The sequence below is a fragment of the Lutra lutra genome, chromosome 4 (assembly GCF_902655055.1).
Source record: "Lutra lutra chromosome 4, mLutLut1.2, whole genome shotgun sequence".
Classification (NCBI taxonomy): Eukaryota; Metazoa; Chordata; class Mammalia; order Carnivora; family Mustelidae; genus Lutra; species Lutra lutra.
In genome coordinates, this window is record NC_062281.1 from 163893638 (window position 1) to 164002475 (window position 108838).

At 51.0% G+C, this 108838-nt stretch overlaps 6 protein-coding genes and 1 long non-coding RNA gene across 21 annotated transcripts; 3 read left to right on the forward strand and 4 right to left on the reverse strand.

Annotated features, from left to right (window-relative positions):
• The first annotated feature begins 3950 nt into the window (after window positions 1-3950).
• Window positions 3951-14258, forward strand: ELOVL1 (ELOVL fatty acid elongase 1). Of its 5 annotated transcripts, none has more exons than XM_047726252.1 (8): window positions 3951-3975; window positions 12087-12146; window positions 12318-12508; window positions 12686-12766; window positions 12906-12962; window positions 13047-13152; window positions 13240-13376; window positions 13538-14258. In XM_047726252.1, the coding sequence occupies exons 2-8, from the start codon at window positions 12101-12103 to the stop codon at window positions 13757-13759; spliced, it is 840 nt and encodes a 279-aa protein (XP_047582208.1). In that variant the 5' UTR covers window positions 3951-3975; window positions 12087-12100; the 3' UTR covers window positions 13760-14258. The 5 variants fall into 5 exon arrangements, with proteins under 5 accessions (XP_047582208.1, XP_047582206.1, XP_047582204.1 ...); XM_047726250.1 differs by lacking the exon at window positions 3951-3975 and adding an exon at window positions 9343-9597; XM_047726248.1 differs by lacking the exon at window positions 3951-3975 and adding an exon at window positions 9680-10188.
• Window positions 14259-14400: 142 nt separating this feature from the next.
• Window positions 14401-19221, reverse strand: CDC20 (cell division cycle 20). Of its 2 annotated transcripts, none has more exons than XM_047726246.1 (11): window positions 19119-19221; window positions 18785-19014; window positions 18520-18668; window positions 18346-18442; window positions 18065-18193; window positions 17768-17964; window positions 17559-17653; window positions 17185-17413; window positions 16900-17025; window positions 15821-15938; window positions 14401-14655 (listed from the first exon to the last, which is right to left on the reverse strand). In XM_047726246.1, exons 2-11 carry the CDS (start codon window positions 18963-18965, stop codon window positions 14477-14479), a joined length of 1500 nt encoding a protein of 499 aa, XP_047582202.1. In that variant the 5' UTR covers window positions 18966-19014; window positions 19119-19221; the 3' UTR covers window positions 14401-14476. The 2 variants fall into 2 exon arrangements, with proteins under 2 accessions (XP_047582202.1, XP_047582203.1); XM_047726247.1 differs by having other exon boundaries at window positions 18785-19041; window positions 19119-19174.
• A 4647-nt stretch (window positions 19222-23868) lies between these two features.
• MPL (MPL proto-oncogene, thrombopoietin receptor) lies at window positions 23869-38979 on the reverse strand. The gene is given in 19 exon segments (XM_047726461.1): window positions 23869-24979; window positions 24982-25012; window positions 25015-25326; window positions 25533-25620; window positions 27910-28028; window positions 28194-28280; window positions 28282-28323; window positions 28325-28354; window positions 30576-30718; window positions 30881-30902; window positions 30904-30990; window positions 30992-31031; window positions 31033-31059; window positions 36388-36514; window positions 36775-36937; window positions 37300-37598; window positions 38139-38317; window positions 38619-38751; window positions 38901-38979. Coding segments are annotated over 19 exon segments (2052 nt in total). The 3' UTR covers window positions 23869-24935.
• A 10120-nt stretch (window positions 38980-49099) lies between these two features.
• TIE1 (tyrosine kinase with immunoglobulin like and EGF like domains 1) lies at window positions 49100-68879 on the reverse strand. 6 transcript variants are annotated; one of them, XM_047726967.1, is made up of 23 exons: window positions 68594-68780; window positions 66176-66487; window positions 65960-66070; window positions 64432-64587; window positions 64156-64287; window positions 63857-63997; window positions 63528-63656; window positions 62599-62744; window positions 62229-62373; window positions 59704-59862; window positions 58921-59559; window positions 58055-58345; window positions 57577-57767; window positions 55095-55305; window positions 54822-54932; window positions 54456-54646; window positions 53379-53492; window positions 53208-53278; window positions 52006-52046; window positions 51821-51917; window positions 51638-51737; window positions 49690-49772; window positions 49100-49257 (listed from the first exon to the last, which is right to left on the reverse strand). In XM_047726967.1, the coding sequence occupies exons 1-22, from the start codon at window positions 68649-68651 to the stop codon at window positions 49701-49703; spliced, it is 3618 nt and encodes a 1205-aa protein (XP_047582923.1). In that variant the 5' UTR covers window positions 68652-68780; the 3' UTR covers window positions 49100-49257; window positions 49690-49700. The 6 variants fall into 6 exon arrangements, with proteins under 6 accessions (XP_047582923.1, XP_047582926.1, XP_047582922.1 ...); XM_047726970.1 differs by lacking the exon at window positions 49100-49257 and having other exon boundaries at window positions 49476-49772; window positions 58921-59217; window positions 59422-59559; window positions 68594-68766; XM_047726966.1 differs by lacking the exon at window positions 49100-49257 and having other exon boundaries at window positions 49476-49772; window positions 68594-68771.
• Window positions 68880-82437: 13558 nt separating this feature from the next.
• LOC125099094 (uncharacterized) lies at window positions 82438-84304 on the forward strand. Its single transcript, XR_007127026.1, has 3 exons — window positions 82438-82723; window positions 82966-83105; window positions 83885-84304. It is a non-coding gene; the product is annotated as an uncharacterized LOC125099094 (long non-coding RNA).
• Window positions 84305-88845: 4541 nt separating this feature from the next.
• On the forward strand, window positions 88846-92707 carry C4H1orf210 (chromosome 4 C1orf210 homolog). Of its 4 annotated transcripts, none has more exons than XM_047728443.1 (4): window positions 89176-89219; window positions 90328-90358; window positions 91294-91410; window positions 91539-92707. In XM_047728443.1, the coding sequence occupies exons 3-4, from the start codon at window positions 91392-91394 to the stop codon at window positions 91856-91858; spliced, it is 339 nt and encodes a 112-aa protein (XP_047584399.1). In that variant the 5' UTR covers window positions 89176-89219; window positions 90328-90358; window positions 91294-91391; the 3' UTR covers window positions 91859-92707. The 4 variants fall into 4 exon arrangements, with proteins under 4 accessions (XP_047584398.1, XP_047584396.1, XP_047584399.1 ...); XM_047728441.1 differs by having other exon boundaries at window positions 89186-89219; window positions 90328-90401; XM_047728442.1 differs by lacking the exons at window positions 89176-89219; window positions 90328-90358 and adding an exon at window positions 88846-89125.
• Window positions 92708-102001: 9294 nt separating this feature from the next.
• Window positions 102002-105258, reverse strand: TMEM125 (transmembrane protein 125). Of its 2 annotated transcripts, none has more exons than XM_047728538.1 (3): window positions 105110-105258; window positions 103652-103789; window positions 102002-103430 (listed from the first exon to the last, which is right to left on the reverse strand). In XM_047728538.1, exon 3 carries the CDS (start codon window positions 103289-103291, stop codon window positions 102629-102631), a length of 663 nt encoding a protein of 220 aa, XP_047584494.1. In that variant the 5' UTR covers window positions 103292-103430; window positions 103652-103789; window positions 105110-105258; the 3' UTR covers window positions 102002-102628. The 2 variants fall into 2 exon arrangements, with proteins under 2 accessions (XP_047584494.1, XP_047584495.1); XM_047728539.1 differs by lacking the exon at window positions 105110-105258 and adding an exon at window positions 104035-104156.
• Window positions 105259-108838: the final 3580 nt, after the last annotated feature.

The window sequence follows — 108838 nt, forward strand, 5'->3', positions numbered from 1 at the left end:
GGCATCCTGTTTTCAGCTCTGAGGCAATGCCAGACCTTTCCCCCACTTCAGCAATATTGCCTTATTGCTCTGCCTGCCTGCTTAAGTGTTCCTTAGGTTCTTACCCCCACCCCCGCCACTGGAAGTGTCAAAGCTAACTGTCATACTGGATAAAGTTCAAGTTGTACATCTCTGAAACCACTGAAGCAGCTTTTGGTGACTGCTGTCCTTAATTCTACCAGAAGATTCCCTTCTATTGAGAGGCACCAACCCCAAGTTTCTTTGTTGTCTCAGACCAATAGTACCTTCATTCCCACCATTAATATTTCAAATGGGTTCCTTGTCCTCCCAGGGTGGAAGTGTCCTCCTGCTCCAACAGAAGCATGAGCAAGACCTCACTTACATCTTGGGCCCTTATGCAAACAAGCCATACTCTGGAGGCACTCACATTCCTATATTCTTCACTCTGGAAACACGTTATTTCCAACCCCCTCACACCCCCACATCCTCTGGAGTACACACACCTGTGTAGCATCACCAACTTTGGGACCTATACAACCCAGTAAATGCCCCAGTGGAAAGTATCTCTCTCCCCTCACACGCATTTCCTCCATTCCCTCAGGAGCGAATATATGCGGCGCCCTCTTCGAAGGAGATGAAGTGGCGTGCTTACTTGTTCAGATTTAGGATTTGTAAAAGATGGCTCTCTTGCTCTTCTTTGGTGGTATTCCTGTTTCTGACTACTCGGTTTTGCCTGGGTACTGTGCTTTCTCCTAATCTCGGAGAAGGAGATTAGGCCATTTCCTAATCGGGATTGTGCCTAGGGTGGAGAAAGCAACACTGTGAAACTGTGAGAGCTTTCTACAGCGCACAGTTCATCCCACTGAAGGCAGAAGCTTAATCCATATCTGCATGAAAGCCACTGCCTAGGACCACTCTGTCCCCAGCTCTGCCCTGTGGCTAGAATTCTGTCATTGTTGACCCTCCCTTTTACTCATTACCCTAGTCACCCCGTTCTCTACCCCTCTTGAGGTCTACTGCTGCCCTACCCAGCCAACTTTACTTAACCTTGTGCTTTCTTGTGAAACAGCCCAAATCGATCGATTGTAGCTGAGTGCTCCTTCCAGCTCTGTAATGGGTTCTGGCTTGAGAACCGAGCTGGAGGTGTTGATTGCCCACCTCCTGTCCTGCTGTCGGGGAGGAAGCTGAACTCTGCAGGAATGCCCTAGTGCAAGGCTGGTCCCTTTTCCCACCCCATTCTCACCTCCCCCAGGCAGCTGGGAACAACCTCTCCCTTTGTCTGAGCTTCTTGCACAGAATAATCCTCCTTACGGACAATGTATTCTCTGTGCCCTGTGGACATAGGAGCCGTGTGAGCTGATCCCAGCACCAGGCAGGACGGGAGGCTGAACCCTTCCAAACGCCCACCCTGGGTCAACTCCTGATTACTGTCCAGAGAAATCACTAAGGGATGTACATTGACCTACTGGCTAAATCCAGAATTTTTTCAGGATCCATTTTACTTGATCTCCATGGCATTTCCTAGAACTGACCACTTCCTTCTCATCTCTTTCTCTCCACTTGGCCCCTGTGTCTCTGACCATTCCATTTCTGCAGCTTTTGGCCTTCTGTCCATCTGCCTGCTGTCTCTGTGACTACCGCTTTTATTTTCAGCTCAGAGCTCTCTGCCCCTAGGATCCATAGGTTCCTCAGATTCTGAATGTTCAAGTCCAGTCATCCTTCCCTCTGAACCTAATTTTTTTTTCCATAGTTTCCTGGGTGTGACCTAAGCCATGTCTATGGAAGCCATCCTAAACCCTTCCCTCTCTGTCCCAGCCCTTCATGACCCAGTCAGGTGCCAAATCCTATCTGTTCTTGCTCCCTGATATCTGTCCATCCTGCCCTGCATTTAAGGCCCCTGGGCCTCTTTCCCTGAAAGTGTTGTTCAGACTCCCTGTCTCTCACTCCCGAGCCAACTTTGCTGTGGCTGCCAGGTCTTTCTAAACAGCTGATCGGATCACATTGCTTCTCTGATGAAAATCCTTTTGATAGTTCCCTCCTTGTTTCTCAAACTGGAGTCCACGCACCTGGCAGGTTGGTGTGCCAGGCACGGTGAAAGTCCTAGGATCAAATCACCCTGGAACACTCATTTTCTTGAGGGTAAGTAATTTAAACAGAGAACACAAAATTATCACGTATACATTATATGGAGAAAATAGACCTCAGGGAGTTCCTACTAATCTGAAGGGGTTCAGAGTAAGCCACCAGATTTCCTGGGGGATATTTCTTTCTGTCTTTTCTGCCATTACATTTACTTCATTGAAAAAGTTTGAAAATCTCTCACATTTCCTGGAAAGGCAAGTAAGATTCTGTGTGATCTGGCCCCCTGACGACTCCTGACTTAGTTTCTCTATTGTCCTGCTGCCCACTCTGCTCCCAAGCCATACAAGCTGCTTGAAGTTTCCTGAAAGGAACAAACTTTCTAGCCTCCGTTCCTTTAGTCCCACCATTCCCTCTGCAAGTAACATTTGCCCCATCATTCTGTCTGATGAATACCTAGTCGTCTTTCAAAATTCAGCCCACAAGCCAGTCCTCTGTGAAACCAACGACCCAGTGCAGGCACAACTCAGTGCCACTCTAAGTTAGGTTAATTACCTCTTCTTTTATGCTCTTTATTGTCCCCCAAGTTCAAGCACCCTGAACTGTCAGGGTTTCAATTACAGTTCATCTACCCGGGAGCTCGGTGATCTTTGTGTCTGGTGTTCTATAGCATTGGGCCCATCATAAACATGGTAAATGCTAGCTGCTAATATTAGCAGTAGTAGTGTGATTTAGTTGACTTGGGGGAGCTAGAATAAACTAGCATTTTGGTTAAATGAGCAGGTTCAGACTGCCTAGGTTCAAATCCTAGCTGTGCCACTTACTAGCTGTGTGGCTTGGGAAAGCTCATTTACTCTGTGCCTGTTTCCTCATTCCTGGGGATGATGATATTAGCGGCTATATCATAGGGTTGCTGTGATGTTTAAAGAGATTAATACATAATGAAGTGCTCAGAATAGTGCTTTACAATGAAAGCTTGATAAATATTCGCTATCCTTGGGGCAGCCTCTAGAACTCTGCTGTCCGTAATTGTTGCTTAAGCCAATGATCAATCAGTCCCTTTCTGAGAAGATCACCTCTTCCTCCCTCTGTAGCTTGTCTATGCTGACACAATGCTCAGCCTCAGGACTCGGCCTCCGGAGAGATCCTTGGCACACATCTCATCCCCCACGGTGTCTCTCCAGCCCCCAATGCAGAGCATTTTCACATTGGTTTACCTGGTGTGATAAGTCATTTTCGAATCTAGTTTTGTGAATTTTTTTCTCCCTCTTAGTTGACACCTGTGCTCTTCCATTAAAGCCCAGTTCGGTCTCTTAAATCGTGTCATTTTGCTTTGAGACCAAATGACAAGCTCCCTCACCTGAAGTGTTCTTTGTCCTCCCTCCTAAACTGTATCTCCTGTCCCAACCAGCTGAAGGCTCAGTTCCAGTCTGCCTACAGTTCTCTCCCTAAAGGGGGCCCTGCACCACGCATAGCCCTCTCTGCAGTTGTGATGAGCTCCCTCCTCATTTGTCCACACTTACTAGGTCCGGGCGCAGGTCTTCATGGGCTGCTGTTGGGATTCCCCGGGTATCACCACCAGATCCTATGCTTGCCTCTCTTCACACTCCCACCAGTCCTGTAGGCCTTGCTGTGTCCCAGCTACTCCACTGTCCTTGCCACTAAGCCATAAGTACTCTCAGCTGGAGCCGGGACCTGGGAGTCAGGTGCTGTGTCATGCCACCAATGCCGACAGAGGCTCTGCCCTCTACTTGGACTGTCTGCCCTCTCTTTTTCCTGCTCCCAGCTCCCTTGTTCATCTAATGAATAACTCATCCTGCCAGTGTCACCTACTCTTTTATACCTGACTGTTCTTCAGTTATACCTGATCTGGACACATCCACTGTGTGGCCTGAGGTGAGTTATCTCCCTTCCAAGAACCTCAGTTTCCCTTTCTGTGAAATGGTGTTATAGCCCAGACCTCAGAAGGGTACCTTCAACTGAACATATTTAAAATTAAAGTGAAACCTTTAAGTAGCTCATTAATTTTCTATAGGGTAAAGTCCAAACTTCTCAGAAGGGCATAAAAAGCCCTGGAAGTATAGTCAGCTCTCAAATGCTAACTACTGTTCTCTTCCCCTACTCTCTCCTGAGCAATTTCATTTTTTATTGCATCCTGATATATTAGACTGCTTTGATTGTAGCACATTACAATCAAACTAGCCTAGCCAAAAACAAAGAAAGGGGGACCCAATTGTATTTAGGTTACTGGGGTCGGGGGTTGAAGGGTTGCTGGCTGCAGGTGGGCTCAGGGGCTGGGGGGTCCGAGGTGCTCTGTCTCTGTATATCTGTACTCTGCAGCAGTAACTCTGATTGTTCTGGCTTGGATTCTAGCCTCCTAGGAGCTCGGATTGGGGGAAACAGGCCAGTGGAGTGGGGACAGGAATTCCTTAAAGGAAATGAAAGCAAGGAGCTGGGAAAGTGAGCTCTCATGGTGCACATTATGTGATTTCGGGGAATCCTCGCTTTTTTTTTTTTTCCCCCTTGAGCCCTATCTATTCTTCCAAACTTACAGAACTGTGTTCAGGATTGCCTGTGGCATGTGCCATATTACTGCACACTGCAGATGTCCCCAAATGCATGCATTTCTTCCACTCTGCTCCACCTGAGTTACCCAGCACAACCACCTTCCTATCAGTTCTGTGTCCTCTCTCTGCTCCATGCTCTCAGGCCTTCCGTGTGTCACAGCTGTGTGTGTGTGTGTGTGTGTGTGTGTGTGTACACCTGCGCGTCACACCTGTGCACTGTAGCTGGTCTCCCAGCTGGCTCCCCTCCCTCTCCTTTCCTCCTGGTGACATATTGTCCCCATGTTTGCCTTTCTGAAGAACAAAGGGGATCACACAAATCCCTTTCTTAAAAATTCTTTGGGATGCCCCAATACAAACAAAACTCCTTATTCTTTCATTCAAACCACTTAATAATTTGGGACCAACCAACTTTTTCACCTTCTTACATATACAGGTCTCTTATTCAGCGGGTGGTTTGGCCAAGCAGAATCACGTGTAGCAGAATCACGTGTGCTGTGCTTTCCTCCTTCCATCCCTTTATGCACAGTTTTTCCTCAGCCTGGAACACCTGCATTGCTTCTGCCTTACTTGCTATGTGACCTTGAGAAAAATCCATCACCCTTTCTCATTCAGTTCTTCCCATCCATGAAGTGCAATAATAGTAGTTATAGGACGGGACTGTAAGAACATATGGAAAGGAGCTCTTAGGGCCCCACTCTTGCCAGACAAAGTATTGAATAATAAGCTACGCTTTCTCTTTTCCCTTTTGGCTCTTCTCAACGCATCTTCCAGATCTGTCACAACCCTCCTCCCCCCACCTAAATTTCTTTAGTTCCATTCAGTGAACACTGCATGTTACCCATGGCCAGATGTGATGAGTGTTGGCACACGGTCTCTCCCTTCTGCCAGCTGGATGTCTTTCCAGCTCCGGTTCCTTCAGCAGAGGGCTCAGCCTTAGGCAGAGGACACTAGCTAGCTGGCCAAGACCCAGGGATATGCAGAACAATTAATTGATAACCCCTTCATCCTCTCTTCACTCCCCTGTCCTCACAGAGTCAGCCCCCAACTCCTCTGCATGGCAACTGTGTAGAAAGTGCCTTTTGTCCTTTACAGGATGGGGAAGGGAAGAGCCTGACGCAGCCCCCAGGAGACTGCCTCCATCTCTCCCTGCCACTCCTGGGAGCCGTTAGCCTAGACCGTCAGTTCCTATCCCTTTTAGCTGACTCCCTGCGGCTCCCATGCTGTGTCCCCTTCACCTGTCACCCATCTGCTCATACACACACAGGCATGCCTTTTTCCAGTATTCCTCATTGCCATTCCTGCTTCTTTGATCCCAGTTCCTTTTAATTTTTCTACTGAAACATGTCAAGCCTCAGATAATCATGGGAACGGAGTTGTTTGCGATCACATGGATGGTGGTTTTCAGACTGAACCCTTGCTGAAAGTACATCAGTGGCTTATCTTCCGGGGAGTGAGGATGGAGAGGGGCCCTGAGAGAGCAGTGAGTGAGCAGTGAGTCAGACAGGGTGGGACCCCGAAGGGGAGTCACCTTACTTCCACTTAGTCAGGAAGCTTCCATGAAGGAGGGGGAATTTTAGCCGTTGGGTTGGCGAAGTCTTCCCCTGCACCCCCCTCCCCAACACCTTGCTTTCATCCTTATCAAGCCTGTGAGTTCCTGGACCCCTTCAGTTTCCCCATTTTATCAGCCTGCCCCTTCCACCCAGCTTCTCTGCAGGCCCCAAACGACCTCCTTCTCCCCCAGTCCCCTGACAAACTGACTCTTCTTTTCCATACATGTCAGTCTGTGAGGTGCTCTCCTTAGCCAAAGGCTAATCCCTCCATGTGTATGCTGGCTCCCATGGTCTCCTTCCACACTGCACATAAACATGATTGGGCCTCTTCCCGTTAAAAACAGCCATTAGAATCAATCTGAAGGTGAGAGCCAGACACTGATATTTTAAAAGCTCCCTAGGTGATCGTGTGCAGCCGGGGCTGAAAACCATAAACAGAACAAAATGCACACTTCTCACAGTGGCATTCAGGGCTCTGTAGAAACTGGTTCCTGCCCGTGTTTCCTACCCTGACCTCTATGCCCTCTGAGCTGGAGCCACACCGAACTCCCTAGAGCTCCCCCAGCCTTCTACCTCTCTTGCTTCTGTGCCTTCACACACACATCCTTCTTTCTGCCTGGAATGCATTTCGCTGCTTTCTAGAAAGTGCCCTTCAGCGTTCAGTGTGGTGTCCTTCTGTGAAGCCTTCAAGAATTCACCCCACCCTGGTGCAGGATGACCCTCCTTGGTGCTTCCATAAGCCTCTGTGTTTATCTCTGTGGGAACACTTGCCACATGCTAACTACAACTGGTCTCCTTGATATCTGTTTCCTCCTCTAGATAGCGAGTGCTTCACAGGAAAACCCAGGGCTATAGAGATGCCATTTGGTAGGACGTGGGGCCAGGTGATCTCTATCAGAGACGAGTTCTCTCAGGACTGGGACAGGAACTGAGCGAAGTGAGTCTTTGTGCCTGCTCATTCATGTGGTCAACGTGGGCTGGGGGCTTGCTGTGCTCACTGACCACTGGGGCCCAATAAATGGGTAGCTGAAGTTCCCTGCCTTTACTACACTTGATCTCTGGCACTGTACATCCTCTCTGGTCATCTGCTTGGTTCGTCTCTCATTTGTCTCTAGCTGGACACTGAACCCAGAACTGCTCAGTAGAGCTCTAAGAGCAGTGTGTGCACACAGCAGGCGCTTAGGAAGTATCTGCTGAACCAGTCCTCACGAGTCCACATGCAAGACTGACCTACTGGTTGTCGGTGGTGGTATGTTCTTGACATATTGGTTGGTTCCTGTCCTGTCTGAAATGTTGAGCATCGCACGGGGGCCAGCTCCTTCACTCTTCCCGACGATGAGGGAGGCTCTGCTGTTCCCGTCTTATAAAGGTTCGGCAGCTTGCAGAAGGATACGCAGGTACGCGCTGGAAGATTTAAACTTGGGCCTATGGAGTCAGGCCTGACCCCAAAGCCACCAGAATATACCTGGGACACATTAGGCTTTCAACAAATATTTATTGACTTAAGGGAGACTGCCACCCCCATGGAATCAGAAAGCCTGAATTCTCAGCGTCCTCCCCGCCTGGCTCTGGGTCTCATGACCTCTCTGGGCTTTCTCACAGTCTCATTTATTCTCATATTCACTCCACAAACATCATGAAGGATCAGATGAGCCAGCCAGTGGGCCAGGTACAAGAGATATGGAGACAACTAACGCATACCTCTGGCTGAGAGGAACTTAGAGCGGGGGAAGTGGCAGATAATTGCATTCCTGTAGGATCACCGGAGCTGGGGTGGGGAGCTGTGTGGACCCTGTACCGAGCCAAGGGACTAAGGCTTAGAAGGGTGGGAGTGTGTGCAAGATGTGGACATCCTTGGGGAACAGGTAAAGCGTAGCACAGTAGAGTAACACAGGTAGAATGGGAGGCCAGGGTCCAGCTCAGGGAGGCCTTAGTGTTCTAACTCGAAGAAATTTGAGCCTTTTGAATTCTCCCGCCATTTCCTTTCGAGGGTAGCTGCTCTTGGGCTGGATCATAGCTCTAGTGCGGCTCTGACCTCTGACCTTCAAGACTGAACTCCTACATGGGTACATCCCACCATTTACCAGCATATTGTTTCTCCCAGACCACCCTCTCTTCTGAATTCTCCTGTCCACATTTACACTGATCCGACAAGAAGGCATCCAGCCACTTGATGCCAAGAACCAATCAGGAGCTGCTGGAGCTGCAGAGTTCATTCTGTTCCAACTTAGTCCTTACCCCTGTTGAGTGGAGTGGGTGTGTGTGTGGAGCTAGAAGGGGAGTACAAGAAGCCAGATGGACAGCTCAACACAGAGTCAATCCCCCTGTCTTGGGGACTTCTCCAGTGTCTGCCACGCCCATCCCATTTCCAAAGCTCAGGTCAGTCTCTTAGCTCTCACCTGGTCTGCCTCAATCAGCCCATGGCCCCGGCCACCAGAGTGACGTGACTCAGCCAGCCCTAAACCCCCTGCAGCGACAGCAGCCCCTGCCCCCTTCACCGGTGTGTCCCTAGCACTTACCACAGTCCTGCCCATGGTAGGCACTCAATCGGTGTTTGATCATACAGGCCTGATCGCAGGCTCCTCACGAATCTTCACTGTTTCTTCTCTGCTTCCAGAATAAAACCAAACTGGCTGGGTTGGCCTTCAAGCCCTACTACATTGGCCACAGTTGGCCTCCCTTCCCTTTATTTCCTTTCAGTACCTTCAAGGCCAGTTTAGCCAGTGATTCACTGTTTCTGCCCCGGGCCACTTGTATTCTCCCACAGCGAAGTCCTCTTAGTTCCTAATGCTAGGGCTCAGCCAAGTTTATGGGCCGGTGGAGAAGGCTTCCTTGCCCAGCTGCTCCCTCCGGCTGAGACCTGACCTCCCTGCCACCCCAGGTCAGACCCTCGCACACACGTGCTACCTCCCGCCCAACCCTCCCACCAACTCCTGGGGAGAAAGCGCGGTAGGAAAGGGCTGGAACTTTCCGCCGGGTCCCAAGCTGGGTGGGCCCGCCACAAGCTGAAGATGTGTCGGTCGCGTTGGCGGACCGTCACCGGAGGTCCCAGAATGAGACCGAGTGTGAGGAAGCAGCCAGGTGCAACTCTGGTGGGCCGGGGTCGGCCCAGGGAGAGCCGCTGGAGGCGGGCAGCGCGATGCCGAGGGAAGGGGTGGGGAGCCCGGGCTGGGCTAGCTTCCTGCCCCGGAATCTGGCGGCCCGCCCCTGCGCCCGCCCCTCGGGCCGAGCCGAGTCGGGGCCAATCAGCAGGCGCCCCCCGCCCGGCCCGCCCCGTCCCCCTCTGGTGACAGAAAGTCGGCCCAGCAGATGAGGAAGTGGCAGGCAGGCTGGCCTTGGGGACTTCTCTCTGGCCCTGCTCCCTCCGAGCCCTTCACTGCTGCCCGCCTGGCCCCCCACTGGTGAGTCTGGACCTTCCACGGGCGGGCTGTCCACGTGCCCGGGCACCCTGCCCGCTTAGCCGTGCCCTGCCCTGCCCTGCCCAGCCTGTGGGCGAGGCTGTTCCCGGGGACCGTGGGTGGGAGGTCCTAGCTCTCTGGGGCCGGGCCTGGCCGGTAGCCTCCCTCCGATCCCGGCCCCCATTTGTTTAAACCTAGGCCATCTTCCACCACCTCCTGCTCTAGTCCCTCTCCGCCTCTTCCCCTCCCTCTCCTTGGCTCCCAGTTCTTCTCTTTTCCCTTCCCCTCCCCCTCCTTTGCCTGTCTCCCTTTCCCTTCCATCCATCTTAAAGGAAGGAAGCACCCGCCTGAGTTCCCCTACCAGGGACACACCCAGCGCTCCTCAAGCCAGGGGAGAGGTCCTTTCCAGAGCCTGGAGCCACTCCTGACCTCCAGGGCGCATGAGTGTTTGTGAGGGGGTGAACTCGAGGTGGTGGTGGAGAGAGAGCGGGAGAGATAACCGGCTGGCAGGCTCCCCTGGGTCAGGGAGGAACTGTGTGTGTGAGCGCAGGCCTCCGCCAGGTGGGCCAAGCCACAGAAGAGGCAGCCAGCAAGGTCTACCTGTGAATGAATGAATGGTCCTTGTGGTTCGTGAAAGTGATCTGTGTGCACGACCTAAGGCAGGTATGTCTGAGTGTGGTGAGGGGGATTTTATGTTTATTCATCTCTAAGTGGGGTGTCTGAGTTTATGTCTGTGACCACATTTATCTGTGACTCAACGTACCTGTGAGTAAAGCTGCGTGTGGGCCCCGGGGTTGCGAGCGTGAGTATTTGCACATGGTAATACTAGCAGGACCAGAGAAGGTGGCCGGGTGAGTGTTTTGGGTGTGTTGCGAGTATGAATGGAGTTAGGAGTGGGTCTGAGTATCAGAAGCTCTGCATGTCAAAGTCCGTGGAGGCTGTTTGGGTGGTGTGTCAGAGGTGGGTGGCTAATGCCAGTAGGAGGTGTGTGGGCCCTGCATGTACATAGGCGTGTCAGCCCTGGGTCAGCCTGTCATTGGTGCTGGGGAGAGCTGCGCGAGAGGGAGGACTTGGGGCCTGACCATGGTGGGGGCAGTTGGGGGTCCCCATGGAGGCTGCGGGAGCTCCTGTGGGATGTGTGCCCAGTTCAGTGTGTGAGGGGCACGTGGATGGCCTCGCTGGAGGTGTCAGAAGGTGGCTATTCTTCGCTTAGTGCCTGTGCACGGCTTGTTCTCTGGAAAGAGGGAAGCTGGTGGGCATCTGCTTCCCTTGCTGGCTGGGGAATGCCTTGCCCCTCTGGGACAGCCTTGGCATCCCAGGCTCTCCTGGGTCTGGCCCGAGGCTTTTGTGTCCCAGGGTGCCCTCCCCCGACATTCCTTCAGGTTCTGAGGGGGAGAGGGCCTAGCTCATTAGGACCCTCCCTAAGGGAGGGGAAGATTCCTGAGACCTCCCCCACCCCCCCACCTCCTCACATGCCACTGGCCTCCCTGCCCCTCCCAGGGAGAGAAGGGTGCTCGTACCCATTCTGAAGCAGGACAGACTGAGAATTTATGGCTAGTTTAGGAGAGGATGCTGGGTGTAGGTTTTCAACAGTCCTCTTGGGGCCAAGGCTAGGGCTTGGCTGGAGCCCTGTGAGGTTTCTGGCTCAAAACTAAGCTAGAGCCTTCGCTCATCTGGCCATCCAGGGCGGGTGGATGGTGAGTTCCATGCTTTACTCTTGGCTTTCTCAATCCTGGTGGGTCCTGCTCCTCCAGGCCCTGACCTGTGGCCTGGACCCACCCTCCACCCCATGCTCAGTGCAGCGGGGGCGGGTGGAGGGCGGGGCGCTCCCAGAGCTAGTTAGACAGGTGGAGCCGCCGGGGCAGGAGTCTCAAAGAGCCGGGCTCCGGAGAGGAAGGGCTGGAGGGGAGTGCCAGAGAAGAGGGCAGCGGGGAGCGGAGAGAGTCGCTGGGGTGAGAGCCCGGGAGGGCAGGGGAGAGGAGGAAGGGGCGGGGGGTGGGGAATCGTCTCGGGAGAGGAGCCTCCTGAGGAGCGGTTGAACGGGAGGATCCCTGGGGGGGAGGAAAAATGACCCTCTCGAGGCTGGAGAGGTGGGAGACTGGCAGGGAAGGAGAGGCGGTCATTCTGGAGTGGAGAGGTAAGATTCTCTGGAAAGAGACCAGAAATGGAGAGTCCTCCTGTGGAGGAAGAGGGAAGGTGAGGTACAGTGGTAAGAATCTCGGCGGTGGAGCAGGGAGTGAGGGAGGCGAGTGAGGTGCGGAGAGGAGGGCAGAACAGCCCTTCCCAGCAGGCAGGCAGGATGTGCGGGGAAGCGGTGTGAAAGCCGTGTGTCTCCGACCCCCAGTCCCCCTCAGCTCCTTCCTCTCACTCTTCTGTCCTTTCTGCAAAGAGGTGTCGGGAGCTGTCCCACCTGCTCTGTGTGTTGTCTGTGGGTCAGGGGTGGGATGGGGGGCACGGCCGGCCCTGACACGCACCCCCCCATACCTCCCCAGAATCCTTAGCCAGGATGGAGGCGGTTGTGAACTTGTACCAGGAGATAATGAAGAATGCAGGTAAGATGCTGTCCTCCCTCCTGCTCCAGGATCCCTGAACCTAGGGCTGTCTCCTGCTGGAGAGTCCCTGCGAACCCCTTGACTCTCTGTGACCTGACCCCGTGCCTGTACACCTGGTGGGGACCCTTTGGACCCTGTGACTCTTTCTGACTCCTTGACCCTTATCCACAGATCCTCGGATCCAGGGCTACCCTCTGATGGGGTCCCCCCTGCTAATGACCTCTATCCTCCTGACCTATGTGTACTTCGTTCTTTCACTTGGGCCTCGCATCATGGCCAATCGGAAGCCCTTCCAGCTCCGGGGCTTCATGATTGTCTACAACTTCTCACTGGTGGCTCTCTCCCTCTACATTGTCTATGAGGTAGGCCTCTGGGGTGCCTAGGTTTTAATTCCTGCCAGCAAGATAAGGGGCAGGCCTTGGGGTCAGACATGGCATCTCCTTTCCAGAGAGGCTCAGATCCGTTTCTTCAGCTAGATAGCAGGAGGGGTTGGTCTGGGTGGATGGATCTCTGGTAGCCTAATCCACTCCCCTCCCTAGTTCTTGATGTCTGGCTGGTTGAGTACCTACACCTGGCGGTGCGATCCTGTGGACTATTCCAACAGCCCGGAGGCACTAAGAGTAAGTGGGGGTCAAGGGTGGGGAGCTAGCATAGAAGCACTCTGGGGATAGCAGTTGGGCTGTGCCCTGGTCTCATGGGTCAGTTCAGGGAAGTTTCTGGAATAGCATGGGTGTCCTAAGTCTGCCTGACTTCTTGCAGATGGTTCGAGTGGCCTGGCTCTTCCTCTTCTCCAAGTTCATCGAGCTGATGGACACGGTGAGTGGTTATAGGAGATATGGGGACCCTGGGGGTAGAAAGGAGAGGCCCTGGCTCGGAAACCCATTTCCCCCCTCTTCTCAGGTGATCTTCATTCTCCGGAAAAAAGATGGCCAGGTGACCTTCCTACATGTCTTCCACCACTCAGTGCTTCCCTGGAGCTGGTGGTGGGGGGTACAAATTGCCCCGGGTGAGTGGTGAAGGCCACTGGGGGAAGAGGGATGGGCACTAAGGACCAGCAGCTCAACTCTCCTGACCCTGTTCATTGTACCGACAGGAGGAATGGGCTCTTTCCACGCCATGATCAACTCCTCTGTGCATGTCATCATGTACCTGTACTATGGGTTGTCTGCCCTCGGCCCTGTGGCTCAGCCCTACCTGTGGTGGAAAAAGCATATGACAGCCATCCAGCTGGTGAGGGGCCTGGCCCGTAGCCATACCCCCTGCCTCCCTGGTCTGGATCCTCCCTTTATCCAGCTGGCCTCACTTCTGACCGCATGCCTCTGCATTCAACATCCAGTCGGTCTCCACCACCTCTCGCTGTTCCCTCTCACCCTTGCCCGTCTCCGTTCCAGATCCAGTTCGTCCTGGTCTCACTGCACATCTCCCAGTACTACTTCATGCCCAGCTGCAACTACCAGTATCCCATCATCATCCACCTCATCTGGATGTACGGCACCATCTTCTTCGTGCTCTTCACCAATTTCTGGTATCATTCCTACACCAAAGGCAAGCGGCTGCCCCGTGTGCTTCAGCAGAATGGAGCTCCAGGTACCACCAAAGTCAAGGCCAACTGAGAAGTGTGGCCTAGCTAGGTGCCCACCTAAGTGCCTCAGGACTGCGCTTTGGGCAGCATCTGACTTCTCCCCACCTACACCGGTGACCTGTGACCAGGGCTTACGTGGTCAGGACTGAGCAGGGGACAGGCCCTCCCCTCCCCACAGCTGGTACACAGGGACCATGGCTTCCGTTCCTCACCCGCTTCTCCTGGCCGGCACCAAGGACATGGCCTCATTGCCCTCTGCTACTCCAGAGCTGGGGGGCCGAAAGGACTGGACACATTTTCCCCTCCCTGCCTTAAACTTGGGAGAGGAGCACTCAGGACTGGCCCCCACCAGGGTCTTGTGGCCTTTTTCCTCACACTGAAGAGGTCAGCAATAATCTGTCACTGTGCACCCACGATCCCTCCTTCTCTCCCCCACACTGAAGCAGAAGCTTCTTGGCCAAAGGTCAGGGTGGCTGGGGGGCTTGGGCTCACTCGCTTAGGTCTTCATTAAAAGTGACAGAGGAAACCACTGAGGCTGTGTGTGTACATGTGGGAAAGGAAGAGGTGTGCCAGCCCTGTCTGCCAACAGGAGGGATGGTTCTGGCTCTCGGAGGACCATGGTGGAGAGGATCCTCTGGGAAGGCTGCTGGGACAGAGGTGATGCAAAGAGAAGAGAGGGAGATGTGACTTTATTAGAAAAATATAAAAAGAAAAACAACCCAAAACAACTGAGGTGATGAGTTGGTCCTCAACGGATGCCCTGGTGGATAAGGCTGCTCTTGGCTGCGCTGGCCTTCTCCCGCTCCCGCCGCCGTGCAGGGTCCAGCTCAAAGCAGCGCCACAGCCGCAGGGTCTCATCTGCTGCTGCTGAGGCCACAGTGGCCCCGTCTGGGCTCATGGTCAGACTCAGGACCCGGGCTGTGTGACCTGAGGCATGAGGAGGGAGACAGTGAGAGCAGAGCATATGAATGCAGACACAGCCCCCAGCCACCAGTGTTGAGAACCACCTACCTTTTTTATTTAATAGCCCTGAGAAAATAACTCACACACCATAGAATGCATCCTTTTAAAGTATACAGTTGATTGGTTTTTAGTATATTCACAAAGTTGTGAACTGTTGCGAAGGACAAATGTTGTTGTGTACAATAATTCCAGGGCGTTTTCATCGCCCCATAAAGTCTCTCCTCTCCTCGTCACCTTCTTCCCCCAGCCCCTGGCAACCATCAGTCTGTTTTATTTCTTTGCATTTGCCTCTTTTGGACACTTCATGTAAACAGTCATATACAGTGTGTGGCCTTCTGTGTCTGGCTTTGGTCACTTAGCACCTACCTTTATTTTTTTTTATGTTCAACCATTTTTAAAAATTTAAATTCAATTAATTAATATATAATCTATTATTAGTTTCAGAGGTAGAGGTCAGTGACTCATCAGTCTTATATAAGACTGCTTGATTGACACCCCAACTTAATATCTCAGAGGCAACTCAAATTTAACATGTTCAAAAGGAAACTCACCACCATTCACTCCAAACCTGTTCCCCTCATGGGTGTTCTTTTTTTTTCTCCCCGGTTTCAGAGGTACAATTTAGTGATTCATCAGATGTGTATAACACCTAGTGCTCATTACATCACATGCCCTCCTTAATACCCGTCAGCTAGTTGCCCCATCCCCCCATCTCCCTCCCCTCCAGCAACCCTTAGTTTGTTTCCTATGATTAAGAAAGAGTCTCTCATGGTTTGTCTCCCTCTCTGCTTTTGTCTTGTTTTATTTTTCCTCTCTTCCGCTATGATCTTGTTTTGTTTCTTAAATTCCACGAGATCATATAATTATCTTTGACTTATTTTGCTTAGCATGATACCTCTAGTTCCATCCATGTCACTGCAAATGGCAAGGTTTCTTTTTTTGATGGCTGCATAGTATTCCATTGTATATGTATACCACATCTTCTTTATCCATTCATCTGTTGATGGACATCTGGGCACTTTCCAGAGTTTGGCTATTGCGAACATTGCTGCTACGAACACTGAGGTGCGGGTACCCCTTCAGATCACTACCTTTGTATCTTTGGGGTAAATACCTGGTAAGCACCTACCTTTAAGCTCAGCAACCTTGGCCATGGTTGGGTACTTCCAAATAACCAACTGGTTCTGGGCAAAGCCATGGCCTGAGATGAGCTCCTTGTAGTGGGGAGACCAGAGGATGGAGCACACCTGTGGAGAGGGGTTGGGGTGTGGGCACAACATAGAGCCAGCATTACTCAAATGAGAACTAAGTCCATTTGAGTGTTAGGCACCCTGCCAGGTGCAAGACTCAGACTTGAATCACCACAGTTCTTATAAAAACTTTGAGAATTAGAATTATTATCCATTTTAAGAGATAAGGAATCAAGCAGAAGAAAGTTCAGCAAGTTGCCTAAGACCACATGCAAGTTTAGTAGGTGACAGCGCCAGAATTTGAACTCTGGCTCCAGAGCCCAAGTTTAGAATAGAATGAAGGCTGCACAGAGGAGATGAAGGTGGAAGGAGAGAAAGCTGGAACAGATGCAAGGAGACTCACCAGCAAGGGCCTCCAATGTCATTCTACCTAATGTGGATTAAGGGCTGTAGGTGATAGGGAGCTACTGTAGGGTTTTAGGACAGGAACAGACCTCCCAGACCCAGTGCAGAGGACAGATTGGAGGGGATAAGTAAAAAATGCTGAGAGACCAGTAAAATGGGCCTCCACTTGGAAGGCCTTCCACATGGAAGGCCTCCATGAAGGGAGGGGGGACACGTGAATAATACTGAAGGAAAAATGAGGTGTTTTGGGGACTGGGTGAAGAGGAAAATCCTAAAGATTTTAGGAAGTTGTGCAGATTTCTGAATAAGTTCTATCACTCTCAAACAATGTAAGAGGAGGAGGAATACATTTCAGGGAGATAAGAAGTGACAAATTTAATTTAGGACATACTAGCGTGTTGCCACCTACAGGACAGGAGGTTGGGGTTAAGTAATGGACATTAGTATGGTTTGGACCTTTTGTACGAGAGCTGAGTTAGAGTTTTGGAAATCATCGGCGTATAGAGTTGATAAAGCCACTGAAGGGGACAGTTGCCCAAGGGGACAGTTAACCAAGACAAAGTAAGAATATTTCTGAGAGAGAGAGGCTGGGACGTAACAGGTAAAAGACTACCTGGGATTGAGCATCCACAGCACTCAGACAGGCCCCAGAGCAGACATTCCAGATGCGAATGTGTCGGTCACTGGTGCCCCCTCCAGTCGCCAGGACATTGGACTGCCAGGGACACCAAGCTACAGCCTAGGTAGGATAAAGATGGGGTCAGCTGCCATAGAACTAGACAAGGAGCTACAGGGGTCACAGGGTAATCCCGTCCAATCCTACCATCCCATCTCCCCTTAATGGTCCCCAGGTTCTGGGGGAGGGTCTGCAGAGCCCCCAACTCAGTCCCACTCTCACCTTGACAGCCCCCTGATGCTGGGTGAATGTCTGCAGGGGAACCCAGCCACCCTCTCCAGGAGCACTAGGCCACACATTGACCAAGTTATCATTGCCGCCGCTGGCCAAATGTCGTCCATCTGGGGCCCAGCGCAGCCCACACACCTCCTGGCTGTGGCCGCTCAGGGTGGCCACATGGTGTTCTGCCACCCGAACATCATGGTGGTGGATCTGGCCAGAACGTGAGCCACTGCAGAGGGGAGGGGAATGAGGTTCAGTGGTAATGCCAAACACTGCCAGAAGCACCGAGTTGCTTCAGTTTAGAGGTGTACCTCTGGGGAGAGCTGGCAAAAATCACAGACGGATTTTGCAACAGACTAGCGACAGCCACAAACCTGGACACGATGTAGCTGTTCCAACACAGGGAGCTTACACGGGCGGAATGACTAGTCATGTTTCGAAGCCGCTTCTGCTGCTGCACATCCCATAGCTAGAGAGACAAGGCTGCTAGGACCAGATGGCGACTTGCCATGAACATCCTCCTCCCCGACAAGCCCCCTGGGTCTGGGCGCCGCAGAACTGCAGCACAGAGGACAAGGCTCACCTGCACCTCGGCACTGCTGGTGCCCACTGCCAGGTAGTTGCCCTCTTTGATCCAGGCCACTGAAGATATATAGTCCCCAGGCTGCTCCATTTGCAGTAGCTGCAAGATGTCCCCGGAGCTAGCACTCCACAAGTACACGCTGTTGTCCAATGCCACAGCCAGTACATTTCCAGAGCTCCAGTCCACAAGGTTCAGGTCTTGCCAGAGCAGGGAAAGGGAAGAGCATGAGCTTCCTTGTTTGCCTGGTCCCCAGGCCCTCTTCCTCCATCCGATGGGCAAAGAGAAGGCTGCACTTACAGTAGTCATTCCGGATTTCAGGGGCGTCCAGGATTCGGTCTGGCAGGGAAGGAATGTAACGGCAGGTCTTCCGGCTGGAGCCGGGCGTGGCCTTCTGGCTGTAAAGCACTTTCAGTCTGTTCTGGTAACCTGTAGCAACCGAGTGGGTCCACACAGTAGGACAACTGATTCCTCCCCCTGCCCCTAGCCTGGAAGGCCAGACAAGCACCTCCCCTCTCCTCAGTCTCAGGTGGGAATGGCAGACAGGCATCACCCCTCAATTCTAGAACTTGGGGTCTTACCCTCTGGGGCATTTTGTGGTTTTCCACTGAGCCGAAGGATCTTGGCTTCCTCCACATCAAAACCGTTCAGGTTCAAAGCCCAGGCTTTCTGATGTTCCTGGCACAAAGGGTGAGGGTGAGGCATGATCCCTACACCGGCGGATCTTGTGCCTGTAGCCCCTCTGGGACACATACCTTCTTGGTGGGCGTCTGGCTATCTTCAGGCTGGTTTTCCTTGCTCAGGAGGAAACTGGCCACCTCCATCTGGGAAGCACTGCGATGGGGGATGTAGCGGTCACCGCCAGGTTTGCTGGGAGTGGTCTGAGTCTTGGAGCTGGATTTGCCTGGGGTAGAAGGAGGGAAGCCAGAGAGTCTGACCAGGCTCCTGCGGGAGGCGGCACGAAGCCCGCTTCTCAGCCGTCCCCTCTCCCTCCCCGATGTCCCGCAGCACGCCACTGACCGGGAGTTCGGCCCGGGGTCCTGCCGGCGCTGTGGGATCGGTTGGCCGCCCGCATGGGTGAGGGGGCCGGCCCCGCGGCTTCCTTAGCTTTGCGCTGCCAGCGCGCGGGGGGTGCATTGGGGATAGGTGCGTCCAGCTGCAGCAGCGAGTGCAGGTCGCTCTCGAACACGAACTGCGCCATGGGAGCGTCTACAAGGGGAGGGGTCCTTGGAGTGGGTGCCCGCCGAGTCCTGGAGGAAAAGGTGACCGTGCTCGATCTGGGACGGCTGGCCACTCGTTCAGGGGCACCCCGGCCGCAGCCCCACCCGACCCAGGCCCCCCGGGCACCTCTCACCTTCAGCCCGCAGCACGTTCCAATCCCGGACCGGCTTCAGCAGTGCCGACTTACACTTCTTAAACTCTCCGCTCCGAGCACTCATTGGCTCCTTCAAAACCCAACCGTAGCAACCGTCGCTTTCGCCCATTGGCCTTTAACGGCATAGGAGGCGGGTCTTCCGGTGCAAGTCACAGATCTCACGAGAATCCAGCCATGGAGCGTGATTTAAAGAGTGAGCGGGTGAGGGCCGGTTACCCGGGGAACCGGTGTCTAAAAGCGAGAGGGGCGGGGCGGAGAGGGGCGGGGCGCGCCTGGGGGCGGGACCTGCGCTGCCGCCGCCTTCCCCAGCCTCTTCCATTCACTTCTCAGCTTCCCCTCATCAGCCCTTCACGCATAAAACTGCATGTGATGTGCGCCAGGAGTGCATTTGTTGTGACCTGTGGAATTGTTGAATCACTTTTTTTGTACCCCTGAAGCCAATATAACACTGTATGTTCACTAACGGAATTTAAAAAAAAAAATAATATTCCACATATGCAGTGGAATATTACTGGAATATTACTCAGCCATAAAAAAGAATGAGAGCTTGCCATTTGCACAACATGGATGGACCTAGAAGGTATTATGCTAAGTGAAATTGTCAAAGAAAGAAAAATACCATGTAATTTCACTTACAGTGGAATAAAACACACACACACACACACACACACACACACACACAAACAAACGAGTGAAAAAAAAAAAAACCCAGAAAAGATAATGCAGAGAACAAACTGATGATTTCCAGAGACGAGGTGGGTGGGATGATGGGTAAGATAGGTGAAGGGGATTAAGACGTACAAACTTCTAGTTATAAAACAGTCACAGAGGGTGGCGGGTGACTCAGTTGATTAAGTGTCTGCCTTTAGCTCAGGTCATGATCTCAGGGTCCTGGGATTGAGCCTCAGGTCTGGCTCCCTGCTCAGTGGGGAGTCTACTTTTCCCTTTCCCTCTGTCTCTGCCACTGCTCCCCACCCCCCACTTGTGCTCGTGTTCTCTCTCAAATAAAATCTTTTAAAAAATTAAATAAAATAAGTCACAGAGATGAAAAGCACAGCATAGGGAATACAGTCAATAATATTGAATAATGTATGATGACAGAGGGTGATCACATTTATCATGGTGAGCACTGAGTAATACACAGAATTGTCAAATCTCGGTGTTGTATACCTGAAACTATTGTAACACTGTATGTCAACTATACTTCAAAAATAATATTTAAAAAATGCATGTGGATTGTATCGATGATATAGAAGTGCAGATCTCAGTGGAGTGACCAAATGCACTTGAGCCGTTCAAAGAAGGGGAAGGCGGCAGGAGGGCAGGGGTAGGGAAGGAGCTGAGAAGCTTAGGAGGAAGAAGGCCAGAGCTAGTTAGCTCAGTGCCTGTAGGAGCACTGTTAGAAAGGAAGTAGCAAGTGTGTTTGGTTTTGGAAAGAGGGAAAATGTTGTTTTACAAACAGGGAAAAAGAGGCTGGAAAAGGGATGAATTCCTTAAGGTCAAGAAAAAAAAGTTCAGGACTCAGACCTGCCTATCTGGAGCTAAGACTGCATTGCTTTCGGAGAGACATTGGGCTTATCTCCATGGGGCTTTAGAGGTGTCAGGAATTTCGTAGATCCACTATTCTAATCTGTATGTGGTGCATCCTCCCCATCTTGACACCACACCCATATTTTACAGATGAAAAAGCCAAGGCCCAGGGAAGGGACTTGCCTGAGACCACAGTTGGTGGGGAAGCCAGGTCTGATTCCCAGTCAATCCAGTGCTCTAATAAGGACTTGAATGAGTTGTATGAATATGCTTAGAGGTGAAACAGCAATAATAAAGATAATAATGGGTACCATTTATTGGCCATCTATTAACTACTGTGTTTAAACATTTACACACATTATTGACTTTAATCCTTAGTCCCATAAGGCAGATATTCCTTTCCCTTTTTATAGAAAAAGAAACTGGGTCAGAAAAAGGTTAGAAACTTGCCCAAAGGCATACAGCCAAAAATAAAAAGCGGAGTCAAACTATCTGGCTTACGCCTGCACGCCTAACCATATGCTATGCTATCCCGGAGAGGACCGGAAAAATTACGTTTTCATTCACTACCTTAGATCAACTCTGATGATGACAGAGAAAAATCTAGGGTTTTTAGCCCAAACTTATTATTGTTATTATTTTTGATTTTGAAGTATTATTACTTTTTTATTTCCAATTACCTGGATGACCTAGGGTTGGCAACAGGGGGACCCTGAACCTCAGAGAACAGAGAAGAAGCTTTTTAGAGTAAGGCTGGTCAGGGCCTTAAATGTTAAGCTAAGGAGTTTGGACTTTATCTGCTAGGCATTGTGGAATCAGTGAGTTTCTGCGTAGAGAGGAGCCAAGCAAAACATGCCTGAACGTAGGATGTGGCCAATAAGCTTCTGGAGTAAGGGTAACTAGAGGAAAAGAAGGATAGGATTATAAATAAGGGGATGACCTCAGGAAATTCATACATTTTAAAATAAAGGAATGAAAGAAGCCAGTGGAGATTAACCTGACAAGGACCTTGAAGAGGGAAGAATTCTAAGATATGCAAAATGGTCAAGAAGACTGATGACAGAAAAGGTCAGATTTGGCCACTGACAAATAAATCATCAGTGACCTTGGAGAGAGAGCTGGATCAGCAAAGTGTGTGCTTGGGGGAAGGGGCTGCAGAAAAAAGGCTGGGGATGGGGAGAGTGTAGAGGCAGCAAGCATGGGATACTTGTGTGAGAAATTTGGCATTGAGAAAGGGGCAGTGCATGGGAACCTAAGGGAACCAGTACCAAGAGGCTGATGCATGTTTGAAGGTGAAGGCAAAAGAGCCAAGGGAAATGAAACGAAGGTGAGCAAAGGCCAGCTGATAGAACAAGGCGCCTGGTTACCTTACCCAGGAAGAAATGGGATAGAAAACACAGGGAGCTTTCCGGTCTAGGAAAGAAAGATCACTTCCTTTTACACTGAGGGAAGGAGAACAAGGCTTTAGAGATGTGTAATTAGAAGCCAAGGAACTGGTTAGATGGAAGAACTCCCACATAAAGGACTTGAGTCTAGGAAAGCAAAGGGCATGGAAGGAATAAAATATAGGTGACATCTAGATGGTAGACCAGCACAGTTGGGATGATAATACAAATAGCTCAATAAACATTGAGTATTGACTATGTGCTTGGTATTATTTTGATACTTTTAATCCTAACATAGGAAAAGACTAGATGAAGAAGAGATCAGCTGCTGTGGAGTGAAGCTGGAGATTCAGGGGTATGGAGTGGGATGAATAGGAAGATCAATCTGGAAGCAGCATACAGGTTGGGTATAAAGAGAAATACTGGAGCCAAAGATATTAGTTAGAAGGCTGTAGCAATAGTTCAGTGGAGACAGAGGAGATGGACCCTAGGAAGCAAAAGTGGTCAGGACATGATGGCCGAGTGAGTGACAAGATGAGAAGTTCAGTGGTTTGGATCTCAATCCTCGTCTTGAGTCCCTAGCACTGCAGTCGGAGCCTTGACCATGGCTAGGGAAGGAAATATGGAAAATGAGTATATTGGATATCCTCCATCTGTCCCACTCAGACCTACTCTTACATCCATCTCTCCCACAGCCTGTGCCTTGTGAGGCTGAGGTATAGGGCTTATATCAATGGATTCCCTTGGGCTTTGGTTTCTGTTTGGATTCCACCAATGGAAGGATACTATGGTTACATTCCCCCCCCCTCAAATTCATATTGTTGAATTCCTAAGCTCCAGTACTCCACAGCGGAACCTTATTTGAAAATAAGATCATGGCAGATGTAATTAGTGAAGATGAGGTCATTTGGGTGAGGTCATTTAGGTCATTCAATCTAGTGAAACTGGTGTCTTTATAAAATGGGAAAGCTTGAACACAGACACGCAAGGAAAATGCCATGTGAAGATTAAAGACAGAGATGAGGGGTGATACATCTACAAGCCAAGGAATACCACGATTGCCAGGGAACCGCTAGAAGCTAGTGGAGAGGCATGAACAGACTCTTCCTCACAGCTCTCAGAAGGAACCAACCCTAATGACACCTTGAACTTCTAGCCTCTAGAACTATGAGATGGTACATTTCTGTTGTTTAAGCCACCAGCTTTGTGGTCCTTTGTTAGGGCAGTGCTGACAAACTAATACAGAGGAGAACAGAGGGAGGAGGGAGAGGGGGTCTAAGCTATGTATTCCCCTGAATCCCTCGCTACCATGTCCTCACAGTTTGGCTCTCTATCAAAGGTCACCACTCCAGTCAGGCAACCTTCTCTTAGAGTGACTCTCTAGATCTAGTAACCACAATTGCCCCTTACCCCTGGATGCCTAGGGGTGGTACCAACTCCCAGCTCTGGTTAGCCCTGGGGTACTGCACTCTTTCTTGAGGGTTGTCCTAAAACCTTATCTTTACAAATATGCCCTTTATTAAACTCTCATCAAGATGCCCAATTTGAGTGTGCATCTATTTCTGCCAAGACCCTGATTAATACAGTGGGTATGTCTGGAGCAAACAAAAAAATACCATATTTTTGCGAATTTGAATGAGTAAGGGGAATCCATAACCAGAATGGCCTAAGCACATTCTTTTTTAAAGATTTTATTTATTTATCTGAGAGAGAGAGAGAGAGAGAGAGTATGTGTGTATGCATGCACAAGGAGGGAAGGCAAAGGGAGAGAGAGAAATAGACCCCCCACCAAGCAGGGAGCCCAATATGGGACTCAGTGCGGGGCTTGATCCCAGAACCCTGATATCAGGACCTGAGTGGAAGGCAGACACTTAACTGACGGAGCCATCCAGTTTCCCCCAGCCTAAACACATTTACTGCTGCAAATGAATGGCCTAGAGGATGAGGGCGCTTGGCATGGGGTGAAGGTAGCACTATCCAGAAAGATTTCCTTCATTTAGAAAACATTTATTGAAAGCTACTATCATGCACCAAGCACTGATCTTGGTGGTGGGGAAAGACAACTAAGTCACAGCCTGGCCCTCAAGGAGCTCACAGCCTAGTAGTAGGAGCCGCAAGTAAACAGTTTATTTGCATAAAAGAAGCACAGGGATGACAGAAGTCAGGGCCGGAGATAAGAACTTTGCGGTGGTCAGCTTACAGGAAAGGCAGTGGACTCTTGAGGAACTACAGTAATTAAAGGGTGGGAGAGATGCCAGGATAAGAGAACAGGAAGGAATAATTACAGTAGTTCAGATATAACATACTACGTCCTAGGCACTTAGACTAGCTCACTTATCCTCTTCACAAATCTGTGAGTTTCTGGCATTATCCCTGTTTTATAGATGAGAAAATCAGGGTGCAAAGACTTTAAGTTATATGCCCAAGGTCACAAAGCTAGCAAGTGGGTAAGAGAGGAATTGAACTCAGCTCTGACTCCAGAGTTTATGCTTTTAACTACTCGTATACTCAGAGCCAGGAGAGAGGGTGATACTATAGAAACCAAGGTAGGAGAGAATTTAAAGGAGGAATGAGTAGTCCACGATGACAGATGCCACAGAGAGATCAAATAAATTGAGGATTGACAAGATCCTACCAGATCGTGCAATCACAATATTTGATGTGAACCCTGCCTGAGTTGTTTCCTTAGCAAAGCAGGGGAATGAACTGAAGCTGTCTGAAGATCAAATGGGAAGTGGGGATGTGGAGATGTCTTTTCAAGGAGTGGAGGATTAGGGAGGAGAGAAAAAGCAGGTGAGTTAGAGGAGCTTAGTCAAATGAACCTGGTGTGAGGAGGGAGAGTCTTGGCTTATGTCTGCAGCAGTACCAAATATTGTCAGTGTCAGGGAGCCCAACTATGAGGACAGACAGAGGGGGATGGACGGAGGTCTGAGATGTTTGTGTTGAGGGGATGGGGTGGTGGTAGGGAGGTTGGGAAAAGAGGTCTGGCCAGTTTGGATCTGTCCAGGGTATGGGGAGAGAGGGCCCTGCCAGCAGCTCAGAGGTAAGTAGGAATGGTTGGCGATGTGGGTGGTGCAGTAGGACCCCGACTCAGCCATGGGTGGGCACACACACAGGGGCATGGTCCCCAGGCAAGAAGGGGGCAATCCTCGGTAGTCCATCTGGGCCTGGGAGGAACACAGGGCCATGGAGATCTTCTCTGAGGACTTGGGTAGAATTTCAAGGGGGCTGGGTTCCACCTCCTCAAAAGCATCCGAGACTGCAGCCTTGGGCTGGGAGAAATGAGGGGAAAGGATTCTGGATTAGAGCAGGTGCAGTGGGGAGGGGGACCTGGACTATACAGGAAGGAGGGTTAGCTGGGCATAGGGCCCAGGGATGGTAGGCTGGTGGCCAAGGGCCTTGGAAAAGTGTGTAATGGGGCAAGGATCCAACTCCAGGCAGGGCTGATACTGGAGACTGGAGAAGGGAATTCACTCACCGGACTCAGCGCTGCAGTATCCCTAAGGTACTGGCCTAGGACCCGGTGCAGGTCTGGAAGGGAGGGCCACAGGGCATGCTTCAGGCTCCTTGGGGAGAAGCAAGAGGAGACTGAGTCACAGGAGTGAATTGGAAGGGAGGAGGAAACCACTGAGGTGATGAAGGGTTGAGCCTGAGGTTAGGTAATAAGGCTTGGAAAAGTAAGACTGTAGTCAAGGCAATAAGATAAGGTAGGGGGCATAGGTGAAAAGGTGGGAAAGGGGAAGTCAGAGGTGAGGGGTTCAAAAAGTGGTTTGGAGTGTCCTCAAATATCCCTGCTTCAGGGTCTTTGTGCTTGCTATTTCTGCACCTCTTGATTCGTTCCCTCATTTCATTTAGGTCTCTACTCAAATGTCATCCTAAGAGAGAAGCCTTCCCTGACCATGTCTAAAATATTCCCACCTCCTTTCCCATGTCCCGTTTCCTGCTCTGCTTTATTTTCTTTATAGCTCTTGACTTATTGTAAACACATTATATTATCCCACAGGTTTGTGTTGTATCGATCCACTAGAATATCAACTCCATGAGAACAAAGACTTTGTTTGCTCAGTCCTCTATCTCTGGGGATAGAATACTGTCTGGCTCATAGTAGGTCCTCAAGAAATTAGTTGAGTGGGTAAATGAAGAGAACCAGAGGGGCTTATTACTAAGTTACTGGGGAAGGTGGTCTCTCTGGGAAGAGTATAGATTAAGGTAAGTTGGGGGACCCTGCGATTCTTTAGGCTCATATTTCCACATGGAAAGACTTCAGTTGAACAACATTTCAGGGTTCTTCTGTGACCTCACTCATATCTCTCCAGGGGAGGAGTGATTTATCTGGCAAATTGGGGACAAGGAACTGAGTTCACCTGGTTCATCATCTTCCTCTTCTACCCCAACTCTTTTGTCGGCTCTGACTACCTGCACAGAGGCTATAATGTGGTCTGCTCACACAGAGGAAGTGAATTAAAAATTAAAAGAAAGACATGTTCAAGGAGAGATGGAGCAGAAAGGAGGGACATCTAACCTAGTCTAGGGTCACCAGGGAGGATGCCCGGGAGGAGTTGCCTTCTGAGATGAGTCTTTAAGAACCAAGAGATGTTACCAACTGAAGGACTGAGGTGGTATGGATTGTATCCTTGTGTGTGTTTGTTTTGTTTTACTTTTCTATTCTCATGTTTATAACTTCCAATGACATTTCTCTTCAGTCTTAGTCGTCCCACATAAACAAGTCATTAATAACATTTTTTTTTAAGGGTGTGCTATTTGGCAAGCACTGTGCTGAGTGCTGAGGATTTAAAGATGATCACGTAAGGTATAGGGAAGACATATAAAGATATAAATACCGGGGCGCCTAGGTGGCTCAGTGGGTTAAGCCTCTGTCTTCAGCTCAGGTCATGATCTCAGGGTCCTGATATCAGGCTCTCTGCTCAGCAGGGAGACTGCTTCCCCCTCCCCTCTGCCTGCCTCTCTGCCTGCTTGTGATCTCTCTTTCTCTGTCAAATAAATAAATAAAATATTAAAAAAAAAAAAGAAAGAAATACCATGAAATGCTACTGGTACTGTGATAGAAGTCTGTACTGGGGCACAAAGAGAGTAGACAATAGGGGAGAGTTTAGGAAAGGTTTCTAGGATTTGGTGGAGAAGGTTATTAAAGATAAAGGACAGAGTCATGGAGGAACATATCCCCAGCAAAGGGAACATCGTATGCAATGGCACTGAGAAGTAAAACCAGGGGGCTTATGGAGGAATCACCACAGTTTGGCAAGGCTTGATGCACAGGGTGGGAAGGGGTGGAAAGACTGGCAGGGGCCAGATTTTACAGGGCCTTGCCTGTCATTCCAGAGTCTGGACTCTATCCTCGGAACTAGTAATGAGACTTAAGGAGGGGAGTGACAAGTTCATTTGTGCTTTTAGGAAGATCATTTGGGTGGCTGTGTGAGGCCAGAATTGGAGGGTGAAGCGGCTCTGTTTCAGCGAGCCGGGTAGTGTTTTGTAGGACTAAAAAGGGGACCATTGGTTCGAGCGACATTTGGAGGTGGAATGGGGCAGACGAGGGCGGCCCTTGCGTAAAAGGAAGGGAGGTGCCTAGAGTCCGGGTTTGGATGATGGGTGGACAGCAGCCCTGTTACTGAGATTGAGGAGCCAGGAGGTGGGGTTGTTTGAGGGGTATAGCGGGCATGTTAGCGTGTAAGGAAGCGGTGCGACTCCCAGGGGAGACGTGCAGGGAAGTGGCTGAAAGCCACAGGTGTGGACATGCGGTCCTTGGTCCTCGGGAGAGCAGGTTGTCGTAGGGTAACCCTGGAAGCTTGCTTAGAGGCCTCCGGCCCCACCCGTCTCCTGAGTGAACCGGGGCGTACCTGTAGTGCGCAGGAAACTGCCACCTCAGCAGCAGCAGGCCCGGAGGGCGCTGAGGCCCCAGCACCACGAGCAGAGCGGTCACCAAGGAGATCCAAGCTAAGGGACAAAACCAGTCAGACTTCGGCAACCCCTGGCCGGAGCCCCGCCCCCAGGCCCGCCAGACCCCGCCCCGCCCCTCCCCTTCCCCTTCCCTCCCCTCCCCTTCCCCTCCCCCCACCTCCCGGCGCCTGCGCCCCTCCACTCGCGCAGCCGCAGAGCGCCTTGCTCCCTGCTGGGCGCTCACCGAGTCGGAGGTGGTCTCTGCTCGCACCGGCTCTGACCAGGCGCTCCAGGGCCCTTGGTAGGTGGGACCGTGGAGCCTGGCGCGCAGCTTGTAGGCGGTAGCGAGAGCGCGGGCGCAGCTCCAAGGTCTCACCGCTGGGCCCCGAGAGGCGGCTCCAGCACCTGCGCAGAGGGGAGCGAGCCGGTGGGCAGGCTCCCGGCGGCGCGGCGCCGGCGTCAGGGCCTCTACAGCCTGGCATCCTTTTGGCCAAAGGCTTACCGCTCTGAATCTCCGGGGATCCCTCCCAGAGAGCCGCCCCGACAGAATAAATACATGCATCCCAGCGAAAACTGGCAAGATAGAGCCTGACAGAGAGGCATGCTGACAGAGAAACGCGCCCCGACTCACACACACACACACACACACACACACACACACGCTGGCACGCAGACCTCATCTGCACAGAGAACTGACCACTCATCCGGACACAAATGCATTCGCACACTGACCGGGGCACGTGGACATCCCGCCAGAAGTGCTCCCCACGATCCAGGTCAGGCGACGGAAACCCCAGGCACATTCAGATACTCAGGGCCAAACGGACTGTTCACAAGTAACATGCATCCAGCTGCAGATGCTAGGTGCTGAGGGGCAAGGACAGATTCCAAGCAGAGGGAACAAGCATCGTGTGGACAAGCAGGGAGACTAGCCATCAGGTAGCAAACATTTACGACGTGCTGGTGATATGCCAAGCACTGGGGAAAAGGATAGATGAAACACGGTTCCTCGCAAGTCCAAGGAGGACCGCATGCAAACTAGTAAATAATTACAAGTCATTAGTGCTATAATGATGATTTAAGTAAGGCAGGATAGGAGCAGGAGGAAGCATGGCATGCTGCCTGGGCTGCTTGGTTGGGGGTTAGAGAGTAGTTCAGTGTGCTAAAAGCATGGATGGGCAGGCGGGGTGGTCAACGATGAGCTAAGGCAGTAGTAGTAGGGATTTGAGTAAACCAAATAGTTTACTAAATAATAGTAAACCAAATAGTGTACTAGTTTTTTACTAGTACAGTAAACCAAACTTCAGTGTTGCGTGAATGGAGGGAAGGGACAAGGGAAAAGGAAGAAGAGTTAAGGGTGATTGCAGGTTTGGATAACTGGTAAGTGGTAGAACCACTGCCAGAGAACCCAGAAGTTTGAGGATGAAATACTGTATGGTTTCACTTTATTAGGGTTCAACAACAGTCAGAACTTATCAATGGTGACGTCAGAACAGTGCTTACCTTGGGGTATGTGTGGCTTGTAAGGGGCATGAGGAACTTCTGAGGTGTAGAAATAACTTATATCTTGATCTGGGTAGTGGTTAATGGGTGTATACATGTACAAATTGATCAATTGTATATTTAAGATCTATGTATTTCTTGAATGGAACATACCCCAATGAAAAGGTAAATAAACTTGGGGAGGAAGATGAGTTTAGTTTAATTTTGGATATACTGGGTCTGAAATGCCCCCAAGGGCTTTTTTTTTTTTTTAAAGATTTTTATTTATTTATTTGACAGACAAAGATCACAAGTAGGCAGAGAGGCAGGCAGAGAGAGAGAGAGGAAGGGAAGCAGGCTCCCTGCTGAGCAGAGAGCCCGATGCGGGGCTCGATCCCAGGACCCTGAGACCATGACCTGAGCCGAAGGCAGAGGCTTAACCCACTGAGCCACCCAGGTGCCCCGCCCCCAAGGGCTTTTATGCACACTGTCTGGTAAGAAGTTGTATATACACGTGGTTAACAAGAATAAAGTAGAGAAAGTAATATTTAACGATTGTATATTGAGTACCTTCTATCTGCCAGCAGCATGCTAGATATTTATATACTTAATTTTTGTCACAACTCTGGAAGATAGATAGTTGTATCTCCATTTGACAAAATGGAGACTTCCAAAGTTTAGGTAATTTACCTAGGGCATAGAAGTTTCTTTCCATTTGGGTGTTGGAATGTAAGTTTGGGCTGGTAAATGCATAGTCATCAAAACTCTAAGTACTTACCTAGGATGAGCATGTATATTTATCGAGAAGAGAAGGGAGTCTAGCATGGGACTATATGAAGAACAACAGATTAAGGAAGGGTGGAAAAAGAGGAGCCAGGAAAAAGGGAGAAGGTTCAGCCAGACAAGTAGTATAAGAATTAGGAGATTGATAACCCAAGGCAAAAGAAAGAGAAAATTTTTAAATGGGAATAGTCAGCAGTGTCAAATGCCAAAGAAAGATTAAGATGCCAGTTGAGTCAGATCAACACAGATATAGAAACCCAGACACAGATACATGGATACCTTTACTCTTGATAACAGACCGGATGAATCTCAGGGGTACTCTGTGTAGTGAAGTCTGTGGGCATTTTTTCCTCGATCGTACCTTCCAGTCTTGATGGCCTTCTCCTGTGTAGCGGAGCTGATAGCAGGTCTCTTGGGCTCCCCAGGATGATGGGTGTTGCCATTCCACTTCCAGCTGCCCACTGGAGACCTCCCTCCAGTGCAAGTTTGGAGTGGGGATGAGCACTACAGGGATGCCAGCAGGGACTGGCCTAAGCTCTTCTGTGCGTGTGACATCATGCCACTAGGGCCATGGGTCAAAAGTGCCAGAGCCGGTGATCCTGGGCATGGGGTCAGTGCCAGTAGGGGCAGGAAGTACGTGGGAGGAGAAGGTAAGGAAGTTCTTACCAGCCTGGTGGATCCAGAAAGGTGGAGCCCAGATAGCTGTGAACAGCACCCTGGGCTGTGGTCACCTCCACAAGGATGTGAATAATGCTGTCGTTTCGTGACTTGAAGTGGCCAGCGGGAGAACTGGGAGGGCTGTAATCCTGGATTTTCTCCTCTTCCACTTCTCCCAGATGGGGTCCCTAAGAATCATGCCCATAGAGTCACTTAATTGAGCCTAATCCTGATAATTCCCATCCCACAAGGGATATGACATGTAGGGATATAATCTAACTCCTCCCATGGATGGGCTTCCAAGGCTTTCCTCTCTGTCTTCCTGCCACGATGTTTTGTTTTCTGAAGCTGACTTTGGTGTCCAGCCTCTTTCTCTTGAGGAAAGAGCTAGATGATTCATGGACACAGCCTGGGCTCTAGAGCTCAGGTCTTGGCTTGGTCGGACAACTCTGGTACATGACTGATCTCTGCTCCCACTTCTTCATCTGTAAAATGGGTTAAAAATCCTTACTTCACAGGATTGTTTCAAAGAGCCTTCATCTTTCTGGTGCAAAGGTCCTCACATTTTTAATCTCATACAGCAGACCTGTTAGTCACCTCTCTCTGGGTTATTCTACTATTAGATGATTACAACAGCCTCCCAACTGGCTTTTCTGCCTTCATTTCCACCACTCCCTTGTGGAGTTTGTTCTCCACATGGCCACCAGAATTTGCTTCCTAAATTTTAATCTGATAATGTCCAGAAGAGATCACAAATCTGTCCATTTGTTTGACTTTTTCCCATGGTATTCCATGAGCTTCTGGGTCTTTGTGCATGCTAAGTCTCTAGCCTGGAGTAAGGCCAGCTTCTAACTGGTGATTCTGCCACCTTTCCTCCTTCATCATTTCACAGAGAAATACACCTTTTTGCAAGAAAAGTCACATCACATCACTCTTCTGCCTGAGATCCTTCAGTGGCTCCCCGTCCCCCCTTGAATGAAATCTAAGCTCCATGCAGGGCCCTATATGCTTTACTTCTTCCCTACCTGGCCATTCTGTCTCCTACAATTCTTACTCCAGCTTGCCGCTTCTCACCCACATGGGCCTTCTTGCTGTGCTGTAAATATGCCCCCACGCAATGCCTTTGCGCTACACCTTGCCCTTGATTGCTCTGACTCTAGATCTCCATGTGACTCATTCTTTTTTTTGCCATTTAGGGCTCCTGGTGTTCTCTGACCACAGAGTCTAGACTAGCACCCACCCCCCATCCTCCTACTTAATCTCTATCATATAACCTGTTCCGCGGTCACCTTACTTCTTTGTCACCCCTCTTTTCCCCCCCAACTAAAATGGAAGCCCCAACAATGTGGAAACTTTTTTATCTGTCACTCCAGCCCCAATGTCTGGCGCATAGTCACCCTCAATGATTGTTTATTGAACAGATGAATCATGTCTCCTTCCTGATTATAATTCCTAAATGGCTAGCTCTTACAAAAATTATTTATTAATGTATTTATGTATTTACTTCTTTATTTAACAAATAATTGATACTATGTGGCAGACACTGTGCTAGGCAGCATGAATACATAGAAGAGTAATCAAGGAGCTCTCATTCCAGTGGGAGGGGCAGAAAAACAGATGGTATTTTCTGTGGTGTGTTTGGGCTCCTTTGGGGAGGGGTGGGTATCAAGGAGGATAATTTAACCCAGATGGGGAGAGTCAGAGAATACTTCCTGGACAAGGCAGTGCTTAGACCGGGTCTTGGACTATAAATAGGACAGGCAAAGGGGACCGACAGGCAACCCAGGCACATGCTTGTGCATAGATAAGAGATAGGGTGCTTTGGGGGAAATTCTAAGTGGAACAGAATGCCCTTAGCTTAGAGGGCCTGGTGGTGAGTGGTAAATGGGAGAGGGCAGACTAAGATCATGTATGATCTTATGGCCTTTCTGAGGAGCTTGAACTTAATCTTATAGTAATCACGGAAACATTTAGGGATTTTAAACAGAAACTTGTCATAATTAGCATTGTACTTTGGGAAGATCACTGTAACTGCAATTTGTGGGAAAGAATTTGTGAGGACAGACAAGACGCAGGGAGATCCAATAGGACACTTTTATGGATGAAGGCCCAGAAACGGGGTGGTGACAATGGAGATGGAGAAAAGGGATTCAAGGGATACTGAAGAGGTAGAGATGATAAGACTGTTTCTGATTAGACCTAGAGTGTGTGGAAAAGGCAGAAGCCCATGGAAATCACTATGTCAGGCCTGGAAAATTGAGCTGATGGTAGGATGGAGGACAATAGGAGGAAGAGCAGGTTTTGGTAGAAGAAATGATGATGTCAGTTTTGTTCCCCTTTAATCCATTCATGGCACCTCTAGACTATGGAAACCTGTGCAGTTTTTAAAAGGAATCAGTTACGCCTTTTTGTGATGGGCTCCAAGACACATTTTTAAGTAAAAAAAAAGTAAGTTGGCAATTATATATATAATGTGTTCCAATTCATACTGAAAATGAAATGTTGTGTATAAACATGAGTAAGTACATAGAAAAACTGGAAGAGCACATTAAAACTGTTAATGGTGTTTTCTTCATTATTCATTAATTTAGCAATTTTTTTTTCTAACTGCTAAATTCCAGGCACTGTGGTAGGTAAGAATACATTAGTGAGTAAAAGCAGATATTGACTTTGCTCTTAGGGATCATGTATGTTCAAGATCAGCCCCTCTCAACTGGAGTTCTGAGACAGAATGGTATCAATGAAATAACCACATAAAATATAAATGTAAAATTGTAACTATGATAAGTACTTATGAAGGAGAGGTAAATGGTACAATAAGTATGTATAATAGTGCTATTGGACCTGATGAGGAAGATCAGGGAGGGTTCCCTGAGAAGGTGACATTTGAGTTGAGATCTGAAGGAGGGCTGGGTGGACAGCATGCACAAAGACCCAGAAGCAGGAGATAATATGGCAGATAGAAGGAGACCAAAGAGTCATAGAGAGGAAAAGGCAGCATAGTGTAAGATGAAGCTGAAGGTATTCAGGGGCTGAGTCTGTTAGTACTCTATAATGCCACAATAGGGTTCTTCTTCTTCTTTTTCTTCTTCTTTTAATCCTAAGAGCCATAAGAAGCTATTGCAGATTTTTAAAAAAGATTTTATTTATTTGACAGGCAGAGGTCACAAGTATGCAGAGAGGCAGGCAGAGAGAAAGGGAGGAAGCAGGCTCCCTGCTGAGCAGCTAGCCTGATGTGGGGCTCGATCCCAGGACCCTGGGATCATGATCTGAGCCAAAAGCAGAGGCTTTAACCCACTGAGCCACCCAGGTGCCCCACTATTGCAGATTTTTGAGCAGAGAGTGTTATGTTCATTTTTGCACTTTTAAAAATCACTACTCTGGCTCCTATGTGGAGAATGATTTGGAGGATTTAAGAGGTGATCTTATAATAAGTCTCCTCAGTAGCCCAAGTGAGACACCATGATGGCTCGTACTAGGGGAATGGCAGTGATGAACAGAAGTGGACAGATTCTAGAGATATTTAATAGGTAAAATCAATAAGACTCCATAACTTTCTTACACCATATACAGAGATAAATTCAAAATGCTTGAGAGACCTAAAAGTGAGGCAGGAAACCATCAAAATCCTAGAAGAGAACATAGGCACCAACCTCTTTGACATCGGCTGCAGCAACTTCTTACTAGACTCATTGCCAGAGGCAAGGGAAACAAAAGCAAAAATGAACTATTGGGATTTCATCAAGATAAAAACTGCACAGCAAAGGAAACAGTCAACAAAACTAAAAGGCAGCCTTCAGAATGGGAGAAGGTACTTGCTTATGTCTTATCAGATAAAGGGCTAGTATCCAAAATCTACAAAGAACTTATCAAACTCAACACCCCAAAAACAAATAAGCCAGTCAAGAAATGGGCAGAAGACATGAACAGACACTTCTCCAAAGAAGACATACAGATGGCTAACAGGCACATGAAAAGATGTTCAACATCACTCATCATCAGGGAAATGCAAGTCAAAACCACAATGAATATCACCTTATACCTGTCAGAATTAATAACACAAAAAACAACAGGTGTCGGCGAGGATGCAGAGAAAGGGGAACTCTCTTACACTGTTGGTGGGAATGGAAACTGGTGCAGCCACTCTGAAAAAGAGTATGGAGTTTCCTGAAAAAGTTAGAAATAGAAGTATCCTACAACCCAGCAGTTGCATTACTAGGTATTTACCCAAAGGATGCAAAAATACAGATTTGAAGGAGTATATGCACCCCAATATTTACAGAAGCAGCACTATCAACAATAGCCAAACTATAGAAAGAGCCCAAATGTCCATTGACCGATGAATGGATAAAGAAGACATGCTGTGTGTGTATATATGTTCCATATATATATATATATATATACATATATATATATATATATATGGAATATTACTCAGCCATCAAAATAATGAAATCTTGCCATTTGCAATGATGTGGATGGAGCTACAGTGTATTATGCTAAGCAAAATAAGTCAAAGACAAATACCATATAACTTCACTCATATGTGGAATTTAAGAAACAAAACAGATGAACATATGGGAAGGAAAAAAAGAGAGGGAAGCAAACCATAAGAGACTCTTAATGATAGAGAACAAACTGAGGGTTGATAGAGGGAGCTGGGGGGCACCTGGGTGGTTCAGTGGGTTAAGCCTCTGCCTTCGGTTCAGGCCATGATCTCAGGGTCCTGGGATCAAGCCCCGCATCAAGCTCTCTTCTCAGCAAGGAGCCTGCTTCCTCCTCTTTCTCTCTCTGCCTGCCTCTCCACCTACTTGTGAACTCTCTCTGTCAAATGAATAAATATAATCTTTAAAAAAAAAGAGAGAGATAGAGGGAGCTGGGCAGAGGATGGGCTAGATGGGTGATGGGGATTAAGGAGGGCACTTGTTATGATGAGCACTGGATGTTATATGTAAGTGATGAGTCACTAAATTCTACTCCTGAAACCAATATTATACTATATGTTAACTATCTAGAACTTAAATAAAAATTTGAAAAACAAAACAAAACAACAAAAACTAAGACTTGGTTTTAGATTGGATATGTGAGGAGTGACAGATTAGTGAGGTGCTTGGTGATAATTCTTGAAGGCGAAGTTTGGATTGGATTTGATAGTGGAGAGGTGCAGTATGTATTTGAGTAGGGGAAGACCATTCAATGTTTGAGTTTTTAGCAAAGGTGTTTGTCAGAAGCATGGGGGATAAATTGCGGGTGAATGAGAATGTAGGTTGTTGCAGTGGTAGGTGATATAGTCTAGGTCTAGGTGATATGATTAAATCCGGACTAAACCAAGGCATCCCAATGGGGATGGAAAGAAGTTGAGAAGGTAAAATACCTATTGGAGGACATGAGCATGGAGGGCAATTGGTTTGGGGACAAGGGAGGGGAGTGAAGAGGATCAAGAACAATCTCTCCCTTTCTGCATGATCATGCCTCTCTCCCATGACATCAAGCTCAATCATAATTTCAGCTCTCACCTGTCTCTGGGGCAGCACCGTGCCCTGCTGTGGAAGAAGAAGCCTTGGGAGCTAGCATGGTCCTGTTGCTGCCACTGACAGGTAACATTCTTCAGGTTCAAGGTAAAGCACTGCAGTCCAATTTCCACTGAATTAACAGAAGAAAGTCCCATCAGGGCCAACACATTCCCACTCTGTAGGGTAGCCAGACTATCTTTACATACGTAACTTGGAATATTTACCCTCATTCTTTGTTCTCTCCCTGAATATAGTTCACTGTGTCTGTCCAGTGGCAAGTTTGGGGTTATTAGGAAGGACCATGGTTCTCAGAGCTTCCATATCCTGTCCAGACCTCTCTAGAGTTCTTTTCTATCTTCTCCCCATCTTCCCATTCTTTTGTTGACGTACCTGCATCTCCAGGCAGGTCCACGGTTGCAGGGAGGGACCAGGAACCCCAGGAACCAAGGAGGGAGACCCCATCAGGTTGGCTGCGCAGCTGCAGCCAGTAGGATTGACCAGGCTCGAGCCCTGAGATGAGGCAGCTTCCACTCCTCACTGTTAGAGATGAAGCCTTGGAAGAAGAATCCCAGCCTCAGAATCTAGGTCTGCCTCAACCGAGACAGCCTCCATCTCTTATATTTGAAGCCCCACAGCATACCTGTGGAAAGATGGCCACTTCCTCACTGGATATTTAATGCACACAGACTAGGGGCCAGGTCAGTGGGTTTCAGGTGGTGTCCAGAACTTTTTAGGCCTGAAACACTCAGTTTTGTTGGTGTGAATGACCCAAAGTGGGAGATACCTAAATAAACATCACTCCCAAGCCCATACTAACTTTCCAAGGACCAACCCAGTCTGGAATCCCCAAAGTATGGAATCCCCTGGGCAAATTTTAGGGTAGGAGATAAGAGGTGGGGCAGAAGGCCAGGATACTTCTCTAGTTGGGGACGTCTGCTCTGGTCCATCCTGTTGGGGCATCATGGGCTGAGCACATGGAGGCTGGTGCAGAGCTGGGACCAGGTTTAGTCTCTGCAGAATTGGACAGCAGGTTTCTGTGGGCAGCAGCTGCATGACTGTGGGACCAATGGAATTCCTGGGATCCTTGGGGCCATAGCGAAGTTCATGCCTCAGGAAATCACTGATTTCGGGAGCTGGGGTCTCCCAGCTGATCTGAAGTTCCCCTGGCTGGATCCCGCCTGAAGCCTTAATGATATCTGGGGGAGCTGGCAAGCCTGGGGGCAAGACAGGGTACACCAGAACTCTCTGAGTGCCATAGCAGATGGTTCAACCCATGGACTGTAGAGAGGGGAGCTGCAGCTGGGTTGGGGGCAGCCCCTGGATTCTAGAAGATCACAGGCCACTGTTCTCTTATAGGCCAGGGCAAGGAGGCTCCTTATCCTGTTTTCCTTTCCTCATGAGAACAGTGACCTCACTGCGGCTTTGTTAGACTCAGTGCTTTCAAGAACAGGGATCTCTTCATCTCTGTATCCTTGTCACCCTGCACAGTGCCTGACACACAGTAGGTATTCTGTAACTGTTGAATTACTCAACGAATAGGTTAATGATGGGATAGGAGCATAGGTTTGTCTCTGGTGTGAAATGAAATCTAGTTCTGGATGTGAAGAATGATAAGGGGGTCTCGAGGTGCCTCTGGTGGTCTGGTAATGAAGGGCATCCACATTGCCCTAAAAGAGCACAGACCAGTCTGATCCTAGGAGCTGGACTGAGGACAGCAGACAGAGGGGCCAGGGTGACAGGAGGATGGCCCTTACCTACACTATCCACAAAGAGCACACGCTGGGTCAGAGTCTGGTTCAGAAACACGTTCTTCACCCAGAGGTGCAGCGGAAAGAAGAGGCGAACTTCATCCTGGGCTGGAAACTGACACACGTATCGGGTTCCAAAGGGGGGCACGCTCTTGAAACTCAGGGGGCAGGCACGGGGCTTCTCCCTGTGGTATAGGAGAAGTCTGCTCCACCTACACGGCCACCATGACATCATGGGCCCAAGCCCAACTTCGATTTCCATTACTGCCATTTTTGAACTCAGTGCCTGGCATAGGTGGGCTTAAGGATTATGCAGGGACCAGCACTGGGGCCATCCAAAGCACTTCTGTTTATTAAATGGTTACTGAGGGCATGTACTTGGAATAGTCTCTGATAGGGCCAAAGGCAGGGAAGCTACAGGAGCTGGGCTCAGCTGAGGCAAGGACAGGACAGACACAGGGGAGCATGACACAGCCCAGCACATACCCTGGGTAGGCATACAGCAGCTGGTATGTTCCATTGGGTGCTGCCTCTTCCTCATCCCAGAAGCAAGTGAGGTCCTCAAATGTTCGAGAGAAACAGTTCAGGGGCTCTGAATCCGAGGCCAGAAAGGAGGCATCTGAGGAACAGCTGGTGAGTTGAGCTCAGGGTGCTCCCACGCATGTTTATGGGCAAGAGTAAAGGGGCTGGTGGGAGCCTCCTACCTTGCACCCCCCCAGGACTCCCTCTTCCTGGGAATAGGTGATCTCCACCCTCCACACACCTCACCTTGGTTGGTGACTTGTGCCAGATTTTGGGGGGACAGGAGGAGGCAGGAGGTGACCGCCAAGAGGGCCCAGGAGGGCATCTTCTCCGGCACTGTGTGCCTGGCTTAGCCCATCCTCCCCTCAGGAAGCCGGGCCCCAATCCCCTCCCAGGCCAGCCCCTCAGGTTCCTGTCAGATACAGCCCCACGTCCTGTCCCTGTCCCTGCCCCTTTGGGGCCCATTCCGACCACACTGGGGCCAGAGGCCAGGGGAGGGGGAGTGGGAGTGGGCAGGAGGGGAGGAGGGATTTGAAAGAGAAGATATAGGCCTTTTGGTGGGAGGGAGATGGGGGTCATCTTTTTGACCGTGAACCAGGAGACTGAGCCCCTGTGTGTGACCATGTCAACTATTACAGAAGGGTATATTATCAACAAGAATAACCACATTTACTGAGCACTTACTAAGGACTTCATATCTATTCACTCAGATCATCCTCCCTTTAGTATTATTTCCACTACCAAGCAGCTACACCATGCTGCTGGAAGGTGTAGTCCATTGGGAAAGGACTGCCTCACAGCCATAACAAAATGGTGGCTGTTTCCACTTGAACGGCTTCTGTAACTTTGTGCACAAACACATTCTCTGGAACTGGACGTGCACCCTCCCTCGTGGGGAGCCTCCAGGGCTGCCTCTTGTCCTGTGTTACTCAAAGTATAGCCTGTAGACCAACAGCAACAGCATTGCCTGGGTGCCTGTTAGAAATGCAGAATCTGGGGTGCCTGAGTGGCTCAGTCAGTTGGGCGTCTCCCTTCAGCTCAGATCATGATCACAGGGTCCTGGGATCGAACCCCGCATTGGGCTCCCTGCTCAGCGGGGAGCCTGCTTCACCCTCTCCCTCTCCCTCTGCCTATTTGAGCTCTTCCTCTCTGTCAAATACATAAATAATAAAATCTTTAAAAAAAAAAATGCAGAATCTTGGGCCCCACCCCAGACCTACTAAAACAGAATCTGCACTTGACCAAATCCCCAGGTGATTTGAACACCCATTTAAGTTGGAGAAGCACTGGTATTGTGGCTTAGTTATGCTCATCTTCTTCACATCAGTAGCAAAAGAGAAGGCATGATGCCTTGTCTGAAGCCCAGGCTGCCTCCTGGGAGTGCTGTACCTGTGGGTGGCTTTTATGCCTTCTCTCACAAGCCCTGACTCTTGCAGGGATAGAGGGACGTGTAAGAACTCCTCTAACAAGCCCCTCCGGCCTCAGCTGGGGCTACCATCTCTGGCTCTACAGGCTAAGTGGCCTCCATGTCAACCTTTTCTCCTCCTCCTGAATTAATGTTACTTACAGAGAGATTTGGGGGAGCTGGGTGGGCAGGGAGTAAACGGAAATGCTTCAACCTTCTTGGGATGTCTTAGTTTCTCTGGCTCTATTTCTCTGCAAGAAGAGCCTGAGGCCAGACTCATCCTGATTCCTGTCCAGCTCTTGGGTTATAGGGACCAGCTTCCTCTGTCCAATGGGGATGACTTTGGAGCCCTCCCCCAGCCGCCTATCAAGGGCCACCCAACCTCCAGGTCAAGTGAGGGGGAAACACATTAATGTTCACACACTCCCAATGCTTTGATGCTCTGTCTATGCGGATGACTTCAAAATTAGTATCTCTAGCTGTGGCTTGTCCTGGGATCCACACTGGGATCACCACCCACCAGCTTGGCATCTCCACAGGCACGTCTAATGGGTAACTTATACTTGAGATGGCCAAAGTCAAACTCTCTCTCTCTTTTTTGAAAAGATTTTATTTATTTATTGAACAGAGAGATCACAAGTAGGCAGAGAGGCAGGCAGAGAGAGAGGGGGAAGCAGGCTCCCTCACTGAGCAGAGAGCCGGATGCGGGACTCTGAGATCATGACCTGAGCCAAAGGCAGAGGCTTAACCCACTGAGCCACTCAGGTGCCCCAAAGTCAAACTCTTGGTTCTGGTTTCCACCCCGAAGCCTGTGATTTTCTTTTTCCTCTAGTCTTACCTTCCTCTGTAAATGGCACCACCATTTACTCAAGTGATCAAACCCGAAACCTCAGTCCTCCTTGATTCCTATCTTTCTCTTACCCTACATTCAACTCATGAGGAAGTCCTATTTGATATTCTTTTAAAATGTACCCTGAGGGGCGCCTGGGTGGCTCAGTGGGTTAAGCCTCTGCCTTCGGCTCAGGTCATGATCTCAGGGTCCTGGGATCAAGCCCCGCGTCGGGCTCTCTGCTCTGCAGGGAGCCTGCTTCCTCCTCTCTCTCTCTCTGCTTGCCTCTCTGCCTACTTGTGATTTCTCTCTGTCAAAAAAATAAATAAAATCTTTTTTTTTTTAAGATTTTATTTATTTATTTGACAGAGATCACAAGTGCCCCAGGCGCCCCATAAATAAAATCTTAAAAAAAAAATGTACCCTGAATGTGAGCATTTTTTACCACCTCCCCCCATCCTAGTCCAAGTCTGGACTACTGCCGCAGCTTCCTGGCTGCTCCCCACCCCTCTCCGGGCAGCCCGCCCTCCTGTCCTCTGCAGGACAGAGGGAGCTGTATTAAATGCAAATCCAACTTCTTCCTCCCCTGCTCAAAACCCGCTAATTGTTTCCTACTGCATTTAGAATAACAGCCAAATACCTTCTCAAGGCATACAAGGTCCTGCCTGGGGATACAAGGTTCTGCGTGATGTGGCCCCTGCTTACTTAAATCTCGTCTCCTACCACTGTCTTCACTCTCAACCAGCCACAATAACCTCATTGTGTCTCTCATCTCAATCCTTATCATGCTCAACCTTTCTGCAACATTTGATATTCTCCTCCTTCCTTGGCTTCTACAAAGTATCACATTCTCCTGGTTTCCTCCTACCCCCTGGAACATTCCCTTCCAGTTTCTTTCTTTCTTTACTCTTTCTCTCAAATGTTGTTGTTCCCCAGGTGTCCTTGCTTTGCCCCTTATCACCCCCCCACCCCCAAGAGATCTCATGGCTTCAGTTCCATCTATAGACCAATAACTCCCAAGACTGTACCACTCTCTTGAACTTCAGATTCTCAGCTACTTGTTGGATCTCTATTTGTTGTTCTATAGACACTTTGCCTAAATGCACCAAGTCCCAAGTGCAACTATCACTGACTCCCATACACCCTTCCCGATTCTTCTCTTCCAGGGTTTTCTGCATCTCACCCTAGGTTCCTGGGCATCTAGGCCTGGAAGCTGAAAGTTATCCTCAAATCATTCTCCCTCCACTCCTGCACCCAAGCCTTACCAAGTCTGTGACTTCTACAGGGAGATAGTGTAATAGTGCGAAGGATGCAGAACCCGCAAGTCAAGGGGCTTTGTCTGTCCAGAGTTGAGATGGGGGCTCTGCATGCCTGAGTAAAAGGAGGTGCAGCTACCTGTCCCTGTCACTTTCCCATTTTTCTCTGTTTCCACACAGCGGGGAAGAGGTGCCTTCCCCAATTCTTTGCTTCTTTAGAATATCAAGGGGGGTGTTAGAAGAGATCTAGGGGAAAAGAGACCACTTAGGTAGCCCATTCTTTGGTCAGGGAGTCCAATAGATTCCTCAAGGTCAGCTCAGATCAGCAGGCCTAGGCTTTTCTGTTGGGCTATAAGGCCAAAGCCCCAGCTTAGAGAAAACTGTATTTGATCTCTGTATAGTCGTTGCTCGGAGAATGTAAGGGGTTGCTGGATGAGACTTGGCTCAGGCACTAAGTCTACTGTTAAACTACTCTCTGGGGGCAGGAGGGAGCCCTGTTTTGTAGCATTTGTAGGTTTTTGGTGCAAATACACCACCACAGCCTATTTCACACTGCTAAGATGACGTTGCTGAACAATGAGTTGGGAAGAGAAGTCACTCTCCTGAGCCCATGCCTGTCTCCCCATTTCCCCAGATTTCCAACACCAGTCAGACAGTCGGGGATAGGTAACTCTAGGCCCCCGGATTCTCCATCTCCCCAACACTTACTTCCCCAGCATTGCCAAACTCCTCTCCAGAAGGGGTTGTTCCACTTGTTGGATGGTTCTGGCAGGGTGTCAGAGCGCCATCTTTGCCCCCCACCTTTGTCAATGTTGTTTTAAGTTTGCTATTCTGATAGTTGACGAACAGCTCAATCTCACTTGGTGCTTTTTCTGAAGCTCAAATTTGCTTTTATTCTTTCCCTGCTTAACATTCTTTCATGGCTCCATAGGATTCTTTGGACCAAGACTCATCTCTGGATGCTGGAACACAAGGCCCTTATACCTTTCTGCTTCTTCTTCCTGGAATCCTTCCCCAAGATGCTCCTTTCACTATCCCCAAACCCAATCCCCTTTCTGCCACAGGGCTTTGGTCCCTTTGCTTCCCCAGGCACAGGACTCTCCAATCTCTCAGTCTTCTGGAACTTTCTTTGTGGCTCAAGCCCTGACTCTAGCTTTTCTTATCCCCCAACTATATGTCAAAAGCCTAATTTAAAAAGAGAGAGGCTATTTTACATTCCTTCCAGAGGACTTGTACTCTTTTGTGATTATGAAAAACATGGTGAGTCTTTGGGCATGGCCTTGGTAAGGAGTGAGAGGGCTAAATTTGCTGAGTACAAAATTGGTGGGAATTGGGGAGTATACTGCGGTGACTCCAGAGAAAAAGGAGGAGGGCTGGTAAATGAAAGATGGCAACCTGAGGAGAAGAAAGCCTCATGAGTGAGAAATTCCAGTAGGACTAGCGGAGGGAAGTTTCAGCACAAGGATGCCTCATGCCCGGGTCTGATGTTTACTGACTACTCTGTGAAAGCTCAGTTGCCCCAGAACCATCCCCCACCCCGGGGGTGTCCTCGACATAACCTTCATTGGTGGTGTTTACGGAACAAAGGCAGAAGAGTAATGATACCTGTGGAGTGGAGAGAGGATGGCAGCCACAGAATTCAGGTTGAGAGGTGATCCCGAGGGCGTGAACTATGGGAGGGAGAGCCCAGTAGGAACAGAGGAGGGTGTGGACTTCCCGAGGATGTGGAATAGGGACTGAGTTGTTCTGAAGGGATAAAATTGGAAAAGTTGGTCCTGAAGGGCTGCCCTGAGGACTTTTGGGTTGCATACACATAATCTTTCCTTCCTCTCAGAACCCCCAACCCCCAGAATTTTGTGCCTCTGTTGGGGTGTTTTTCTATGGAAACAGTGAGGCTAGCCTCAGCCTGAGCTAGATAAGCCTAGAACCCTGCCAGAGGGGAACTGTCATCCTAACTCAGTCCTCCTGGGTCAAAAGTCAGGTGGGAGCGGGCCTGCCTCTTCCTTCCCAACCCCTGTCCGAGCACTGTAGCAGCTACCACCAATGGACACTGGCTATTTGCCGCCATGATGCTAATGCACGGTCTCATTTCTTCCCACAATGACTCTCTCAGTTGTCCTGTCCTTCCTTTAGGGAAGTGAAAATGCAGGTTGCAATGGATTAAATGAGTCGTCCAAGGTCACTGTTAAGGGGCACAGCTGAGATTCGAATTCAGGTCCATTTCATACCAAAGCCTGCTCTTTTAACCACTACATAGACACCTCTTACTGTTCGGTCTCTTTTATTCACTCAACGGTATGTGCCCGGCACAGGTCCTGCTGTGTCTCTCCCACAGTAGGAGGCTGAGGTCAAGACAAGCATCAAGAGAGGCCTGCTTCAAGTAAATGGGAAAAGGACCACCAAGATGTGTCCAGTAGTGACCCCCAGCAGGAGAGCTGCAGGGACCCGATCCGGTCAGCCCTCTGTCCTCCATCCTCCGAGAACCAGCCTGGCTCCTTAGCTGCTCTTACTCAGCTGATGGGCTCTCTTTGACCCCTGAATCCATGTTTCCTGCTGAGGAAATGGGGGGACCAGCCCAGGACCGTCAGATGCTGGCTGGTCTGCAGCCCTGGGAGAGGGCCTGGGGTGAGATAAGAGGATGCAGAGTCCATGGGAGGAGCCTGAGCCAGCCAGAGGGCCGGGCAGGAAATCACCCCTTCCTCGGGGGGCCGAGAGGGAATGACTCAGGGCTGACTGGCCGGAGTTCCGTTTTTTGTGGCCAGGACCGGCTGCAGGGAGGCCCCTTGGATAACGAGCTCGGGGTCGCCTTCCCCAGCTGTCTGCCTAATGGGCCTTGGAGAGGTGTGCTTTGGCCTTTCCTCTTTCCCTTTTCCACCTTTTCTCTGGAAACAAGTGGGCGGGGCTGGTCTCTTGCTCTACCCCTGCCCAACCCAGGCTGTCCCCTGGGCAGTAGAACACAAAAGTGGGGAGGAATGAAGCTGGACAGGCGTGGGACCACCGAGGCTGAAACTCTAGGTGTTCTGTACCTACCGTCTGCTGCCTTGTCTGTAGCAAGGCTCTGGCTGCTATGAGCCGAGTGGAAATGTGGCCTCTTCTGCTGGGAGAGGGGACCCTCGGAGCCTGCCCTTAGCCCAGACCTGGGGCTGATCTCCCTGCGTTTACGCCTTCTTTCTCTAACACTTATAAGGAGATATAATTCATGTGCCACACAAGCCACCCACTCAAATTTTGAATTTAGTATTCACAGATATGGGCAGCCACAGTGAATTCTAGATCTTTTTTTATGGCCTCAGAAAGAAATCTGAAACTTTCAGCTCTTGCCCTCCTATCCACCCCTCCCCCCCACCTTCCTCCCAGCCCCAAGGAACCACTGAGAACTCACAACTGAGTTCAGCAAGGTTGCGGGACATGAGACTGACACACAAAACATAGTTTTCTTCTACAGACTTGCAATCTACTTTTATCTCTACAGATGGGCCTATTCTGGACATTTCGTATAAATGAAATACAAGCAGATGCAAAAGGTGGTCTTTTGTGACTGGCTTCTTTCGCTTGGTCTGGTATCCCAAGGTTCATGCCCATAGTGGCACAGATCAGTACTTGACTCCCTTTTAATGACGGAATAATACTCTGTTGTGTGGGCAGACCACATTTTGTTTATCCATTCATCATTCAGTGCGCATTTGAATTCTTTCCATGTTTTGACATTACAAACGGCATTTCTATAAACTTCTGTGTAAAAGTTTTTATGTGGACGTATGTTTCAATGTCTCTTGGGTAGATACCTACGAATGGAACTGTCGGGTCTTACGGGAACTCTTGTGGAAACTTATGTTTAATCGATGAACTGCCAGATTATTTTCTGAACGGGTTACACAATTTTACATTCCCACCGGTAGTGTATGAGGGTTCTGATTTCTCCTTGCCAACATTTGTTATCTGACTTATTGATCATAGCCATCCCCGAGAGGAGAGAATTTGTATTTCCTTGTGGTTTCGATTTGCATTTCCCCGACAATTAATCATGTCAAACATCTTTTCATGAGCTTATTGGCTATTTGAGGGTTCTGTGGAGAACAAGCTCTTCAAATCCTTTGCTTGGTTAAAAATTGGGTTGTCTCTTTATTATTGAGTTGTAAGTCTACTTAATACATTCTGGACACAGTCCCTGATCAGATACATGATTTGCAAACATTTTCCCCATTTTGTAGGTTTTCTTTTCACCTTCTTGATAGTCTCCTTGGATGTACAAGTTTTCTATCCTGACGACGTCTATTTTATCAATTTTTTTATTTTGTTACTTATTCTTTTGTTGTCCATAGATTCCATTACCAAATCTGAGGTCATGAAGATCTGTGTTTTTCTTTTAAGGGTTTTATAGTTTTGGCTCTTACATTTAGGCCTTTGATCCATTTTGAGTTGATTCCATACATAGTGTTTGGGTAAAAAGTCCAGCTTCATTCTTTTGCATGTGGTTATTCAGTTGTTCCAGTATCATTTGCTGAAGACCATTCTTTTCCCATTGAATGGTCCTGGTGTCTTTGTTAAAAATCAGTTGACCTGGGGCACCTGGGTGGCTCATTGGGTTAAGCCTCTGCCTTCAGCTCAGGTCATGATCTCAGGGTCCTGGGATCAAGCCCCGCGTCGGGCTCTCTGCTCAGCAGGGAGACTGCTTCCCCCCTCTCTCTCTGCCTGCCTCTTTGCCTACTTGTGATCTCTCTCTGTCAAATAAATAAATTAAAAAAAAATCAGTTGACCTTAGACACCTGGGTTTATTGCTGGACCGTAGATTCTATTCTATTCATTTATTAGATATTTGTTGTTTTGTAGTTAATTTTGAAATTCAGAAGTCTGGGTCCTGCAACTTTGTCATTCTTTTTCAAGATTGTTTTGGTTATTCTGGGTCCCTTGCTATTCTATATGGATTTTATTATCTTTTTAAAGATTTATTATTTGTTTATTCATGAGAGACAGAGAGAGAGGGAGGAAGACAGAGGCAAAGGCAGAGGCAGAGGCAGGCTCCCTCCAGGGCAGGAAGCCCAATGCAGGACTCCATCCCAGGACCCTGGGATCATGACCAGAGCTGAAGGGAGTCACTTAACTGACTGAGCCACCTGGGCGCCCTTACATGGATTTTAGAACTGACTTGTCAGTTTCTACTAAGAAGCCAGTTGAGATTCTGATAAGGATTTCATTGTGTCTGTGGATCAGTTTGGGTAGTATCATCATCTTAATAATGGGAAGTTTTCCAAATCATGAACATGAGAGGCTTGTCCATTTATTTAGTCCTGCTTTAATTTCTTTCAGTGATGTCTTATAGTCTTCAGGGTATGAGTTTTGCACTCTTCGTTAAATGTATTCCAAAGTGTGTGTGTTTTTTTTTTTTTTTTTACAAATGATATGTTTTATGTTTTCTTTTTTCTTTTTTTTTCTTAAAGATTTTATTTATTTGACAGACAGAGATCACAAGTAGGCAGAGAGGCAGGCAGAGGGGGGTGGGGAAGCAGGCTCCCTGCTGAGCAGAGAGCCCGATGTGGGACTTGATCCCAGGACGCTGGGATCATGACCTGAGCCGAAGGCAGAGGCTTTAACCCACTGAGCCACCCAGGCGTCCCTTATGTTTTGTTTTTTAAATATTTTATTTATTTGAGAGAGAGAGAGCAAGGAGAGGAACAGAGGGAGAGGGACAAGCAGACTCTGTGCTGAGTGTGGACCCCAACCTGGGGCTTGATCTCATGACTCCTGAGATCATGACGTGAGCTGAAACCAAGAGCTGGATGCCTAACTGACTGAGCCACCCAGGCACCTGGCCTCCACCAAAGATAAATTTTTAGTCTCCACATCTTGGACATCCAAATATCCCTGTAGTTGATCCGAAATTTCATTCTAGCAAATCCTATCTCCCCTGTCCTACATAACCTCGCCATTACTCCAGTTCATTTCTCCTTAAATTCAGCCCCACACTCCAACCATTCAAGTCTCTTTGGAATACAGATTCTGATAATCACCATTCCTTCCAAACTCCTTGCGTTTGTAGATACTATCAGCTGATACTTACACAGCACCCACTAGGAACCAGGCCCCATACGGCTCCTGCCTGTGTGATCTCATTTAATGCTAACAACAGTGAAGTAGACATTACGAACCCCATTTTGCAGAGGAGAAAACTGAAGCTCAGACAGGTTAAGTGATTTGACCAAGGTCACACAGATGGTAAATGATATAGCAGGAACTTGGACACGGATCCATGTGATTCCGGAATCCATGTTATTACAAAACCGTACCGTGTTATACCTTCTTTGATTCCATCTGATTCACTGAAGAAATGTGTGAAGCAAGACAAACCTTGTTTCTTAAGGACGGGTGGGAGAGAAGCCTGAGGACAGCCACACAGCCTGAGGTAGTGATAGGGGACTAGTGTTCAGGACAGGAGCACCTCCCAGAACACTAAGATAGATCCTGGGGAAGGTGAAGGATTCTGCCGTAGCTGGCTGAAGTCAGAAGTAACCTCAGCCAGTAAGGTGGCTCCCAAGCCAGGCTACCTAGAGACATAAGGAGAAGCGGGAGCTCAAGACAGGCCAGAATCTGTCTGGTGCTGAGGCGTCAGTCTGAGTGAGGTTAGGCTATTGCTGATCCTGGCATGGACTGTTTGGACAGAGCAGACCCCTGGACTGGCAGTTACACAGAGATGTAGGGGGAGCTGCTGGTGACCAGGGCTGGAGAGCAGGGAGGAGACCACAGGAAACTGGACCTCTCATAGGACAGGGAGGTAGGTGGTGGTGTCTATGTAAAATGGGTCTTCCAGAACATCCCCGGCATGGAGAGCCAACCCCAACAGAGGGCTTGAGCTTACAACTGGGTCACTGGGGACACTGTTTCTTTTCTTGGAAAATCCAGTCTCTCTTTGGTTCAACTTTTCCTTGGGATTGGCCGGCAGTGAAAGGAATACATTGGATAGAGCTTCTCATAACATTTATTTTTTTTTGGATGAAAAAGCCAAAAGTGGGGAGTAGTGGGAATGTTAGTGGTGTGGGTGCTGGCTTGGGTGGAGGAGCTGAAGAGGGCTTGAGTGTGGGGAGTCACAGAAGAGGGTACAAACCTGGAGCAGCTGAACTAGGAGAAATGGGAAGAATCACTCTAGGAGTAGCTGCAGAAGGCGTGGGAGCGATGGCAAAGGGTGAGGACTCGAGTCCGCTAAGCCCACACCCCCGGATTCCCCCTTCCTTTTTTTTTCTTTTAAGATTTTATTTATTTATTTGAGTGAGAGAGAGAGGAGGGGGGAGGAGCAGAGGAAGAGAGAGAAGCAGACTCCATGCAGAGCATGGAGCCCGATGTGGGGTTCGATCCCATGACCCTGAGATCATGACCTGAGCCGAAACCAAGAGTTGGATGCTCAACCAACAGAGCCACCCAGGTGACCCGGATCCCCTCTTTTCTTAAGTTAAAAAAAAAAATTCCTCGAGGCAGCTCAGGCCAGAGGCCGCAAGGATCAGAAGGCATAGGTTGGAGAGTGGTTTGCTCTGGCCCGCAGAGCCTGGTTCTGGCCTGACAGCCGCTCAGGCCTCCTCGGCTGTGGCGTCGATGCCCGCGTAAGTGAAGTTCTCAAACAGCGACATGTTCACATAGGCCTAGGGGACAGAAGAGGCTTTAGTGTGGGCCGGGTCAGGGGGCACCTCTGGCCTGGAGCTCCCTGGCTTCCAATATGGCAGCCCTACTTGAAAAGACACTGATTTAGACTCAAGATGGCCCCATGGCCAAGGATGGCCCTCTGCAGTGAGAACAGACCAAAACTGGGGGTTCAGGTGAGAGCCCACTGACATATTGTTAGACAGAAGGGTTTTTTCTTCTTTTAAAAAATTTTTCATTGAAGTGTAGTTGACATATATTATATTAGTTTCAGGTGTACAACATAGCCATCTGACAGTCACCATCTGTCACCACACAAAGTTAGTATGGTATTAGTGACTATATTCCTTATGCTGTTTTCATCCCTGGGATTTATTTATTGCGTAACTGGAAGTTTATACCTTTTGTACCTCTTAATTTTCACTGATTTTGCCCAAGTGTGGGGGCTTGGCAACCACTAGTTTGTTCTCTGGATTTATGAGTTTCTTTTTTTGTTTGTTCATTTGTTTTGTTTTGTTTTTTTAGACTCCACATATAATTGAGATCATGTGGTATTTGTCTTTCTGTGACGTATTTCTTGGCATAGTACCCCCCGGATCCATCCATGTTGCTGTGAATGGCAAGATTTCATTCTCTTTGATGGCTGAGTAATATTCCATTGAACACACAACTGACCCTGAACAACATGGACTTGAACTGTATGGGTCCACTTACTCCAGATTTTTTTTTCAATAAATGCCGTATAGTGGTGTAAATGTATTTTCTCCTCCTTATGACCTTCCTACTAACATTTTCTTTTCTCTAGCTTATTTTGGTGTAGGAACACAGTATATAGTACATACGCAAAATATGTGTTAGTTGACTGCTTATATTAGTGGTACGGCTTCCAGTCAACAGTAGGCTGTTAGTAATTAAGTCTGGGGAGAGTCAAAAGTTATATGCAGGTTTTTGACTACCTAGGGGATTAGTTGCCCTTAACTCATCCATTGTTCAAGGGTCAGCCGTATATATCACATCTTTATCCATTCATCTTAGTTTTTTTTTTAATGCACCTGTCAGATGAATTGTTTGTTCATGCATTCATTCATTTATTCATCTACTAATTAAGCTATTTTTGATCATTTATCCATTTACATGGTGAGTTGATCATTCATTCATTCTCGTTCATTTGTTTAAAGATTTTATTTTTAAGTAATCTCTACACCCAACATGGGGCTCGAACTCATCACCCCGAGATCAAGAGTTGCATGCTCTACCGACTGGGCGCCCCTGATCATTCCTTCATTCTTAAGACAGTTTATTAATTCCTACAGCTCCTTAGTCATTAATTCATATGAAGGACTCTTTTTGCTCTTGCTCATTTTGATATATTTCTTCTTTATATTTACCTGATAATTCGTTTATTCACATGGTTATTAGGTTCAGTTATTTAATTATGTGTTGATTCATATGTTTATTATATCGTCCATCCACTAATTCTAGTCATTCATTCACTTACTCTTTCATTCATTCACCCATCCATCCATTTGGTTAGGGGACCATTCATGCATTGTCACTCTGGCTCTGTGTCTGGTGAAGAGAGGTGGCCCAGATGAGAGTGGGCTGATGACCCCAGCAGAGGAAGACAAGTAAGCAGTATGGGACCTGGGACCTGGGGGAGCGATTTGTCGCTGGGGCCTCGGAAGAGTTAGGAGGGCCTAGTGTCCAACCCCTGGAGAGCTGGAAAGGGGGGCGGCACCCCGAGGCCCAGCTGTCCTGGCAGCCAGTGGTGGGGACAAGGACATGGAGGCTGCTTCTCTCTGGCTTCTATGAGAGGGTATCCCTGGAGCGTGCTGAGCCCTGTCCCCATCAGCCCCCGTCTCCTCACCTTCCTGGCTTCCAGCATCCGGCCCAGCTGCAGCGCAATCTGAGCAAAGGGGGGTCGCTCGTATGGACGGTCCCGCCAGCACTGACGCATCAGCTCGTACCTGCAGATGGGGCGTGGCTGAGAGGAGGGGTCCGGGCCAACCGGGCTGAGGGGCTCCCAGGGCTCCAGGCTGAGGACACTCACACTTCATCGTCACAGTTTCGAGGCTGTTCCATGCGGTAGCCCTGAGGTAGCTTCTCATAGAGCTCAGCACAGGTCATGCCGCAGTAAGGCGTGCCCCCTGCAGGAGGTGACAGCTCTCTTAGCCCAGGGATTGGGAAGGTGGGGGGGGTCAGGAGAGGGTTGAGGTCTGGGGGTCTGCAACTCACCAAGGCTCACGATCTCCCAGAGGAGGACCCCAAAGGACCAACTGGAATGAGAAGGATGTGCTTAGTTCCCATCTAGGCCCAGGGGCCAGCTGTTTAGTGACTGCCTGCCCCACGGTGCGCCCCTCCCAGCCCCTGCGTGGGGGCCACTCTGCAGGTGTCTGCCTTGGCCAGCTGTTGTCTCTGCTCCACTGAAATTCCTTCAGAGCTGCTCCCAGACTCAATGTCCACACAGCTAACATTTTAATCACACACTCTGGGCCATACACGAATCAGCTAACATATACGTTCATGCATTTAACCCTCACACCAGCCTTATGATGTAGGTGCTACCATTATGCCCATTCTACAGATGGAAACACTGAGGTACTGACAGATTAGCTAGCTTGCCCAAGGTCACATGGCTCGTAAGTGCTGGAACCGGACTCAAGACCTGACAATCTGACTCCAGACCATTGCTCTTTTTTTTTTTTTTTAATTTTTTTTTTTTTTCCAGACCATTGCTCTTAACTACCTCTTATACTGTAGCAACCTCAAGGTGGGTGAGACCAGGATGGGAGTTCTAGTGGAGGGTGGGCATCTAGGGGGTTTGGGGGCAGAAGCAGGAAGTAGCTGGGTAGTGGTCAGAGAGGCAGTCCCTGTGGTGGACAGTGAACAAGGCAGGCCAGGCCAAAGGGCCAGGGACCAATGGGCAGAGCCAGAGCTGGATGGCCGGGCAGGCCAGGTTCCCTGGAAAGAGGAGCAGAAGGGAGGCCAATATGGTCATCTGGGTGTGAGGGGGTCTTGGCGGTCATGCTCTGGATAGGTTCCTGGTGGGGATGACTCTGCCCTTCAGAACGAAGGTGAGAACTTTCCTTGAGTGGTCTCTCCTTCCACCCAGGCATTGTCCTCCCATGTTCCCGAACCTCTCCAGTGTTAGATGAACCCAGCAATAAAGTCCCCTAACACAATCCAACCACTGAAACACCTTCCAAGACAACGCCTCCTTCCAGCTAGCCCCCCACCTTCCCACTAAGATGCTGGGCATCGCCAAGATATACCCAAGATGCGCTTGTCTCATATCTGTGTCATGTGTGGAACAGACCCTGGTAATGCCCAAATTGTGCTTATACTACTCGAGACGTATCTAAGACGTGTTTAGGTTTATGTCTGTATGCGTCTTTGGGGGACCAATCCCTCCTGCCCCTTCTGAGCCCCACACTCACACATCACTCTTGGTGGTATAGACGCTGTAGTTCAGAGACTCGATGGCCATCCAACGCACGGGGAGACGCCCCTAGGGCAGAGTGGGTTTGAGGGGCTGGGTGAGGAGGAGGGGCTGTGTCAGGGGTCCTGGAGGCCAGGCATGGAACCTGAGTGCAGAGACTGAGACGTACCATGGTCTTCTTCACATAAACCTCCTCCCCCCGAGAAAGGCCAAAGTCGGCGATCTTCGAGGCCAGGTTCTCTCCCACCAGCACGTTGCGGGCCGCGAGGTCCCTGTGGATGAACTGCAGGTGTGGTCAGAGGTCAGGGAAGACTGCGGATGGGCAACCCCAAGACTCCTGGGCCCATGAGGGATCTGACCTCACAGCTGGTCTTTGTGGGCCCCCTCCCTCCCTGTAACAGCCCCTTATCCTCCTTCCCAGCCAACCAGGTCTTATCCTGCCTCAGAAGAGTCATGCTGCTGGCTGTCCCTTCCTTCCTGGGATCCAGCCAGGGCCAAGCTCAGGCTGTGTGTCTCTTTCTGGGACAAGGATGGGCTTGTCCCTGGTGACCACACTGCCTCTTCACTTCTTCCATTCTCCCATCCTCCCATCCTCCTTTTCTCTCCCCTCTTCGATGCAAGTGGGGAAGGCCCTTCTCTTGCTTGAAGTGACCTTTCCCTGCAGTCCTGAGTCCCCGCCACAAGACCTTCCACCTTCCCCAGAAACCTCTCTTCACTAGCCCCTCCCTCTGCACAGGTTTTTACTTGTCTGCTTCAAGGACACCTAAAACTTCACCAACTTTAAAATGTCTCTCCTCAGTCTCGTGTTTTCCTCCTGCCACTATCTTCTGCTTCCTTCCATTCAAGCGAGGTGTCCTCAGACTTGGGCTCAGGCCTCTACTCCCTGCCTTGCCCTCCATCCTGTCCTGGTGGGTCTCTCCCTCAGGGCCCCTCACAGGGTCCACTTCCTTGCCATGAGACTCTCCACCACTTTGTGGGGTGATGGCTCCCAGATTGTTGTCTCTGGCCTAGGCCCTTCTCCCAAGTTCTAGGCTAACATCTCTAACTGCCAGCTCAGCATCTCCAACAAGATGTCCCTCAGCTGCTTCCAATGCATCGCCTCCCCCAGCCCTGCTTCTCGGTTTGCACTCTCCTGAATTCACCCAGGCCAGCAGCTCCCGGGTCTTGTCCTCCCCTGTCTTCCCTGCCCCACCTGCTGCAGGGGGTCTCAGTGGTGGCACGCCTTCCTCCCCACACCCCCGCACACCTGTTTCTCGCTCAGGTACTGCATGCCGTTGGCGGCGTCACTGGCAAAACGTAGCAGCTGCCGGGAGCTGAGGGTGGAGGCTGTGCCGTGCTCTCTGGCGAAGGCTGGGTCTGTCTCCAGGACCCGGCTCTTCCGCAGAAAGTCTAGCAGGTTCCCGTAGGGGGCATATTCGATAGCGATATACAGGTAACCTGGGAGGGAAAGAGCCAGGGACGGGGTCGGGGTTCCCAAGCTGGCAGCTGGCCAGCAGCAGGCCCCCAATGGTAGGAGAAGGGGGCAGGCTGCCGCTGTGTGTGTCGGGGTGGGGGGGGGATGGCTGTCGATGGGGCTTGGGAAGAAGAGACAGGTGAGGACCTGGGGGCTTACCTCGGTTCTCACAAGCCCCCAAGAGGTTGATGATATTGGGGTGATGTCCCAATTTGCACAGAACTTCCAGTTCTCCCGCAAAGTCACGATGGTCATTTTCAGAGGCATACTCTGTGTAAAGAATCCAATATCACTTTAGTCAGAAATAGTTCTGGAGAAGAAGCATGGCTACTGAGGGCTGGGGACAGTTGCTGGAGGAGAGCCAGGTAGGGCCTGGAATCCATGGGACAAAGGTAGGGGTGGGCCTGGGGGCAGGGGTCACTCCGGGGGGACCTTTTAACATCTTGATGGCCGCGTTCATCTTGAGCCCATCCTTCTTGATCATGGCCCGGATGACCTGACCAAAGTTCCCCTCCCCGATGAGGTCCTCAAAGGTGATGTCTTCCCACTCCAGCACTGGGTAACTCAAGGGCTCAGGCTGTGGTTTGGGCCGCCGGGTTAGAGTCAAGGTGCCTGAGCTGAACTGCAGGATGGTTTCTTCGCCCTTCATAGGATGGAGACAAGTGGGAAGGCAGTTGGCGCCGCAGATGTGGGGCCAGCAAGAGGTACAGACAGGCATTGAGGGATAGTTAGACAAATGGATAGAGACCCCCGCAGAGGGCACTCTGGCAGGCGGTCAGCCAGGAACAGATATGCAGACAGAGGACACACACTAAGACAGAATCACAGGAGATGAAATCATCCGCAGGCCACTGGCTGGACAGAGGTCCAAGAAGAGAGACATGAGGCCACAACCGAGGATCTGGTACAGGGGGCTCTGGAAGAACAAGGAGTGGGTAAGGCCGCTAGAAGCCACGAAGACAGGACAGGAGTCAATGGAAAGAGGGTATCTCCAACATTTCAAACGGGAAAGAATTGAAATGAGCTGTGATGGGAAGTGGCAAGCCTCCCATTACTGTGCCGATCTCACGACCAGGCTTTTTGGTCATCAATGATACTCTGGAGAGGATTCCAGCCTTGGGCAGCGGCGTAGGACACATTTATGGAGCACCTATCACATGTGAAACCCCAAGCTGGTGCGAGTCAGTGGAGGGGTTTTCTCTACAGTAGAGGAAGCAGAGACGACAACTGTCTATGGCTCTAAAACCACCCAGGAGCCGAAGATAGAAAGACCACCGCAAAGAGGAACATCCACTTCCCCTAACCACATAGGAGCTGGGCCACCTGGGCCAGGAGGATGGCAGGAAGGGGAAACAGCTGGACAGGACCCAGGGCGCCACCGACAAGAGACTTGGAAGAGGGTTAACACAGACCTGGGGGTGGAGCTCCTTCAGGGAGGGGCTAAGGACACGGGGCACATGGATTCACAGGAAACATGGACAGCCGAGGGCACCGTACCTCAGGTGCATGCACAGCCATGTGCTCAGGGAGGGGCACATGCACAGGGACACATGCGGGCACACACGGGGGTTCCCACCAGCAGACGCGTACGTGCGCTCCTGCGTGGCGCATGCGCACACCTTCATGCAGGCACACGAGGCAGGGGACGTCTGGACACGTATTAGAATTATGTCCGCGTTCAAGGCGATTTTCCCATTTCCTTCCCTCAACATCTGTCTCCATTACCCTGCCCCCACCTCAGCCCTGGCGGCTTTCTGTGCACACTGACCTCAGAGGGAGCAGCCTGGAACAAAGAAGCCAATTGACTCTCTGAAGGGAGGCATGGCCTAGACAATGGCATTGGACACTAGGCTTTCTATCATAAGGATCAGCCCTTGAGAGAGAAGAGGGGTTTTTGTTTTGTTTGTTGTTGTTTTTGTTTCTTTGAAATGCCAAAGCATGGCTGTAAATATCAAGAGCCCAGGTGCGGAGGGAGGAGGGGCCGGGGAAAGGGCCTGGATCACCTGGGACAGCACTGGGGAGGATGTCATGGGAAGAGGGCGGGTGGGAGAGAGATGGGAGGTGGGGACAAAAGGAGGGGTTGCTGGGTGCTGGGAGCGGAGCTGGCCCCCCTCCCCACTGGCGGTAGGGGCACAGACTACTGACTACAGAGAGCTCCGACAGGTTTTACAGTCAGGTATACAGCGAGGCCAAGGAGAGCGGAGGCCCTTCCCCACCCCCCATATAGGGACAGGGGAACCATGGGTCAGCATAGCTCTGGAGTGGCAGAAGCAGCCATAACAGGGCTTGCGACAAAGGGTGTAAGGGCCACAGAACACGCTGCCCTCCACAGGGTACAGGGAGCACCTCAGGGCTCTTAAGTCTCCCAGAGGAGGCCCTGGCCTTTGCAGAGATGAGGCCGGAGGAGGAACCCATAGTAGGAGTGGCCTGTGGCCAGGAGGCCACAGAGGGCTGAGGGCATCAGCCACAGATGTGTGCTGGCTCCCACGGCTGGGAGGGTATGCCAGGGCAGAGGCCACCATGAAGCTCAGGTGTCCCACTGCCTGCCCCCAAGCCCCGCCTCCCGTGTTGTCCCCATGCTACCTAGGCTTCCAGCACCTCCAGTAAGAAGTGAGAGAACCCTGAATTAACCATCGTGAAATATGGACACACGGAGTTAGTTTGAACAGGGAATATTAAATATTTCGCCACTAAAATAAACTGACTTATGAATTGAATTCAGTTCTAGAAAAACAAGGAAAATTATATCTTGCATCCATGAGCAAGGTTGAGTGAAGTCCTACACCCGCGACCTAAACACCTAAACATGCGTATGCGCACACACTCCAGGGTTGGGGGGGGTACTGCTCATGAGTGGGCAGACTCAGGAGACGTGGGGTGCACGCATGCGCCCAGAGCGGGCACAGGGACTGACCGAGCCCGACTGGTAGGTGAAGGTGCGTCGGCGGTGCAGGCAGCTTCTGCGGATGCACACGAGCGTCAGGAGGGCCGCCAGGATGGTGAGGCAGGTGGCTGACACGGAGCCCACTACGGCCAGTATCAGCTGCCGGTCCAGACCCTCTTCGGCTGCCTGGACCTCTTGGACCGGACCCTCACTCTGCAGCCCTGTACGCAAGAGAGGGGCAGATGGCCGGGAGGGAGAGATCAGAGAGCCTAGTACCAGGAGGGACCAGGGGTGTCAGGCCTAAGGCTGGTGGTTCACTGGGGTGACGGGGTTTTACCAGCACTAGGACAACAGATGCAGGGAAGGGTCTGGGGGGCCAGGATCAGGATGGGTGTGACTTGTTGGGAGGGACCTCGGATGTCCTGGCTCCAAAGCTGGAGATCCAGTGCCAGGAGAGGGCATGGAGACCTACCCCGGGCTGGGAGCCCCCGTGGCCGTGCTCTCTCACCATTGCCCAGGGTGGACTCCTCTGCCACACTGCTCCAGTCTCCGGGACCCTGGATACTGGCCCGCACACGGAAGAGGTAACGCGTACTAGCATTAAGGCCACGGACAATGGTGCTTGTCTCCTCGGGCCTGTCCACATCCATCCACAGCGGGTCTCCTGAGCCCCCAGCCACCTGCACCTCCACGATGTACTTGGATATAGGCCCAGCCGAAGCCTCTGGGCGCTGCCATGTCAGTTGGATCTCAGAGTCTGAGAGGGCTTGGGCATGGAGGTGTCGTGGGGCTGGGGGCCCTGAGGAGATGGGGGTGGGAAGGCAGTGCTCAGACGGGAGCAGGGTATGTGGCTCTGGGGTGAGATCCACTCTAGCTGTGTTCCCTGCTCTGTGGACCCCCCAAACGCGAGCCAACCCGCCAACCTTCCCTGTTCCCTTCTGGGCTCAGTTTCGCTCCCTTCACCCCAAAACTTCTGCTTTCCTTTGTTCTCCTTATGGGCCAGATCTTCCTGGCATCCCAGATCCTCCCAGCATGCTAGGTCTTCCCGTGCCCCATACCCTATGTTCGCCTAAATCCCATGTCTTCCTGGTACACCACATCCTCCCTAGGACCCTTGATCTCCATATGAACACTGGCTTCCCTGTCTTTCCCTCATCCCGTATGCTCCTGGGGGCCCACCTCTCCCTGGCCACCAATATCAGCCATCTCACGTCCTTCCTTCTGTCATGTCTGTCTGACATCCTACTTCCCCCTTATGCCCACGTTTCGACGCATCCTGTGTTCTCTCTGTGCCCATGCACTCTCCAGTAACTTCCTGTGTTCCATATCCTCCCTCATCTGAAACCCATAACAACCTTTCTGGGTACAGCATACCGCTGGGGGGCAGGAGCACACGCGCAGGGGGCGAGGCAGGGCCCAGGAGGGTACAGTGGTAGAGCCGTACATCCAGCTGGTAGGGGGTGCCAGGCATGAGTCCAGTCAGGAGAGCGGTGCGGGCCTGGGGGGACGAGACATTCTCCCGCCGCTCCTGTCCCCGTGTCCCATCCCACAGGCGCAGCAGGAAACCATCGCCCACCAGTGGCCCAGGCACCGAGGGTAAGGACCAGCTCACTCGCAACCGGTCAGGACCCTCCACGTGCCAGCCCTCCAGCCACGGCTGCAATGAGGGCTCTGGGGCCGGAGGTTGGGAGTCAGAACTGTTCAGTTGGTCCTTGGGGCTGTACAAGACAGTGATTTCCCCCGGGGGGACAGGGTGGGACAACCTCCAGTGGGAAAGGCAGGGGGCCCCTGGCGTGGGGACAAGACAGGACAACCCCTGAGTGGATAGGACGGTAACCCATGGGGGGACACGAAGGGGTGACTCTCGCCTCTCACCAGGACAGTCTGTGGTCATGAGGGTGGGAGGCCCCCAGGCCCCCTCCCCTCCTTCCCCTGGCCGGCTCAGTTGTACGCGGACACTGTATCCTGTCTTCGGCCTCAGGTTCATTAAAGTCACATTCTCACTGGGGTCCACTGGGGGCAGCACACATCATTCAGCCCCCACCTCTTCCAGAAGCTGCCACCTCCCCCCTTTCATTCTGACCCAATATCCCTGTCCTGCCCCAGACCCCCTCCTGCCCCCAGCAGTGCCTCCCCCCGCCCTGAGCCTCTGCTCACCCACAATGGCAGACCAGGCCATGGTGCTATCCTGGGGCCGGTAGTGCAGGCGGACAGAGGTGATGGGTCCGTCCCCGGAGAAGGAGACCAGTGGGGAGACCACGAGCTGGCGGCTCTGCTTGGCCAGGAGCCGAGGAGCAGTCAGGGGCACTGGGGGCACTGCCAGGAGACCCCAAGTCAGGCAGGGTCCAGATAGCTTGCCCAGTCTTCCGAAAAATAAGAGGACTCTACTTTGGCCAGCAAAGATATCTAGGTCTTGGTTTGGATCTGGGGCCCCTCTGGGCTGGGGAGAGCCCAAGTTCAACCAATGGGCAGAAGGGCCAGCATCCAGTCAGGACAGCGTTCTGCCGCCTGGGCAGCCTGGGGCACAAGGATCCGGCAGCGAGGACATGAGAGAATCCCCAAAGCTGCTAAGTGTGGTCGGACGAGCCTAGCTGGATTTGGGGGAGGCAGTGTGGAGCACACAGAGGGGGCTGAGACCCCAGGCAGGGCGAGAGCCTGGTGTCAGCCTACTCTTTGTTCTCCCCCCACCATTTGTCACTCTCTTTGTTGGAGGAAAAAAAAGAAAGCCAGTCAGTATTGAACTATGGGCTTTACAATGGCTACTTCTCCCTTTCAGACAGCGCTCTGCCTGCCCGGGTGCTGAGGCTTGGAGATGTGTACCTGGCCTATGGCCAGGCCGTCAGCAGGAGGTACAACCAGGATTTGGAAGACGTGTTTGGCCAGGCCACCTAGAATCAGCCAGTTCTACCCCAAATGGCTTTTGGTTCCTGCCTGGCTTCCTCACTCCATGTTCACTGACCCTGTTCTGGCCTGAGCTTTTCTGCCCAGATTATCATGTCCGCACTATGACTGGTTCCTCTGCCTCTCCCAAACATTTATCCGACCGATTGTTCTAAGAATGATGGATGCATGAACCGCTGGCTGGAAACAAGAAAGGGCAGGAGGCCCGGGCGGAGAAGGAAGAGTTGGGAGCTGGGGGTGGGGGGTGGGGAGGAATGGTGGGGTCAGCCGGTCATGAGGAGGGGAGAGCAAAGGTGGGTATGGAGCCCTGGAGCCCCTGTGCCTCATGCTTACAGAGGGGCTTAGCTGTGCAGGGAGTGGCCAGATATAAAGTGGGCCCGCCCACACTTCCACTCGGATTTCAGAACCAGCCCCCCAGTGCTGGAGGTCCCACCAAATGGGTCTGGAGCTCTGGGGAGGGGTCTAGGCTGCAGATCAGGTCCTGGAGTTGCCAGAGAACAGCCAAAACCTTGGGAGAGGACATTTTGATAACAGTAACAATAGGGATGCCTGGGGGGGGGGCTCAGTCCGTTGAGAGTCTGACTCTAGGTTTCAGCTTAGGTCATGATCTCCGGGTCCTGGGATCGAGCTCTGCATTGGGCTCTGCGCTCAGCTCGGAGTCTGCTTCTCCCTCTCCCTCTGCCCCTCCCCCTGCTCGCTCGTTTCCTCTCTCTTGAATAAATACATTAAATCTTTAAAAAAATAATAGGAACAGTAAATGTCAATGTATACGGAACACACACCCTGCATCAGGCACCGGACTCAGTCCTCATATACATCATCTAAACTCATTGCATTAAATGACTCATGACATTAAGTAACATAAGTTCAGCGCATTAAACACATCATCTGACTTGCTTCACAGCAACCCTCTCTGGTGAGGGCTGGTATCCTCGCTGTCTGGGGACAGAAATAAGCTGGGAGGGGCTAAGCAGCTTGCTTAAGCCAGGAATTGGTGGTGAGGATTTGAACCCAAATAGCCTGGAATGGGAAGCCTGGGGAGAAGAGACAGGCTAGATGCAGAGCCCGGGCCACACTGATAGGTCCTGCTGGTGGGGGAGCTGCAAGTTGGTGGGGGGGGGGGGTGTGTGGAGAGATAGCAGGGAAAGAAGAGAAAGAGGAAGAGGGGAGACTTCTGGGTTTCTGTGGGGGAGGCCGGCTGTCAGGAGCAGAGGGCAAGAGGAGTCAAGGCTTACGGGGCCGGCAAAGGTGAAGGGACAAGATCTTACCCGGCTCTGGGCCATCCTGGGCACTGGCAGCTCCCTCCCTACTTACCTCCTTACTCACCCTCCCTACTCACCACTGAGCTCCTCTGGGCGGCAGGCCACCCTCTGAGCTGAGAGCGCCCCACATGCTCCCCTGTCCTGGCCCTGGGAGCCCTGAGGCGTGACCAGAGCAGGCAGCAGCATCCCAGAGGCAGAATTAAAGGCATGCCGTTTGCAGGGGTTGTGAGCAGGTAGAGAGTGCCAGCATGGCCAGATAGGAGGCTGGGCAGGGCCAGAGGGTATGCTGTTTCTAAAGCATGGGATGTCCTTTCCAGATAGGACCGAGCTATGCTTCTGCCCTGACATGGGCCAGCCCAGACCTTTGGTGGATGACAAACCCTCTTCTTTGCTAGGTGCTGCGCTGGGATTTCATGTGCCCTCGCCCTTCCTGCTACTATGCCCAGTCTGAGCAGCATCAGCCCACTGAGCACCACTCTGCCCACTGTCCATCCTCCATAGCCCCAGGACATCACTGACCTTTGACATCGACCCTGAAACGTCGGCTGTCTTGGCCACCAGATGTGGACACGCGGCACTCCCAGAGCCCACTGTCACTAAGTGCCAAGTGGGGCACCTCGAACTCAGCTGTGGTCCTGTCTGGCTCCACTATGGCCTTGGTGGACTGAGAGAGACAGGGAAAAGGGACAGACCATAGAGAACAAACACGTGGCCGATATGGGGACTAATAAGGGGACAGAGGACCCCTGGTGGTTTCTCAACCATGAGATAATCCCATATGAGCCATAGTCAGGCCAGTGGGTAGAGCCTATGGAAAACCCTGAGGGGCAGGCATCTGAGGGACCACCTGTGAGGCCAGTGGGGTCAGGGTGGGTGGGGGGCTGCTGACCAGGAGGACCGTGCCATCGGGCTTCCGGAGCTCCATGCTGCCCCGCACTGGGAACGGGTTCCCCGCGGCTGCACAGTTGATCCGTGGTGTAGTCTCTAAGTTGAACTCCACTTCTGAGGCCACATCCAGGATCTGGGGGATCCGGTCTAGGGAGAGAGAAAGGATACATCCTGGAGCCCCACGGGGCAGACACTGACTACCATGTTGCCCCTTGTCCTGTATCATGCATCTCAGTGGAGGGGCCACCAATGGCTCAGTCGCTCAACCCTGGAAGCTGCAGAGTCCCAGACACCCATGGCTGATCGGCCACAGAGTCTAGCTCCTGTGCTCCCAACCCGATGTCCTGTCTCGGCCAATACATGCCCCTCCCCAGCCTTATAGCCCCAACACTGGTTCAGGCCTCACTCATTTCTAGGCTCTGTTACAGACCCTCCAGGATCTCCCACCTCCACTCTCCACCCAGCTGCGTGGGTCCTCTCTCAAACACAAATTTGACTGCCTTCTGCCTCTTCAACAATTCCCTCTTGCCCCCAGCACACCTGCTGGCCTGCTGTTCAAAGTTCCTGAGGTTTGACTCTTCTGATCACTCCCCCAGCCTTCCTACTCCACTCTCATGGTACCCGACCCTGAGTCCCTCAACCCCTGGGCCTTTGCCAGTGCTCTTTCCCAGCCATCTCGCGCTCATCCTTCATACCCCATCTCAGATCTTGCCTCGTCCGTGAAGTCCTCCCTGAACCACTCAGATTGGCCAGGGGCCTCCTCTGGGCTCCCATCCATTCTGGGCTACTGCCCAGCCCTGCATGGGTGATGTGAGCTGGGCGGTGAGAAGGCCTCCTGAACCCTGAGCTCCCTGGGCGTAGAGCTTGGAGTCAGGGAGATGTGTCTGGTGAAGCCTGACTTGTTTTAAGCGATCTCAAACACCCTTGTACCTGACTTCTCACAGTGCATTCCATGCCAGCCAGAGGGACAGACACAGCCGCTGAAGCGGTCACATGTACCACCGTTCCGACACTGGCACTGGAGGCGGCAATCTGCCCCAAAGTGGCCAGGGGCACAGGCTGTGGATAGAGGGGTTGTGGTTAGAGGGACACAGGTCAGCGGCAGTGAGGGCAGAGCTGGGGCCTGGGTAATGCGAGGCTGGGTGAGCAGGGGGCTGTGGAGGTTCTGGTGTGGACAGCAGGGCCCAAGTGGAGGGTCCAGGTCCAGCCTGTGGCTGGCTGTCTGGGTCAGGGACTGCGGAGGGCAGGTCAGCCCATACCTTCCTGGCACTGGCTTCCTCTCCAGCCAGATCCACAAGAACAGCCATAGGGGTCCGGGAGGCAGAATGTGAGACCTCGGCAGCCCGATGTGCTGGGGCACTGCTCCTGGCAGCTCTGCCCAAAACGGCCCTCTCTACAGGCTAGAAATAGGGTGGGTGGGTATAGGGCCCACTGCTGGGCCTCAGGGTCCGGGCCCCACTTGGCATTCTCACCACCCACCAAGCTCCATCCTCTTGGTTCAAGAGTCTTCCCCAGCCAGGCAGCCTCTCCTGCCTAGGTCATAGCTTCCCGTCCTTACCCTGCTCACAGCGGGTGCCAGTGAATCCAGGGGGGCACACACACTCGCCATCCTGATCATGGCAGACACCTCCGTGCAGGCAACCCGGGCACTCCTTGGTGCAGTCTGGTCCCCAGCGCCCTGCCCTACAGCCTGGAGGAACATGCTTTCAGCAACCGACCCTCACCAACTTAGCACTGCTGCTGAGGACTCGGGCAGCCCTGGGGGCCCACAGGAAGTGCCCACAGGGCTCCCAGCCTCCCATCCCCGCCCCCAGCTCTGCCCTCTGCTCCTAACCCCTCACGATGAGCCGGAAGAAGGCGCTGCCTAGGGGGCTGGTTTCCAGGTAGGTGGCACTGTAGATGCCACTCGCTGGTGGCTGCACGTTTGGGAGCTGCATCAGGAACCGTCCATCCTGGGCCTCATGCCAGTCCAGAGTGTAGAAGTAGGATCCTGGGGGCAGAAGTGGGTCAAGGTCCTCAGCACCAGGTGAGAGCTGGTGCCCAGGTCGTATCAGTGTGCGCCCCATACAGTGACCAGAATGGGGGCAAGGCACCAGCCAGGGTCTGTCCCCAAGGCAGAAAGCTGGGATGCATCCTCTGTTCCACGCCCGACCAACACTTCAGGAAGTCACCAGGTCCTGCTCAGTCTAGCTCCTTCACATCTCCTAAAGCAGTCAGTTTTTTCTGTCCCGCTCATAACCACCATCACCACCATCCCACAGTCTTCCAGGCAGTCTCCTCTGCCTCTGTTTCCCCTCCCTCCCTCCATCCCCCCACTCATCAGCCAGCAGGATTTTCCCCAACAGAAGCCTCCACAGTTCCCCTTCTTGGACTCCTTCAGTTACCTACTCCTTGGCATATCCCTGCTTCGCCCTCTGGCCCCAGACTTCTCCACACCCTGCCCGATTCCTAACATTCCTGAGTTCTGGAAATGCTGGTTTCTCTTCTAGAAACACCACGGTATTTCAGCACTTCCTGCCTGTGCTCTCAGCCAATCCTCCTCCTGGAATGTCCTTTCCTCCTCCTTTGTGTGGCTAATTCCCATTCCTCCTCCTGGGCACAGTTCAGGGGTTATCTTCTTGGGGACTTCTCCCAGAAGCTTCTTCCTCCAGGACTTGCAGTCCCAAATACTAGGGTCCCTATCCGTGTCCCACCTCCTTTTGCCTCTTTGCCCAGGACTGGATTGTAGGGAGTACAGGTCTATGTGACCCTTCACACCTCTCATCAGTTCAGGGGGCCTGGTGCTCAGGAGACAAACCCCTTGGGCCGGGGGAAGGGTCCTCCTTCCCTCAAGAACACAGGGCAACCAAAGGGCTATGGGTCTGAGGGCTGAGGCGGGAATCTCTGGGGCCACACAGAATAAGAGCTCCCTCCCATGGAGTAGCCAGAGGGTCTGATAGGGCCAGGGTTGGGGCAGGCCTGGGCTGAGTTACCCGTTCTCTTCTTCCCCATGGGGACTGCTGCTCCTTGCCAGAGGGGCTATGTGACAGCACCTGCTAACTCCCAGGGGAGTGCTAAACGTGAGGGTTCAGCACAGTGCTGATTTGAGAGTAACAGGGAAGAAGGCGGCCTACCGCAAGGCTGCTGGTCCTCTGGGTATAGTAGGAGGACCGCACAGGGCCAGAGAAGACATGGGTGCAAATGTTTCCTGTGGACCTGACACACAGGCAGGTGCAGCGGGGAGGCAACAGGTCTATCAGAGTGAAGGCCGTGTGGCTGGCCAAAGCTGAGGGAGGCCAAGGGCAGGGAGGTGTTTGTTGAAGCGGAGGACCGTTGACCTGCCCAACCTGTCCGGAGACCCCTCGCACGGAGGCCCCTCTCACCGTTGCTCTTCCAGATGACATCTGTCTGCTTCTCCTTGCGCACACGTGCCACAAGCACTGCCGTGTCGCCTTTGTTCACCGTGTGTGTGACCTTGTCCGGGAGCAGGTGCGCTGCGGGGGCGGGTGGGTGGGGGATGGAGAGGGGGGGTCAGAGGTGCACGGCGGCAGCAGCGACAGCGGCTCCCGTCTGCTCCCCGCCCCTCGGGCTGGACTCACCTCCGGGGCTGTTGTGCACATACAGGACGCGCGTGCGCCCCGCGCCGCCCACGCACGAGAAGACGCCCACGAGGTCGGAGGGCTGCGAGAAGCCGCGCAGCGTGACGCTGTGCGAGCCGTTGCGCAGCAGATGCGGAGGCTGCCCGGGCCGTGGCGTGCGCACGATGCGGTCGTCCTTCTCCAGCAGCAGCGGAGGTCCCCAGGCGTCGGCGCCCGCGCCGGGCCCGGCCTCCCCGGACACGCAGGTCAGGAAGAAGCGCTGGGGCTCGGTGAGCCGCAGGTCGGCCAGCAGCGTCAGGTCCACCGCGGCGCCTGGAGCCGGGACGCCAGTCCTCCTTCCGACGAGGTCCCCAGCCCGCCCCGCGCTCTCAGGCGTTTTCCTCCCCTCCCTTCCTGTCTCTTTCCCCGCCGCACTGCACTGGCCCTTTCCCCCCAAGTCTCTTCGTCCTAAAAACAAAAACAAAGCCCTCTCTCTGGTCCCCTGGTGCCCCCCTTCTCCCGCCAGATGGCTTCCCTTTATAGCCTCAGAAAGAATGATGTATGCTCCCTGTCTCCGTTTCCTCACTGTTTAATACCCTGCCGGTCCCCTTGAGTCGCCACCTGTCTCACACTGCTCTGCAAAGGGGAGCCACTCTCCAGGAGAGCAAAATCGTCTTGGAGAAAGCCTTCCCTGCTGCTCCAGAAATCTAGACGGGCTTGCCGTCCTGGGATTTCCGGGGGAGGCGGGCTTTTGCAACCAGGTGGTTGTGGGGCAGAAAAGGAGGGGAGTCCCTCCTTTTCTGTCCTTGCCCCTTAACTGGCAAGTAATTAGCTAGCTTTAGTGCCACTTAGCTCATCAATTAATACTCTTCAAAAACCTACCACGAGTACATTGAAGTTGGCATTCGCTGACCGCCCACCATATGCCTGTGCACCTGCTTTCCAGTAGATGGTCACACCCCCCAGCGAAGTCGCTGTCTCTCCATTTACAGAGGAGGGCGAAAATAATTATTCTACAGGCTTCCTGGAGCAAGCTCATCTACTCCCCGGGCTTTATCATCATCTCTGAGTCAGCCTCTCAGCTTGGGTCTGCACTTCTATCAGCTTTCCCCAACCCTGCTCCTCTCTGGTGCTCCCTGACTCAACAGATGGTACTAACCACCTGAGACACAAACTTTGGAGTCCTCTCATGTTCCTACTTTCATGATAATTAATGTTTATTGGGGGTCAATTATTTGGCAAGCACTTTAATTTTATCGCCCCAACAATCCTGGGTGGTGGGTGTTATTACTCTAGTTTTATAGCTGGTGGATGAAATCTCAGAGAGGTAACTTGCCCAAAGGCATATAATCAGTAACTGGCAGAGCCAGGTTGTCTGACTCTAAACTCTATACCTCTAAGGGTGTTGCTGGCTGCTGCCATCAGTCACAAAATTCTGCGGATTCCACATCCTCAAAGCCTCTTGACTGCACCCCCATCTCTAAGCCCACCCCGCTTAAACCCCACCTTTACTCACCTGGACCATCCCAACAGCTACACCCTCCTTTCCCAGCTCATCCTCCAGAGTGGCCTTCTAGACCTTGTGATTCTCTGGTCTACAACCTCCCATGGCTCCCCATTGCCCTCGGGATAAAGAGCATGCTCTTGAGCCCTTCTTTGCTCATACTCTGCCTCTCCTGTTGAGTTCCCTCCAGGAACCTTCTCTCCCATGCCCTTCCTCACCTCTGAGAATTGCATCGACTGTTCTAACTGCCCAGAATGAAGGCCACTGTTCTTAGCAAAGTCTTTCTGGGTGCCTTTGTCATCTACTACCCCCAAGCAGAGTAGCTGACTCCTTCCTCCTCCGTGCTCTTCTGGAGCTACTTGTGTCTCCCTTTTATCCTTCACCCCATGTCCTGTGTCCCCAGCTACCACTCAGAGCTAGCCTTTGTGTTCTAATCCTCTTGGCCATCACTGAAGGAATCAGCTACCAATAACACAACAACTGGGCACTGGGCGCTCTGCGTAAATTACTTCCTTTAAACCCCATAACAGCCATAGGAGATCAGCATCATAGAATCTATTACATAGATCTGGAGGCTGTCTGTTTTCAACCTGTGACCCATAGCACAGCTCCTAGAATATTGCTGGTGCTAGATAAATGTTTGTCAAATGAATAATTAAATGAATCCAGCACGCTGACTACATGAGCACCCTCTGAAAACTCCATAGGCTCCCATAGGCCCACTGTGCTTTACTGATCCTAAAATCCAACACAGTCGATGACTGTTCTACGCCCAGTGCCAGGCTGCCAGTGGTGTCTAGGGCCTGCCTGGGTTTTGGAGGCCTTGATCCCACTTTCTAGCTGATCGGGTATCTGTAAGAGTGATGGCAGTGATCCTAAGGCTTCCTAGGGGGAAAATCAGGGCTGGGGATGGGAGTGGCTTGGGGGAGACTTACCGACATGAGAAGCCAGAAAGATGACGGGGAGCAGCAAAGGAGGCCCCAGCCAGACCATACTCTGGAGGCTGACCAGGTCAGCCAGGACAAGCTAGGCCTCCGGTCAGTTAGTCTGGTTCTAGATGCTGGGCCTGTACTGTTTAGTGCGTGTTGGTGCTGGGAAGGAAGAGGAAATGAGGTGGCTTGGGTGGGAGGGGTAGCCGTGGAGGGGTGGGGTGGACCTATCCTGCTTCTACTCACCGAACAGCCCCCCACCCCAGTCCGGCCCCCACAAAGCCAAGGATGGGTGTGGCCTGGAAGGCCCTGGAATGGGGTCACTTGAGGTGGGGGAGAGTTGTAAGGGCAGACCTAGGCACTATGGGACAGGTTTTCCCCTCTCCTCTCCTCCCTTTGGTCCTCTGCCTTGCCAACAGGCAGGAGGCAGGAGGCAGGAAAGGGAGGAAGCCAGTGGCTTCCGCCTATTGAGGAGGGACGGGGCTTTGGGGCGGTGGGAGGCGGGGAGGATATTGTTCTGGGGTCTCCCCTCCCCCCAGCACATACACACATACTCCCCTCCCCCCAGCACATACACACATACTCCCCTCCCCCCAGCACATACACACAATTCCTTATGTATGTGTCCCAGGGTTACACGGGTGTAACTGTACACTAGGACAGACACGGGTGTCCTAGAGAGCAGTTCACGTATGTAACAAGTGGACAAAGGAACACAAGAACTCACACTCAGGGCAAAAAGAAAAAAAAAAAGAACTTTGATTCTATCTTGCATATGTAGGGGTGGACAGGTTTTCCCTTCCAGGTTCTTTGGCTGGTCTAGTAATTGAAAGGAGACAGATTAACAGGAAAAAACAAAAGTTAAATAGCATGTGTATCTTCTGGAAGACACAGGAGTGAAGGGGTTCAGAACAAGTCATCCCGCAATATGCCTCTTTGGCATGAAGATTATTTTGAGCTAAAAATATTCAAAAACCCCAGCAGATTCAGGAAAACTTTTTACCTCCCTTTCAACTGCCTAAATTTATATTGGAAAGGGTGCCTGTACCAGGAAGAGAGCTATTAGCAGAGATTCCTTTTTACCTAAGAAACTTAACTGCATAACAGGCCAACTTTTTTTTTTAATTGGGTTATAATTAACACAGTGTTATGTTAGTTTCAGATGCACAGCATAACGATTCAACAATTCTATACATTATTCAGTGCTCACCACGAGATGTGTAGACTATCCACCAAACAACTCTTATTATATCCTTGACTATAGTCCTTATGCTGTGCTTTTCATCTCATCTCTGTGACTTTTTAATTTTATAGCTGGAGGTTTATACCTCCTAATCCCCATTATCTATCTTACCCTCCCCTCTGGCAAATCACTAGTTTGTCCTCTGCATTTGAGTCTGGTTTTTGTTTGTTTTGTTTTTTAGGTTCCATATATTAGTGAAATTATTTGGTATATGTTTTTGTCCGACTTAGTTCAGTTAGCATAATGCCCTCTGGGTCCACCCATGTTGTTGCAAACGGCAAGGTCTCATTTTTTATGGCTGAGTAACATTCCATTTTATCCACATTTTGCTTATCTATTCATGTATTAATGAACACTTAGGTTGCTCCCATGCCTTGGGCATTGTAAATAATGCTGCAGTAAAAATAGGGGTGTATATATCGTTTCAAATTAGTGTTTTCATTTTTTTGGTGGGATAGTAAAAACCCAATTGTCCAACTGTGCTTTCTCTGTTCTGTTTTTCGTGGAGGCTGCACTAGTCTGCCTCTCCACCAACAGTGCACGAAGGTTCATTTTTCTCCACATCTTCACCAACACTTGTTATTTCCTTTTTTTTTTTTAAGTCATTCTGACAAGTGTGAGGTGACGTCTCATTGTGGGTTTGATTTGCTTTACCCAGATGATGAGTGATGTTGAGCATCTTTTCATGTGTCTGTTGGTCATCTGTATGTCTTCTTTGGAAAAATGTCCATTCAGGTCCTCTGCCTATTTTATTTTATTTATTTATTTATTTATTTTACCTCTGCCCATTTTAAAATCAGATGTGTGTGTGTGTGTGTGTGTGTGTGTGTGTTGAGTTGTGTAAGTTCTTTATATATTTTAGATGTTAACCACTTATCTTTATATATTTTGGATGTTAACCACTTATTTTCAAATATCATTTCCCATTCTCTTGGCTACCTTTTCATTTTGTTTTTGGTTTCCTTCGCTGTGCACATAAAGGGGCAACCCTTGTTTTTTTAAACATCTCTTCTGCCTTCCTGCCAATGACCCACCTCCCTTTTGTAGCCCACCCTTGCCTTAGTTCAGGATGTTATAAGCTTCAGCCACCTGGCTGTTCTTTGGGTGTCATATTTTAAGGGCTCCCATATATATGTAATTAAATTTGTCTTTCTCCTATTAATCTGGCTATGTCAATTTAATGATTAGACCAGCTAAAGAACCTTAATAGGAAGAAGGGAAAATTTTCCCACCCCTATAAGAGAGACCCAGGAAAACTTGAGTAACTCCCTGAAATGGCCAAAGCCATCACTTTAAATACCATCCTCAGCTAGAGACAAAAGAGGATGGGTGGGGGGTGGCTGGGGAGTCCGTTCTGGACTAGGAAAAGCACAGTAGATGCGGTTAAGATTGTGCAGATTGGAGTTTTTGCCCTCTGTCATAAGATAAGCATTTCTAGAGATTGAGTCATTCCCTCTACCTGGTACAAGGGGGAGACACCCTTATAAATGGAAATTTTCCTTATAAGTGTAAAGGGTAACTTCTACGCAGTTTTCAGAACTTCCCCTGTGTCTACTGTTTCTTCAAAATAACTAGCTTAAAATAATCAATTGCCAAGGAGATATATTTCAAGGTGGTCTATTTGGCTTCCCTTCATATAGCTTTCTGGTTTTACAACTGGGAAAAGTGAGGCCTGCAGTGTTTGAGGGCACTTTGGGGTTGTGGCAAGGCTGGGACTTGAACTTCTTCTGACTTCGTGGCTCCTCAAGGGCACCTGTTAAGCAGACCCAAGGAATGTGCAGGGAGTGAGCCTCCTACATTTACAGTCTTTAGATTAAGCTGCAGCCAGAGACACCTCCTCATTGCCTGCCTGATGTCACAGAGCAAGGAAGAGCATGTGAGCAGGGGGAGGGGCAGAGGGAGAGCGAATCTCAGGCAGACTCCCCGCTGAGCAGTGCTGGGGGATTGGGGGGCTCCATCTCATGTCCCTGAGATCATGACCCGAGCTGAAACCAAGAGTCGGACGCTTAACTGACTGTGCCATCCAAGTGCCCTAATGTCATTATTTTTGCGGCAAACCCATGCCTATCCCTGGCACTGGGGGTGCACTGCCTGTAGGGGGCTGACAACAACATAGGGGGAGCCCCAGCCCATTGAAAAAGCCTCCGAAACCCCATGGCTCTTGCCCTTTCTGTGCGTCCCCCCCACTTACCCCGTCTCTCACTGCCCTGGCATCACTGCTCCATCTGGGACCACCACTGGCAGTTCCCAGAACAGAACATGGCCTGCAGGTTCGAAACGGCTGCCAGGAGTCTGTCCTTCCAGGGGGCAGAGGGAGAAGTCTTGGCACCATCAGATGGCAGGGGCTCCTGGTGAGATCTGTGGTCCCTCTGGCGTGGAATGGAGTGGTTGGGGTGGGGGTGAGACCTGGTGCAAGCTTAGGGAACCTTGTTTGGGAGTCCAAACCCTCCCTTTGGGGCTGGGACATCTTCCCAGAGTCTATTCCCAGGTGAAGACTGGACTTTCCACCAGGCTCCAATCCACTGTCCTGGGGGAGCTGGACCCCTGCAGCCTGATTTTGCTGGGGCTCTTCTGAAAATCCCTGAAAAGTCTCAGGAGAGACTTGGACTGCTGGCATAGCATGAAAACAGATCAGGGAAGATTCCCCACATCCCATAGACCCACAGACACCCCATTCCTAGGAGTGAGGCTAGGAAGAGCTTTCTCTGGATGAGTCTCTGTGGGAATAGGTCGTTGATGGCAGTAGTCTTCAGCCCGTCTTGGTGCCAGGGTCTTTGAATCTGGCGCAAGAAAGGCACTGGGGACTGCCAGGGCAGTCTGTCTGGCAGGGTTGAAGGTCCTGCTCACTTTGGCAGAACACCTCCCTGGGTTCTGGGAAAACCTGGCGGGCCCGATGTCATTTTGCAAATGTGTGGAGAACACTTGGGCAGCATCTGCTCTTCTGGAAAATGACACAGATTCTAGCACAGACGTCTTCTCTGAATAGAGAAGTCTGAGCCTATGACACGGTGGCACGTGCCAAGACTCGAGGCCCATCTGCCCTCCCTGCTTTTTCAGCTGGGAAACACATCCAGCAATAATGATCTGTAGATAAATACAGAGCAAATCCCGCAGAGCTGGTACACAGAGACTCGTATTATACAACAACCTCCTATAAGTACGAAAGTGTATTTTTATGTGCCTTGAGATTACGGGGCAAGTAATTCAGTGTATGTGCTGCCCAAGGGAGCACTGTCGCGAGTAATATATGTCGCATGGGTTTAGAAACAGCATGTCACAAATGAAACATCACCGCACAAACACATTCTGAGTGAGTTGCACGTGGGTCTGCTAACACTTAAAACCATGATGCGAATCTTAGAGTCTCAGTCGCTGGGAAAGTCAGAGGCTCAAAAGGAAGCTCACGCAAGTAGACAGCGCCCCACGTTGTAAGGTCCATCCCTGAACCCCAAAACTAAGTCCATAATGAAAGTGCTCAACCAAAGATGACTTCCCCACCCCCAAAGGGGAGTAGCAGCATGACCAACTCCACACAAGGCTGATAATTCACAGCAGAGAAAGCCGCCCTCCTGCAAATAGTGGGCATTCCAGCTGCGGGCCTGTGGGCGTACCGGGGCGCGCTGTGCCAGCCAGTTGCCAGTGGTTTCTGGGCCGCCAGGCTTCCTGGTGGAATGCTGAAGCAGAGATTTTAGTGCTGCTGAGGATGAGATTTTAATCTACGTGCCACTTTTATTTCCAAATGCCAAATTTGGGGACCTCTAATTGGAGGGCTACTGGTAAGAAGCCGTAGTCGGACCAAAAAGGAAGGGGTAGTTAACTATCTTTTGCCCGTAGTGACTGAAAAACGGACTTGTGTTTTTGGAACAATCAGGACCCACTGGGGCAGCCCCATGCTCCACGGTGGGCTGTGGAGCTAAACAGGTCTGTGTTCTCTCCATGGTGTCATCCACTTCGAGTGACACTGAATATCATTATGTATTTTTCACAACTGGTCTAGATATGGGGCTGTTTCCTTTGGAGAAGTAGTCTGTCTTGGTCTTTTCTGGCTGCCGAAACAAAATACCACTGACTGGGTGACTTACAAACAACAAACATTGATTTCTCACCATTCAGGAGGCTAGAAGTTGGGAGAGCAGGTGCCAGCATCCTCAAGGGGAGGGCTCTCTTCCAGGTCGCAGGCCCTCATTGGGCAGAAGCGGGAAGGGACCTCTCTTGGACCTTTTTAAAATTTTATTTATTTGAGAGTGTGAGCACAAGAGTGAGATCGGGAGGAGGAGCAAAAGGAGTGGGTGGGGCAGAGGGAGAAGGAAAAGCAGGTCCCTGCTAAGTTCCGTCCCAGGACCCCAGGGATCATGACCTAAGCTGAAGGCACACGCTTAACTGACTGAGCCACCCAGGCACCCCTCAGACCTTTTCTTAATAAAAGTATCAATCCATTCAGAAGGGTTCTGCCCCATGACCCAAGCACCTCTAAAGCCCTACCTCCCAACATCACACTGAGCATGAGGGTTTCAGCATGCTTTCTGCAGGAACACAAATGTTCAGATCATAGACAGCATAGTCCTTCTCTAGGAACAGGTTAATGAAACCAAGATGGGGACAGGCCTACAGCTTTCCAGGAACCCGTGCCCGCATGGTGATGTTTTCCACGCCCCTCCTGTGGGCCAGACCCTGTGCCATATGCTGAGGCTGCAGCCATAAGAAGGACAGACATCATGCTTTGGAATGTTTAGCCTAAAAGGCAGCAGAGATCCTTTCGTGGCAGAAACCTGAAGACTTGAAGCTTCAAGGCATCTATTGAAAGAATGGGAACCAACTTACCCTTTGTGGCAAGGCCCATGTTCTACTGGGGTTCCTATTAAGAGGCCAGTGTGTGATTTAGTGACACATGGAGTGATGTCCAACCTACACTGAGGTTCCTTTGGAATGATGTTTCTTCTGTGGGGAGGGAGAGAGGTCTAGGTACCAGAATGACAGATGCAGAACCATAGGATCTGATTTGGCCTTAACAATGTACAAGCCTCAGTGTGGTACTTTCTTTTCTGCATGTGCTCATAATGACTCAGTCTGAGAAAAATGTTAACAGCGGCGGCAGCTTGACTGAAACGTTTCTGAATGCTTACTCTCACTTTTTGCCCTAATCTCTTTGTAAGAATGCTCTGACAAGTGCTGGGTCACCAGCTGCCTTTTGAGTCACACTAGTCTAGTAGGGTAATGGAGCTGGGGGTGGGGGATAGGTGGCTGGGGTTAAAGGTGAAGTCTGAGTTTGTTTTATTATACCCCTTTCTGGGGTGTGATAGAGTCTATGGTGTGGCTGTGTGAGTGCCAAGGAAGTGAGGGCCACAGGAACAAGAATCTAACAGAGTAATTTATCAGGGTGTGTTCCTTTTCCCTTACTGTTCAGAATACGCCACATCTCTCCATAGAGCGGACATATAGAGACTCTGTACTGGACATTTCCAACACGGACCTTTCTGATTTGTTAGCATCACCATCTTGACTGTAACACAAGACTCTTAAATTATCTCAAGATGGAATTCTGTCTTTCCTCTACAGTGGTTCTAAGTTCTCTTTGGGTGTGATGGGAAGGACAGAACTCCTCCAAAATGATGGGGGTTTAGTTGGCTGCGCTGGCCTGTTTGGCCAAATATGACCAACGAGTGTCCTATTTGACCCCAAGGTGCTCAGAGGACTCCAGACCATGAGAGACCTGCTATTGGGCTTATTTGGGGCCAAAGACTACTCTTCTCCAAGATGGACCATCCTCCATCTTCCATGCTCTTCTGTGAATGGAGGTTAGGGAGCAAGGAAGGAAAGGGAGGGTGGGTTGGCATAGGGACCCCCAGACCATGTTGGGTCATAGGCAGGAGGTTGGGTGGGAGCTCACCAGGGTTCCACTTAGATTGTACTTCAGATAGTGGTGGTCCTGGGGAAAATATCCCTTTCCATCATCCTAGGTTTACATCAAGGTACTACCTGACCTTTCCCCTTGACCCTGTGAAGAAGTCAGGGATGGGTTGGCAGTGCCTGACCTTTCCTCAGTATCAGAATGATGGGCAATGCTGGCACAGTCTATGGCCATAGCCCATGGGCTCCTATGACTCTTGTTTTCCTGAGTTGGAGGAGCAGTGTTTTTTTTTTTTTTAATGGATTTTATTTTTTAGACTGATTTTAGAAATCATAGAAAAGTGGAGAAGATAGTACTGAGTTCCCATATATGCCACACCTGCTTTCCCCTATTAACATCTTACATTAGTGTGATATATTTACTGTAAGTAATGAACCAGTGTCAATACATGAGTATTAATACATTAGTATTAGTACTAAGTCCATAGTCTATTTGGGTCTCCTCAGTTTCTTCCTATGTCTTTTTTTCTGTTCTAGCATCCATCCACATCATCACATTCCATTGAGTTGCCATGTCTCCTTAGCCCCTTCCTTGGCCTGTCAGTTTCTCTAGCATGACAGTTTCTCCGACTTCCTGTTTTTGATGATCTTGACAATTTTGAGTTGTACTGATCAAGTATTCTGTAGGACATTCTATTATAGGAATTTGTCTATAGATGTTTTTCTCACGATAAGGTGGGGTTACAGGTTTTGGGGAACAAGACCACAGAGGTCGACTGCTATTCTCATCCCATCATATCACAGCTACAGACTATCAACATGTTTATCACTGTTGATATTGATCCTGACCACGTAGCTGAGGTGGTAATGGTCAGGTTTTTCCACTATAATGTCACTATTCTTTCCTGCCTTTCTGCACTGTCCCCTCTGAGGTCTCTATGCATAGCCCTCACTTAAGGAGGGCAGACTTGCGCTCCCCCTCCTTGAAACTTACCATAAGTTATTCAGAATTCTTGTGAAATGGAGATATGTCCCTCTTCTCCTCCACTTATTTATCTAGTTAAGCATTTACTTATATCACGATGGACTCATGGGTATTTCTTTCATGCTTTGGTTATAATCCAATTCTACTTTATTTTATTGCTTGTTCTATCTTTGGTCATTGGGAGAGCTTTCAGTTGGCTCCTCCATTCCTTTGACATATCCCCATCAATGTAGGGTTTTGTAGTTGTTGCTGTCTGTGTGTTTGTGCTTCAGTACTTCCTAACTTCCTGGCACAAACAAGATGCTCCAAGTTCATCTTGTATATTCCCTGGTCTAGTCCTAGAATCAGCCATTTCTGAGGCACTGTGCCTTCTTTTATTTGAGACTGGCATTAGAAACAAGAAGCTGAGTGCCAGGTATGTTCATTGCAGCTGGGGTATCGCTCCTAGGCCCTCCCAGCAGACAGTGTAAGGACATACATATGTTTATGCTGACTGGTGCCTGAGTATTTCTATATTTAACAATTTATATTTATATTAAGCTAAACATGAATTCATAGGATGTCTCCTAATAAAAAGAACTTTATTTTTTTAAAAGATTTTATTTATTTATTTGACAGACAGAAATCACAAGTAGGCAGAGAGGCAGGCAGAGAGAGAGGGAAGAAGCAGGCTCCCTGCTGAGCAGAGAGCCCAATGTGGGGCTTGATCCCAGAACCCGGAGATCTTGACCTGAGCTGAAGGCAGAGGCTTTAACCCACTGAGCCACCCAGGTGCCCTGGATGTCTCCAACTTTAATCCAAGGACAGTGCTTTTTACCTTAGAACCACCCTCTCCCTTGTGAAACCCAACATTCATCCCAATTGTTTGATTTTTTAAAAGCAAGAAACAGATCACATCTGGTAGGGAGAGCTTGACCATAATTAGAACTAAATATACTTTATGAAAATGATAAAAGGTTAAGACATGATTTTCAGTGAATTTACCTCAAGTACCAGATTTCTAAAAAGGTTACTCGAAAGACCCCTGCTGGTAAGAATAGTCAGGAAAACTCTGAGGTAGAAGAGGGATGAAGGGTGTTCCCGCCCTATCAGATTGTCTTTCCCAAATTGGCCACAACAGTATCTCCAGTTCCACATGTTTTTTTTTACAATGTGACCTTGACATTTGCCCCACCAGGAGGTGGGGTCATGTTTACTCTTCTTGGCTTTGGAGGGGATTGAATCATTTGCAGTCAAACAAACGCAGAGGATGTGATGCTACCTGGGTGAGAAAGGTTAGGCAGCTTCTAGGTCCTGGAAGTGCCTACACCATCACTCCGAGCCGCCATGTCAACAGTCCTACCTCTCTGAAGCTGCCATGCTGTGTGGAAGCCCAAGCTAGTGCATGTCCAGAGGGCACATAGAGAAATCTTGAAGCTTCATGATGACAAAAAGATGGCAGGCCAGCCCCCAGCTGCTCCAGCTCTTCCTCTCCAACACTTTCCCAATTTTACTTACTGTCTGATAACCCAATGAGCCAAAACCACCCAGCCAAGACTTTCTTGAATTCCTGACTAACAGAGACTGGGAGATGGAATACAAGGATTTTATTTGAAATGACTAAGTTTTGGGTTGGTTTACTTCACAGCAATATTTGCCAGAACATAAAACATATTACATGTAAAGTCTCAGTAATTAAAACAACATGGAACTGGCCCACACATAGACCAACGGAAGGGAAAATCCAGAAGAGGACCCAAATACATACAGGAAATTAGCATAGATAAAAAGTGGTATTTCAGGGGCACCTGGGTGGCTCAGTGGGTTAAGCCTCTGCCTTTGGCTCAGGTCATGATCTCAGGGTCCTGGGATCCAGCCCTGCATTGGGCTCTTTGCTCGGCGGGGAGCCTGCTTCCCCCTCTCTCTCTGTGCCTGCTCTTTGCCTACTTGTGATCTCTGTCAAATACATAAATAAAATCTTTTTTTTTTTAAAGTGGTATTTCAAATCAGTAGGAAAAGTTGGTCTTTTTAATAAATGGTGTTGCAACAAATGGCAGCTATCTATAAAAAAATGAACTTGGATCTACACATTATATATCCAGATAAATGCCAGGGGTGCCTGGGTGGCTCAGTTGGTTAACTATCTGGCTTCGGTTCAGGTCATGATCCCAGGGTCCTGGGATGGAACCCTGCATCTAGCTCCCTGCTCAGTGGAGAGCCTGCTTCTCCCTCTCCCTTTCTCTCTGCCCCTCCCCACCACTGGTGTTCTCTCTCTCTCAAATACATAAATAAAATCTTAAAAAAAAAAAGATAAACTCCAAATGAGTCTAAGATTTAAACATTAAAAATCAAGCTCACAAAAGAACTAGAAGAAAATGTGGGTGAATTCCCTTCTAACTTTGAATTGGGTAGCCTTTCTAACAAAGCTTCAAAATCCACAAACTTTGAAAAGAAAAGGTTAATCAGGGGCACTTGGGTGGCTCAGTGGGTTAAAGCCTCTGCCTTCGGCTCAGGTCATGATCTCAGGGTCCTGGGATCAAGCACCAGGTTGGGCTCGCTGTTCAGCGGGGAGTCTGCTTGTCTCCCTCTGTCTCTGTACCTCCCCGCCTGCCCCCACCTTGCTCATTCTCTCTCTGAAACAAATAAATCTTAAAAAAAAAAAAATTGTAACTCATATTACAGATTAGAAATCAATAAAAACACATAAAATCCAATAGATACATGGGTAAAGACTATAAAAAAAGATACTATGTTAACACACAATTCCATGATTACAAACAGTTTATAGGAAAGTAAACACAAATAGTCCTTTAAAATACGAAAATGTGCTTGGTCTTATTTATAGTAAGAATAATTCAAAGTAAAACTCTTCCTGAGTACCATTTTCATCCATCAACTTGGCAGAAACACAGTCTTAATGAGGCTGTGGGGAAAGAGGTATGTTCACATATAATACATGTTGGTATAGCTCCCACGGAGAGTGATTTGGGAATATCTGTCAAAACTACAAACATGTTGACTCTCCCACTCACATTCTTGGGAAATCATCCTTGCAGCACTCTATGTAATGGCGAAAGATTGGGAAAGACCCAAGTGTCAGTCAACATGAGACTGCTCAAATAAATTTTGAGGTAGCCACATGATGGAATATTCTGCGGCTGTAAAAATGGTTGAAGAAACTCTAAGTCTATATAAGGTTTTCCAAGACACACTAATTAGTGAAAAAAAAAAAGATGCAGAACAGCGTGTACAGTATGTTGGCTTTTGAGGAGGAAAGAAGAAAATATATATGTATATTCATAGTGCTCGTATTTGCATAGAGGAACTGGAAAGATGCACCAGAAGTTCATAAAAGTCAGTCCTTGGGGTGAGAGGAATAAGACAGTTGGGAGCCAGGGGGCTGGGAGTGAGAACTGTGACTATCTACCTTTTCTATTTTTCTGATCTCTGGCTCATATTTGAGAATAAAATACAATGCCTGTGACATAAAGGGAGTCCCAGTTCTTTAATTTATTTCCTTGATTTGAGAAAAGGCAAAAAGCATTCTGTGACACACGAGACAACTCGTGAGTGTGAAGGTCTGGCTGTGGTCTTAAGTACCACTTAGAAGGGAGTGCTCAGCTGCTCACCAATAAAATAAATAAAGCCTTATTTTCTTGACTTTTAGTTTAGGAGAGTAAGGGCCCATTTCTTATGGTCACCCCCAATGGGTTGGGCCCACTGTTGTCCAAGTGACCCTCATGTTCAAGGGGGAAAGAAAAGCCCAACCCTCCAAGGCCCACCAGCCTCCCATCCCCCAACAGGTCACTGAGACCACGCACTGATTTATGCCCCTTTAGTGGTCTTCCAGGGTGTTCCATGTGGCTTCTTAAACTGCTCTGAGGGTTTTAGAGTACATGTAAATATGTGTGGAAACATGCCACAGGTTCCTTTGAAAATTCAACTTAATGTTTTATGTATACAAGCTCCCGGTCTTCTTGCAGAAATGGTGGAATTGAGACCGCTCTGGGTTATGCGAATTATGCTCAAAAAGTTACTGGTAAAATTTAGGGCTGGGTCCGTGGATGGTGAAGAACATAAATCTCTCCAAGTTGCCCCTCACAATTGACATGAAGGCCGTAGGAATGGTCAGATCAGTCCTCTGCTAAGTCACAGAGACTCCTCCTAAGGAAACCTGCCAGGCACGGGCGGATTACCTGGGTGTCCATGCCATTATTTTTCAAAATAAACAGAGTGAGAGTTCCATCTTTGCTTCTTGGATTTCAGTAAGCTGTTATATACAAGCTGTGTAAAGTCAGTATGTGAAGCTGAATGCTGGGCTTTGTTTTCCTCACTGATGCTAAGGAGATGGGTGGTCCCAATATTCCCCTCCCCATTACATTCCTGTCTTCTCCTAAAGCATGCCCTTGTGCATTGGCTCCTAGAATATTTTGAAAAGTATTTAAGATATTTCTTTGTTTTGGGCAACCCCCAATGCTGGTGTCTTTATATATTCCAGAAGTGTTTTATCTCTCTCTCCTCTTGGTCACAATTGCTTTTTGAAAAACCAAGTAAAATGTTGCCTACGGAATGGATGAAGTTTTCTTTTGGCTGAAATAAACGACACATTCACCCAATTCCTAAGCGCCCCTTGTCCCGTCTTTGTCTGAAATCGACTTTAATTTTACCAGCAAATCACTCTTCATGTTGATACGCCAAGAAAGTTAAAAAAAAAAAAAAAAGTGATTCTTCTAAGATTTTTTTAGGGCAGCTGTTGGTTAACAAGAGTGCCTTCACTTAACACCCAACAGCAACTAAAGTCATACTGTCGAGTCAAAACCCGTTTTTGCTCCTCTTCTAGGAAATAACTATATTTGAAAGGAAGTCTGTCAGCAGATGCTTCTGGAACATCAGGCTGAGGCTGTGCCCCCGGAGTTAGCGGGAGAGTGTGTGTGTTTTCACCCTGGGCTGAAAAGATGTGCCAGGTGTTTGTGACAAGCTGTGATGAGGACTGCAGATTACTTGGAATCCATTGTATTCTTTCTCCTTGTTGGAGAAAGAAAGCTCTGAAAACAAGCCCTTATTTAAAGGAAGCCCCAGTTCATCCGACAAGGCTTTGAATGAAGTCCCTTTCATGCAAACTGCTTGACAAAGGCCATTTGGCCCCGAGAAACCCTATGAGGCCAGAAGCTAGAATGAACACCCCATGGAGGGTTCAGACAGTTCCAAGCTCAGGACTTTCTTCAAACATAACAGGTGTTTATTGACCCTGGTCGGAATGAAAATGACCCAGTAACACAAGCAGAAGAGCCTGGCGTAGAACGAACGTCCATCACCGTGACTAACAGTTGCCGAACCGTTACGGGTATGGGGAAAGGGTGCTGATGCCTTCTCATGGGCTCTCTGCCTTTGAGGTACGTTTCGTTATTATTTTCTGCATTTTACAGGTGAGGACATGCAAGCTTCTTACAGGCAGCTGGGTTACGGTCGCATGGGGGCCCAATAAAGATGGGCAGGCACGACTTTTCAGGGTGTCTGGCCTTGGAGGCCCACGGGGACCTTGCTTCACCCCTGCCACCCTGAAATCCTAGAACCAACAGCACGCAACACAAATAACTCATTGTCCTTCTGCCTCAAACAATAGCAGTCCTCCTTAGAATACAAAGCACATTTGATGAGAGAAAGCGGCCACCAGAGGCCATAGCCACACATTAGGGCAGAATCCACAACCCCGGGTGTGGGCGGGTGGCGAAGGGGGTGCTTCCCACTTGTTCAATCTCACTTCAAAGATTGTTTGAGGAGAAGCGGTAATGACAGCACAAGTCCATGAGCTCCCGTGATCCATTGCTAGTGACACAGCGATGACACGGAAACATCTGAAGGCAGGGCCCCAACTCCCACTCTTCTTGGGACACTTTTCTCCTGGAGGCACCCTGGTGCTTTGCCAGCACCATCTTGCCACTGCCCTGAGGAACGGATGCTAGTACAATGACACCAGGTTCCCTGCCCCCATGGGGGACAAGCCTCCTTTCAGCCGTAAGTGGCACCTGCCACCAGAGGATTTCCACACGGGAATGGCCCCAACACACCCAGGGACTCACAGGTGGGCACCAGCTTTCCCCCTTTCCCCTTTCTTACCAGAGCCCTGTGAGAAAGCAAGAATGTGGGAGAGACGACTGCTCCCCTTGCATGGGACCTGAGGAGGCAGGGCTGGGTGGGGCAGCATGATGGGGTCACTCTCTCTAGCTGGTCTGCCCCTTGGCCACTTGCCTGGGCATGTCATCCCTCAGCAGAGGGTGGGGTCATCCCCTGCCAGGTCTGCTGAGCTCTGTCCTCCTGGTCCAGTTACTCCAGAGATAACTGATCATGGGGGGCTATAGACCGCTATCTCATATCCAATGTGGCAAGATGGAGCTGGCAGCTTGGGAAGAAGTTGTCCCAGGAACCCGGATGTTGTACTGATGTGGCAACCTCAACAGTATGAGGTAATCATACTGGAGTTTCAGGGTGGTGTGGTTGGGGCTAGAAGAAGCTTGGTAAGTGCTTCCTTCAGGGCTTTGTGGAATTCTGTGGCCCTGGACAGGTTTGTACTCCTTGAGGAAGGACTGGAAGCTTCCATCTCCAATGTTTCCCTAGTCTCAGGTCTGGGTCTGGGAAGCTCCACTGGGATATATCCTTTGAACTTACCTCAGTGAAGTGTGACTTTTGGTGATGACGAGGTCAGAGGATTTGTTTCACTGAGCTTCGAGACCATTGCCCACTGGGGCCACTTCAGGGACGCTCCGAATGCTGGAGCATGTCCAGGAGGTCAGTGCTGGCAGACCAGGAGTGGGGACAGGCCAGCCTCCAGGGACAGGCCAGCCTCCAGTGGCTTGCAAGAAGAAGGGTCCTCTACCTATTTCAAGGGCCCACCTGTTTACAACAAAATAGAGCTTCCCGCATACAGAGTGTGAAGGGTTAACACCAGTTCTTCTCCTGGGAAGAGCAGGCGAGCCCCCGAACTTCCAAGGATTCATCCACATGATGAGTGTTTAGTGAGCACCTACTCCACGCAGACCTGTGAGCGTGTTTGTGACTGTGCTCACTAGCATCTTCCTGCTCGCATCAGCTTCTCCAAAGGGGACCGCAACCACCGCGAGGCTAAGACCCCCGGGACGAGCCCAGGGAGGGGCTGGGTCCGATGGGGAAGGGAGTGGGTGTAAGACGGGGAGCAGGATACCTTGTTCTTTGCTTCCTCAACATCCATTCCCTGTTCTTCTATTAGCAGCACTCTCCATTTCCTTTGGGAGATACAATCCAATCTTTGAAGGGACTGTTGTCTGTCACTGCAAATGATTGTAAGGAACGGAACTCCCTTGATGGTAAGTTTTACTCACAGAAGAGGGATCTAGTTGGGATATAACTGGACAGGTGCTGGACTTAGAGTCAGAAGACCCTGGTTCGAATCCCATCTCTTCCATTTACTCATAGAGTTATTGGCTGGGTTTCTTCAGTCCTCTGATTAGCAGGTGGAATTAACGTACTTCAGGGCATAGTAAGACCATCATCGGTCTGTAGACCCCCATCTCAGGACCACCCCATGGTTCACATCGGAGGGCATGTCTGGATGAAGAACCACATCTTCTGGATAAGCTCTATTTCCATTTGCCGCCATCTGCTGACCACCTCCTATTTTTTCAACCTACTCTCTGGCACAACCGGCAATGGCTCTAAAATCTGTCCATCCTACCACTTTTTTTTGGGACCCCTCACACCTCCTGCACCTGGCCCTCACTTCCTCCTGGCCCAGATTGCATGGGCCAGCAGGGCAACGACTCTGTTGCCCACAGCTCAGTTCCCTTGCCCCTCTCTGGCTGTATCAGATTTGCAGGACAAATCCGCAATCCTGACCCGACGATTCTCTCTCCCAAACCTCAGGATGAGGAATTCACATCTTCTAGAATCCCAGTACCAACACCCCCCCTCCCCCACTCTTCACCATGAGCTGATGACATCGCTTCCTGTTTCTCTGGAAAAACAGAAGCCACCAGAAGAAAACTCCCTAAGGCTCCCTATCATTTCACCTGTACACTCCACTTTCGTCAGAGGGAGTCTCCCTGCTCCCGGCCAGTGCCAACCCTCCACCTTGACTCCATACCCCTTGATGCCTAAGGACTCACACTCCCATTGTCTCTTCTCTCTTTGTGTCATCAGTTTCCTGTCTCTCCTGGATTATTCCTAACAGCAGACACAGACAGTCTAAAGGCTCCTAACCTTAAAAAAAAAAAAAAAATCCTCCCTGGGTCCCACACCTTTTTCTAGAGTCTGCCCCACTTCTCTGCTCCTTTTACTCCTTTTACAGCAAAATCCCTTGGCAGAGTTGCCTTTACTTCCTCTGCTCCCAGCTAGTGCATGGCTCATGCATCATACACCATGCCCCGTTGGGCATTTGTCCCCACCACACTGTGAAACTGCTCTTGTCAAGGCTGCCAGTGACCTCCACATGACCAATTTCAAAGTCAATTCTCAGTCCATAGCTGGGCTGACCTACTGTCAGCATCGGCCATAGCTAACTGAGCCCTCGCCCTTGAAACGCTTGCTTCTCTGGCCTCCCGGACACCTCTCTGGGGTGTCAGCCTCCTAGTATGCTGGCCAGTCCTAGGCTCCTTTCCTGCTTCTCCTCCCCTCCCCAGCCTCTGCTCCTGGCAAGCTCAAAGGCTTTCCACATTGCCTTTGGGGCATCTCATCTAGATGGCTGGCTTTAAAAATCGTCCACATTGTGCTCGTTCTCAAACTTACATGCCTAACTCTTCCCTTCCCGCTGCATTCAGGCTAGTTCCTGGTACTGCGCACTTAGGATGTTACCTGGATGTCTCATGGGTATCTCACGGCCAGCATGTCCACAACTGAGGTCCTGACTGCCCTGCCAGATCTTCCCCTTTCAGAGTCTTTGCATTTCAGTAAATGATGACTCCAAGCCACTAGCTGCTCACTCAAAACTCTGGAGTGATTCTTGGTTCCTTTTTTTGTTTCCTCAAACCCCACACCCTGTCAGAAAATCACATTGGCTTTACCTTCAGAACATATCTAGAGTCTGAGCCCTTCTCAGCCCTTTTCCACCTGACTACTCTGATGCCACATTCCTTCTCTAGTGGATGATAGCCACAGCCTCCCAACTGGTTTCCCGGCTTCTGCCCTGGCCTCCTCTAGTCCATCCTTCATACAGAGGGAAAGAAGGTCAGCCCCTCTCACTGACGGAGGGAAGGATAAGGCCCCACATGAGTTGGCCCCACACAGTCCCTTCCATCCTCCCCACTGTGCTCCCTCCAGCTAGCCTCTTTTCTGTTGCTTGGATGAGCCAACATGTTCCCACCTGTTGGTCTTTGTTCTGGCTGTTCCCTCTTTCTGGAATGTTCTTCCCCCAGATACTGGCATGATTGCTATCCTACTGGCATGATTGCTAGTCAGATCTCAACTCAAACATTCCTTCTCCTGTGAGTCCCGTCTTTTTTTTTTGACTATCTGATGTAGAGTAACAGACACCTCTACAAGTCTCTATCACATGAAGCTCTTTTCCTTTTCATAGCACTCAGTATCTGAACTAATCTTATCTATTGCTTGACTTGTGTATTGTCTGCCTTCCTAACCAGAAGGAAAGCTGTATGGTGGTGGGAACTCTGTCCCCAGTGCTAGCACTGAGCTTGTCACACGGTTGCCAGGGCATTCCATGGTTGCCATGGAGGGTTGTAAGGGTTGTTCACTGCATCAGAGTTCCTGGCTGAGGAGCAGGTGCTGACATCCAGCCTGTTCTCTGCTTTCCATGCACTGTGGCCATCCAGCAGGTTGCCTTCTGCTGTTCTGTAATTTGTGTTGTATGGGCTGGTAGTGGCTCTGTGATGGGCATTCAATAAATATTCATTGAAGGTGCCTGGGTGGCTCAGTTGGTTAAGTGAGCCTTCAGCTCAGGTCATGATTCCAGAATCCTGGGATCGAGTGCCATATTGGGCTTCCCCTGCTCTGCAGGGAGCCTGCTTCTCCCTCTCCCTCTGCCTGCCACTCCCCCTGCTTGTGTTTTCTCCCTCTGTCAAATAAATAAATAAAATCTTTAAAAATAACAATAAAAAATAAATATTCATTGAATAAATTATTGATGGATGTGCAGACCTTTACTTGTTTTCTTCTGTGGAACTTCATACAAAATGCCTTCTCAGGGCCTTATTTTCATCATCTGTTAAAGGGATAACTAACATCTATTACATAGTATAGTTATGAAGTTTAAATGAAATCCTTCATAAAAAATCTGGCACAAATATGATTAGATTTGTATGAAATACCCAGAATAGGCAAATCCACAGAGACAAAAAGCAGATTAGTGGTTGCTGGAGGCTGGAGGGATGAGGAAATGGGGAGTGACTACTTAATGGGTTGGGGTACTCTTCTAGTGTGATGCAAATGTTTTAGACTAGATAGAGGGATGCTTTACAACGTTCTGAATGTACTAAATGCCACTGAACTGTGCCCTGAAAAATGGCTAAAATGGTGAATTTCTTACATGAATCATGAGTTATGCTATATGAATACCTCAATTAAAAAAAGAACCAGCACAGCGCCTGGGAACGGTAGGTTCCACGTGGGGACTGGTAGGTGTTCAGTGAATAGCTTTTGAATCCTATGATTCAATCCCTTTTGAATCCTATGATGATGCCGTTGTTCAAGGGCAAGATCCCAGATCTTCCTTGGTTCCTTGCTGCCCCATCTGGGATACTATTCACTTTCCTCTCATTCATTTATTTCAGAAGCATCTATTATGGCCATTTTAGATGTTGGGGATATGGAGAGGAATAAGACAGACACAGACCCTTCTCCCAGAGTTTACTGGCTCATAGAGGACTGTGCCAGATGAAGAGAAAATCACAATACTGTGCAGTCAGGGCTAGCTGGGAGAAGGGCCAGTGTCTGTGGGGCACAGAGGAGGGGGATAGGGACCCAGACAAGGGCATGTCAGGGAAGGCTCCTTTAGATAGAGAGGCACTGGAGCTGGGGCCTGAGCCATGAGTTGGTTTGGCAAGAATAATCAGCCAGGGGGCGCCTGGGTGGCTCAGGTCATGATCTCAGGGTCCTGGCATTGAGTCCTGCATTGAGCCCTCTGCTCAGCGTGGAGCCTGCTTCCCCCTTTCTCTCTCTGCCTGCCTCTCTGCCTACTTGGGATCTCTCTCTGTCAAATAAATAAATAAAATCTTAAAAAAAAAAAAAAAGAATAATCAGCCAGGTGGGAGATGATGCATTGGGGTAGTGCCCGGGGGGCGAGGTTGGGGTCCCAGAAAGAGCCCAAGCAAAGCCTGGGAGGGAAGACCATATGGGTCGGAGGGATAGAGAACAGTCTGGTGTGGCTGGCACAGTGTGCCCAGGTAGGTGACGGACCAGGCAGGAGAGTTCTAGAAGGGGCCACTGGCAGCAGGAGTTCAACTCCAAGCTAAGATATTCAAAGTCCTCAGTGGAGGAACTGACCTCCACTTGGTTGTCCTGGGGTCCCAATGACATGCCCTAGGGACAGCCCTTGCTCTAGCTGTGCCCTGTGGTTCCCTGTGACTTCTTCGTTTGTACTCTTCCTCCTTTCAATATTTATTGAGAATCTGCCCAGTGTCAAGGGCCAGGAACCCTGCAGTCAGGATCAGGACGGGGGTGGGGGGAGGTGGGTGGGGTGTGTGTGTGTGGGGGGGGAGCACCAGGAAAGCTCCTGGGAGGGTGGGAGGCAGCACCGAGGGTGCCCTGGTTAAGAAAGTGGGGCTTGCAGGGAGAAGGCAGAACTAGTCTGGAAGGACCTAATGCTCGGGAAGGTGACTCTGAGCTAGGTCTTAAAGGACAAGAAGGCGCTAGGTCTGGGGATGAGGAGGAAGGCAAGAGGGAAAGGTTCAGAGCTGGCTCTGTGGGCTCCCAGGATCCTCGAGATCCAGATTCAGATGATAGGGCTAGAAGCCTCTATCCTGGTCGACACCTAGGCACACAAGTAAACCCCAAGGGCACAGGTACATTTCCCATTGACCTCAACATTCCCCACCCCCTTCCCCCAGTCCCCCAGCGTAGGCTTACAAATATTTTTGCAGGCCATTCTGAGTGTCCTTGGTGTCTATGGGTTTGCAGGGAGGAACTCCCTCCCTCTCTCCTCCAGTTCCGTCCCACCGCCTTCCCGGGCCTGCAAAACTCCCCCTTCAACTCTAGACTTTGTACGGGTCATGGGAAACACACTAGCTTATGGGGCCGTCGACCTGAGCAGTCGCACTGCTGAGATGCCTGCCTGCTCCTTCTAGAGCCTGTTGGACGCCCTCTCTGGATCCCAGGAACACGCCGCCCCCTCCCCCTACTTCTCACCGGGCGCTGGGGGTGGGGGTGGGGGCCTGCGCCAGAAGGTTCCCAGCAAAAGACGAGCCAGAAGAGTAATTAAACCTCCGGATTGGAGGCTTCGCCCGCAGTTTGGCCCTCCGCCCTCACCTGAGGATTAGGCCCCGCCTGCTGGCCGCGTCCCCAGGTGTGTCAAGTGGCAGCTCGGGCCCACCCACCTGTCTGCGTTCTGCCCGCCCCAGCCGGAAGCTTCCTCCTTGGACTCTGCACAGTTCCTACAGGTGGGGAGCAGAGGGGAAGACTTTGGGGGGCCTGGGAGGGGAATCCCACAGATCTCTGAGGGCTCCTGGGAGTTTTAAAAGGAGCCCCAAATCAGGGTGGAGTGTATATGTCTGTGAGATCAGAGACTGTGTGTTTGTGGAAGGAAGAGATGTGACATGTGGGGGTAGGGTGCCAGCCTGTGGGGGTGTGTGTGTCCTTGAGAAGGAGTCACAGGGGCAGGGCAGGCAGGAAAAGAGTAGGAGTGAAATTTTAGAGACATCCATTTGAATACAGTTCGTTTCCATTTAAAATCTGATTTCCTGAGGATCCAGTGCCTATCGTGGGGCCCAGAGTAGGCACCCAGTGAGTGAATGAGTGATTGAGCCCTCCTTTCTGACGCCCCGCTTCACTCTCCAGCTCCCCCTTCCTCCTCTCCTACATGCCCTGATCAGCTGAGCACCACCTCTCTGCTAGCACCAGGCCACCCATGAACCAGACTGGTCCTTGGCCCCAGGCAGCTGCCCATCTAGTAACTGGCCACTTCTGCTGGGTAGTTGACTGCGTAGGGCAGGGAAGGGGTCCTCCAAGGGGGTCCTGGGACAGTCTCACAGGAGGGTGTGGTCTGATTTGGCCTGGAGGGGTGGGATGGCTGGGCAACAAGAGGGAGGTGAGCTGTGTGTGTGTGTGTGTGTGTGTGTGTGTGTATGTAGCATGGGGGAGGGAACTGTGGACAAGAGGGCTAGTTTGGCCCGAGGGCCATGTGCTGGATTCTGGGGCCTGGAAGAACAAGCTGAGAATCTACTTGCAGCCCTGAGGGCTTGGGGAACGGTAGAAGGATGTTTAAGAGTTGGGGAGTGATGGGGTCAGATTTGGGCTTTAAGGCCCATGCCTCCGGGGAATGGGCTGGAGGCAGGGCAAGGTGGATTAGGAGGTCCTGTAGATGAAGGTGGCTTGGACTGGGGCAGTGGCAGTGGGGTGCAAGGGAGGGGCAGAGCCGTTCCAGAGATGTTTAGTTCCAGGAAGAACTCATGAGGCTTGGTGACAGGTTGGAGGAGAGGAGGGAGGGTTTCAGGAAGATTATTAAAAAACATGGGAGGTACTCCCCTAAACTAGATGCTACTCTCCTAGGTGCTTTCCTAGCCTGGATACTCTTCCCCAGGTACTCCTCTGATAATCTGTAGCCTTAGCTGTTCCTCTGACAGGTACTTCCCCAACCTAGGTGCTCTTCCTCTAGATACTCCTCAGATTCAGGTGTTGCTCCCCCAGACATTCCTCTGACTCAGGTGCTCCTCCTGCTGGTGTTCCCAGGCCTAGGTGATCTTCCTCCAGATCCTCCCTTAATTCAGGTGCTCCTCCTCTCGCTCCTCCCTAACCCTAGTGGTTCTTATCCAGATCATTTCCTCATCCAGGTGATCTGCATTTGGCTACTCCTTGAATACTGCCTCCCTTGGGGGCAGATGGAGGTCAATGGACGAGGGATGTGTCTGAAGAGCTGAGGGTCAAGGTTGGGTAGCAGGAGCTCCTGACCGAGGAGGAGTGGGGTCCCCTGCCTGGGCAGGGACTGGCACTCTCCTCCACATGTAGTCTCTACTTTGGTTCATCAGCTCTAAGCAATTGCTGTTGTCCAACCCCTGGGAGCCAGAACCGCCTCTGCCCCCCCTTCCCATCCCGCCGACCAAGCGGTATAGCAGACTAGACTCTGGACCCTGGTTCCAGAGACCTGGGTTCAAGTCCTGGGACGTTGGCTGAGTTAGTTCACCTTACTGGGCCTCAGAATCCTCATCTACAGAGAGGGGATCCTTTTTATACCCACATTTACAGGGGTCTGTGAGCACGTTGTCCAGAGCTTGAATCAGACGTAACGTTGAGTAAGTTCCCTCATTGATTTTTTCTGAGGCTTGCAGAGCCGGACCCTGCAGCTTTCCCTTACAGATAGCCAATTTCCAGGTGTGCGGCTCTTTCTCTTTTGTGCACAGCTGGTTGTGGCCAACTGTCCAGTGTCCAGAGATTGTGCAGTGCCCTCACATGGCCGTGCGTCTGCCTGAGAACGGCACCTGTGCTCCCCGGACACCCACTTGTGTGTGTATGTTCTAGGACTCTGGCCTCCGGGGCTGCCAGGCATCTGGGGGTTTCCTTGGAGCTCAAGCTTTTCTGGCAGAAGCCGAGGCTCACCGGTGTCTTCAGGCCCCTCCATGCGTGAGACAAACCAAAGTGAGTGAGTGGGAAGGAGGCCAGGGAAGTGGGGAGAGGTTGGGGGAAGGACCCCGCCCCACACCTTTCGGTTTCTCCAGGGAACCCATCTAGGGTCCCCATCCATAATGCTGTCCCTTCCTCTGCAGCCACTTTGGAGCCCTCAGAGCTCCCAACAGCATCGTCCATGTCCCCCGGAGTGGGTGCTGGGGCCCGGGCATGGCCCGTGCTGGTAGGGGTTGTGCTGGGGGCTGTGGTCCTCTCTCTCCTCATCGCACTTGCTGCCAGATGCCACGTCTGTCGCAAGTACCGTGCCAGCTACCAGCACCGCCCGCTGCCCAGGACAGGGAAGGGGATCTGCCCGGAGGTGGCTGAAGAGGATGATGATGGCTTCATCGAGGACAATTACATTCAGCCCGGGGCTAGCGGGCTGGGGACCGAGGGTAGCAGGGACAACTTTTCCTTCTGAGTCCCGATCTCCGGACACCCCACCCCAACCCCGTGCCCATACCTGACAATGTAAAGATAATGGAGACTACACGGGGACCGTGAGGCTCAGGGACAGAGGTATCTAGGGCTTCAGGGCGAACCAGGGGTAGAGCATCCCTTCTTACCCTGACACTGACTACGAAAGTGACAAACCTTCTCTTGCTCTGTAACCCTCAATGGCTCCCTGCTGTTCTCAGGACAACCACAAGGGCCTGGCCTGGGAAATAAGGCCTCTTTCCACCTCTTGATTTCCTTTCTCGCCTTTCCCACTTCACCCCCTACTAAACAAATTATTTGTTATTACTGTTTTCCCACATGGTGTTTTTCCATGCGCTTTTTCCTCACATGCTCTCCTGGGCCTACACTGCCCTTCTGTTCTCTCAAATCCTCTGTGACAGAGGGCACCTGGAGGGGGACTCACTTGGTGGAGTGGCTGGCTCTTGATTTCGGCTCAGGTCATGATCTCAGGGTCCTGGGATTGAGCCCTGCACCGGGCTCCCTGCTGAGGATTTCTCTGTCTGTCCCCACCCCACTCCCCGCCTCCCCGGCTTTCACAGTGCGCCTGTGCTCTCTCTCCCTCTCCCTCAAATAAATAAATAAATAACTATTAAAAAGAGATCCTCTTTGACAGTGATGAAAATCCCTGGCCAACAGAGCCCCTCTGGCCCGTCTACCTGCCAGCATTTCTGGTGTGCTGGAATGATAACAATTGAGCGGGTGAAAACCAGTGTGCCAAGTTTCCTACTGAATTTTTTTCAATGAAGTGAGTAATCTACATGGTTACATGACATTTTTCACAGGTAGTAATAAATTGATTTTCATTTTAAATAAAAGTAAAAAAGAGTCACTGATTTTTATTTTCCTGAATTGGGACTTGTGGGTAAGGTGTTCCTTGTCGGGGCACCTGGGTGGCTCAGTCGGTTAAGCGTCGGCTTTTGGTTCAGGTCATGATCTCAGGGACCCCGCATTGGGCTCTCTGCTCAGCCAGCAGTGAGTCTGCTTCTCCCTCTTCCTCTGTTTCTCTTGCTTTCTCTCTCTCAAATAGATGAAATCTTAAAAAAAAAAAAATGTTCCTTGTCACTCGTAGCTGGAAGGCACTGCCCGCATATCCCCTCCTCCAGGAGGCCTCTTGTGAGCCCTCCCTCTCACTGCATCCTGTGAGTCACTCTGCCCTTCTGTGACCACAGTAGATTGTAATCTGTATTAGAGTTTGTACGTCCATCTTACCGTGCCTGTCCCCATGGCTAGACTGTGAACTCTCTGAAGCCGCAGGCCGTGCCTCATGCTGTGTCCTCATTCTTGCCCATGGCCAAAGCTAAATAAATATTTGTCAAGTTTGTTTCATGACTGCAGGCTGAGGAGTGAGGAGATGAAAGGTGAGGGAGGGAGTCAGATGTGGGAGACTTTATCAATAGTTGATCAAGAGGAGGAAGGCAGGTACATCCTTGCTGGTGAGGAGATTGGGGCAAAGGAAGCAGTTGTGTGTGTGTGTGTGTGTGTGTGTGTGTGTGTGTGAGATTCAACAATTCCATACATTACTTGGTGCTCATCGTGACAAGTGTACTCTTAATCCCCATCCCCTAGTTCCCCCGTCCCCATGCCGCCCCCCCTGCCGTAACCATCAGTTTGCTCTCTGTAGTTAAGAGTTGTTTCTTGATTTCTCTTTTTTTCCCGTTTGTTCATTTGTTTCTTAAATTCCATGTATGAGTGAAATCCTATGCTGTTTGTCTTTCTCTGACTTATTTTGCTTAGCATTATACTCTCTAGATCTATCCATGTCATTGCAAATGGCAAGATTTCATTCTTTTTCAGAGCTGAATAGTATTCGTGTGTGTGTGTGCGTGCGCGTATGTACCACTTCTTCCTTATCCATTCATCTGTTGATGGACACTGGGACTGCTTCCATAATTTGGCTATTGTAAATAATGCTGCAATAAACATAGGGGTGCATGTATCCTTTTGAATTCTTTGGGTAAATAAATACCTAGTAGTGTGAATCATGGGTCGTAGGCTAGTTCTTTTTTAAGATTTTTCAGGAACCTCCATAGTTTTCCAGAATGGCTGCACCAATTTGCATTCCCACCAACGGTGCACGAGGGTTTCCCTTTCTCCCATCCTCCATATTCTCTTATTTTAGCCATTCTGACCGGTGTGGGGGGATAGCTCATTGTGGCTTTGATTTGCATTTCCCTGATGCCGAGTGATGTTGAGCATCTTTTCATGTGTCTGTTGGCCATCTGGATGTCTTCTTCGGAGAAACGTCCGCTCATGTCTTCTGTAAAACTAAAAGACAACTTGCTGAGTGGGAGATTTGCAAGTGACATATCCGATAAAGGGTCCGTATCCAAAATGTATAAAGCACTTATACAACTCAACACCAGAAAACCAAATAATCCCAGCAAGGATCGAAGAAGGGAGCAAGTTAAGCTTCTTTTGGTTGCAGGCAATGGGAAGAGAATGAAAGGGACAGGGGACTCAGGAGGGCAGGGAGCAAGTGACTCCAGGAGCCTGAGGACAGGAACATACTCTTATTTGTGGACATTAATGAGACTCCATGCCTGGGACCCCCAAGTTCTTGACTTCAAGTTTCAAGTACTCAGGTAATAGTCTCATCAGCCCAGTGTGGGTCAAGTATCCACCACTGGTCTAACCAGCTCTGAACAGTGGCAGGCTCCATTAGTGCAGATGTGATTTTGGGAGCCTGCCTATTTGTTCCAGGTCATTCCCAGACAAGGGTAGGTCATCATGAAACAGATGGTCACCCCGCATACACCCATTGGAGGCAGCGCTGGCCTTTGAGGAAGGAGCCAGCACAGAAGAAAGGTGAGGGCAGGACTGATATAGGGAGGGGCTTGAGAAAAAGGTTGGTGGAGGGCTGCAGGGCAGAGTCGAGGGGGGCCCTGGGCAGTGATGAAGCTGAAGGGTGGGCCAAATCATCTAGGGCTTTGGCACCAAGAGAGCTTGCATTTTAACATGAGAGCAGCTGAGGCTCTGCTGTGGACAGTCAGGGAGTGATGTAATCATGATAGAAAAGTCATTCTGGATGCCGGGCCAATGGGTCAGGAGGCAGAGACCCCGAGGGAGGTAAGACCTGCCTAAGGTATGGTGGGGAACAGAGATTCCAGACACACAGGGAGGCAGGGTTGGTGGGCTTGCTGCTCCTGGATGTGGGGAGTAGGGAGGAGGCAACAAAGTCACCCTGATTTCTGGTCGGGTGGCTGGGCACCTTGGGGAGGGGCCGGCTTTGAGGGAACAAGGATTCAATGCTTGATGGGCGATTTCCAGGGGGAGATGCCCAGGGACAGCTGGATTCACCTGGGAGAAGTCCGGCCTGCTAGTGTGGGTTTGGAACTACTCTGCAATGGGGTCACTGAGACCCAGGAGTGAATGAGATCGGGGCATGGGTGGAGGACCAATCAGGGAAACTGACATTCAAGGGCTTGTCAGCAGAGAAGGATGTGGCAGGGGAGCCCAGTGCATGTGTCCCTAGCCCTAGCTGTTGTTCCTGAGTCCAGAGACAGTCTGACCCTTGCAGGCCTGGAAAGTCCCCGTGTCTGGGACAGCAGCACAGACAGCATAGACAGAGACCTTGAGAAAGACCTTGAGTAGCAGAACTAGGGGCCTCAGGGCATGTCCTGAGCGAGGAAAGAGCTGCTGGAAATGCAGTTAGGCCTGTTCCCTCCGCTTATGCCCCCTCAGTGCCTACGTGGAGGGGTTGTCCTATCTGAGTTCTGGGCTAGGGAGTAGCTCAGCTGTCCCCATGGTCACATACCCTTCAGGACCTGAGTCAGAATGTCCGAGGGATCCAGGGAAGGTAAGGGCTTGTTTTTCCTGAGCCCAGCACCCAGCAAGGGTTGGCAGGGAGAGCTTCCTCCCAGAACCTGCTGTGGGTATCACGCCTGGCTGAGCAGGCCCCTGGGTTGTAGGAACCTTGGACCCTGTCCTGAAGCGCTTTCCTGGATTCCTCTGAGGCATGGTTTCCCCTGTGCTCTACATGCTGGGTCCCCGTGTACACAAAGAGGGAGCTTGATTTGGGTCCACGGGTTCAAAGGCCCAGGGATGCTAGAATCGTGGGAGGCCTGAGACTCAGCCAGAACTCTCTGTCCTGCCTTCTCTGGCTTCAGGCCCTTGCCCCAGCCTGCCTCTGTCCCCAGCCCTCTGCACCCTGTCCTATAGAATACAGCAGGTGTTAGCTGTACCTTTCTGGGTACCCTCAGGGCTGGCTCCCTACAGCAGGGGGCCAGTTTTCATCCTAAAGGGGAAGCTTGCCAAGCCTCCTTCCTCCTCATTCACTCTGGGCTGGAGATTTGAATGTGTCTGTTTCCCTGGACTCAGAAGATCTGAGGCACCTGGGTGACTAGTTGGTTGGGTGTCTGACTGGATTTTGGCTCAGGTCATGATCTCCGGTTGTGAGACTGGGTCCTACGTCAGGCTCTGCGCTCAGTGTGAAGCCTGCTTAGCATTCTTCCCCCAACCCTGCACTCCTCCCCCTTACCTCCCCATGTACGTGGGCATGCACACACACACACACACACACACACACACACTCTCTCTCTCTCTCTCTCTCTTCCTCTCAAATGAATAAATAAAATATATATATAAGATTTTATTTATTCATTTGAGAGGAAGAGAGAGAGAGAGTGAGCACAAGCACGGGGAGCTGCAGGCAGAGGGAGAGGGAGAAACAGACTTATCGCTGAGCAGGGAGCCTGATGAGGGCTCGATCCCAGGATCCTGGGATCATGACCTGAGCCGAAGGCAGATGCTTAACCGGTTGAGCCACCCAGGTGCCCCATAAATAAAATCTTAAGAAAAAAAAAAGAAAAAAAAAGAAGAAAACCCAGTGAGGACAGGACAGTAAAGGACTTGAGTTAGAATCTTTGATACTGTAGAACATAGTAACAGTAGGAACCACCGCCCTGCTGGGCAGGAACCCCCATTTTACAGACTGAGAAGCTGAGGCACAAACAAGTTAACTGCCGCTTGCCTGCTTCACTCGCAGCAATGCCGTGATCTCACCCCAGAGTGCCGATGAACAGATCTAGAGAGGGAGCCTCTTGGTTCTTGGACTTGCTCCCACTGTGCCCGGACTGGCAACCCCCGCCCCTGAGAAGTTTCAGGGCACAAGCGCCCCGTTTGGGAGGGCAGGCCGTGAGGGTAGAAGTGCTATGCCCCAAGCCAGTCCCCGGGGTTGACTTCCATGCCTATGCCCCGTGGAGCCTCACATGTCCTGGGGAACAGTCGAGAAGGTAGCCCCCATCTGTGTGCAGAAAGCTGAGCGTGAGGAGACATGTGTTGGTCCCCTGAGGCCTGGAGGAAGCTGCTCTAGACACCTGAGTGTCCCCAGAAGCCTGCGGTTGCATGTGGGATGTAACTGGATATGATGTAAGAACCACCTGGATTGGAAAGGATCAAAAGTTTCTGGAACATGTTCTTCCAGTATCAGGGTGTCCAGGTGACACAGCGGAGAACCTGGAATGTGACTCCTGAGCCCAGGAGGAAGCTGTGGCAAGTGCCTCTGTCTCCCTCCCCTGTTGCCCAATGGGGACCTCTGTCTAGGCCCAGACCACTCCACTGTCTCCCCATCAGCCCCCTCTTAGCTTTGCTCTTTACCCAGTACCAGCTCGGATTTCAGGGTCCACTAGCTTGACCTTCCACTAACATCCTCACCTCACCTGCCCCGTTGTCTCCCCATTGCCCATTCCAGGTGGGGCTCCGCCTGAGGCCTGCATCACAGGCCCCGTGTGCTGTTAAAAAAAGAGCCCAGGGTCGACCCTGCCCGTGCCTCTGTTCCTGCCTGGTATCTGGCATCCTGCGGGCTCCAGGCTTCCGGCCATCTTGCTGTTTCCTTGGCTAGATTCCCCTCTCCTCCTGAGCAGCCCCTTGACATGGCATCAGCATCACAGAGAGAACAATTGTCAGCCAGGGCCTCCCTCCTCTTTCTGCTCCAAACTTACCTGGTCTGCATTCTTTCTTCTCCCCTATCAAAGTGGCATCGGAAGCCCAAGGCCTCCATCGCAGGCCCTGGAGCCACCCTCCCTGCCTCTCCACTTAGGGATGTTAAGAACCGCCTCTTCTCTGCCTTCTGTCTTAAACTTCTGGTTCTGTCCACATTCTATCAACCCATCGCTTCTCTCCCATCTTAAAAAGCTGCTCAGTCGCAAAGACGGGTTGGTCCCACCCTCCGAATGTCCATCAGATGTGTTGTGTTTCACTCCGTCCCGACAGCCACCCCTTTGTCTGGGCCCCCATCATCTCCCATCTGGGGATGCCATTCACCCCCCAAAGAGGTCCCCTGTCCCTGTTTTTGCCCCTCCCAGTTAATTCCCTACGATGCGGATAGAATGACTGTCCTAAACCACAATTCCGACCAGGCCATTCCTCGGCTTAAAATCCTTCACTGGTGTCCTCCTCACCGTAAGCAATGGTGTCACCCACTATGGAGCTGCTGAAGCCTGGGACTGGGTGCACCCTTGCCTCTCGGCCATGAACGCTTGGGTTCGGGCCCCACAAACTCTCCGTTTCCTTGAGGAAGCCAAGCCTCTGGACCCTCCTCCTGCTCTTCCTTCTTTGTGGGATACCCTTTCTTCTCCATCTCTCTAGCTTGGCCTGCTGCTTCTCGTCCCTCAGGGGCCAGCAGAAATGGCCCTTCTGGGACTGACTAGACATTTCTTCTCATTTGTTCTCTCCTAAAGCCAACTCCCAGCTCTACATTGCAGCCAGCCGGGCCCAGATCCTATTCTGGGCAGAGTACTTCCCTCATTAAAAGCTTTCCATGCTTCTCATTGTCCCGAGGACAAAGTCCAAATTCCTCAGCTGGGCTGACACAGCCATTCCACAGACCAGAGGAAATGAAAGGTGGTGAAACTATTTGGTAGGAGCAAGGTGAAGGCTTCCCGCCACATGACTCATTTTCTCGTGACACGGAGGCCAAGCCTGGGGGTGGAGGGTGTTTGCTGGGGTGTGAAAGTCATGGAGAGAACTTGGGGGCCGCTGTGGAAGGAGGAGCTGACCAGGGAAGATTGTGTAACTGATGAGTACAACTGGGGACCGGTTGAGATGGGTGGTGGTGACACCAGGTTGCCTGGCCATGTGGATTTCTTTAATAACATTTCACCATGAGGCAGACAGGTGGATTTATCCAAGGGCGGGGATTTGCTGGAAAGTGGGACCAAAGGATGGGGGACTAAGGAGTTGAGGACTCTGTCAAGGAGTGGGTGAAATGATGGGTCATGGAATCTTAACTAGAAGGGAGACGAAGACAGGAGGGGCCAGCGGATGGCTGCTGGCAGTGTGGATTGAGATGGGAAATCAGTGAGATGCTCTGAGCAAGCAAACAAGCCGGAGGTGGGGGGTTGTGGGAAGTCAACCCTAGTGATTGCAGAAATAGTAGCATTTCTGCCCTGCCTGTGCCTCAACCCACCTCCTGCCCAGACCCATATTATAAGCTATGTTATAGCTGCGTGTGGTGGTGTTAGTTCCCTAGCGCTTTGGAACTGCTCTCAGGGGCAAAGTCCAGATTCTTCATCTGGCATCCTTCCCAGGAGAGCTCAACAAAGGCCTTGCCCATGGTGGCTGCTTACTGGGACATGTGTGCTGTATAACCCCTCCCCTCCCCTTTCTCTAGGACTGTGTTTCTGTTTTCCTTTAGTTTTTTGTTTTTGTTGTAGCATGCTATTTGTTTGTTTTTCTCAAAGAAACTGTCTGCCTCTTGTTTGGTTTTTTTTTAAAAGTAATCTCTAGGCTCAACATGGGGCTCAAACTCATGACCCCAAAATCAAGAGTTGCAGGGTCCACCAACTGAGCCAGCCATGTACCCTTCCTTTAGTTTTTTAAAAGAAACATCGTAAAAGAGTCTAACCTTTACTCAGCTGCAAAAGAGCAGGACTTCTCCCCATGTTACAGGATGGAGGGGCAGTCTGTGGTCCTTCGATGGCCCTGGAGGTGATGAGAATGGGAGCCCCAGAAGAGGGAAAATTTGGGGGCAGGAAGATTCCAGGCCAATAGTGGACAGTGGCCTAAGTTCCCAACCCGTCCCTGTTCTGGGTAGGTCTCTTCCTGATCCTCGCATACACATTGCCATCCAACCAAGCTGAGTCCTTCATCCATGCAGCAAAACTACTATGTGTCAGGCCCACCTTGGGAGCGAGGGACACACGGATGAGTAACACCACAATCCCGATTCAGGAGACAGGCACACAGGGAAAGAATTCTAGACTGGTGCCTATAGTTGTGGGTCCAGGCATAGAAAATGGGCAACTCATTAGTTTCAGGGGACAGGGCTGGGGAAGATGCCTAGAGAACTGGGTCTTGAAGGGTATGAAGGCAAGGAGAAGAGAGACACGAAGCCTGGGAGAAGTGAGAGGACATGGGACGGTCACGACAGTTCCGTGCGGCTGGCTCCTGGGCTGCTTTGAGGTGTGAGAGCGGCCAGATCATGTCGGGGAGCCCGTGCGTTAGTGTGCGTGCCATGGGGGATCAGGCAAGGACTTGAACGTTTTAGAACAGCCCTGGGGTGCCACCTGGAGCTTCCCAGGTATAGTCTGAAACTGGCCTTCATACGTGGAGTGCAGGAAGAGATGAGACACAGAGACAGGCCACTCTAGATCGGTGGCTTGCAGGTGTAATGGGTAAGGGAACTGACTTATGAGGTTTTTTTGGGTGGCTACAAGGCAAGGATATCTTTGGACTTGCCCGTCAGGTCTTGAAAGTTTATACAGAGGCCTTCAGTGGGTTCAGTCTCATGTGCCATTCCGATAGTCTCCACACAACACAACTGTCTCAAGGCTGTATTCCTGGGGCAGCTTCCAGGAGCTGGAAAGTCAAGTGGGACACACATCTGAAGGACAGGAGAAGGGGTGGGGAACTTCCCATTGCCTGGGTCCAGCTCATGGGTCAGCTGGCGGTCACATTCCCCTAATCCCATCACCTCCCCTAAAGTCACTGGCTCAAGGGTGTGTGTTGGGGTCGGGAGGGAGATGAACTGAAGAAGAAAAGGACAAAAGCAGGGAGCCCCAGAGGGATGCTGCAGAAATCAGACATGGATGGGGAGGGTGCTAGGGGTGAGCCCAGAGACCTGGGCGCCCCACAAACGTGTGTCTGGGGAGTCCGCAGGTGGTGATGTGGTCGCTAGACCCTGCATAAGGAAGAAACGAGGGTGCCGTCGGGGACCATGCTGCGCTTTCTAGCCTGGGTGCTGGGTGAAGGCCACAGCTCCCAGGTGAGACGAGGAGCTGGTTCAGGATGAGGACGAAGGGGATGGGATGTTGAATATGTGGGGTCGGAGATTCCATAGTCCCCGGGCAGAGGTTCTGCTGCTCCGGTAGTCCCGGACATGGCTTCTTGTTTCCGCTCACCTGGCTCCCTCCTTGGCAGGCAACACCCTTCCATCATCCATCAGCTCAGCGTTTTCTCCAGGAAAGCCCCTAGATCTTGGCCCCTGAAAGCAATTTTCTCCCCGTCAGAACCCAGGTAGCTCTACGCTTAGCGCCCCTTGGAGGCCTGTCCGGTGTCCCTGCCTCTCTTGGCTCCCTGGCACGGCTGCGGGGCACCTGACCTTGGATGTTAGAGGTGATCGTTGCCACCCAGGAAGTTCTGTGCCGTAGAAGGGCGATTCCCTTCCAGGGCTGACCCCAAGCAGACAGTGACTCTTACAGCCCAGGGGGGTTTCCAACAACCCTTCCGTGCCTGGGGTTGGGGGGGCAGATGGGGGTGGGGTGCAGAGGGAGGCCAGCCAGTGCAGCAAGTACACAGGCCAAGATATCCCAGTCCCAGAGGTGAGATAGGGAACTGTGGCCTCCAGGGGGAACCAGCTGATGAAACCCCAGTGCTTCAGGATTTACCTCGAAACAGTGCAGGAGCAAATGTGAAGGATTCGGGGTACACTCCCCCTGCCCCAGACCAGAAACCCACCACCTTCCCAAAGGGAAGCCCCTCCTCCCCCCAGCTTGCCCGCACAGTACCAATGAGGAGAAACCACACGCCTGACTGGGGACATGGCACCTTTGTCAGCTAGAGGGAGACACAGAGTATTTATTACCTGTAGAAGGGCAGTTGTTGGGGGGTTATTGGGGAGGGGGAAGGAAGGTCTCTAGGTGAGATGGCCAGGGACAGACAATCACCATGACAGTGGCCACCACTTTTATTGCACACCTGCCACGTGCCTGGTCCCTCCACACACGATGGCATGTGGTCCTCACGATCCAGTTCACAGCACATGACTGCGACTCTCCAGAACCCAGGGCTCAGAGAGGTTCAGTCATTTGCCCCAGGCCCCCAGCTGGTAAGTGGCAAATGGGGGGATTCCAGTCCAGTCCGGCACTTTCTGGAGCCTGTGTCCTTTCACTTTGTCACCTGTTATTCTCCTCGGTGAATAGGTGCCGAGGTGGTCTCCGGGCTAGGTAGGTAACAGTCCCTCCCGGAAACTCCCTGACAGGTGTTACAAGGCAGGGTTGCATCTGAGGGGTGTTGGGAATAAGGGCCAAGAGTCTTCAGGGATCCCAGAGTCAGGGTCACCCCCCCCCACTTCTGAGGAGACACCCCCATGCCTTCCTGTGGCAAGGGGACACGTGGGCTCTTCAGCACAGGTCACACAGCCTCACAGAGGGTCGGACAGTCCTGGGGAGATGGATAGACTCGCACACTCCCTGGCATGTGTCTGTGCAAGCACACGCCCACCCACGTGCACCGACAGCCTGGCGCAGCCCTGTGGCTGCTGGGGCGGGGGGCGGAAAGGGGAATTGGGGCTTGGTCAGATGAGGCTGGCGATGCTGGACGTGGTCTCATGACGCTGGCCAGCAGACAGCTGGCCCGAGATGCTGAAGGTGCTGCCGTGGCCGCCGTGGTCACCGGGGGTGGCGGGGGCGGCTGCGTGGAGGGGAGGACAGTGTCCGCTCAGGCCCACCTGGTACAGCAGCAAGCCCAGCAGCAGAAGTGAGCCTGTGGCAGCCAGGCCGATGCCCACTGACAGCATGGCAGCCAACGGCCGGGCCGGGGCAGGGGCGGCGGCCAGCCCGGCCAGCGTCAGGCCGGTGACCAGCACCACCAGGCCGCTGAGCAGCACCACGAGCGCATCGGCCCCTCCGCCGCTCCGCAGCAGGGCTACGTGGTGGGGCTGGCGAAGACAGTTCATGTCCTGCACTGCCGAGCTCATCAGCTGCTTGACCAGCACCAGCAGGGCCAGCAGGCAGAGCACTGTGCCCGTCGCCAGCCGCCACTCACCGGAGCGGCTGCTGGTGGAGGACAGCAGTGCCACACCACCCGCCCCACAGCCCGCCACCAGGACCACGGCCACGGCGAAGCAGAGTGCCGAGCGCCGCGGCTGCTGGGACCACCATAGCTCTACCTGCTCTCCCAGCATGTCTGGGGGCAGCCCCCCCTGGCCCGGCGGGGCTGGAGCCTCTCCTTCAGACATGGCCAGGGGGCGGGAGAGGGCAGAGGGCAGTGTCGGGGTTAGAGGGTGTGGGTCATGGCCTAGAGCCCCCACCACCTGCTTGGCAGCTAGAGGCCCAGAGTCCCGTTCCTCTCCCCGTCCGGGGTGTGGTCACCATCACCTGCAGGGGGGATCACATCTGTTACCTCCCCAAATAACTCACCCTTTATGGTCTCTCCTGGGAGCCTTGGGGATGATCCCTGGGACTCCTCCCCAGTGTCCCCTGACAGCCCCCTCCCCAGCACTGCCACTCAGGAATGCTTCTCCAATGATCCCAGGAGAGTTCCCCCACATAACACATCCCCCACACCCTCCAGGGAAGCCCCTGGCCCAGCCCCTGACCTCTCTGGCTCTCTCAGTTGCCTGTCCCATCCCGGCTGGCCGAAGGAGCTGGTGTCACAGTGGATGATAGGACCAAGAGCAGAGATAAAGCCTCATTCAGGATCTGCCTCACATGGCCTCAGCTGTCACGGCTGGCTCCTGGGGGGAGGGTTGTGTGGGGGGGAGGGGGTTTATGACTTAACCCTTCTGGAACCAGCAGCCTGACCCTGAACCTTCTTTCTTGGGACTACAGCTACTTCTCTGTGGGTCAGGATGTAATCCCTAACTCTTCCCTTCCTCCATATCTCATCTGATTTCCTACCCACAGCTGCTGGTGCCCCATCCCTCTCTCCCTCAAACCCGGATCTCCCTCCTAAGCTCCAGACCCATAAGCCAATCGTCACCTTCATATTCCCTAGTCGTCTCTGATGCAACACTTCCCCGCCCAAGCTCCGTCATCTTAGCCTAGACCTCTTCCTCTCCTGTTCCTTACTTCCTTGTGAAGTGCACGTCCCAGGGAGGCTACCTGTAAACGTCTCTCCACACGGTCCCTGCTTCCATCCCCGGTCCCTGCTTCCATCCCTGTGCATCCTGCCACATCATCCCCACCCAAGCCCTTCTTCCTGCCTCCTTTCTTCATTCTCCCTCTCACCAACCCCCCCCCATGCCATCCTCCTCCTCCACCATTATTCTAACGTGGAGCAAACGGAGGAGGGCTCTGTCCTTGAACCCCAGCTGCTGTCCTTACCAGCCATGGGACTCTGATGAGGGACCTGACAGTGGTTACTCATTTAACATTTAAACTTCCTCTAGAGGCTAGCCAACATGATTCAAACTGGGCAAAATAAAGCAGCCATGGTCCCTGCCTTCAAGGAAAGCCAGCTTACAGCAGGTGCGTATATGTGATTAAAGCCCCGAGTGGGGGAGTCCGAAGAGGGGCTCAGGGGAGGGTCAGAGAAGCCCCTCTTAGAGCCTCAGTCTTCCTATTGGAAAATGAGGACGATAATATTTATCTTGAAGCATGGGGGCGAGTCATTTGACATCTCCGCTTCAAATGCATAGATGTCCAAAGAACTCTTTAAAATAAAAGAATACATGTTCTCTCCTCCAATTCAGGAGAGGACTCCTGCTTTATACATAGGATGCGGGTCGTGGGTCGTTCCAGGAATATGATGAATGTGGCCCTCCACGGGTTAACACCCCGATGAGTGGTCCTTCCCCACCCCTCTGCAAGGGCAGCCACGCACACAGGGTAGGAGCAGGTGCAGATGCCCCTAAGGGAGGTGGGGGAGGGGCCTTAGGAGTGGACCAGGACTGAATCCCAGCATTCCTCAGGGCTGTGACTTCACTGGTCTGAAGGTGCTAGCACAGGTGTGCTGGGACAGTGGGGCCAGGCTGGGGGTGGGGTGGAGGTTCTCAGGCAGAGCCAGGGGGGAGAAGGTGGGGGCGGTGTGGATCAGGGGATCATGGGGGACTCACAAGAAGTCTGGAAGTGCTGGATCCGATCAGAGCAAGCTGGGCCAGCCAGGCAGGTGGGGCATTCCAGCTCCGTTTCCGGGGAGGTGCTTCACCTGCCTAACCTGCGTCCAGGTAAAGCCTGGGTGTGTGTGGTGGGGGGGGGGGGGGATCAACAGGTGTTTCCTAGGCAGGACTTGAGCCGATTGGCTGACGTGGCACAGCTCCATCTGCCGGGCTGAGGCATTCCAGGGAAGGGAGGGGCTTCTGTCTGCTGCTGTTAGGGCTCTAACACAATTCTCAGATCTGGGCAGTAGGAGGAATGTTGTCTATCTGCCCCAGAGTCCGGACCCTAACCCATCGCTCCAGCTCCAAGCCCAGCTCAGTTTTAGTTCTATCCTTAAACCTAATCCCAACCCCAGGTGCACTTTCAAACCCTAATTAGATTTCCTAGCTCCGACTGCAACCCCTAGCCCACATCTCAGCCCCAACCCCCAGCCCCATTTCCAAATCCAATTCCAGCCCCAGCTTCAAATCCCAACCCCAAATCTGGCTTGAAACCTCAGCTCCAACTCCTCACCCCGGCCACAGGCTCCATATTCTGGAATTAGATCCTAGACTACAACCTTGACTCTTGTTCCTGAATTCAGCCCCAAATCCCAGCCCCAGACTTGAATCCTGCCTCAGCCCCAAATCCCAACACCAGCTGATCCCCAAACCCAGGCTCAGTACCCTCATCCCTGGATTGGAGCCCGTACAAGCGCCTTGCTCTGTTTCCTTTAAAGCCCCAAGTGCCTAGGTTGACCTCCTGGACATGGCTCCTGCTGGGGGAGGTGGGACTTGAACCCAACCAAAGGGGAAAGGCTTTTCAGGTGTGAAAAACGACCTCTCTTGCTTAAAACTCTTGCAGAATAAACCCTTCAGGGTATCCACCACACTCCTTTGCTGGGCTTGAGTAGCCCCTGCCATCTACACCAGGCCAGTCATTTGCCACTGGCCCCTGCCCTCCAGCCAGATGGCATGCCCCGCAGTTCTGTGTGCTCTGTCCACTGCTTTGCCCTTCCAGTGGGTTTTTGAAGTCAGAGTTCCCCTGCATAGGGTATTTGCCACCATCCAGCCTCAGTCTGGCCAACTCAAATTCTTCAACTGGGATGTCACCTCCTCCAGGATTCAGGTGGGTTTAGGTGCCTCTGGTATACCCACGGCCCCTGTGCTTGCTCTACAGCTGCTCTTACCTGAGCCTGTGCTGTCATTGCCTCTATTTACCTACTTGTCATCCCCCATGACACGGGGGTCTTAGTGTCTGTTTTTGCTAACCACCTGACCATAGTAGGCAGCATTTTGCCTGGCATGTGGGAAGTAATGATAAATATTTGTCGAATGAATGAATGTGTGAAGTGATAGGGGCAGGCAGTGTTCGAGATAAGGCTGGAAGGACAAGTTTGACAGGTTGCACCGGGACTCAGGTGAGGCATTTGGACTCCTCTGAGGTGCCCTGGGGGATTCTGAAGTGTCCCAGAGATGTGGCCGGGGCCCTTCTTCCTCCTCCTCCTCCTCTTCTTCTTCTCCTTCTTCCTTCTTCTTCTTCTTCTTCTTCTTCTTCTTCTTCTTCTTCTTCTTCTTCTTCTTCTTCTTCTTCTTCTTCTTCTTCTTCTTTTTCAAATATTTATTTATTTGGCAGAGATACACAATGAGAGAGGGAACACAAGCAGGGGGAGTGGGAGAGGGAGAAGCAGGCTTCTTGCTGAGCAGGGAGCCCGATGTGCGGCTTGATCCCAGGACCCTGGGATCATGACATGAGCCCAAGGCAGATGCTTAATGGTTGAGCCACCCAGGGGCCTTCCTGCTTCTAATAATAGGGGAATCTGGCAGCACCCACCACACGCACTTTGGGTAGGTGAAGGGGGTCTGCTTGGAGGTGGTTGCAGACTGTCACCCATTTCCTGGGTTGAGCCTCTTGCAATGTCTCTTGCTTTCTCTCCTTCTGATACGTGTGAAATAGAAAAGGAAAACAAAGTCCGGGTTTTCTTCCCATTATCAGTTCACAAAATAACCATGCTTGAGCTGTCTGTGCCTCTCTTAGCTTTGTTCAGTGCAGGTGATGGGGGAGCCAGTCATAACTTGAGAGCAGTGCTAGCAAATAGAATTACAATGCGAGCCACAGATGTGATTTAAAATTTTCTAGTAGGGGCGCCTGGGTGGTCAGTCGGTTAAGCGTCTGCCTTCGGCTCAGGTCATGATCCCAGGGTCTAGGGACCCCTGGGATCCAGACTCACATCTATCTTGAGAACCCTGCTTCTCCCTCTCCCTCTGCGGCAACCCCTGCTTGTGCGTTCTCTCTCTCTCTCTCTCTACCTGGGTCAAATAAATAAATAACAACTTAAAAAAATCTTCTAGTAGCCACGTTAAAAAGGTTCAAAAAAAGGTGAAAATAACATATAATTTTTATTTAACCCCCAAATATTTTCATGATCGTGAATGATTATGATTTCCATGTAGTGTATGATTACAAATGAGTGATAAGATACTTCAGTTCTTTATTCTGGAAATCTCAGTTCAGACTAGCTACATTGCAAAGGCTCAGTTGCCACATGTGGTCCATGGTTCCCTGACTGGTGCAGATCTAGATGATTTTTCCCCTCGAGGAAAAGTGCAGGCAAGCTGACTTGCTGTGGGGCGGGCTGGATCTCAGGGAGGCCCACGTGGGTGTGCCACTTTGCGAAACTTTACAAAGGTACCCCCTGCCCTGGGGCGAGGGGGTGGGGGGGGTGAGGGGGCAGGGAGTGTCAGGGTTCCAGGACTTGACCCTCAGGCTGAGAGGCTGATTTCTAACAATTATTTACCTTCCTGGTTTTAAAAAGTCAGCCCCAGCCAGGCCCATGGTCTAGCTGTCCTGAATGGAGCTGGGGCAAGGGAACTCATGAGATTTTTTTCTCCCTTTCCCCGGAGCGGTTTGAGAAAAGACCTTGTTGGGCGGTGGTAATGCAGCCTAAAAGGTTCCTTAGCTTACACTGATTGCACGAGTCCTTGGTCTCTGGATATTATCAAATAAGTCTGGAGTCCAAGTGGACAGGCAGGCTCCTTGCCGGGCTTTTGAACTGTGTTCCCAAAATAGAAGCTGCGGGGGTAGCTCAGATGGACGTCAGTGAAAGCCAGGAGTAGGAGCTGGCAGTGGGCACAGAACACAAAATATGGATTCTTTTTTTTTTTTTTTAAGATTTTATTTATTTAACTGATGGAGAGAGAGAGATGGCAAGAAAGGGAACACAAGCAGGAGGAGTGGGAGAGGGAGAAGCAGGCTTCCTGCTGAGCAGGGAGCCCGATGCGGGGCTCGATTCATGGACCCTAGAATCATGACCTGAGCCAAAGGCAGATGCTTAATGACTGAGCCATCCAAGCGCCCCCAAAATGTGGATTCTAACTGGTCGATTAGATGGCCATTGGACAATGGGAGTTCTGAGAGGTCCACCTCTCAAAAGAGAGGCCCCGTGGCTCAGTCTCCCTGCTTCTGCTGCATTTCCCCCTCAACCTACTGTCACCCGGGAAGCTGGGCTGACCCTGTCCTCATGCGGAGCTGGTCCTGTCCTTACTATGCATGTGCCTCCAGTGGCCCACCTTCCTCAAACAGCCAAAGTCCTCCCGGATCTCCAAGGCCCTCTCTGATTTCATCACAGCTATCCCTCCCTCACTTGCTCTTGCTTGGAGGCTTTGCATGGGCTGTTCCCTCTGCCTGGAATGCTTTTCTCCCACGTG

Bases quoted from the DNA above. Each gene is read 5' to 3' on its own strand.
- ELOVL1 (XM_047726248.1), top strand. From the start codon at position 10,035: ATGAGTGTTTGTGAGGGGGTGAACTCGAGGTGGTGGTGGAGAGAGAGC. The intron at 12,963-13,046 runs GTGAGTGGTTAT...CCCTCTTCTCAG, and splicing joins TCATCGAGCTGATGGACACG to GTGATCTTCATTCTCCGGAA. The intron at 13,377-13,537 runs GTGAGGGGCCTG...TCTCCGTTCCAG, and splicing joins ATATGACAGCCATCCAGCTG to ATCCAGTTCGTCCTGGTCTC.
- CDC20 (XM_047726246.1), bottom strand. From the start codon at position 18,965: ATGGCGCAGTTCGTGTTCGAGAGCGACCTGCACTCGCTGCTGCAGCTG. The intron at 17,414-17,558 runs GTTTGTGGCTGT...TCCCCTCTGCAG, and splicing joins AACAGCTACATCGTGTCCAG to TGGCTCACGTTCTGGCCAGA. The intron at 15,939-16,899 runs GTAGTCTTTTAC...CCCTCTCCACAG, and splicing joins CTGTGGATGCTCAATCCCAG to GTGTGCTCCATCCTCTGGTC.
- TIE1 (XM_047726967.1), bottom strand. From the start codon at position 68,651: ATGGTCTGGCTGGGGCCTCCTTTGCTGCTCCCCGTCATCTTTCTGGCT. The intron at 59,560-59,703 runs GTGAGCAGAGGC...TGCTGCCCCCAG, and splicing joins GGCCTGGTCTGCCATTGTGG to TGGACCCCAGTGAGAATGTG. The intron at 52,047-53,207 runs GTGAGTGTGGGG...TTCTCATTCCAG, and splicing joins TATACCACCAAGAGTGATGT to TTGGTCCTTTGGGGTCCTCC.
- TMEM125 (XM_047728538.1), bottom strand. From the start codon at position 103,291: ATGTCTGAAGGAGAGGCTCCAGCCCCGCCGGGCCAGGGGGGGCTGCCC.